This window comes from Primulina tabacum, chromosome 2 (assembly GCF_025594145.1).
Source record: "Primulina tabacum isolate GXHZ01 chromosome 2, ASM2559414v2, whole genome shotgun sequence".
Taxonomy (NCBI): Eukaryota; Viridiplantae; Streptophyta; class Magnoliopsida; order Lamiales; family Gesneriaceae; genus Primulina; species Primulina tabacum.
Genome location: NC_134551.1, coordinates 46097859 through 46242037, shown reverse-complemented (window position 1 = coordinate 46242037; position 144179 = coordinate 46097859). Strand labels below are relative to the sequence as shown.

The following is a 144179-nucleotide window of genomic DNA, read 5'->3' as shown; positions in this document are numbered from 1 at the left end:
AAACTGAATTTTCGAACGGTACAAATGGACACATGTGGAGTTGCTGTCCTTTCCTTGTTTTCCAGCTAGTATGGGGTTAAACCAATGGACAATTGGGGTCCTAATGCATCCTATTACATGCATAGACGTCGCCTTGGGAGCCTGGAGTCGATCCATAACCTGAAACCACAAAACAAGAAGGAGCCGTGAACTGCACAAGAAAAATCGAAATCTGCATGGATGTTTTTCTGAAAATTCTTTGATGTATTTCGGTTTTGCATGATAAAACCTGATCATGTACTGAAAAATAATTGATAATATGACTTGATTGAGGTTTGAAAGAAATCTAGACATGCCTGGTTTCGTTTCGAAAGAAAACGAACGAAACGACGACGACGCGGCACGGAGGAGTGGAACGTTTCTTTTGTTTTCTTTCTTGCTCTCGGTTTTTTCTTCCTTTCTCTCTAGCTAAGACTCACGATTTTACCTCTGAATACACTCTGAATTTCGGTGGTATGGAGGGGAAATAAGTGGTTAAAAGAGTGGAGGAGAATGGTGCAAAATATAAGGCCAAATCAAGACCAAGTCTCCCTCAAATTTGAATTTGAATTGTGGTTTGCTATCAAATCTTTGTTGGATGCTTCTAGAATAGGGTGGCCGAATTCTTGAGTTTATTAGACTAGGAAAAATGCTAAATATTTACTTAATTAAGGTGGACCAAGAATTAAAAAGATCATTATGCTAATTCAACCAAGAATGAGTCAAAGGGTGATGAGTTGGCAAGGCATGTTGCTTAATCATCTAGGGGCCGAAATCTTACAATAAAAATGAAGGGAAAAATGTTGTTTAGTTACTAAATTAATAACTCTTAAAAGCCTCACTAATCCCTTAAATAATTTAGTGAATAAAACCCTTAATTAAGTAATTTAAATGAGCTTATTTTCTACTCACCTCAAGCAACTTAAATTAAATCCTCAAACCTCCTTACTAACTTAAATAAACTTACTTGCTAGCTAAATTAACTTCTGGAAATATTTCTCGAATCTTAAATTCTATCTCAAAGCTCCAACTCCAGTCCGGCCTCACTGAAATAACTGAAAAATCAAACTACTGCATGAAATAATAAAATAATTAACTTCAAAGAAATGCCTTTAAAATAATCATGCAATGAAGTCAATTAAATTTTAAAAATCTAGAATTATGCATGGCTTATACGTAGACTGATTTACGGGTTCTACAATCCTTCCCCCCTTAAAAGAAATTTCGTCCTCGAAATTAGAACTCGCCGAATAACTCGGGGTATCGATCTCTCATCTCCGGCTCAGACTCCCACGTAGCTTCCTCCTCAGAATGGTTGAGCCATTTGACTTTGACTCGCTTAACCAGCTTGTTCCGAAGTTTCTTCTCCTGCCGGTCTAGGATCTGCACTGGTCTCTCCTCATAAGACAGGTTCGGAGTAAGTTGCAACGGCTCAAAGTTCAGCACATGCGAAGGGTTCGCCATGTACTTTCTCAGCATGGAGACGTGAAAGACATTGTGTACTCCGGCCAGATTTGGCGGAAGAGCCACACGATAGGCAAGAGTCCCAACTCTGTCGAGGATCTCAAACGGTCCAATGAATCTCGGACTGAGCTTCCCTTTCTTCCCAAATCTCATGACACCCTTCATAGGTGCCACTTTCACAAATACATGATCGCCCACTGCAAACTCTAAATCTCTCCTCCGCTGATCGGCATAACTCTTCTGTCGGCTCTGAGCAGTCCTCATCCTATCACGGATCCTGACTACTACATCTGCTGCCTGCTGAACAATCTCTGGACCCAACTCTACTCTCTCTCCTACTTCATCCCAATGAACAGGAGATCTGCACTTGCGGCCATACAGTGCTTCATACGGAGCCATACCTATAGACGACTGGAAGCTGTTGTTATAGGTGAACTCAACCAATGGTAAGTTCGACTCCCAACTCCCTGAGAAATCAATGACGCAAGCGCGAAGAAGATCCTCCAAAATCTGAATAACTCGCTCCGACTGCCCATCTGTCTGCGGATGGAAAGCTGTGCTAAACAGCAACTTCGTACCCAAAGTCGAATGCAAACTCTTCCAAAATGAGGAAGTAAATATGGGATCTCTGTCAGATACGATCGAAACTGGAATACCATGGAGTCGGACTATCTCTCGGATATACAGCTCTGCATACTGAACCATGGTGAAAGTCGTCTTAATAGGCAAGAAGTGCGCTGATTTGGTAAGACGATCTACAATCACCCAGATAGCATTCGATCCTCTGGCTGACCTCGGCAATCCGGTCACAAAGTCCATGGTAACATTCTCCCACTTCCACTCGGGAATAGGGAGAGGCTTGAGCAAACCTGCTGGTCTCTGATGCTCGGCCTTCACTAACTGGCAGGTCAGACACTCGGACACAAATCGTCTGATGTCCTTCTTCATACCAGGCCACCAATACAATAGCTGCAGATCTTTGTACATCTTCGTACTCCCAGGGTGAATGGAGTACGGGGACATATGGGCCTCTGACAAGATGTCTGCTTGGATAGAATCACTGCTAGGAACCCATATCCTGTCTCAGTATCTCACAATACCATCACTGACTGAATACAAGACACTGCCCTTGGCTTCATCTCTCTTCTTCCACTGTGCCAATTGCTCATCTGCTAACTGACCACTGCGAATACGGTCCATAAGGGAAGACTGAATAGTCAAGGTAGATAAACGAGGAACTCTACCTCGAGGATAAGTCTCGAGATCAAACCTCTGTATCTCAAACTGAAGAGGTTTCTGAATCGTCAAATGAGCCATCACTGCGACTTTTCTGCTTAATGCATCCGCAACTACATTAGCTTTACCCGGGTGGTAGCTAATGTCACAATCGTAGTCTTTCACAAGCTCCAACCAACGCCTCTGACGCATGTTCAGCTCCTTCTGCGTAAAGAAATACTTGAGGCTCTTGTGGTCGGTAAAGATCTGACATTTCTCTCCATACAGATAGTGCCTCCAAATCTTCAAGGCAAAAACTACGGCCGCCAATTCTAGATCATGGGTAGGGTAGTTCTTCTCGTGGATTTTCAGCTGTCGAGAAGCATAGGCTATCACTCTCCCATGCTGCATCAAAACTGTACCTAAACCGAGCTTCGAAGCATCGGTATAAAGGACAAACTCGCCGGGCCCTGATGGCATGGCCAAAACTGGTGCTGAAATAAGAACTTGCTTCAAAGTATCGAAGCTCTTCTGGCACTCATCGCTCCACACAAACTTCACATTCTTCTTTGTCAGTGCTGTGAGTGGAACGGCGATAGAGGAGAATCCCTGGATGAACTTCCTGTAATATCCTGCCAGCCCAAGAAAACTGCGGATCTCGGATGCATTCTCAGGCACAACCCAATCTCTGACTGCTGCAACTTTTGCTGGGTCTACCTCAATACCACTGTTAGAAACGATGTGGCCTAAGAACGCCACCTTCTCTAACCAGAATTCGCATTTACTGAACTTTGCGAATAATTTTTGCTTCTGCAATGTCTGCAACACTGTGGTCAGATGTCTGCTGTGCTCCTCCCGACTCTTGGAGTAGACGAGAATGTCATCTATGAACACTATCACAAACTGGTCAAGATACGGCTGAAATACGCGATTCATGAGATCTATGAAGATCGCTGGCGCATTCGTCAGTCCGAACGGCATCACAAGGAACTTGTAGTGGCCATAACGAGTCCTAAAAGCAGTCTTGGAAACATCAGCATCTCTCACCCTCAACTGGTGATAACCAGAGCGCAGATCAATCTTGGAGAAAATCGAAGCTCCCTGCAACTGGTCAAACAGATCCTCAATCCTCGGAAGTGGGTATTTATTCTTCACTGTAACCCTGTTCAACTCCCGATAGTCAATGCAAAGCCTCATCGAGCCATCCTTCTTTTTCACAAATAAGACCGGCGCGCCCCATGGTGAAAAGCTCGGGCGAATGAACTCCTTGTCCAGAAGTTCTTGTATCTGCTTCTTAAGCTCTGCCATCTCTGTCGATGCTAGTCGGTACGGCGCTTTGGATATCGGAGCCGTACCTGGCATAAGCTCAATGGAAAACTCCACCTCTGTCTCGGGTGGCATACCAAAGACATCTTCGGGAAAAACGTCTAAGAAATCTCTGACAATCGGAACATCTGAGGTTGACTGGCTGGGTTCCTCGGGGACAGATAAAAAAGTCGCTAGAAATGCCCGACACCCTCTATGCATGAGCTTCCTGGCCTGAACATAAGGAATAATGCGCGGTAAAGGAAAGTACCTGTCCGGCTCAAATAAGAACTGCTCCATTCCAGGCGGTCGGACAAGAACAGATCTCCGCTGGAAGTCTATCAACACTCTGTTCCTCAATAGCCAGTCCATCCCCAGGATGATGTCAAATTCTGGCATCGGTAGCACGATCAGATCCGCATAAAAAAGATTACCGTGCAGCTCAAGGTCTATATCTCGTATATCATTGGTAGCTGCCATCTCCTCGCCTGACGGCAACACTACTGAAAAGGCTGTATCTAGCCCAATGGTCTGGATCTTGAGAAAGTTTGCAAAGACCTCCGAAATAAACGAGTGAGTGGCCCCTGAATCTATCAAGGCCTTGGTAGCGGAACCAGATATAAAAATTCTCCCTGTCAACAACATAGTCTCCGGGTTGGTTTCCGCGGCATGGAGAGCAAAAACTCTGCCTTGGGTAGGCAGATTCCTCTGAGGGCACTGCAGCAACATGTGGTCTGGACTGCCACACTTAAAACACTTTCCTGAGCCAGACATACATGCTCCAGGATGGCGGCGTGAGCACTTGGGACAGACTGGGTGCTCATAAGTCCTCGGGGCTGGGCGTCCCCGCTGCTGCTGCTGGCCTCTGTTTCTAGGCAGTCCGTGAAAAGGCCTCTTGTTCTGCTGCTGATGCTGATGAGGAGGAGGGCGGTGTGGTACCTGGACTAGGCGCTTGCCCTGGCGATCCCTCTCGATATCCCGCAGATCCTGCTCTGCGGCTAGGGCTTTGGAGACACCAATCTCATAAGTAGCAGGGTCAGACACCCTAACATCCCGGCGCAAGATCGGCCGTAGACCCACCAGGAAATGCATCAACTTGGCTTTGGCATCATTCGCGATCAGGGGCACAAAATGACAGCCCCTCTCGAACTTACGGATGAACTCCGTAACCGTCATGTCTCCCTGTCTCAGGCTCATGAACTCAGTGGTCAACCTGGTGCGCACTTCCTTGGCAAAATATTTGGAGTAGAAAACCTCCGTGAAGCGTGTCCATGACAGTGTAGCCAAGGTCAGGGCTACCGACGCTCCTTCCCACCATAAGCGGGCGTCTCCAGTGAACAGATAGGTGGCACATCGGATTCGGTCTGGGTCTCCCAGCTCCATGAACTCGAAGATAACCTCGAGGGATTTGATCCATCCCTCGGCAATCATGGGGTCAGACGTCCCAGAAAACTCCTTTGGACGCATCTTCATGAATCGCTCGTAAACAGCCTCTGGCCCTGTCGGCCTAGTCACCACCGCATTGTTCCCCGCAAACTGTGCGAAGAACTGTGTCATCCCAGCTAGCATCTGGGCACTCATGTCAGGTGGGGGCGGTGGTGGAGGTGGAGGAGGAGGAGGAGGTGTCTGCCTCTCTTGTCTCTGATCGTCATCGTCCTCGCGACGGTGCTCGCCACTACCTCTCGGGCGTCCTACTTGACGTCTAGGGGGCATACTGTTCCAACATAACCCATACGTAACTAACATGCATAATTCCATAATTTATTTTTTTTATGAACACTGAAATACTGAAAATCTGGTCGAAATTATTTCATGGAAGCATGCTGACAAAATAATTCATGCTATAAATAAAATGCTGAACTGTAAAACTTACAGACCAAAGGTGTGGCTTCGTGAGCTTCTCGTGGTCAGTAGTAGTGTAACCCTATACAGAACCACCGCTCTGATACCAACTGTCGAGGCCCGAAAATCCTTGCTTGAAAATTTGCGGAAAATTAAAAATTTTTCTTTTATAATAAATGGAGTGCCTCAACCATAAAATCAACTGATAAATCAAGTTCAATGTTTTTAAAAAATATATATATAACAGCGGAAGAAAATAAAGTTTGCCAAAAATAACAATTCAAAGAATGTCAAATAACTGGTAAAAATGTTTGAGCATAAAATGGCAGGTGCTGAAACTGAGGTCCTCGGGTGCCACTACTGCCGACCCAAGCTGGCTCACTGGTCCCCGCCCTCGGCCCTGGCCTCAACAGTACCTACAACAATCAACTACAGTCCGGCCTCACTGAAATAACTGAAAAATCAAACTACTGCATGAAATAATAAAATAATTAACTTCAAAGAAATGCCTTTAAAATAATCATGCAATGAAGTCAATTAAATTTTAAAAATCTAGAATTATGCATGGCTTATACGTAGACTGATTTACGGGTTCTACAAGTCACATCCACCTTACTTGATTTTGTCAACCACTTGTCAGAGATAGGACAACCGCCCACACCCTATTCTGCTAGTACACTTGAGTGCGGTGCTCATATTTAGGTAGCCCGAGTAATAATGAAACGTCTGTCCTTTTTATTGCTTTAAAAGTACTAGAAATTTTTTTTTCAAAACACTCAATTTCGGCCATGAGCATATAACACCTACAAAATATTTTTACCCTTTAAAATAAAGCATCATCCAACTAGCGTTTTAAAAATCAAGTGAAATAGTCATAAAAATGAAATCGTCAACTGATTTACCAAACCTAAAAAGCAATAAGTTTGAAAAGTATAGCCCATACTAAACCTCTCAAAGAATCTCTCCAAAAAGCATAAATAAATGGTCTTAAAATCTTTAACATAAATCATGAGTCATAAATCATAATGCGGAAAAATTAGAAGCGCTGATCCTCGGGTTGTGTGCGCCTTCAGTCCAGTCAAATCACCCGTCAAGACCTCCCTCAAACTCACCTGCATCCATCACACCTAGTGAGTCTAAAGACTCAACACACCATCATCTTTATAGCAAGTAATACGTAATACAGTCAACATATAACAGTGAAAAATACTTGTACTTAAAATATCGTTTTCATTAAGATGCATAAACTTCAAACATGAACATTTTCGTAAACCTTTTATGATGCATGAACTTTAAATAGGAACATTTTCATAATGATGCATCAACTTTAAGCATAAACATTTTCATGGCGTGCATCACATAAACCTTAACATTTTTCTTTCTTTTACCTCAACATGACATGACATAAAACCTTTTTAACATGATCATAAACATTTTTCCTTTTCCTTTGTTGAATTCAGATCGTTAATTGTGACTTTCCTCAAACCTCAAAAGTCGATGGATTCATCTACATGAAATCGCAGTACTGGGTGACGGAGGACATCAGCAACACTCTCACCGGTCAACTGGGCCCTGGCCTATCCTCATCGAATAGAAATACGATCGTCAGGGCTCCCTCTGGGGCCTTCTCCCATAAATGGGCTCCCTCTGGGGCCTTCTCCCCTCACGATATTCACATTCTTACCTCAAACCTCATATCCTCATATTCGTAATAATGGAAACACGATCGTCGGGCTTCCACTGGGACCGTCACCCTCACGATATCTCCAATATTAGCGAATTAGTCACAATCACTTCACTTCCTTTAACGTTTTACATTCTCATCACTTTATAAAATCATGCATAACATATAATTTTATTTTGAAACCAAGCATGCAACATGTTTTTTAAATGTCAACCTTAAATCATAAAAATCCCATAGACATTTAAAAATCATAATTTAATCATGAACATTTTGTAAACATTTAAAAATAATCATCATATCATAAAAATAGCATTTAGAGCACTGCCATGACGTTTACTAATTTTTGGTGTAAAAAGACCGTTTTACCCAGAGACGTAAAATTCCTCGGTTTTGACTTTTTCTTGAATTCATTGACTCTAACATTTTTCAAATAATTATTTAAGTTTACATGAATTTTTTTCATATTTTTATTTAGCTTAAATCGAGGACTTTTGATTTATTCTTTAAATGTGACGTATTAATGCATTTTAATCCCGAATTAAACCAAACCTTAATATAAAATTCCCAAATTTAAAAATTAGACTTATAATAATTATTTAAGTTTAAATATAATTTTTCATAATTTTATTAAGCTTAACTCTAGGTGTTTCCCTATTCGTTTTTAAACTTAGACGTACTTCTCAATTTTGACTCGTATGGACTCGAAACTTAACCAAACTTTACCAAACTTGAACCAAAGCTTAATAACACCTAACTAACCCATATACAACCAAATTACAGCCCATTAAGTCCCTTGAATATCCCTAGGAAGCTACTGAATTTTTCTGCACAAGAGTCCTAGTCCTAATATGATTCGAACCTAGGCTAGCTTCGCCTCTAGCCCTTAACCACCATGTCCAGCCTCTACCCATCCCTCCTATGCAGCCCAATTAAGTCTAGTGGACCCTCCATAACCGCATCTAGCAACCGTGACCCTCAAAGACTCCTAGTCGAAGAGTCCTTTCCCTTAAGGAGTCTATTTTCGTTTTTATTCCTTCCCTATTTATTTCAGCCTTTAAACATACACCTAGGAACCCTTAAACATGTATAAAAACATCCTTTCAAGTACTCCTACCATGGCAGCCCCTTTGTGCATCATTATGAAGAGTTTTAAAAAAGAAAAACTCTTGTTTGGTGCATGTACAACCATAAAAACAAAAATATAAAAGTTGTATCATGTTTTTCATGCAATCATTTATCAAACACATAATATGGTGTGAAAGATGAGAAAAAGGAGATTAAGGCGTGCCTTTGCGTTTTATACGCACGAATTCACGTTGACGATGAAGAACGGATCGAAACCTTGGCTTGTTTCCCTTTGAACCTTCGAAAAAAAACTTCTACCTTGTGTTTCAAGCTTAGGTCTATTAAGCCAAGTTTAGGCCCATTAGTGCTTGTTTAGGATTTAAATAAAATTTTATCATAGCTTTGTTTAAATAAATTTGTGAATTAAATAGCCAGGTTGCCAAAAAGCTCGCATTTTGTGGAAAACCAACACCGATAAAATTTACGTCCCGGGTATAAAATCACCTCAAAACCCCTTATTTTCAAAAATATGAAAAACCATCAACCATATTTTAAATAATTAAAAACAATTATTTAATAAAAATATTTTCTATTTTTCAGCCTTCGGTCTCCGTTCCTCGATCGCAACTCGAATATCCTTTAAAAATACATTTTTAATGCAACCATGTAGAAAAATGTATTTTAAACATGCAAATATGCACCACATAATTAATCCATGCAATTAAAACATTTAATTAAAATACACAAAAAATTTAATAATTGCATGCATGTGGTTCGCGTGGACCTTCAAATTTTTGGGGCGTTGCAAATAAGTTCTTGGGGACTTTCATGAGAGCCCATGCATCCAATAACTCAGGGAGAAGACATCCCAAGCGTTCGAATGCTCGACCTCTGATGAACCTTTCTCGCAGATCTACCCTGATCTGAGCTATCTATTCAGTATCACAGGTCGTCTGTGTCCCGGGTTCTTTTGTAGACATCACCAATTGTCTCGGATCATCCATGGTTCGGCCACAATTCTATACCCCCGACCCGGGCACAATTCATGACCCGGGATATCCAGGGGCATCATCACTCCCTCCTTAAATAGTCGGGCTAGAGTCATACTCTTGCCACGATTAGTCTCGTGTGCCCAGTCAGGGAAAATACTTCGTCGTTTAATCTTCTTGGGTTAACAGGGTTGATATCACCTCATTAGGGCTGACGTAAGCCCTAGAATCCAAACTGTCGGAAACTTTTCGTATTTCAAGAAGATAAATCATTACGTCGCCTCGAATTTCGAGCCTGTCTTTTCACATTCCCCACGCGATTTCCAACGTAAATCTCAATCATCCATTTGTTTCGCGATCAACGACTCAGATTAATTCATTCCTTCATATATATATCCTTTCCCTAGGCTCCTTTTCATTTTTCACTTCTTGCATTCTCCTATAATCCTATTCTCTCCTCTGGTGACGTGATCTCTTAACTCCGACGATCTCTTTGTTTACAAGTCATCCGCCACCATCTCCACTTTGTAAGTTCGTTTTTCCTTATTTTCTACCTGCTCCTTCTTCTCTTTCAATCATGTCCAACTCCACTTCTGGCCAAAATGTCAAGGGTTTTTCGGAGGATAACTCCCCGACCCTCTCTGAAACTTCTTTTCACATTCCCATAGCCTTCCATATTTCATCCTCCCGGCTTCTCCCAAAAAAACAAAAAACTAAGGCATCTTCCTCCCGATTGACTGGCCCCCCGGGCAAAGGGAAAGACAAGGTCACATGGCCCTTGTGGTTCTCTACAGTAACTTCTACCATTCGCCCGGGGAACTCTGAAGACATTAGGTCCTTAGGATCAATCCCCTCTAATTGTCAAATCATTATCCCCGAGCCAAATGATCATCTAGATACCCCACCCCCGGGCTTTCAAACCCTCTTTGTAGAACAGCTCAAGAGTGGGCTCCGGTTCCCGATCCACCATTTTTTTGAAGGGGTTGCCCAGTTCTTTGGGCTCCCGATTAACCATCTTCACCCCAACGCCTTCAGAATTATGGCAGCCACATTCATTTTGTTTCGTATGAAAAATATCTCAATCAACTCTTTCATTTTTCACTTCTTTTATTCTTGTCGATTCAATGACGAGGTCTTTTGTTTCATGTCCCAGATGCATTACCGATTTCTGACAGATATTCCTTCCTCTTTGAAGGGGTGGAAAACAAAATTTTTCTTTTTACAACTCCCAGCTCCCTTAACATGTTCGACAGTCTTCTTGCCTGCAATGCCCGAGCAGCCTGAACTTCCCCGGGACTTCAAACTTCTTTGTTAGAGATCGAAAGAAATCTCCCTCCCTCAACCCCTGTGTGAATGCGGTAGTTTTTGTCTCAGGAGCATAGGCAGGGACATCCAAAGCCACTCGGTTGAACCTTCTGATGTATGCTCTCAAGGTCTCTTCCGGGCCCTGCTTCACTTCAAACAAACTAAAAACAGTCCTTTTGTATTTCCTTGCTGCTGCTGAACTGGTGCAAGAATACCTTTTGGAAATCTTCAAAAGATTGGATGCTTTGATGTGCCAACCCCTCGAACCATCTCTGGGCCGAGTCGACCAGGGTTGTTAGAAACACTTTACACTTAATCTGGTCTCCATAACAATGTAGCATGGACATTTTTTCAAATCTTGCGAGATGTTCTTCAGGGTCAGAACTCCCGTCATAATCCTTGATCCTCGCCGACTTGAAGTGCCCGGGAAGTAGCTCCCGGACGATGATATCAGAGAATGGGCAACCCTTGACCGTAACTCGAGTGCTGCCCTTAGAACCAACTTGCCCTTCTAACTCTTCTGCCACAGTAGGAGATTTAGAACCAGCACTCGACTCTCGCTTTTCCTCCCTCATTTCTTCATTCCGATCTTCCCTCCCTTGCTTTTGTTCCTGCTCAGGATGGGCAGAATGATGAGAAAAGGCTTTCTTTGCCAAAACTGCCTCCACAACACTAGATACAATTTTGGCTAACTCTTCAGGTGTTAAGTTAACAGTAGGCCGGGAACCAGTGGGCAGCAGCCCACCTGCACTAGAGAGAAGTGTATTATCTTCCTGGATCCTAAGAAGTTTCTTGATTTGTTTTTCGGGTAGGAGCTATATCAACGTCTTAACTCTATTTTCCCACATACGACGTCAACGATGTGATCCGTGTGAAATGGATGAGCCGAGTCAGGTGCTCCACTGGATCTGCTATCAAGAAGAGGAAAATATTAGCCGTATGGATATAGGAACCAGAAGCTTCCTTCCCGGGCAATTATGGAAACCTGCGATCAAGAAGATTGGTGAATGGGCGCAAGAAGAGTATCCTACGTGGCCACTCCGATGTTTAAGTCAGTGGACAACTTAACAAAGGGACCAATGTAACCAAAGGAGGATTGTGTTATTGGTGTGAGGAAAAGATTTTAAGGAGCAATAAATGCTATTGCCCTCAATGTCCGAACGAAATAAATGCAAAGAGAGAACCTGATATTATAGTAGGAGAAGTGATGATGACCTCATTCTGCATCCTACCTACTAATTATAGTATGGCGGCTGATTATACTCTATATTCTGAAATATCAAATCTCATACTAGTCACATCCACCTTACTTGATTTTGTCAACCACTTGTCAGAGATAGGACAGCCGCCCACACCCTATTCTGCCAGTACACTTGAGTGCGGTGCTCATATTGAGGTAGCCCGAGTAATAAGTTCTTGGGGACTTTCATGAGAGCCCAGGCATCCAATAGCTCGAGGAGAAGACATCCCAAGCGTTCGAATGCTCGGCCTCTGATGAACCCTTCTCGCAGATCTACCCTGATATGAGCTATCCATTCAGTATCCCAGGTCGTCCTTGACCCGGGTTCTTTTGTAGACATCACCACTTGTCTCGGATCATCCATGATTCGGGCACAATTCTATACCCCTGACCCGGGCACAATTCATGACCCGGGATATCCCGGGGCATCATCACTCCCTCCCTAAATAGTCGGGCTAGAGTCATACTCGTTGCCCCGATTAGTCTCGTGTGCCCGATCAGGGAAAATACTTCATCGTTTAATCTTCTTGGGTTGACAGGGGCTGATGTCTCCTCATTAGGGCTGACGTAAGCCCTAGAATCCAAACTGTCATAAACTTTTCGTATTTCAAGAAGATAAATCATTATGTCGCCTCGAATTTCGAGCCTGTCTTTTCACATTCCCAACGCGATTTCCAACGTAAATCTCAATCGTCCATTTGTTTCGCGATCAACGGCTCAGATTAATTCATTCCTTCATATATATATCCTTGCCCTAGGCTAATTTTCATTTTTCACTTCTTGCATTCTCCTATAATCCTATTCTCTACTCCAGTGACGTGATCTCTTAATTCCGGCGATCTCTTTGTTTACAAGTCATCCGCCACCATCTCCACTTTGTAAGTTCGTTTTTCCTTATTGTCTACCTGCTCCTTCTTCTCTTTCAATCATGTCCAACACCACTTCTGGCCAAAATGTCAAGGGTTTTTCGGAGGATAACTCCCCGACCCTCTCTGAAATTTCTTTTCACATTCCCATAGCCTTCCATATTTCATCCTCCCGGCTTCTCCCAAAAAAACAAAAAACTAAGGCATCTTCCTCCCGATTGACTGGCCCCCCGGGCAAAGGGAAATACAAGGTCACATGGCCCTTGTGGTTCTCTACAGTAACTTCTATCATTCGCCCGGGGAACTCTGAAGACATTGGGTCCTTAGGATCAATCCCCTCTAATTGTCAAATCATTATCCCCGAGCCAAATGATCATCTAGATAACCCACCCCCGGGCTTTCAAACCTTCTTTGTAGAACAGTGAGTGGGCTCCGGTTCCCGATCCACCATTTTTTTGAAGGGGTTGCCCAGTTCTTTGGGCTCCCGATTAACCATCTTCACCCCAACGCCTTCAGAATTATGGCAGCCACATTCATTTTGTTTCGTATGAAAAATATCTCAATCAACTCTTCCATTTTTCACTTCTTCTATTCTTGTCGGTTCAATGACGGGGTCTTTTGTTTCATGGCCCAGATGCATTACCGATTTCTGACAGATATTCCTTCCTCTTTGAAGGGGTGGAAAACAAAATTTTTCTTTTTACAACTCCCAGCTCCCTTAACATGTTCGACAGGCTTCTTGCCTGCAATGCCCGAGCAGCCTGAACTTCCCCGGGACTTCAAACTTCTTTGTTAGAGATCGAAAGAAATCTCCCTCCCTCAACCCCTGTGTGAATGCGGTAGTTTTTGTCTCAGGAGCATAGGCAGGGGCATCCAAAGCCACTCGGTTGAACCTTCTGATGTATGCTCTCAAGGTCTCTTCCGGGCCCTGCTTCACTTCAAACAAACTAAAAGCAGTCTTTTTGTATTTCCTTGCTGCTGCTGAACTGGTGCAAGAATACCTTTTGGAAATCTTCAAAAGATTGGATGCTTTGATGTGCCAACCCCTCGAACCATCTCTGGGCCGAGTCGACCAGGGTTGTTAGAAACACTTTACACTTAATCTGGTCTCCATAACAATGTAGCATGGATATTTTTTCAAATCTGGCGAGATGTTCTTCAGGGTCAGAACTCCCGTCATAATCCTTGATCCTCGCCGACTTGAAGTGCCCGGGAAGTAGCTCCAGGACGATGATATCAGAGAATGGGCAACCCTTGACCGTAACTCGAGTGCTGCCCTTAGAACCAACTTGCCCTTCCAACACCTTTACCTTCCTCCTCAACTCCTCTAACTCTTCTGCCACAGTAGGAGATTTAGAACCAACACTCGACTGTCGCTCTTCCTCCCTCTTTTCTTCATTCCGATCTTCCCTCCCTTGCCCTTGTTCCTGCTCAGGATGGGCAGAATGATGAGAAAGGGCTTTCTTTGCCAAAACTGCCTCCACAGCACCAGATACAATTTTGGCCAACTCTTCAGGTGTTAAGTTAAAAGTAGGCTGGGGACCAGTGGGCAGCAGCCCACCTGCACTAGAGAGAAGTGTATTATCTTCCTGCATCCTAAGAAGTTTCTTGATTTGTTCTTCGGGTAGGAGCAATATCAACGTCTTAACTCTATTTTCCAACAGACGACGTCAATGATGCGATCCGTGTGAAATGGATGAGCCGGGTCGGGTGCTCCACCGGATCTGCTATCAAGAAGAGGAAAATATTAGCAGTATGGATATCGGAACCAGAAGCTTCCTTCTCGGGCAATTACGGAAACCTGCGATCAAGAAGATGGGTGAATGGGCACCGGAAGGGTTTCCGACGTGGTCACTCCGATGCTTAAGTCAGTGGACAACTTAACAAAGGGACCGAATGTAACAAAAGGATGGTTGTGTTATTGGTGTGAGGAAAAGATTTTAAGGAGCAATAAATGCTATTGCCTTCAATGTCCGAACGAAATCAATGCAAAGAGAGAACTTGATATTTATAGTAGGAGAAGTGATGATGACCTCGTTCTGCGTGCTACCTATTAATTATAGTATGGCGGCTGATTATACCCTATATTCTGAAATATCAAATTTCACACTAGTCACATCCACCCTACTTGATTTTGTCAACCAGTTGTCAGAGATAGGACATCCGCCCACACCCTATTCTGCTAGTACACTTGAGTGCGGTGCTCATATTGAGGTAGCTCGAGTAATAAGTTCTTGGGGACTTTCATGAGAGCCCAGACATCCAATAGCCTGGGGAGAAGACATCCCAAGCATTCGAATGCTCCTATGATGAACTCTTCACGCAGATCTACCCTGATATGAGCTATCCATTCAGTATCCCAGGTCGTCCGTGACCCGGGTTCTTTTGTAGACATCGCCAATTGTCTCGGATCATCCATGATTCGGGCACAATTCTATACCCCTGACCCGGACACAATTCATGACCCGTGATATCCCGGGGCATCATAGAGACATATGAGAACAAAGCTATCTTTATTGGAAGATTGTCCTTGTGAGAGGCCACGACAATAATCAAGAAGATGAAAAACAAGCCTTTTTTTATTAGCGCAGCGCGGATCTTAAGCATTATTGTATATTTTAGTACTATTTCGAGAATCATCGTATCATTTGGAGAATCATCGTATCCCTCTAAATTCTCCTTGTCTTGAGTTTTCTTCGGAAGGTTTTCTACTTTGTCCGGAGGAGAATATAGGGCTGATTTTTGTTGGAGGATTTTGATCGGGAAACAAGAAATTAAGACAAAATGATGAAGAGGGAGCGATGAATCGGATAATGTGTTGAGAAATTACACCGAAGCGATGCCTACCACGATGATAATATAATACCCAAATTGCGGAATAAAATAACCAAAAAAAAACACAAACATTTACGTGGTTCACCCAATATAGGCTACGTCCACGGAGCACTGCAACTTTTATAACCGGAAGAAATATTACAACAAGTGTATACACCAATACACTCAATATTTCTCAATCCCAAACCCCGAGTATACTCTAACTCACACAAGAAAATTCCCGCACTCAAGAAAAAATACACTTTTTTTTCTATGCACTCTCTTTTTATCAAAGCTGAAAAGCTTTTGATTTTGGAATACAATAACTGAAGGAATTGAGCTCTATTTATAACTAATTCTCTCTAGCAACTATTGTAAACATTCGATGTGGGATTCGTTTTTATTATTATTTTATTTAAGATGTGGACCCCACCCCTCACCTAACAATTCTCCCACTTGAAAATTTGATTTAAATCATGTCTTCACATCATCAGTGCAGCAGCTCATATCTCCAATGTTAGTCCAGGAGACCAACTGAAGTCAAACACAACTTCAGTTTTTCAATGATAACAGCCTTCATGAGCATCTCAGCTAGATTATTGCTTTCAGGAATCTTCTCAAGCTTCAAGACTTCATTCACCCGATCTCTAAGGATCCCCATTCCAAGTATTTGTTTTGCAGCACCCAAATCCTTCAAAGCAAATTCCTTTGATAACTCTTTCTCGAGTTTATCAATCTCCTCCAGACAAGCTCCTGTTAGCAATATATAATCTACATATATCAGTAGTATGATATAATAACCATCAAGCTTCACATAACAACAATAATCAGCCTGATACCTCAGAAAACCATCATTATTCATTACACCATCAAACTTCTTGTACCACTGTCTTGGAGCTTGTTTGAGACCATACAAGCTCTTCTGAAGTTTGCACATCATTTTCTCTTTCCCTCGTACTTCAAATTCCTGTTATTGATTCATTTCTTCATCTAGCTTACCATGAAGAAACGTCATCTTTACATCTAACTGTTCCATATGTAAATCTTCTTTTACCATCAATCCAAGTACAGTCCTGATAGTAGTTAACTTTACCACCAGAGAGAAAATAGCAGTGTAACCAATGACTTCATTTTCACCTTTTACAACAAGTATTTCTTTGTACCGCTTGCAACCGTCGTGTTCTAACCGGTACTCCCACTTGCTATGTAAAACCTTTTTACTTTCAGGAAGTTCTGACATCTCCCACATGTGATTGGATGACAGTGAATTCATCACATCTTCCATGGCTAACTCCCACTGTTTAAAGGTCTCATAAACATCCGATTTATTTTTCACAAAATAAACCCAAAATTTCCTGCTTGAATCGTCAACAGTAGTGCCATAATATCTTGAGTGATATTCAAGGGATGTCACAGGAGATGGTCCACATACATCAGTATGTACCAGCTCCAAATCCACCGATTTCGGTTCTCTAACCTCTTTTGAAAAGCTCACATTTTTCTGCTTTCCAAAAAATACAGCTTCACACAGCTTGTGTTCAACGATCTTTAATTCCGGTAGCTTTCTGTTTGAACAAGCATTTTCATTCCCTTCTCACTCATATTCCTAAGCCTACTATGCCATAGACTTGAATTAGCTCCAGCATCCACATCCGCTAATTTATTTCTCAAACTGGAAGTCATATAAAGTATTCCAGTTTTCTTTCCTCGAGCAACAATCAGGGCTCACTTTTTCACTTTCTAAGAATCATCATCTAAGGTCACCTTATGACCTTCGTTGTCAAGCTCCCACTGAAATCAGATTGTGTGTCAACTTTGATACATGTCTTACTTTGTTGATTTTTCAGACAGATCCATTTGTCATCTTCATCCGGATATCACCCATACCAATTATTTCCAAAGATTTTCCATCAGCCAGGAAAACTTTTCTGTAATCTCCCGCAATGTAATTATCAAATACATCACGATTACAAGTGGTATGAAACGAAGCTCCCGAGTCCATAACCCAAGAATCAACCGGGCTTTCCATGGATAGTAATAGAGCATCATGTACCTCCTCAGTAACAACATTAGCGTTGTTATTTGTTGATTTGCAATTCTTTTTCAAGTGACCAGTCTCACCACAGCTCCAGCACTTCACATTCTTTTCAAATTTGTTATTGTCTTTTTCATTTCTTGACTTGGATCTACCATGCCATTGGTTAAAACTCTTTTCGCCACTCCTGCCCCTTCCTCTATTCTCGAGATTTAGAGCAGAATTTGATGATGTTCCTTCACCAGAATCCATCTTGCGAACTTCTTCGGCAAGAATTTGATCTCTGACATCATTGAATTTTAATTTTTCTTTTCAAACAGAGTTGCTAACCGCTGCCCGCATCGGTTCTCAATTTTCTGGTAAAGACGCCAAAAGAATAAGTGCTCGAATCTCATCATCAAATTTAATTTCAACCAATGTTAGCTGTGAAACAATCGTGTTGAATTCATTGATGTGTTTAGCCACCGATTCATCTTCTCTCATCTTCAAGTTAAATAACTTCTTCATGAGATGTACTTTATTATTTGCCGATGGCTTTTCGTACATGTCCGACAAAATGGACATCATCTCTTCCGTTGTTTTTTGCCTCCGCCACGTTATGTGCCACGTTCTTCGTTAGGGTCAATCGTATTATACCTAACACTTGTCGGTCAAGAAGCTTCCAGTCATCATCCTCCATCTTTTCCGGCTTCTTTCCTGATAGAGGTTGATGCAACTTCTTGCTATACAGATAATCTCTAATCTGTAACCGCCAGAACGAAAAATTTGTTCCGTCGAACTTGCTGATTCTCGGTCCCGATCCATCATCTCCAGCCATCACTTCTCTAGCCTTAGCAAAAAATATAAAAAATCTTTTCTGATGTGGAAAATCGGACAAAGCTGCAACCACATAGCATACTCAGAATTCTTAAGAATTTTCACAACAAGGCTCTGATACCAGTTGTTGAAAAATTACACCGAAGCGATGCCGACCACGATGATAATATAGTACCCAAATTGCGGAATAAAATAACCAACAAGAACACAAAGATTTACGTGGTTCACCCAATATAGGCTACGTCCACGGAGCACTGCAACTTTTATAACCGGAAGAAATATTACAACAAGTGTATACACCAATACACTCAATATTTCTCACTCCCAAACCTCGAGTATACCGAGAAAATAATTTCTCTAACTCACACAAGAGAATTCTCGCATTAAAAAAAATACATTTTTTTTATGCACTCTCTTTTTATCAAAGCTGAAAAGAGTTTGATTTTGGGATACAATAACTGAAGGAATTGAGCTCTATTTATAATTAATTTTCTCTCGCAACTATTGTAAACATTCGATTTGGGATTCGTTTTTATTATTATTTTATTTAAGAAGTGGACCCCACCCCTCACCTAACATAATGAACCATATCCAAATACCAACCGAAGAAGCTTAAATGTAGTTAAACAAGTGACAGAGAAGGCAGTTGTACATGTAACATTCATTTATCGAGTTCAGATTCAGTGGGTGGACCAAGAATATGCAAAACACCGGCAAAAACATGAAGAATCTGAGTATACATTTGGGAACCATTTTAGCTTTCGGCATAGCAGTAGCATACTGATACAGAGATTGATGAGCATACCATCAAGAAATTGTGGATTCTTGAATTAATTATTTCCTTTCAATTTTTCTCCTGAGGTCTAATTATCATTTATTTTCTGGGAAGACTTAGAAATGTGGTCGATAAAATATATATTTGGATGTGAAGCGAGTGCAGCATGCATTCTTTCAGAGGCCAAGATTTCTGTCCATTTTCGGGCTTAGTTAATGTGAAATTACAGTAGAACAGTTGAGATTCATTGGTAATTCTCAGCCACATATTTTGTTCATGGGATAAATATCAAAGAAGAGAAGAAGCTGGAAGTTTTAGCAGAGCACTCATGCACGTCACTCCAAATTTACGTGGGCAGGCGAGATAGGTTTACAACTATTAAATTCAAAATTTTACATAAATCAATTTTATACATCTTTTAGAATATTTCCAGTTTGGTGAGAATACATGTGATTTATTTTTTCTTAAATTTCTTTGGGGGAGATTATCATGTCCCTAAGTGAAGTTTAAAATCAGAGTTTAAACTTAAAATCTACAACTCTAAGTATTTGCGAATTAAAACAAATTGAAACTCTAACAAGTTCATCTATTCAACGAAATACTTGAAAATATTAGAAATACTGTACTCCTAATACACAACCAAATCAAAAGAAACAAAAAATCCAAACAAAGTCAAAGCCTACAAGAGCCAACAATATGTCAAAATACCAAGAATGACTCAAATATATACTTTCTAGTCTTCACTTTGTAAATAGTTGAATTAACCGGAGGAAATCCTCGGTTCACGTTAAGGAGAAATTGATGTTATACAATAACGTGACTCTATGTTAAATTGGGACTAGAACTTAATTCGTTTTGCTCTATCAATTAGCTGAAATCTAGCCACTTAAACATAGAAAAAATGACGAGATTTGCTAAATTGTCAGGTCAAGAACAACACTTAGATTCTGACTCATAAGACAATCGACAATTGAGAAACTGGTTGTAAGATCAACCGGCTTTCCAATCTCAGAAAAGAACTCTTCCTGATTCTATTGTCTCCTCGGATCACATACCAAGTACCAACAATGAAAAGAAAAGGCACTAGAAAGCGAAACGACAGCAACAAAAGGAAAATTCTTAAGCTACTATTCAGCCACAATCTTTTGTTGACTGCCAGTCTTTCCTGATTTCAAATGTATAATTCAGCTCCAGGTAGCATCTGTTATCATCATCAAGGAACTGCACGCATGTAAAAGATGTCAGCATGAATTACACAAAGCATTTGCTTACCTTTTAGAATGCAACATTCACATATAAAACATAGATACTTTTCAAGATTCAGATGGTTCATTTTCTATTTGCTGCATCTATGATATGCATCTGGCAAGTCATTACCCGCTAAAGCTATAGTTCCAAACCTGTGTTTTCGCTGAATATGATCCTCGAGCAAATATGCCAGAAGGGGTCGTTTCTTCTGGCATTTCGTGGCTATAAGCCTCTGGCTGAGGACTGAAGGTTCCAATCATCTCTTTTGTGCTGTCCACTGGAGGAAAAGGTTGATAAATAGAGAATCTAATTATTTGCCTGTTACACTGAAAGATAAACAAAGAAAAGAACCTTTGATGCCAGTTTTCCAGACAGTGTTCTTGTACTTGAGGCCTGATACGATGTTGTTGTTGACCTGGAACATAAAGTTGAGGCAATAATGGCTTCCCTCTTTCAGAGTAAACCAGGGGCCTTTCGGGTTCCCATCTTCAGGTATCGGAAGAAGTATATCGTTCCTTCCGGGGGATTTGATTGCAAGGCTCAAGATTTTCACTTCTGGATCAAGCGTTTCTACAATGTTGTAGATTGCAGAAGACTTAAGTTGAAAGTTGTACAGGATAGCACAAACAGTAGGGGCGAAAAATTCTTCAAGAAATTTTGCAAATAGTTATCTTCTCGCTAGCTAAAATTCTGATAATCATTTCACGATTTCGATCCCCATAACAATTTCTTTAAATCAATAGAACTGATTACATAAAGAAAGTAAACATAAATTTAATACATAGATACAATCACAAATTCGATCATACATCTTTAGAGGTACAAGATAATTGTTCTAAATAAAATAGTGAGGAATATTCTCCTGAAAATTTTTAAAATGTAAAGGATTGAAATAGATAAGTTGATTATGAGTTATTATAAGCTAAAATTATATGGACAAAATGATAAGCTAAAAGAATACAATGAATGTTCCTGTATTGCACAGATCAAATACAACGTAAAATTTCTCTGATTATTTTCGCCGGAGAAGAATTTCGCTTTTAAGATCTCATATGTCCGCTATACTGTCTGTCTACGTTCATCTTCTCCATGAAATTTTCTTCAGAAAAATGCGCACAAGATTTGAGTTTTCAAAACGCAGGATATAGAACCGATGTGTAAGAATAGAAACAAAAATAACAAAAATAATTACCACCAACAGAGTTCACATCCACACTCCCAAGAAGCTGCTCCTTCCACCTCCTCAAACTCTCATCATCCTACATTGGCAACATTCTTATAAAATATAGATTTGGGCATGCTCAAAGAATCTACATTTTCACCATAGAAACGCAAACCTTGTCTTTTTCGGACAGTTCTTTAAGGGTGCACTGCGGACCCAACTGTATCTTGGCTTCTGTATCTTCATCATCTTCATCCTCAGTGGCATAAAGGGAGGTCTCACTCATCTGTCTGCTGACCCTCCCCCCAGAGTCGGGTACGATTTCTGGGTCCGGGTCGGATTTGGTGTTACCATCGGTAACCGGGTCCCCCTTCTCATCAAATCCCATGCTTTTGGAACTTGACACAGCTCCGACAGCCAAAGACATGAACCAGTTTTATTCACAGAATTCGTTCGATAAAAGAACACCCAAAAGTCACACAACCAATAAACCAGTGCTTTTATCCACAGGGACTGAAAAAATGAGCCCAAATTCAAAAGGACAAAGCAGAAAGAAACAAAAAGAAACTCTTTACATATATTTAAAATTAAATTATCCCACTGAGGAAAAGAAAGAATCCGATAAAGGGTGAAGAGAAAAAGGATAAGTCCCCCAAAAGAAACCACCTAGAAAAAGACACGGGGAGAATCAAGAAAACGAAAATGAGAGAGAAGGAACGAAATTTTTGCTCGGGGGAAGTTCAAATAAAAATGGAAATGGTCATGTGGTGATCCGTGATTGCGAATAAATCGGGGTATGAATGTAAAAAAATTAAGAGAGCAGACAGACAGGTAAAAAAAGCATTGGAGAGATCGTGAAGGTCACTCACTTGCACTTCTTCCAAGGACACGTCAACGACGTGAACGTGAGAATAATAAAAACGTATTAAGCAGAAAAATTTGCTTTAAAGCCTCACATTTATTCTTAAATTTGGATTTAGTTTTCGTCACAAAAAAAAATGTGTTTGTACTCTTTTATTAAAAAAACAATGTTTCTGTATTCTCTTGATCCACATATTTTTGTCGAATGAAAATCGATACAAAAAATTTAAAAGTTTAATATCAATATATGATATTTGAGTATCAATAATTTTATATCTGATAATAATATATGATCAATGAGTGTTAAAAGAACATACATGAAGGAAAAATATGCGAGCTTTATTCCCTTTTGTTGAAGATTAATTTGTCAATTGTTTCATATGTTCCTAACTAACTGTTATTTAAGCTTCTAGAGTACAAAGTCAAAACTTGCGTTTAGCCTCAAGCTTGATAAAGATTTATTATTCCAAGCTTAGACAACAAAGCTTTCGTAAAAATATCATCTCGTTGGTTGGTTGGTTGGAAGATCACTAGTTGCGATCTTCTTCTTTTGAATTTTCTCCCATATTAATGACGATCAATATCTATATGCTTTGTTCTTTCGTGATATATAAGGTTTGCTGCTATATGTATGGCTGCCATGTTATTACAATGCAACACTATAGGCTATGTGATTTCCACTGCCATATCTTTCAACAGTCCCACAATCCAAGTTATTTCACAAGTCGTGTTCGTCATTGCTTAATGCTCGGCTTCGGCTAATGATCTCGAGATAGTACTTTTCTTCTTTGTCTTCCATGATACTAAAGCATCTCCAAACATGATGCAATAGCTTGTAACTGATTTTGAACTAACGGGACAGGTTCCCCAATCGAGTCAATATAGGTTGTCAATAAAATGAGCCTCGCGCTGGAATAAATATCCCAAGTCTTGGGGCTGACTTTAGATATCTCAGAACCTTCGTTGTCGCATCCATGTGAGATGTTTTCGTATTTTGCATGAATTGGCTCAAAGTTTGCGTTGCAAAACAAATGTTTGGCCTTGTCACGTCAGATATATAAGCTCATATATCAACCTTCTGTAAGAACTTGGATCTTGAAGTAAATTGTCATGTGCTTCATTCTGATTGTCACTCTTATCAAATTCTATGGATGTCAACTTTAAGTTTTTTACCATATGTCTCTCACAAACCTTTCCACCAGATAAATCAGTTTCTGAAATTAATTCCACCGTGTACTTTCTCTAATTCAGGCAGATCCTTCTCTTTGATCGAGCACTTCAATACCGAGGAAGTATTTGAGTGATCTTAATGTTGGGACATCGTGTTCTCGCACCTAAGACACAGTGGAAGTTTAAAATTTTTGTTTGGGCGTCGTGTGTTCAAAACATTTATAGGACGTTTAGAATTATACATTTGCTGGACTCCAAACTATTCCGGTGTTTAGGCGGATATAGCCCTTCTTGTAATTTCCTACTAACGGCTCTTCTCCTTTGATCGCTTAATTAGGTCAACGATCGAATACTGTCTTCCTCTCTTGGTTTGCACTGGAAAATCCAAACGATTTGTGCGTTGAGATTGTAGTCTCCGAATTTCCAAAATCCGGAGACAGTGCAGTTACGGCTACCGAAGAAAAGTGATGACCGAATTTTGATGAATTTCTTCAATTGGCCGTGACCTTTTCTTGGTGGAAAATTATTGATTCTTAATCAACAATTAATTGAAGCTAATTAAGTCATTAACCATTAATAGCTTGCATGAATTGATTTTCATCAAATCCTTCCATTCAACATGGCCAAATTGTGTGGCGCCCCAAACCTCGCAACGTAGTCATATAACATGTGACGTCATATGCATAAAAATTTTCTTTTCAACGACGTAATAATATAATGCATATACGACAAAATAGTGCAATCATCACACTATCTACATCAGTGTAGAAGAAACAGTATAATAAATACACACATACAACTCAAATAAGACAATAAGCTATACTGTCTCCGTCTCCTATCAACTATAGGACTGTTTAATTAGACACATCTAGTCCTTCACCACTATCCTGTCTCACGGCATAATCCTATAACCTGTCCAACAGAAACAGCCCCCAAAGGATGAGCATACACAAAAATCATCATCGTAATACATAATAGTTATATTAACAACAACATAAGATATAAATAAAATGATAACAGAAATACCCCATTTGCCATTTCTGGACAATCAGCCATCAACAACCTCAACAACATCACACAACAACAATAACATCGACGATACGTCGCAGCCCAACTCCGGCGACAGCAATATCGTCGAACGAGGAACAACATCATCGATATGTCGCACCCCAACACCGGCGACATCAATATCGTCGAACGAATAACATCAACGATACGTCGCACCCCAACTCCGGCGACAGCAATATCGTTGAACGAACAACATCAACGTGATGTCTCCCAACTACGACAGCCAACAATATCAACAATAATAAACAACATCAAATATAATATCAAATCACCCAATTCCGGTGATTTACCATCGTTCAACACAATAGTATTTATCAATACTAAACAATAACAACGTATGCTCGTACGTCAACACGTACCTGATAATCGATTATATATAAAATCTGGCTATTTCTTTGATCCCGAGGCGTGTGAAGTATCTAAATATTTCAACAATAATTATCAGATCATTGTTACCGTATCAACACAATCATAATAGCCTCAATGCACAACATCAAATAGCCCAACAACAATGAATTCAACAAAATATAAAAATCGATTATAAATTCTTATCGTTCAACAAATTAATATTTCGGTGTATTTAATTCATAATACTAACATCAAATACACCTTAATAAATTAACTTCAAATAATAGGCTATTTTACAACATCCGTTAAACTACAAAAACTTTATATCAACATGTAGTCTATACTTTGTAGACTCCGAATATATAATCAGAATTAATAACAACTCTCCAATCTCAATCCAACGATTAAAAATCTCTAATTATAATAAATTGAGAATAATTAAAATAACACAACTATAATCTTCTCTACTTCGTTAAAATCATACACTATTCAACAATCTTCATTTTCTGTATGATTTAACAATTTATAAGATTTATTCCAGAAATCAACGAATTTCAAACATCACCAAAAATATAAAATTTATACCTCAAATCGAAGACCTCGTGTCAACGATCACAGAACGTAAGTCGGTTCGTCGATTGGATAAACCGATAAATCGCAAAATCGAAAAGAAAAATCAAAACTGTATTTTTTTCTTTCTTTCCTCACTACCTCACCTCTCTGTTCAAAGTTCTTCTGCTGAATTTGGTGGAAGGCTCAATGCAATTTTCTTTTTTAATTTTTTTATTTTTTTAATATTATATTATATTAATAAAATAAAATAATATAATATAATATATAATATTTAACATTTTAACATCGGTATATATCTTTGGACAAGTCAAACAACCATATTTCTCAAAACTCAAAACATGAAATTTCTATATCTTTGAGTTTTCTACATTATATCGAAATTTCAAATCATTTGGACTTCATATGACCAAATTATGTCATATTTCACTTTTTAAAAATCATTAATTATTTAGTAATTTCACATTACTAAATCAACAAATTGTGATATTTACTTCAGGCATTACATTTCTACCCCCTTAAATGAATTTCGACCCCGAAATTAATCAACAACAGTAATAACATGCATAAATAAAGATACGTCATACCATCAAAATAAGTAGGAGTATAGCTCTCTCATATGCCGCTCTGTCTCCCAAGTGGCCTCTTCGACACCTCTATGCTCTCACTGAACCTTCACCATCGGTATAAGCTTACTACGAAGCTTCCGTTCAGATCGATTCAAAATACAAACTGCTCTCTCAACATAAGACACATCAGGAGCTAACTGAACCTCAGAAATATCCAACACATGTGAAGGGTTTGGCTCATACTTCCGCAACATCGACATATGAAATACATCTGAATACCAGATAAAGATGGAGGTAGAGCCAATCGATAAAACAAAGTGCCTATCCGCTGCAATATCTCATACGGGCCAACATACCTCGGTGCCAACTTTCCTTTCATACCAAATCGCACTGTACCACGAAAAGGAGAAACGTTCAAAAATACTCGATCACCCTGTTGAAACTCTAAGGGTCTTCGTCTTTTATTCGCATAGGCGGCATGTCTATCTTGAGCTGCTTTCAATCGCTGCTGTATCAACTTTACTTTCTGTTCATCTCAAGAATCATCTCAGGACCGGTAACCGCAGCTCGATCAACATCATCTCAGTATAACGGAGATCTACAACGCCTCCCATACAATGCCTCCAATGGAGCCAACTGAATACTACTCTGATAACTATTGTTATACGCAAACTCCACCAATGGAATAGATGACTGCCAAACAGATTTAAAATCCATAACATAAGCAAGCAACATATTCTCCAACGTCTGAATAGTACGCTCAGTCTGACCATCTGTTGGGATGATAAGCTGTACTCAATCTCAACTCTGTCCCCATCGCAATCTGCAATCCTTCCCGAAAATGAGAAGTAAATCGAGGATCTCTATCAGAAATAATAGACACTGGAATCCCATGCAACCGTACGATCTCTCGTATATACAACTGTGTCATCGTCAAGTACGTACTACTCATGCTATAGGGTATAAAATGTGCAACTTTCATCAATCGATCAACAATCACCCAAATAGCATCAATAGTTCCAGTGCTTCTTGGCAAATGAGTCAAAAAATCCATCTATATGTGCTCCCATTTCCAAGTCGGTACTTCAAAACTCCTCAATTCACCTCCTGGCCTTCTCCTCTCAGCTTTGAATTGTTGACAATTGAGACATCGATGTACAAAATCAATCACATCACGTTACATTCCTTTCCACCAAAACTGAGAGCATAGATCCTTATACATCTTCTTTCCACAAGGGTGAATAGAATATCGACTACAATGTGTACGCCACAACAGGCCCTGACGCAACTCAGATATATCAGGAACTACCCATCTATCATTCATCCTCAAACTACCATCATCAGCTACTCTAAAATCAGTATCTTGCTTCCGAGAAACTAACTCCTTCCATCGCTGAACTCTCTCATCTGTCATCTGTGCATCACGAATACAACCATATATATCAGGTTCAGCTAATAAGGTAGATACCTGGATAAGAGTCGTCGAGATATCAAAATCATATCCCAATGAACAACAAGACATCATCGTAGCTGATAAACGACTCACATCCTCTGCAGTACAATTAACTTTACTGACTCAATGCATCAGCTGTAAGATTGGCTCGATCAGGATGATATTCAATCTCACAATCATAATCCTTCAGCAAATCTAGCTATCGTTTCTGTCTCATATTCAACTATGTCTGTGTAAACAGAAATCCCAAGATCTTATGATCAGTATAAATCGTAAACGAGGTACCATATAAATAGTGTCGCCATATCTTCAAGGCAAAGATAATGGTTGCCAACTCCAATTCATGCACAGGGTACCTTGTTTCGTGTGGTTTCAGTTGTCTCGAGTCATATGCCACAACATGTCGATCCTGCATCAAAACACATCCCAAATCATGTAATGATGCATCAGTATAAACAACAAACCTCTCGTTTTCTGTAGGGATTGATAACACCGGTGCAGTTGTCAGTCGGTGCTTCAACTCCTGAAAACTCCTCTCACATCACTACAAGAAAAATGATTTTCCGCAGCATATCATCAACAGTGTGCATTAAAAGCACGCTGCGAATAGTACTTTTAACGGCGTGCATCAATATGTGTGTTGTTCATATTGTTGCACTTGACAGAACTAACGGCGTGCATTAAAAGCACGCTGCGGAAAGTAACATCCGCAGCGTGTATTTATGTGTGCTGTAAATATTATATACTTTCCACAGCGTGCTTTTAATACGCGCCGTTTATAACATATACATTAACAACGCACATTAAAAGAACGCTGCGGAAAGTAATATTATATACTATCCGCAGCGTGCAATAATGTGTGCTGTTAATATCCTATCCATTAACGGCGTGCATTAAAAGCACGCTGCGGAAAATAGGTGCGAATTTTTAAATTAGCGACGGGTTTAATAAAACAGTCGCTAATTAATATTTGCGACGGTTTTTACATAACGAAATCGGCGACGATTTACAGATCACCGTCTCTTTTAGCGACGGTTTTTATTAAACTGTCGCTAATAGCCGTAAATCAGCGACTGTTATATTTAAATCGTCGCCAATAGCGACGGGTTAATGCAAAACTGTCGCGAACAGTCGCAAATTGTCTATAAATATCCGATTTCCGTTCCACTTTCCTCAACACTATTTCACAACACTTAAAATTTTTCACTTTTACACGATTTTAATTTCTATTTAGGTACATTTTTTTGTTTCAATTTTTGGTTAATTTTTTAAATGTGAATTCAGTCAATTTTTCATATTTATATTGTAGTTTTTTTAAAAATTTATTAAATTATTAAAGTAAATTTTTTTTTATTTTTACGCAAAATTTAGAACCGTCGCAAAATGTAGCGACGGTGTCTTGGTTTTGACTTGTCGTTAATTAGCGACAGTTTTTCAAAAACAGTCGCTAATATTTAGATTTTTTTGAATATTAATGGCGTACATTGCATGCTGCGGATAGTTGTATTAACGTCGTACATATGCACGCCGTTGATAATAGTATTAACAGCGTGCACATGCACACTGCGGATAATCTTGAACTTTCAACAGCTTGCAACTTCGCAGCGTGCAATGTGCGTCGCGGAAAGAAAATTTGCGCGCTGCGAAAAGCCATTTTTGTTGTAGTGCATGCTTCAGACCACTGAAATCGCACACTTTCTGAGTCAAATGTGTCAAAGGTCTAGAAATCTTTGAAAATTCCTCGATAAATCGACGATAATAACCTGCTAAACCCAAGAAACTACGGATCTCTGGTACAGATGTAGGTGCAGACCACTGTAATATGGCTTCGAACTTCGTTGGATCAACAGAAATCCCATCTCTCGATATAACATGACCTAAGAAGACCACCCGATCCAACCAAAACACACACTTACTGGGTTTGGCATACAACTATCTATCTCGCAACACCTGTAACACTGAACGCAAATGCACTGCATGCTCAGCCTCACTCCTGGAATATATCAATATATCATCAATAAACACAATAACAAACCGATCGAGATAAGGCTGAAATATCCTATTCATCAAACTCATAAACACAGCTGGTACATTCGTCAACCCAAACGGCATAGCTAAAAACTCATCATGCCCATATCTGGTCCTGAATGTTGTCTTCTGAATATCCTCCTCTCTAACTCGTATCGGATGATATCCTGACCTCAAATCAATCTTGGAATACACTGAGGTTCCCTGCAACTGATCAAACAAATCATCAATACGAGGGAGGGGATATTTATTCTTAATCATTACCTTATTCAGCTGTCGATAGTCAATACAAAGCCGCATCGTTCCATCTTTCTTTCTCACAAATAAGACTGGTGCACCCCAAGGCGATACACTAGGGCGAATGTATCCCTTGTCCAACAAGTCCTGCAAATGGGCTTTCAACTCACTCAACTCTGCTGGTGCCATTCTGTAAAGAGTACGAGAAATAGAAAAAGTACCTAGCATCAATTCAATCCCAAACTCCACCTCACGGACTGATGGGAGCCTGGAATCTCATCAGGAAATACATCAGCAAACTTAGCAACTATAGGTATCTCCTCTATTCCCACCTCCTTCTTCTTCTCTATCACATCTACAGCATAAATAAGATAACCCTCTTGTCCATGCTCCAATAACCGAGACATCCGGATAGCAGATACCAATGGAACACGGGGACGAGAACCTTTCCCATAAAATGTCCAACGCTCTTTCTCATCTGTATAAAAATATACTACCCGCTGATAACAATCAACAGTCGCACAATATCTCCTCAGGATATTAATTCCCACAATGCGATCAAAATCAGTCATCTCCAGAATAATCATATATGATCTCAGCTCGTAGCCCTCATAAGAAATAATATCATCTGATATCATAGATACAACTGATATATCAACTCCAGAGGGTGTCAAAACAGAAAGAGGCATATGTAATGGAGACGGGCGCATATGATGCTCAACCACAAACCTCTTCGATATAAAAGTATGTGAGGCACATGTATCAACAAGAATATAAGCAGGATAAGAACACAAATAACACTTACCCGTTATCATCTACTCTCGTGCCTCCTCTGCCGGCTCTCGTGTCAAAGCATACACCTGTGCCTGAGGCGGACCAGCTCCCTGCATATGTGGATGTACTCCAGAAGGTCGTGGTGTAAACTGCTGAGGCTGTCGTCCTCCTCTCTCTGAGGATCTACCTCTATCACTCCTGGGCTCTCGCTGTCCGTCACGACTAGGACATTGTCTCGCTATATGGCCCACACCGCCACACTCAATACAGGTGATCTCGGTCTGTGTGCAATTTCTGATCAAATGAGGTCCCCCACAAATAAAACATCTCACTGCTCTGGACTCCCCTCTCTGCCCCTGAACAGACTGAGAACTACCTCCACGACTCTCAACACGTCGCGAATCAAATCGGCGCATTCTAGATGAGGATGAAGAAGATGAACCCTTCTGATATTTAAAATAATGTCCTTGTGGTCGCAATGACTCCCTAGTTGGCTCTGATAATCGTCCATGAGCCCCATACTCCTGCAGAACCAATTCAGTCATCTCAGCCCTCGTCACTGCATCCTCAAATGATACCAGGTTATTTGATTGCACACGGACAAATAACTCTAATTTCAACCCTCTCAAGAAATGCCTCATCTTAGCATGAATATTCGTAGCAACATGTGGCACATATTTCAATAATGAAGAATATCGAATCTCATACTTAGAAACAGACATACTTCTCTGTCTCAAATCCTCGAATTCTCTATCTTTCTTCTGTTTGGATGCTATAGAAAATACTTATCAAGAAAACGAGAGCGAAATACATCCCAATCAACAGCACGGCCTTGGGCTCTCAGTACGACCTCAGTCGTCTGCCACCACAATAGTACATTCCTCGAAAGTTGAAATGTATCCAATCGTAATCAAGCAGACCTAGCACACGGAGCGGTCACAAATATCTACTATATTCTCTCAATCCACTCCTCTGCTCACTCGTCTGTCTCAGAGCTATCAAATCTCGGCGGAAGATAACTGCTAACTGTGCCAAAGTCAACTCACCAGGCAATAAAGGCTGATCTGCAGGTGCATGTCCCATAGGAGGAGGTGGCAATGGATTCATCTGTCCAAACCCACTGTCAACCTCTCCTGTTTCCTCGTGTGGATGTACCTGTTCTCTAGCTGCCATCACTGGAAATCAAATTGTTAATCATAACATTTAACAATTACAATCCAGTATTCATCATGACACATTTCGCACGAAAGCACACACAACTAAAGAACAATCAATCATATCGAGAAATTATCAATAACAAGTCAAATGCACAGAGACACATAGATAATATCGTCATCCAACTCTCTCATCACAAACCCAACTCCTAACCATCCCAGACATCTAACATATGCTCTGAAACCACCAATTGTGGCGCCCCAAACCTCGCCACGTAGTCATATAACATGTGACGTCATACGCATAAAAATTTTCTTTTCAACGACGTAATAATATAATGCATATACAACAAAATAGTGCAATCATCACACTATCTACATCAGTGTAGAAGAAACAGTATAATAAATACACACATACAACTCAAATAAGACAATAAGCTATACTGTCTCCGTCTCCTATCAACTATAGGACTGTTTAATTAGACACATCTAGTCCTTCACCACTATCCTGTCTCACGGCATAATCCTATAACCTGTCCAACAGAAACAGCCCCCAAAGGATGAGCATACACAAAAATCATCATCGTAATACATAATAGTTATATTAACAACAACATAAGATATAACTGAAATGATAATAGAAATACCCCTTTTCCGTTTCTGGACAATCAGCCATCAACAACCTCAACAACATCACACTGCAACAATAACATCAACGATACGTCGCAGCCCAACTCCAGCGACAGCAATATCGTCGAACGAACAACAACATCGACAATACGTCGCACCCCAACACCGACGACAGCAATATCGTCGAACGAACAACAACATCGACGATACGTCGCACCCCAACACTGGCGATAGCAATATCGTCGAACGAATAACATCAACGATACGTCGCACTCCAACTACGGCGACAGCAATATCGTTGAACGAACAACATCAACGTGACGTCTCCCAACAACGACAGCCAACAACATCAACAATAATAAACAACATCAAATATAATATCAAATCACTCAATTCCGGTGATTTCCCATCATTCAACACAATAGTATTTATCAATACTAAACAATAACAATGTATGCTCGTACGTCAACACGTACCTGATAATCGAGTATATATAAAATCTGGCTATTTCTTTGAGCCCGAGGCGTGTGATGTATCTAAATAATTCAACAATAATTATCAGATCATTGTCACCGTATCAACACAATCACAATAGCCTCAATGCACAACATCAAATAGCCCAACAACAATGAATTCAACAAAATATAAAGATCGATTATAAATTCTTATCGTTCAACAAATTAATATCTCGGTGTATTTAATTCACAATACTAACATCAAATACACCTTAATAAATTAACTTCAAATAATAGGCTATTTTACAACATCCGTTAAACTACAAAAACTTTATGTCAACATGTAGCTTATACTTCGTAGACTCCGAATATATAATCGAAATTAATAACAACTGACAAACAACTCTCCAATCTCAATCCAACAATTAAAAATCTCTAATTATAATAAATTGGGAATAATTAAAATAACACCACTATAATCTTCTCTACTTCGTTAAAATCATACACTATTCAACAATCTTCATTTTCTGTATGATTTAACAATTTATCATATTTATTTTAGAAATCGACGAATTTCAAACATCACCAAAAATATAAAATTTATACCTCAAATCGAAGACCTCGTGTCAACGATCACAGAACTGAAATCGGTTCGTCGATTGGATAAACCGATAAGTCGCAAAATCGAAAAGAAAAATCAAAACTGTATTTTTTTCTTTCTTTCCTCACTACCTCACCTCTCTGTTCAAAGTTCTTCTGCTGAATTCGGTGGAATTCATTTTTCCACCGACTCAATGCAATTTTTTTTTATTTTTTTATTTTTTTAATATTATATTATATTATATTAATAAAATAATATAATATAATATATAATATTTAACATTTTAACATCGGTATATCTTTTTGGACCAGTCAAACGACCAAATTTCTCAAAACTCAAAACATGAAACTTCTATATCTTTTAGTTTTCTACATTATATCCAAATTTCAAATCATTTAGACTTTATATGACCAAATTATGTTATATTTAACTCTTTAAAAATCATTAATTATTTAGTAATCTCACATTATTAATCAACAAATTGTGATGTTTATTTCAAGCATGACAAATTGTTTTTCTTCAAAACTTGTGAAGAGGCCGAGAGCTTCAAGAGGAGGAAGGAGGTTTTTGTGTAAAAAAAATAAATAATCGTTTTCAATTATGAGTCCTAGTGGTGTATGTATAGAGGTTGACTCATAATCTCATTAGGCGTCCCTCTCTCACAAGGACTCTAATAATTTCATTATATTAAAACTCTCATATAATTAATATATAATATATTTATTAACTTTTAATAATAGATGATATAATAATATCATATACACATATTTTATATCACCATATAAAATATATATGTACATTAATTAAATTAAATAACCATTATTTAATTTATAAATTAACTTCTTGGTTCTTTTAATTCCTAGACCTCTCTAGAACATATATGAGAATTTATGCATTCTAGTAGTCACCATTACTAGCACAATCATTTTATTAATAAATTCCAAATTCAAAAAAAATGATTCTGAACTTATTATAACCCCGATCGATGATCAGAGAGCGCCGATGTACCAAGGATACAAATCTTGTTCATATAATGAAAACCAAAAATTTTGAAGATCAAAATTTTCATTTACCAAATTTGGAACTTACCATATATGGCAGTTACCATATTTGGCAACTGTCAGTTTTAGTGAATTCCTTAACAAAACAAGCATTTCAACTCTCCTTCCTTATTTAGAAATCATGTCAACTTCCATTTCTTCCATCATATGGAATCAACTCATAAACTCCTTTATAAGCTTCATGTTTGATCTCCGTCAAACTATAGTCGCCAAATTCCAACTCCTTGAAATTCAGCTATCTCAACTGGAACGCATAATCTGATACTTGTGTGACCCTCAATGGTCAGAGATACAGCTAGTCGTGGGCTCATATCTCCATGTGATTCAAAATAACATTTACTTTTATTCGGGATTACCATAGTTACCCTCATTCTTTTCATCAACACCTTGATCAAGAATGTCAGAACTCATTTCTGATTGCACCCATCAGATCGTGGTAAGAGCGTCTAGTAGCATCGCTCCATGATCCCCTAGGTATCACTGATAGTGCTTGCAAGAACCTTTAGTCATGGTTAGCGTACAGTATGGTCCCTTCAATACATATATCCCGATCGAATCTGCAATCACTAGTATATCGAGAATTGCAAATGAATTCGATAACGATGAGATTTATCTTTGAGTACTAATAGTGGCATGATATGTGTAACTAGGAAAACACATTTTCCTAAAGCACATTTCTTGTTCTGGCCAGAGACTCCTTGCACTATTAACTCATCAGATCACATAGGATATCTTTACCCGTAGGCAAACGGTGAATCACGACTACAATGCATTTCTCCTACGTATTTCGAAACTACACCCAACATCGTCACCCGATGACCCTCAATGGAGTCAGTAAACGGATCAAAGTGCATGCTAGTACGTATAGCCTCTACATTGTCCCAGGTCAAAGGACTAATGATGTACAACCATAACTGCGGACTATTTCACTCGATAAGTGAGAACCACTTGGATAGTCCGAGGGAGGGTTGTTCAGTGTATCATCATATGATCACTCATCCATGTGAATGGACATCTCGATGTCCTTGCCAATGAAACATGACGTTTACATTCCAGATGCTAGTCTCAAGCTCGAGCGACCTTTATCCTTATTTTAGGCGGCTGATTCGACTAGAAACCTGTTTAGAATATATGGCACACTTCCTAAATGAGTTTCATGATCTTACGTTGCCACGCAGACCTCATGGTACCTATTGTATATCCAAGGACTTTATCTATGCAGCTTTCATGGGTATAAAGATAAAATATAGTGTCATAGTCGAATAAAATCGTAAAATATTATTAAAATAAAGATTTTTTTACATTAGAGTCAATAAAAATCTTAGCCACAAATTGGCTTGTCGGGCACCTATTCTAACACTTAAATCTTTTACTTTGATGTTTAAGTGCAGATAAGCCTTAAAAGCTGCAATAGATTATTCACAATTCCATGTTATCACCATATCATCCACTTACACCAGCAAAATAGTGACAACTGTACCATCATTCTTAACTAATAAAGAGTGATAATTTTTCGTTGTAGTAAACCAGGATGTTTCATTAAATGTGCGAACCTTAAATTTCATTTCCTTGAGGCTTTTTTAAGGCTATACAAGGATTTTTTGTATTCTACAAACCTTAGACTCCCCCTGAGTGCCAATTCATTGAGAAATATGCATGTGAATCTCCTCATCTAAGTTGCCTTGGAGAAAAATGTTAGTGACATCCATTTGATGGAATGGACAATGCATTCTACATTCCAAACTTAACAAGAAACAAATAGCAAGGACTGGAATGGAGCAGTAAAAGATGTTGAACTAAAAGAAGGGAATGATTGTCGAGTTTGTTTTTCTTGGTGACATATGCTGCATGTTAGGATCATAAATAAATTTAGAGGGAGACTGAATAAATTTTTGCCAACAAATAATTTTGGTTGGGTTAGCAACACTGAAATTTGATTATTTCCAGTTGAATTTCCAGTAAGTCAATCAGTGTGAAGTGTGTAGAAGTATACTGACAGAGACTTTTCTAACAAATGGATTATCAAGAATATCAGTTGGGATTTACTGAATAGTATTTAAGATGGGCAAACTGAGAAGTATATAGGCACAAATTGCTCTTGGATGTTCAGAGACTTCAATACTCATACATCATTCCTTCTCTTACAAAAGAATTGCTCTAAAAGACATTCGTAATTACAAGAAATTTGAAATCACCCACTTCAGTAGACTTTACACCGCGTAACTAAAACTCTTAGTAAACTTCAATTTAAAACGATTGGAGTAGTAAGATTTCTTACTCTCAATTACACAGATTTCACAAAAAAATTTTAAGCACAAATTTGATTCTCAAAATAATCAGATAACAACTTATCGAAGTGTGTTGGCTTTTTATTTTGGCTCACTGAAAGATTTTTTAGAGAAGATTGGTTGATTTTCAAAAGTTCAGAGATAGATTGTGTGTGGAAGATTCAGAGCTTGTTCAATTAATCTATATATAAATTAATATTCAATGGTAATCTTTTTAAATAATATATATGTTTTCAAATACAGATGTCGTTGTTGTCATTGTTGGGAACTAAATTCTGGAGTTTGACAAACTGATCAACCAACTGAAAATACGAACCAACTGAACTCAGCAACTGGACTTAATAACTGAAATCGAATGACTGATCAGTTGGAAACCGATCAGTTAATACATCCAGCCGAATGCCTTAAAGTTAAGTATCTCTCAGCTGAAGATGTCTCGGGAAAGAACCTTCAACCGACAAAGAGACATAATAGATTACAACTGAATATGAAATGCCGCACCACAACCAAGACTATCTAGAACAACGCATTCCGGCTAAAGCAATTAAGACGCCGCAAACAAAGTCCAAAGAATAATGAAGTGGAAATCAACGGATACATAGATTCAAATTTATCTCAAGTTACCGCTGGAAAAGAAGCATATAAATATGATAGAAGAGCAGCTGAAAACAACAACGAAGTGAATACTATTCAAAAAGCTTGTTGTCACTCTGTCAAAATCTCAGCTCACCTCTTACTTGATTTATTCGTAGCAGTTAAGGCTACAATTTGAGCTTACAAGCAAGTTGTAATAATCATTGAAATTCGATAGTGCTAAAATCAGTTAAGCACTGAGAACATTCTGTTATACTAAGAGTTTCAGTTTTTGTCAGTGTTAAGTCCAAGCTGAAGTGGGTCAGTACAATTCTTGTATTTGATCAAAGTCTTTTAGTGAATATCATATCCTTGTGATAGAAGGGGTGACGTAGGAGTAATTGAAATCCCCGAACATCCAGAAACAACCCTTGCGCATTTTATTTTTGTATTCTATCTTTCAGTCAGTTACCTTCCACAACTGATTCAGTTTAACTGATTGATATTGATCAACAAGATTCCGAGAATCAGTTTCTCACCAAACTGAACTCAAAATTTGAAAAGATCAATTTTTATTGTGAGTGTTTATTCAACCCCCCCTTCTAAACACTTTTGATACGTTAACCGATCCTAACAAGTGGTATCAGAGCGGGTGAATCTTGTTCTTGAATACTTTTGATATATAAACTTGCTAGCATGACTTCATTCAACAAAATTCCTATGTTCTCCAGAGAAGAATTCGATGATTGGAAAATTAGAATGCAAGCTCATTTAGCAGCACAAGATGATGACATGTGGTATGTCATAACTGATGGACCCATGAAGATTCTAAAAGCAAATAAAGCAATTGCCATCACAGAAGGGGCACCACAAAGAATAGAAAAGCCCAAAGATGAATGGACAACTGAAAACAAAAGAAAAGCAAATCTTGACAATGTGGCTAAAGACATTCTGTACAAAACGCTGGACAAAGTAACTTTCAGCAAAATAAAGATGTGTAAAACAACCAAAGAAATTTGGGAAAAGCTGATCCAGCTGTGTGAAGGAAATGATCAAACCAAAGAAAATAAACTCTCTGTTGCTGTGCAAAAGTTTGATAAATCAAACTGAAAGCAGGAGAATCGATACACGAGTATGATGAAAGAGTAAGTAGTATCATCAATGAGCTAAATGTACTTGGAAAAGTGTATACCAACAAAGAAATTGCACTAAAGGTAATGAGAGGTCTTCCCAAAGAATGGGATGTCAAGACCATGGCAATGAGGGAGTCCAAAGATCTGAACCAAATCGAACTCCATGATCTATTTGCTGATTTAAAAGCCTATGAATTTGAGCTGCAGACCAGAGAAGGAGAACCATCTACTTCTGCAGCCACAACTGCTCTAGCCGCTATCAGAACTGAACAAATCAGTTCAGTTGAAACATCTGCTGATCAGTTGAGTAACGATGCTATGTCATTTGTTTATCAAAAAATTTGGAAGGTTCATGAGAAAGAATTAAGGGAACTTCCATAAACCATATCAAAGAAACAACGCCAAGGATGAATCAAATGCATGCTACAACTGTGGCAAATCAGGCCACTTTATTGCTGATTGTCCTAAACCTAAGAAGGATGTTCAAGGCTCAATTGATAGAAGAAAGAAATCATATGAACACAAAAGAAGACCCAAAGAAGATAAAAAGTTCTTCAGAAAGAAACATGAAGTACTCTTAGTTGAAGAAAACAAATCAAAATGGGCAGAAACTGACAGTGAAGAGTCGGAACCGGAAAGCTCATGCAGCTCTAGTGATGATGAGGAAGTAAAGTTCTTGATGGCTAATGATGCAGAAGAAGAGTCATCTATCCAACAGGTATTTGATTTTAGTTCAACTGATTTTACATGAGAAGAACTCATTTTCACATTACATGACATGGTAGATGAGTATCAGAAACTTGCATCATCATTTGAAAAACTCAAAGCAAAGCAAACTGATCCCACAGACAAAAAAACCAAAACTGATGAATCAGTTGAAGGATTGAGTCTAAAAAGGGAAATTGCTGAGCTAAAAGCAGAAAGAAATAAAAATCAGTCATTAATACAGAAGTTGATGCTTGAGAACACAAAACAGACTGAGCTTATTCAGTCGTGGAACAAATCATCTATCGCGTTGACTGATATACAGAACTCCCAAAAATCAGTAACTGATAAAACTGGTTTGGGGTTCTGTAACCAAGATGAAATGTCAACCAATGATACTCAACTAAAACTGAATATGAGCAAAGGAAAATACATTCACTTTGTCAAATCAGTTATGGTACAAGAACAATCAGAGCCAAGTAAACTGGTTGAAAAGCCAACTGAAAGTATGAACAAGGGCAAAAGATATGGTATTGGTTATAGCCCAAAAGTGGTAACTGATTCATGTAGTCAGTCACCAAAAAGCTTTTACAAAAACTATTCGAATGGCTATTCCAATTTCTATAACTGCAAGCCAGTTCAGAAGAGATATAGACTGAACAATCAGTTGAATAAAGCTAAAACTCATATTTTATCATCCATACACTACACAAGCACACAAAAGCCGAGAAAAACCATTTGGAATACAGCTACTGGAAAGTCTGTTAGACTAATTTAGGTATGGGTTCCTAAGGGACTAATCAGTTCAGGACCCAAATAGATATGGGTACCAAATTATATTATGTGTGTGACTGCAGGTAACAGGTACAAACAAGAACTCAATATGGTATTTGGACAGTGGATGCTCGCGACATATGACAGGAGATGCAAGTGTGCTATCTCAACTGATCAAATACAGTGGTCCAAATATCAGTTTCGGAGACAATTCCAAAGGTAGAACTGTGGGTAAGGGTAAGCTTATCCATGGTAATTTTACTTTTAAAGATGTTCTACTAGTACAAAACCTGAAGTATAACTTGATCAGCATCAGTCAATTATGCGACAGTGGATTTTCAGTACATTTTGACAAAAACTCATGCTCAGTTAAAACTTCAACTGATGAAATCATACTAACTGGCAAACATTGTGGAAACACATATAAAGTCAGTTGGAATGATCAAACTAATGCACCAGTTTGTTTTATTGCTTCCAAATCATCTAAAAACTGGTTGTGGCACAAGAGACTAAGTCACCTAAATTTTAAAACCATTGCCTATCTGAGTAAACATGAACTTGTAACTGGTTTGCCCAAAATAGAATTTTCAAAAGAAAAACTTTGCTCAGCATGTCAGTTTGGAAAACAAGTAAAATCGTCTTTTAAAAACAAGGGCTGTAAATCTTCATCCCGATGCTTAGAACTATTGCACATGAATCTCTTTGGTCTTATACCAGTCATGAGTTTAGGAGGAATGAAATACGCCTTGGTGATTGTTGATGATTTTTCAAGATTTACTTGGGTTATCTTTCTCAAATCAAAAGACCAAACTGCTGCACAACTGATCAAGCTTTTCAAAAGACTTTTAAATGAAAAATCAGTTGGAATTGATCGAATCAGATCAGATCGAGGAACTGAATTTATCAATTCTTACTCTTTCAAATTTTCTAGAAAATGCTGGAATCATGCATGAGCTCTCAGCAGTTAGAACTCCTCAGCAAAATGGTGTAGCTGAGAGAAGAAATCGGACTCTTAAAGAAGCTGCTAGAACAATGCTTGCTGATTCTGGTATTTCTCAAAGGTTTTGGGCAGAGGCAGTAAACACTGCGTGTTATACTCAGAACAGATCAATGATTAATAAGAATCATATGAAAACACCATATGAGATCTGGCATGGAAGAAAAAGTATAATCACTTATTTCAAAATATTCGGGTGCAGATGTTTTATGCTTGATAATGATAAAAATTATTTAAAGGCATTTGATGCTAAATCTGCCGAGGGAATATTTCTTGGATACTCATCAGTTAGTATAGCTTACAGAGTCTTTAACAAGAAAACCCTAAATGTTGAAGAATCTGCTCATGTTGACTTCGATGAAACTGAACTAACTAATAAGCCAACTGATCAAGTTGAGCTAGTTGATCGACTGACAGATATCAGTTTGGAGGATGATAATGAAGAAGACAATCATATTAATCAAAACACTCTTCAAACACCCGAACCAGAAGTGTCAGATCAATCAACTGAACTAGAAGCCATTCCTAATGATCAGTTGATAGATCAAACTGATGATATTCAGTTACCAGCTGAAGAAATTGCTGATACAACAAATACTGAGTACAGATGGAGAAAATCACATCCACCTGAATTGGTAATAGGAAATCCATCTGATCTAGTAAGAACTCGCAATCAAATGCTAAATCTATTTATCTATTCAGCTTTTGTTTCACAACTAGAACCGAAGAAAACTGATGAAGCTCTTGCTGATCCTAACTGGGTAAATGCAATGCAAGAAGAGCTAAATCAGTTTACTCATAACAATGTCTGGATCTTAGTTCCAAGACCAATTTCAAAAACTGTCATAGGTACAAAATGGGTTTTCAGGAACAAACTGAACGAAGATGGTTCGGTTGGACGCAACAAAGCAAGATTAGTAGCACAAGGATACAGACAAGAAGAAGGAATTGACTATAATGAGACATATGCTCCAGTTGCAAGACTGGAAGCAATCAGAATGTTTCTTGCCTATGCATCATACAAGAATTTCAAGGTCTTTCAGATGGACGTAAAAAGTGCATTCCTAAATGGCCAATTGCAAGAGGAAGTATATGTTGAACAACCCCTAAGTTTTGTAAATCACATCTTTCCTGATCATGTATATCATTTGAACAAAGCATTATATGGTCTTAAACAAGCTCCCAGAGCTTGGTACGAAACTTTTTCAAAATTTTTAACTGATCATGATTTTTCTGTTGGATCAGTTGATAAGACCTTGTTCAAATTTACTAAGAATAATCACATTTTATTAGTTCAAATTTATGTTGATGATATCATATTTGGGTCAACTAACCCCAAATTATGCGAGAAATTTGCTAAGTTGATGCAGAAAAAGTTCGAAATGAGCATGATGGGTGAACTGACATTCTTTCTTGGACTGCAAGTGAAGCAAATGGAGACTGGCATATTCATCAGTCAGATTAAATATACAAAGGAGCTGCTGAAGAAATTTGGCATGGAAACATGTTCTATCGCAAATACTCCCATGAGCTCATCAGTTAAATTGGACACTGATCGATCAAGGGGGAATATCAGTTGAGGCGACACTATACCGAGGTTTAATTGGGTCATTATTATACCTAACTGCCAGTCGCCCTGATATTGCATTTGCTGTGTGTATGTGTGCTAGATTTCAAGCAAATCCTAAGCAATCACATTTCTCAGCTGCTAAAAGAATTTTGAGATATCTTAAGGGCACACAAAATGTTGGGTTATGGTATTCTAAAGACTCTACTTTCAATTTAGTTGGATATTCAGATGCAGATTATGCAGGATGTAAGCTTGATCGAAAAAGTACAAGTGGATATTGTCAGTTTCTAGGAGACAGACTGATCTCTTGGTTCAGTAAGAAGCAGACATACCTCAACAACTGAAGCAGAATACCTTGCTGCTGGTAGTTGATGTGCACAACTGATCTGGATCCAGCAACAACTGAAAGATTATGGAGTAATTACAAATAATTCGCCCATATTTTGTGACAACACGAGTACAATTGCCATCACTTATAATCCAGTTCTCCACTCAAGGACAAAGCATATAGATGTCAGACACCACTTCATCAGAGATCATGCTTTGAAGAAGGACATTAGACTGGAGTATATATCAACTGAACAACAAGCAGCCGACATCTTTACCAAACCATTACCCGAGACTAAGTTTTCTTACTTTAGCAATATTCTTGGTTTAATTGATTTGTCTTAAAATTATTACTATTGTTGCCTTCACTAATAGAATTATCTGCAGAAAATAAGAACACAACAAATTGAAAATAATAATTCATTAAGAATACCACCGTTCCCAGTTTACAGCAGAAATCATAGAACCAACTGTATCTAGCCAATCCCTAACCCAATCATTCATCTCATAAATTCGAATTCTATAAAATGCCATAGTTTTAGAAATCTTGTCAACCACATGCCACTCCTTCCATAACATAGCCTCCAACAAACATTTGTCCTCAATCAAATCTGTAACATGCCTAACTTCAAAACGTTCAAGATACTTTCTTGCTGTTGCTTCCTGAGCAAAAGTAGGAATCGCACCACTTCTACTCACTCTCTGCAACTCATGAATCTTAAACCATGTTGACATCACCTTTTTGAAAACATATTCCTCCATCATTCTCCTCATCTCTTCTAAACGTGGATTCGATTGTTCAGTAACATGAACGTGTGTACTGCTGCATGCATCAGAGTCACTTGAATCCGACATTTTGAACTGTTGTTGTCTCACATTCTATCATCTTATTTATAGACAGATAAAATTTGAATGATAAAGAAACTGAAGAGACTCTAGTCAACCGAAGCGTTTTTCTCATTTACCGAGGCCTCTTAACTATCAGTTGTTCATTGTCAACTGATATCAGTCTACCATTTACAACTCAACAATTAACTGATTTCAATTCTTAATCAACTTATATCAGTTAGTCTTTCATCAGTTCATTTGTTTATAATCATAATTTATTATTTGCAGGAAAAAGAAAAACAAAGATAGAGCCGAGGAAGATGTTTTGCAAAAGCTGTGAGAAGAAGCTATGCGATTAAGGAGCTCCAGTTCCTTTTGAAGCATCAGCTGATAGATATGACCTTCTTTGAAGACGTCCACCCACACAGCTATGTTCAAGTGCTCCCGCACTTCTCTCAACTCTGCCATCAGCTTGGGAGTAGTAGCCTCTCCAGAATTATACAGGAACTCTAGCTCCTGTAACCTTTCCCAGTAGGGAAGACTCTGATAGAAGACTTCGTCTTCTATGGAAGTCTTCCTAGCTTCCAGAGAAAATGGCGAAGCACTCGAGCTACTCGCATCTGCCATTCTTTAGTTTTGAATATTTTTCACCAATATAACTGAAACTAACTGGGTTATGTCTATTTATAGCAGAATATCAAGGAAGCTGAAGAGTCGTCAACATTTCAGCAGACCGATAATCTTTCTAATCTTTGAATTTATTCGCTTTAATTATCTTATGCAATAATTAAGGGGGAATAATGGTTTTAAGAGGTTAACTGAGAAGACAAATGTTAGTAAATTCTCAAACTGAAAGGACACAGCCTTTCAACTGATCTTTCAGTTGGGAATTTCACTAATCTTCTCATATAAGTTAACCTGATTAAAACGAATTATATTCCAAATCAAGTGACGTGACTGTCTACTATCTAATGATGAATCCTATTTTGAAAACGTGGAAGCATTTGAACCATTTAAATTGTACACACGGTTATAGCACACGTACACACATTTTTACTCAAATTTTTAATGGACTGACACGTGTCCCGAATTTAAACAGTCACGAACAACTGTACTAAGCCCGCTTCAATTCAGTTTTTCTTCTTACACGTACAATCAGTTTCTAAGAGAATACTAATTCTAGAGCTCTTGTTTACAAATTGCAGATCATTTTATTTATCAAAATGGCGAATCAAATTCCCGCTTACATGCTGAATGCAATGGTTATCAACTTTGGATCAATTCTATCTTTTGGCGACACTAATGTCAAGAACGTTTTTCAAAAACTCGAAACTGCTGGGTTAAGGACATTCTTGGGACAATCATCACAAGAGATCTACCCCAAAGAACTTCAGGAAATCTACTCTAATGGTACGATCAATTCTGATGGAATATCTCTTTTACTATCAATGGTCAGCTGCCTGACCATTTCCGAGGATTCCTTTGGAGAAATCTTTTCTTTACCATCTGATGGACTAGCACACTTATCTGATGTTAAGGCATCTGACATGGAAAAGATGCAAACCTCACTTTCTGCTGAAGGACGGAAAATCTATGTTTCCGACCCAAAGAAGGAACTGAAGCACGAAGTTCAGTTACTTGCTGATATAGTCGCCAAAGGGATTTTGGCGAAAGCTGGATCTTTTGCTGCACTTACTTTGGAAAAATTTCAAGCTATTTCTATCATTATGGCTGAACATAAATTCAACTGGAAGCATCTTATATTCAATATTTTAAAGAATATGTTTCTATCATCCAAACAGTCCAAAGGTTTTGCAGTGCAACTGAGCTATCTGCTGAAAGTGAAGGGGTTAGTGGCAGATAATACAGAAAAATAATCAAAATTCAAAGTCTTTAATGCGAAGAATACTATGCCACCCAAGACAAAATTGGACATCTCTCCTGATCAGTTTGTAAAGATAAAACAGGAGATTGGGATTCAACAGGCGGCTCCTAAATCAGCAAAAAAGGCCAAGACATTGGCTCAACTGAAGTCAGCAAAAAGAAAATTAATTGTGGAAGAATCCGATCCAGAGAAAACTCCTTCCCCAAAGATCACCAAGAAACCGAGAACCCAGAGGATTAAACCAATAACTACAGAGGAATCTATTCCTACTGACAAGCCAATATCTTCAGATGCTCAACAGCCAATTGAAGCAGTCCCTCTGAAGATCATCCCACCAGAAAAATCAATTGGTGCAAAGAAAGAAACAGTTAGGATCAAAGCCCCTCTGATTAATATTACTCGTCCCACTCCTCTGGCACCTGCCCGACCCAAGGGCATTAGTATTATAGAACGGGTGAATACTACACGAACTGGTATGGAAACTCCACACATCTTCAGTTCTGACAAAGGCAAGGGAAAATTGACTGAAGAACCAAGGTCATCCAATCCCATTCAAACCCACATTGACCTTGTTTGGGACGAGGTTAATGATTTTGCAGCATCAAAACTTCAACTCTATGATGCTTGGACAGCCTATCGTACACAGATTTTTGCCAAGCAACTAAGAAAGCAATCTCAACTGAACAAATTCATCAAACTAGAAGCTTCTGTCCTCAAGATAGTCAAAGCTGCCACCATTGCCCAAGCTATGGAGAGACAAACATATTTGTTTGATCAGATGAGAGCAAAGAAGTTAACACAAATTATTGACAAACTGAAGGCTAACTACGTTCCAACAAATCCTACTGCCTATGCTGATCATGCGGTGATCACTCAGCTAGACACCGATCTGATGGGATTGCTATCTCAGATAAAGTTTTGGGAAATGGATCAAGAGTTGGTCCTTCAAAAAGGAGATTCAGACGATGATGAAAAGGAAATAGTTGAAGAACCTCCCTCAAAGCAGAAAGAGTCATCCTCAGAACATGCTATTATTCCAACTGAAGAGCCAGTTCAGGATGTGTCTCAATCACCAACTGGTGAACATCAAATGTACACTGAAGTAGAATTATCTTTCGCAAACATTGATGAAATTATTCAGGTAGTGGTGCAAGAATGCAAATTAAGTGAACCCATTTCTGATAATGTTGATCATCCCGTTGATCAAATCAATCCAGAGGTGCCTATCTCTTCAGAAGCACCAGTTTAGCCAGATCCTTCTGCTGAACAAACTATTCCAACTGATGTACAAATTGATCCCCAAGATCATCCTCTAGAGACACCAATTTTGACTTCATCAGACTCTATTATTCCTCCAGGCAGCTCATCTGCTGATCAACATCCACTTTCTCCGCCTCAAGTTCCAGAAGACATTGCTGCAACAATCACTTCAGTTCAGAATATTGCTGAAACAGTAGCAACTAACCAAGAGTTGGTTATATTTGATCAAACCACAAAGGGACCGGAATTCCCTCATCAATCACCTCCTCCTCAATCCACAGAAATGGATCTTGTTCTTGAAGAGATCCAAAATATGCAGCACAATATGCAGCAAATAATCACTGACATCAAGAAGATTCAATCTACACAATTATCTCACACTGTCAAATTGGATTCTTCAATTGAATATGACTCTGCAAAACTGAAAGCAATTCAAGCAAACATGGATTCTCTCACCAAAACTGTAGATGAGATGAAGAAAGGTCTAGCTCAAAGCCTATTCACAACAGGATATAGTTAGTCAAAGAGTTCAACGATTAGAAACTTCTGTTTCTAATAAAATGGAATTGTTGCAGACCTGCTTACAAACTGCTATCTCAAGTATCTCAGCAGATGTCAAAATTCTTTCAACTGATGTTCGAAAATTATCTGAGAAGATGGAGCTGTTTGACAAAAAGGGGGAAGAAATCAAAGGAATGCTAGAACAACAGAAGAAATTCTAGTTTCAGTAGCAGTCTTCACTGTACTCATCAAGTTACTGATTCAGTTGATCAGTTTCTTATTTTATCTACAAAGAGTCCAATCAATCGTGAAATTCAGTTGATCAATCTCTTATCTACAAAGAGTTCAGTTACTTAATTTTGTCAAACACCATAAAGGGGGAAATTGTTGGAAACTAAATTCTGGAGTTTGACAAACTGATCAACCAACTGAAAATACGAACCAACTGAACTCAGCAACTGGACTTAATAACTGAAATCGAATGACTGATCAGTTGGAAACCGATCAGTTAATACATCCAGCCGAATGCCTTAAAGTTAAGTATCTCTCAGCTGAAGATGTCTCGGGAAAGAACCTTCAACCGACAAAGAGACATAACAGATTACAACTGAATATGAAACGCCGCACCACAACCAAGACTACCTAGAACAACGCATTCCGGCTAAAGCAATTAAGACGCCGCAAACAAAGTCCAAAGAATAATGAAGTGGAAATCAACGGATACATGGATTCAAATTTATCTCAAGTTACCGCTGGAAAAGAAGCATATAAATATGACAGAAGAGCAGCTGAAAACAACAACGAAGTGAATACTATTCAAAAAGCTTGTTGTCACTCTGTCAAAATCTCAGCTCACCTCTTACTTGATTTATTCGTAGCAGTTAAGGCTACAATTTGAGCTTACAAGCAAGTTGTAATAATCATTGAAATTCGATAGTGCTAAGATCAGTTAAGCACTGAGAACATTCTGTTATACTAAGAGTTTCAGTTTTTGGCAGTGTTAAGTCCAAGCTGAAGTGGGTCAGTACAATTCTTGTATTTGATCAAAGTCTTTTAGTGAATATCCTATCCTTGTGATAGAAGGGGTGACGTAGGTGTAATTGAAATCCCCGAACATCCAGAAACAACCCTTGCGCATTTTATTTTTGTATTCTATCTTTCAGTCAGTTACCTTCCGCAACTGATTCAGTTTAACTGATTGATATTGATCAACAAGATTCCGAGAATCAGTTTGTCACCAAACTGAACTCAAAATTTGAAAAGATCAATTTTTATTGTGAGTGTTTATTCAACCCCCCCTTCTAAACACTTTTGATACGTTAACCGATCCTAACAGTCATGTCATCATCCTTTCTGACATGTCCTAGTAGTGCGCATGAACTTAACATGCTATTAAGATTCATTGACTGTTGGTACGAAAAACTTTATCCGCTATTTAAGCCGAGCTCTGATCTTTTATCACTTAGTATATTGATTTTTCAGGGATTGTTTGTATGTCGATCATGCCCCTGATAGATCCGAAACTGGTTTGAGTATTTTATCTTTAAATGATTCCAAATCTTCATCGTTATTCAGATTGCTCTTTTTAAAAACTGTTATAGAAAAAGATATGGCAGTGAGACTTGAGCTAATTTGATCGAGAGTTGCTTCATCAATAAGTCCAAATAAAAAAAATGACTTTATTCTTGGAAGTTCTTTGGATGCAACAATTGTTAGTCCAATAGCTTAACTGCTGGAAAGTCCTGATTGTTCGATCATTAAATCTCCTGATTCAGTTTGGCTGATAGGTACTTCAGGTTATTCCTTTACAGTCTGACTGATTTGTTCTTCAGTTTCTGGGCCATCTTGCTCATTCATAGCTATTTCCATCACTTCCAACATGATTCCTCTAACAAATGCAGCTTCATCATATTCAATCATAAGTACATCCTCAGAAAGGATTACTTCTGCATTAGAGACTACTACATCTTTCTTCTTAGGAAAATTAGATGTGGAAAGTAATTCGCTTAGTGGGATGTCATCTTCATCATCATCTTGTTGTTGTTTAGCAATGAAATGCACAAATTCTTCAACATTTACAAGATTAGTTTGCCTCAGAGGATGATAAGTGACAAATCTTATTGAGCAGGCAGTTTGGATTCTTTGGATTCAGTTCAGTCAGCTGCTCATAGACATAAGATCAAACTACTTTTTGTTCCTTGGAATCTACCGTCTCAAATAGTTTGTGATCATTTTCCCAGAATTTGACATTCATCTGCAGGGAGACAATGTCCATATCCAGTATGTTTATCACTTATGTCATCAAATGCATTTGGGCATAAATGATCATAGTTTGATCTTTGTTCGATACAAACTGTTGTTAGCTTTTGAATATTTAGAAGATCCAGAAGATAAACTCGACGTTGAAGAGCTTCATTTATAATCACAGTTTTGGTTTGTTGTAGCACAGTCTTCTCCAGTGCTATGTATATGTTCAATATATCCTTCTTCTTCAACTTTTTAGCGAAGGTGACTGTTCTGAATCCTACCCATTCAACAAAAAAGTTGATCTTTTCTTCAGCGAATTCATTAACCTCATCCATATGCAGGTCTATTTGTGTTTGTACTGCTGATATTGGTTATGAGACTTGAACTTCAGTTAATTTCTCTTTTATTTTTCTTGAGGTGAGGAGAAGATAGAGATCGGTCCTGAACCGGTGGATTGGATGAGATCTCTAATGATCACTCATTTTGTTGGTCTTGGAGGAACGAGATATGTTGACATACTGATTTTTCTAAGTGGAGTTGCCATGCCACCGCTACCAGTTTCAATTTTTCTGCTGGCTCTTCGGTAGCCTCGTCTTCATGACCTTAACCGCTTGCACCTGAGAGTAGGTACTGCCTTGATTAATGTACGCACGAGTCTGATTTTTGTTGTTATGGGATTTTTCTAAGAAGAAGAAAGTGTTGTTATGTCAGAGTCACTAGATTGTAGAATCAATTTCCTCTTGGGCTTGGATCCATTTTCCTTGTTTCCCTTATTTTCAATTGGTTTCTTCATAGTAGCCAGCTTTTCCACAATTTCCTTCTTAATTTCCATCATCCCATCAGTAGAGAAATTCAGTACCTATTATATAAGCCCAGAGAGAGAATATTTGGTACAGTGAGAACTATGAACTTGTGCTGAGTTACTCAACAAGGCTAGTGCATCTTCAAATAATCTGATCAAGGGGATGTTGAATCCGACTTATTGCTTCTCCTTTTCAATCATCGCTTTCAGAATCTGGAAAAAGAATGACTGACCAGTTAATTTTGAGTCTTGTGCAAATGGCAGTCATCACCAAAAACGTTTCTGCAGTGTAGGCATCAAATGAACTTGCTTTTGCAAGAATTGGCTTGGCCACCACATCATCCACAAATTGATGCTCCAAATTCATCTTTTTTTCCTTCCCAGATGTCTTGATAGGATCAAAATATGCAAAGAACTTGAGTTTCATGTCCTCAAATGTTTTTTGAGACAATTCAGATAAATCAATTAGCCCTTCAGTGGACAACTGAAACATGGTAGAGAAGTAATATTGCTGGATCAACAAACTGTTCTCTCCCAGAGGTATCAATATTTTTCCGTATTCAATGACTATCCCTCTTGCGTAGAAACTTTCCAGCTCATCCAGGTAGATGTACAAAGACTAAATGAGAAATGTCTTGAGTCTAGATGACTCAACATCCTTGAATAATTTTGTGATAGCAGCATCATCCATGAAATAAATTGATTTGAAATCTATTGCGAGAGCCTTCATGATGTAGGAAGAAGTTGTTGGAGCGGCCATTTCTGAAATAAGATCTTAGAGATAGAAATTAAACAATTTTCGAACTGAAAGAGGCTTGAACCCATGTTTAGTATAATTGAACTGGAGGTTCAGTGGACTTGAACTGAGCTTCAGTCCAACTGAACATTTATTGAATTATATAGCTTAACAAAAGTTTCTGTCAACTTGAATTGAATTTTAGTTAGTTTATGACATTATTTTTTCGTTCTAAATTACTATATTTTGTTTAAAATTTACAGGTGCAAAACACAGTTCTCTAGAAATGAACACATTATCTGTAAACCTACAATAATGGGACATTGTAGCACAATTTGAGATGATAACAGAATCTTTAAATGAAGCTGAGTTAGATGAGTTGGTTTGGAGAACGCAATTCCGTAATTTAATAAAATCTACAGAAGATTTTATTCATTCAAGTCAGTTATTTTGGACAAGCACTCTTTTTAAAAAGGATGAATTTTGGATGATGGTTCTAAAGAGACCACTAAGATTTTCAATATTAGAATATTATTTGATCACTGGACTTGATCGCTCGGGAAACTTCCCCATGATCCGCGACACATTAGAGTTTCAATTGAGACATTTTTCTGGTAGAAGTATAATTTATCTTAGTGATATAGAAAATAGATTGATAGAGATGACTGACAAAACAGTAGATGTAAACATAGAAAAGTTGAAGTTAACGAGTTTATTATTTGTCATTGGTGTTTTGCGGCCACAGAGATTAAAAAAAAAACAGGCGTCATTGTAAATTCTACGTTGATTAGATTAGTAGAAGAATTTGATAACTTTAATATGTATCGGATCATTGACGAAGAAATTGGGAAAAATAAAAATATGTATCGGATCAATAAAATGAAGGTGGATCCAATTATGGAGTCTACATCATGAGTGGATTCATCCAGCCACTACAAGTGAAGTGTCATTTTTCTATAATTTTTCAAAATATATGAATATATTTATAAATATTAACAATGTGTTTTTGTATTCTTTTCATATTCTTGCATATGAATGCATTCCTGCAGGTATTGCTAATACCTTTGCAACACACAGATATGGAGAGAATTTTCCAACTTCATGTATGTACCGGTCGGAATATAAGAAATGGGAAAAAAGGATATCGGAAGTGCGATAACATTGTTGCAGCCGCTAATTTATCAAAGGTTTGCAAGTCTTGAGATTTTAAATAAATATTATTAAGTTATATTTGTTATTTAATATATATACTGAAAAACTAAAACAATGTTATTTCCTACAACTGAGAAGATTCAGTCAGAATACTTCATGTCTGATGTATCTGAAGATCCTACTGGTGATCACTTTATAGAGCGAATCACTGTCGATGCAAGGTAGGCGATGCGATCTCGCTGAAATGGGTGAGCATGGTTAGGAGCTTCAATGGATCAAATCAACAATTTATAGTGTTTGGGAATTTTGAGTGAAGGTAATGGCTGTGATGGCACCTGCAAACAATGAAAAGAACTCGTAAATGAGCGCCGGAGGGGTGTCCGGCGTGACCACTCCGATGCTAAAGTCAGCAGGTTTTTCAAATGAACACAACTAATACTTGAGAGAAAATATATAAGTGCTTTAGAGTTCAAAGATTTCAGAATGTTTAAATGACATTAATACCTGCTATTTATAGTAGAAAATGGGGTAGGTACCTCGATTCTTGTGCCACCTACTAAGTATGGCAAGTCGGCTGCCCATACTTAGTAGCTTCTGATGACTTCTAGGACACTTCAAGCCCAAGTTGTTCCGACAGATTAGACTGCCTGTACCAATCACACTTGAGTATGGTGCAAGTTTCGAGGTGGCTCGGGTAATAGGTTACCCGGGTAATTGTATGAGAGCCCGGACTATGATGACTGCTCGGGAAGAGGAGAAAATGCCCGGGAAGTGGAGATCTGTCCGGGTCCTCGGGAAAGTGACCAGCATATTGGCTCTAACCTGGGCTATCCAAATAACAAATTGGGTTAATGATGACCCGGACCCTTATGGGGGTATCAGTAGGAAAGTCATGTATTGTAGCAAAAAACCAGTTGATGCAGAAGTCCCTTGCCGATGTCTTCTGCGTGCGTCTATGAGAAAGATCAAATGTCTGAATATTTCAATACTCCCGACTGGAAAAAAGTGACGAGTCTTTTTTTTGTGCTTCTCGAATTCGCAAACTACATCTGTCACTTACAAATCGAACTATCATGAACGGTGTTGTTTGATTTATTTACATGAAATTCAAAATATCTTTTAATAGCATTATTTAACAATTCGTATTTCACATCTTCTTTGTTAGCGAGTGCTTGGCCAACTGAAAGGCTGAAACCACCGGTGAATGAAAACGTGCCATCGCCATCAAATGACAAATCTCGATCCCCATAGACCACTTGTTCTACAAAATTCTCCTCTAAACGTCCACTAGATATATCTTCATGAACATCTTCAATAGTTCATTGTAATTATGCTCATCTATAATAAACACCCTGTCAAAGTTATAATAAACACCCTGTCAAAGTACTCATCACGACATTGGATTTCATTATGATCCGATGAATTTTGATGTGGCTCAAGCGTACTTCAGTTCAAGTAAACTGTTGGTAATTAAAATTAGAAAGAAGAGAAGACTTAAATAAGTTGTTGTAGCTTGAAGGAAATCAGAACACACTTTTCAACGTTAAGCATTACAATTTAAATAACAAACCACTAATAAACTAATCCTAAAAAAAGCCATGAAAAATTGAATATGAACAGCACACCCCAACCAACTCCTAAGAATGAGGAACAACTTTGACTCAATCAAACTTAGACTTGTTTAGCAGCCCTAAGCATGTATTCCAACACTCCTCCTTGCTTTAGGAGCTGCGAATACCAAATTTCTGCCTTAGAAACTCAAACTTGCTGACTGGAAGTGGCTTTGTAAGCAAATCTGCCAATTGATCTTCAGATTTGCAGTAAACCAAAGTCAGAAGTTCTTCTTTCCGCACTTCTCTTAGAAAAAAACAACTTGATGTTGAAATGTTTAGTTTTCCCATGAAACACAGGGTTATGGGAAATGGCAATGGCAGCTTGGTTGTCAACAAAAATCTCAGTGCTTTCTTTCTGCTCCAGATTTAGATCCATTAAAATCTTCCTCAGCAACAAAGCTTGATTGACAACAGCTGTTGCAGCAACAAATTCTGCTTCAGCAGTGGATTGAGCTACGGTTTCTTGCTTCTTCGAACTCCATGAGAAAATACTAGATCCAAGAGTAAAACAGTAGCCTGAGATACTCCTCATATCATCAATGGAACCTCCCCAGTCACTATCAGAGAAGCCAACCAGATTGAACTCCTTAATTCTTGTGAATTTAACACCGAAATCACTTGTATCTTTGACATACCGAATCACTCTTTTGGTAGCCCTGAAATGAAATTCACTTGCACAATGCATAAACCTAGATAAGATATTTATAGTATTTAAAATATCAGGATGTGTTGCTGTAAGATACATCAAGCAACCAATCAAACTTCTGAAATATCCTTCATCAACTTTATCAGCTCCATCTTCCTTACACAACCTCTCCTTTTGATTCATAGGAGTGCTTGCTTCCTTGCATTCTTCAAGCTTAAACTTCTTCAAAATCTCCTTGGCATACTTTTTCTGGCAGATGAAGACTTCATGCTGAGCCTGCTTAATTTCCATTCCAAGGAAGAAGGTCATCAACCCAAGATCTGTCGTCTCAAAAACCTTCATCATTTCTTGTTTGAAGTTCTCAACTAACTGTGCATTATTTCCTGTCAGCAAAAGATCATCGACATAAAAAGAAACTATCAAAACATCATTACTTTGATGTTTGACATAAAGAGTGGTCTCAGACAGGCTTTTTTTAAAACCTAAGCTCAGAAAATGTTCATCTATCTTGCTGTACCAAGCTTTGGTGCTTGTTTCAACCCATAAAGAGCCTTCAGGCTGCTCAACATAAATTTCTTCTTGTAAAATTCCATTTAAAAATGTTGATTTTACATCAAGCTGATACACTCTCCAATTCATTTGAGTAGCTATAGCAAGCAAAAGCCTTATTGTGTCCAAACGAGCAACTGGTGCGAAGGTGTCTGAGTAATCCGCACCAAAAACTTGAGCATAGCCTTTCACCACAAGTCTTGCTTTATGCTTGTTGATTGAGCCATCTGCATTAAGCTTGGTTTTGTACACCCACTTAACTCCAATCAACTTCCTATTTTGGGGTCGATCAACCAACTCCTATGTTTTGTTTTTCTCAATCATGGACAACTCCTCCTTCATTGCAGCCATCCAATTTTTGTCTTTCATTGCTGATTCAAAATCTGCAGGTTCACACACGGCTATATTGAACCTTGCATAAATGTCAGTGAGTAATCTAGTACCTCTTAAAGGAGCATCATCCATCATCTCTGTAAGACCCGAGATTATATCATTTTAATCCGAGATTATTTAATTTATGAATTTTGGAATGATGAATTAAATTCCACGATTTTTGTAATTAATGAGGATTGAAAGGGAATTAAAAAGAGATTTGAGGACCAAATTGCAAATAGTGAAGAATTCAGGGGCTAAAGTGCAATATTGGCTTGAGTGGGACACTTGGCATACCATGCTTGCTTGAGATATATATTCTCATCTCCCTCGGCATCTACAGGAAGAAAGAATCGAGACTTTCCAGAAAATTTCTCTCAAGCTTCATTTGATACTAGAATTGTGATTTTGCATGTACCGGTGATCCGATTTTTAATCCGAACACAGTTCTATGCTCCTCTCGTCACCTACTACACAAGGACGTAAGTTTCATTATTTTCTGATATGGTTTGAAATTTATGTATTGGGAGAATTATTATTTGATCATTATGATGTGTTCTGGGAATACTAGACATTGCATAATCAAAGTCGGATCGAAGAACAGATTGATTATGGAATTGTTATGATTTTCTGATTATATTGATTTGAAATCGGACAGATTTGGATTATGAATGAATTACAGATTGTATCGGATATGAGTTATGATTTGTAATTGATATCTGTTGATATGGTATTGACGGGGATACTGAGATTGTGCCGTTATGCCGCGAATTAAATTAAATCCAGTTTAATCAGATTCGGTGTTGAATTGAGAATGGAATATTGATATTATGATTCTCGATATGTCGTTTCAGATTTACAGAGACAGTCTTGAGTTCAGAACTGTTATTGCTTCAGACCGAGACTACGAACGAAAGGTATAAGTCAATGTGGTATTGGGAGCTCGACTCAAGTAGGATATACTTGAATTTTCCTAAATCACTTACTTCTTATTACTATGTTCATTGATTTGACTTGATATGCTTGTTCTATGGATGTATAGAAAACAGGTATTGGTCAAGTGATCTTGTGACAGAAGTGCCTGATAGTGGTGGGATCGCCACGGGCACATTGCACGATGTCACAAGATAGTGTATTGGCGATAGTGCCACAGTCTGTGACGGATAGGTCAAGACACTGGATGTTTGGTTATATCGACGTGGATAGAATCGGAGTTTCTTCTATTACTGTTGGTCGATATAGGAATACCAACGTCTGGAAACCGGGATCTCTAGACTAGGATTGAGTCTAGTCTGAGTCGTGGAGTCACGAGTATGATTGATAGTTTGATATTATTTATGTTTCAGACTTTGATATATATATATCTGATATTTGCTTCATGCTTTATATTAATAATATGATTGCATGTTCGTTGATTTATACTGGGATTATATTCTCACTGGAATTATCCGGCTGTTGTCGTGTTTGTATGTGTGCATGACAACAGTTGGGACAGGATCGGGGTCGAGGAGATGACGAGAGATCATGATTAGAGTGGAGACCACGGACTTTGATGTTGCTGTAGATAGGGTTTGAACACTTGATAGCTAGTTGTTGAACCTTCGTCTGTATTGAATGTATGATGTACATGACTTGTACCTTATGTTATATTGATATGTATACTAGTATGATTTTCATTACGTTCCGCATTTTTAAAAAAAAATTAGACCCTGTTTATTTTAATTGATTAAATGGTCCCAATGACGATTATGAACTTGATGAGTGTCCGGGTCCCCACAACATGTGGTATCAGAGCGATAGATCCTTTAGATTGAGATAGGAGCTAGTGAGCGGGGTAGATTGAGTTTTCTTTCCTGCTTTTGAATGCTAGCATGTCTTACTGCTTTAATACATGTTACTTTCTTATCTGATTTGATATGGTAATATGTTTTATTGAAAATAAATCAGCACCGATTCTGGATCATCAGTAAGATGATCGGAGGAGGACTGAAACATATTTGTGTATTTGGTTGCTAACTCTTTTGATTATCAGATATGCCTCCGAGAAGAATACCAGAACATGGTAGTACTTCGAATCCTCTGATGGACGTTACAGCCACTCCTATGAAGACATTATTGAAAAGGTTTCAGTCGTTCCATCCACCAACTCTGCAGGGTACTGAGAATTCAGTGGATTGTGAGAGTTAGCTAGATGATATCGAGATGCTGTTTGAGTCCTTGGACTATACTGATGAGAGGAGAGTGAAACTGATAGGGCACCAGTTGCATGATGTGGCAAAGAACTGGTGGATCACAACAAAACGGGCCTTGGAGCATCGAGGTACGACTATTACTTGGAATGTGTTTAGAACTGAATTTTATCAGAGATTCTTTCCAGTGTCGTACAGGAAGGATAAGAGAGCGGAGTTTGCAAACTTGAGGCAAGGTCAATTGAATATTGAGGAATATGTGACTAAGTTCTCTACCTTGCTGCGATTTGCTCCACATGTGGCCGAAAATGAAGAAGCTATTGCAAATCAGTTCATCAATGGTTTGAATCCCTAGATTTTTACATTGGTGAACACAGGACGACCGAATAATTTCACTGATGCCCTGAACCGAGCTAAGGGAGCCGAAGCCGGTCTGATAAGATAGAGAGGAGCTTCGTTTGTGCCTCCAGCACCGAGACCAGAACAACCTCCTCCTCGATTTGAGAGTGGCGGTGGTAGTGGAAAGAAAGATTTCCTGAAAGCTAAGGGGAAGCAGTTTAAGAGATCTGGAAGTAGTTCATCCAATTCTAGTGGCTCGAGACAGACTGGTCAGGGCCAGAGTTATACAGGACCCTATTGCAGCACCTGTGGAGGGAAGCATTCCACAGAGCAGTGCCGAGGATTGTTTGGCAGCTGTCGTATTTGTAGACAGCAGGGACATTTTTCCCGAGTATGTCCACAGAGAGGTGCTCAGGGATCCCAGGAAGCAGAGTCATCTGGATCAGTGGCTCAGACAGGGAGACGACCATCTGCTGTTCCATCTTTCCAGCCAGCACCGTCTACTCAGTCACAGCAGAGGCCAAGAGGAAGCCAGACAGTGAGCCAGCCTCCGAGACAGCAGGCCAGAGTGTTCGCTTTGACTGAGGAGCAGGCACAGGATGCACCTGATGATGTTGTTGCAGGTAACTATTTTATTTCTGGTTATCCTGCATATGTATTGATAGATACTGGTGCATCACATACATTTATATCGGATCGATTTGCATTGAGTCATGCATTGCCTATTGAGTCATTGTCTGCTGTAGTGTCTGTCTCTTCTCCGTTGGGGACATGTTTGATATCAGTGAAATCTGTTAAACATTGTATGCTGCAGTATGATGGGCATGAAATTGAGTTAGATTATATTGTGATTGGGTTATCTGATTTTGATTGTATTATCGGTATCGATATGTTAACCAAGTACAGAGCCACTGTTGATTGTTTTAACAAAATTGTGAAATTTAGACCTGAGATGACTGATGAGTGGAAATTCTACGGTAAGGTTTCTCGATCTAGAATCCCTTTGATATCCGTATTTTCTATGACTCGATTGTTACAAAAAAGAGCGGAAGGATTCCTTGTCTATTTAGTTGATTACTGAAATCGAGTCCATCATTGGCGGACTTACCAGTGGTGTGTGAGTTTGCTGATGTCTTTCCAGATGAGATTCCTGGTTTGCCTCCGATTCGAGAGATAGACTTCAGCATTGAATTGATGCCAGGTACAGTTCCGATATCTAGAGCTCCATACCGAATTGCACCAATTGAGTTGAAAGAGTTGAAAGAACAGTTGGAGGATTTACTGGCCAAGGGGTATATCAGACCGAGTGTGTCTCCTTGGGGTGCTCCAGTACTGTTTGTGAGAAAGAAAGATGGTTCGATGAGGCTTTGTATCGATTACCGACAACTGAACAAAGCAACGGTAAAGAATAAATATTCGTTGCCTCGCATTGATGATTTGTTTGATCAGTTGCAGGGTTCCTCAGTATATTCCAAGATCGATCTGAGATCTGGATACCATCAACTGAGAGTCAAGGATTCTGATATCTCAAAGACAGCCTTCAGAACCAGGTATGGACACTATGAATTTATTGTCATGCCGTTTGGTTTGACGAATGCACCGGCTGTATTCATGGGTTTGATGAACCATATCTTCAAAGATATCTTGATGAGTTTGTAATCATAGTCATTGATGACATTCTGATTTATTCCAAGAATATGATTGAGCATGCTAATCATCTGAGGACTGTGTTGAAAATTTTGATGGCGGAGAAATTATATGCTAAACTGTCAAAATGTGAGTTTTGGTTGAGACAGGTAGTATTTCTGGGACATATTATATCCGGAGACGGTATATCAGTTGATCCCATTAAGGTTGAGACAGTGATTTGTTGGCCGAGACCGACATCAGTGCCCGAGATTCGCAGTTTCATGGGTTTGGCAGGATATTATCGTCGATTCATCAAAGATTTTTCCAGTATTGCCAAACCGATTACACAGTTGACTCAGAAGAATGCTCCATTTGTTTGGTATGAGGAATGTGAGACCAGTTTTCTTGAATTAAAGAAAAGATTGACCAGGGCACCGATATTGACTATCCCATCAGGTACTGGTGATTTTGTGGTTTATTGTGATGCATCTCATCGAGGATTGGGGTGTATACTGATGCAGCGAGGGCATGTCATTGCCTATGCCTCGAGAAAGCTGAAACCACATGAAACGCGTTACCCAATTCACGATCTCGAATTGGCAGCTATTGTCTTTGCTTTGAAGATATGGCGACATTATCTGTACGGTGAAAAGTTTGAGATCTACTCTGATCACAAGAGCCTAAAGTATCTGTTTTCACAGTCCGAGTTGAATATGAGGCAACGAAGATGGCTCGATTTATTGAAAGATTTTGATTGTGAAATCAAATATTATCCAGGAAAGTCCAATGCAGCAGCTGATGCACTGAGTCGAAAGGTATGTTCTTTATCCTTATCGATGATAGGTGTCTCGAATTTGATAGAACACTGCTGTTTGTCTGGATTAGCTTTTGAAACAGATTGTCAGCCTCTGAGATTATGTACGATTCGAGCTGAACCAGAATTGATATTGAGAATCAAAGAGGCACAGAGAGTTGATCAGAACGTACAGAATTCGATTGCTATGGTTAGAGCTGGACATCAATCGGAGTATCAGGTTCGTGCTGGTATTTTATATGTGAATAATCGTATTGTTGTGCCAAATGTTTCAGAATTGAGACATCGAATACTGACAGAAGCGCACAACAGTCGTTTTAGCATTCATCCTGGTGGCAGGAAAATGTATAATGATTTGAAGACACAATACTGGTGGAAACAGATGAAATCTGATGTTACTGAATTTGTAGCCAAGTGTCTGAATTGCCAACAGGTGAAAGCTGAGAGGAAGAAACCAGGAGGATTGTTGCAGAGTTTGTTCATTCCTGAATGGAAATGGGATCACATTTCCATAGATTTTGTGACGTAGTTACCGAGATCCTCCAGAGGTTGTGATGCGATTTGGGTCGTGATTGATCGATTGACCAAATCTGCATGTTTTATTCCATACAAAATGATATACAGATATGACCAGATGGCCGATATTTATGTCAGAGAAGTTGTTAGATTACACGGAGTGCCGAAGTCGATTGTTTCAGACCGTGATCCTAGGTTTACTTCGCACTTCTGGCAGAGTTTGCAGCAGGCTCTAGGTACGAAGTTACATCTGAGTACCGCATATCATCCACAGACTGACGGACAATCAGAGCGGACGATTCAAACATTGGAAGATATGCTAAGAGTTGTAGTGCTTGATTTTCGCACTAATTGGCAAGATACATTGCCTCTCTGTGAGTTTTCGTACAACAATAGCTATCAAACGAGCATTGAGATGGCGCCTTTCGAAGCGTTGTACGGAAAGAAATGTCGATCCCCTCTTTATTGGGAAGATATATCTAAGGTTCCGGAGATTGGACCTGATAGGATAGAGATATGACGGAAAAAGTGAAACTGATTCGGAAAAGAATGAAGACAGCACAGGACAGACAAGCCAAATATGCCAACATTCGACGTAGACCGTTGATATTTGAGGCAGGAGACAGAGTATTTTTGAAAATTTTACCTTTCAGAGGAGTTGTCAGGTTTGGCAAGAAAGGGAAATTGTCTCCACGATACGTTGGTCCATATGAGATTCTCGAGAAGATAGGAGATCGTGCCTATCGACTCGCCTTACTGCCTTCATTATCAGGGATACATAATGTCTTCCATGTATCTATGCTGCGGAAATATCTCCCCGATGATTCTCATATTATTCAACCAGACGAGACCGAGCTGGATGAGACATTGAGTTATGTCGAGAAACCGATTCGGATTATCGATCGCAAGGAAAAGCAACTCAGAACGAAGACTATTCCTCTGGTGAAAGTTCAATGGACTCGTCATGGCATTGAAGAAGCCACATGGGAGACTGAATCAGACATGAGACAGGAATTCCCAGCATTGTTTCACTGATGTGAGTTTTCTATTTCAGTTTATGTTATTTCTGATTTGATTGCCTGTGATATGATTGCTTGAGATTTCGAGGACGAAATCATGTCTCATAGGGGGAGAATTGTAAGACCCGAGATTATATCATTTTAATCCGAGATTATTTAATTTATGAATTTTGGAATGATGAATTAAATTCCACGATTTTTGTAATTAATGAGGATTGAAAGGGAATTAAAAAGAGATTTGAGGACCAAATTGCAAATAGTGAAGAATTCAGGGGCTAAAGTGCAATATTGGCTTGAGTGGGACACTTGGCATACCATGCTTGCTTGAGATATATATTCTCATCTCCCTCGGCATCTACAGGAAGAAAGAATCGAGACTTTCCAGAAAATTTCTCTCAAGCTTCATTTGATACTAGAATTGTGATTTTGCATGTACCGGTGATCCGATTTTTAATCCGAACACAGTTCTATGCTCCTCTCGTCACCTACTACACAAGGACGTAAGTTTCATTATTTTCTGATATGGTTTGAAATTTATGTATTGGGAGAATTATTATTTGATCATTATGATGTGTTCTGGGAATACTAGACATTGCATAATCAAAGTCGGATCGAAGAACAGATTGATTATGGAATTGTTATGATTTTCTGATTATATTGATTTGAAATCGGACAGATTTGGATTATGAATGAATTACAGATTGTATCGGATATGAGTTATGATTTGTAATTGATATCTGTTGATATGGTATTGACGGGGATACTGAGATTGTGCCGTTATGCCGCGAATTAAATTAAATACAGTTTAATCAGATTCGGTGTTGAATTGAGAATGGAATATTGATATTATGATTCTCGATATGTCGTTTCAGATTTACAGAGACAGTCTTGAGTTCAGAAGAACTGTTATTGCTTCAGACCGAGACTACGAACGAAAGGTATAAGTCAATGTGGTATTGGGAGATCGTCTCAAGTAGGATATACTTGAATTTCCCTAAATCACATACTTCTTATTACTATGTTCATTGATTTGACTTGATATGCTTGTTCTATGGATGTATAGAAAACAGGTATTAGTCAAGTGATCTTGTGACAGAAGTGCCTGATAGTGGTGGGATCGCCACGGGCACATTGCACGATGTCACAAGATAGTGTATTGGCGATAGTGCCACAGTCTGTGACGGATAGGTCAAGACACTGGATGTTTGGTTATATCGACGTGGATAGAATCGGAGTTTCTTCTATTAGTGTTGGTAGATATAGGAATACCAACGTCTGGAAACCGGGATCCCTAGACTAGGATTGAGTCTAGTCTGAGTCGTGGAGTCACGAGTATGATTGATAGTTTGATATTATTTATGTTTCAGACTTTGATATATATATCTGATATCTGCTTCATGCTTTATATTGATTATATGATTGCATGTTCGTTGATTTATACTGGAATTATATTCTCACTGGAATTATCCGGCTGTTGTGGTGTTTGTATGTGCGCATGACAACAGGTGGGACAGGATCGTGGTCGAGGAGATGACGAGAGATCATGATTAGAGTGGAGACCACGGACTTTGATGTTGCTATAGATAGGGTTTGAACACTTGATAGCTAGTTGTTGAACCTTCGTCTGTATTGAATGTATGTTGTACAGGACTTGTACCTTATGTTATACTGATATGTATACTAGTATGATTTCCATTACGTTCCACATTTAAAAAAAAAATTAGACCCTTTTTATTATAATTGATTAAATGGTCCCAATGACGATTATGAACTTGATTAGTGTCCGGGTCCCCACAATCTCATTCTGCCAATTTTCATCAGTGCGTGAAACAGGAAACTTAAGCTGCAGATTGCTACAGTTTGGTCATTTTTCTTTGCCTCATCCCAGTTCCACTCTTCATCTTCCACGAAATGAACATCTCTGCTTATAACAATTTTCTCAGTTTGCGGTTGGAAAAATTTATAAGCTTTCGCAACAGTGCTATAGCCGATAAAGATGCCAGGAAGTGCTCTTTTGTCTAGCTTGTCTCTCTTGATTTGTGGAACATGAGTGAAGCACAAACAACCAAATACTTTTAGAAAACTTAGAGATGGTTTATGATCACACCAAGCCTCATAAGGTGTCTGATCCTTGACTGCTTTTGTTGGAAGTCTATTCTGCAAGAAAACGACAGTGAGAGCTACCTCTAGCCCAAAACTGTTTGGGTAGATTCTTTTCATGCAACATACATCTAGTCATTTCTAAGATGTATTTGTTTCTCCTTTCACTAACTCCATTTTGTTGCGGAGTATAGGGGGCCGTTAACTGATGCTCAATGCCAGCTTATTCACAAAATGCATTGAAATTTTCTGAGATATACTCCTTGCCATTATCAGTCCTCAATATTTGAATTTGGTTGCCACTTTGATTTTCCACAATCTTCTTGAAATTAGAGAATACTCCAGCCACTTCTGATTTGAATTTTAAGGAAAAAAAATCCAACACATTCTAGTGAAATCATCAATAAAAAGCAACATAATATCGACTACCTGCTAATGAGGGAGTTCTTTGAGGTCTACAAACATCTGTGTGAACTAATTGCAGCTTATAGGTGGCTCTCCATGCTGATTTGGGAAATGACTTTCTGTTTTGCTTTCCAAATTGACAAGCCTTACAGGTTGATATGTGATCATAAAATTCTGGAAGATCCATTGCCATCCCTTTGGACTTCATCTGCAGTAGCCCTTGGTGGTGATAGTACCCGAGCCTCTTGTGCCACACCATGGAGAGGCTTTCTTTGGTTAGAAAAGCTAATTGCTCCTCCTGCATTGGATTGAGTGAGAAGCTCCTCCCTGCCATCTTAACTTCAAACATCTTTTGGCCTGTAGCATCCTCTATCACACAGGCCTTCTCCATGAACATCACTTTGAATCCTCTCTATTAATTGACCAACACTGAGCAAGTTTTGATCAATATCCGGTGCATAGAGAACATCGGTTGTCAACTTGGTTCCTGAACAGCTTGCAATGGCTACGGTTCCCTTTCCTTTGACTGCAATATATTCATCGTTCCCAATTCTGACTTTCTTGGACTCGGTGCTCTTCAATTATTTGAACAACTCCTTGTCATGTGTCATATGATTTGTGCAGCCACTATCAATGAGCTAGTTTTCACTTGTTTCATGACTCGTGAAACAAGTTGCAACGAAAAGCTGGTCTTCTTTTTCTTGATCTGCCACTTGTGTTTCATCTCCTTGCTGCTGATTTTTATTTTTGCAAATGACAGCTTTATGTCCCATTTGATTGCACTTGCTACACTTTTCATCTGGTCTTCTCCAGCACTTGAAAGGAGGGTGACCTTTCTTGCCACAATGTTGACATGGAGGGTAATCTTTCTTTACTACTGATATTTTATTTCCAATTATGCTTCTGTTCCTAGGTGCAGAGCTTTGTCCACTTACAGGCCTCCTATTCTTTTCATCATCTTGATGCTTCACTATTAGAGCTCCTTCGACGGCTCGTTCTTTCCTCATTACACGCCTCTGCTCTTGTGCTTGCAAATCACTTAGGAGTTCTACCAGAGCAATCTTTGACAGATCCTTCGTGTTTTCTAAGGTAGTGATGGTAGCCTCAAATCTTTCAGGCACTGTTACAAGGATTTTCTCAACAATCCTTGAATCTTCCAGAGAAGAACCCAATAACTTGACACGATTTGCTATGTTGAGTAGTATGTCAGAATACTCCTTTATGGTTTCTGTCTCCTTCATCTTTTGCAGCTCAAAGTCACGAACTAGGTTCAGCACTTGTATCCCTCGAATTCTGTCATCTCCTTTATACTGAGTTTTGACATGATACGAGTGAAGATCATGGAGGAAACTGCAGCAAACAAGCAGGCTTTTGCCTTGGACTTCTTTGTCTTCTTCTCCTTCTGTGCTTTAATTTGTGCCACAGTGGGATTGTCCGGGAGAAGAGAAATGTCATAGTCTTCTTCCACTGCTTCCCAGAGATCCAAAGCTTCCAGGTATGTCTAGATGCGCACTGCCCAGGTCTAGTAGTTATCTCCATCAAACACCGGTGGAGCAACTGAAGAAAAGTTAGCTTCGGTCTCCATGCTTAGCTTCGGTCTCCATAATTGTTCAAACTCACACACAGTTCCCTTAAGAAGAAAGCTCTGATACCAGATTGTTGGTAATTAAAATGAGAAAGAAGAGAAGACTTAAATAAGTTGCTGTAGCTTGAAGGAAATCAGAATACACTTTTCAACGTTAAGTATTACAATTTAAATAACAAACCACTAACAAACTAATCCTAAAAAAAGCCATGAAAAAAATTGAATATGAACAGCACACCCCAACCAACTCCTAAGAATGAGGAACAACTTTGACTCAATCAAACTTAGACTTGTTTAGCAGTCCTAAGCATGTATTCCAACATAAACTACAACCTCATTCAAAGTTAACTGAGCTCATGAACTCTGGTGGACTTAGACGGGGTTACAGTGGACTATCAATTCAAGTTTCCTAGCAGGTCCAATGGACTTGAATTCAAGTCCACTGAGCTCAACTTTCGTGTGGTTCCATTGAACTTCAATTCGAGTCCACTGAAACCCCATTCATGTCCGCTGGAATTGAATTCGGGCCTACTGAGATCAACTTCGGTGGGGTTCTAGTTGACTTTTAATTCAAGCCTACTGAACTTTAATTCGAGTGCATTGAGCTCAATTTTGGTGGACTTGGATAAGGTTTCAGTGAAATTCAATTCAAGTCCACTGGAACCCTATTTGAGTCTGCTAAAATTGAGTTCCAATTGGCTGGAATAGGACTGCGGGAGACAACTGAATTACACACAAAGCTTATTTTGTTAAAAATAAAAAAGAAAAAAAAAAAGAAATAAGCATGACACCAATTTCTTATGCGAGCAACAGTTTGATCCTGTACCCAACAACAAATTTGTATGAATTACTGAATTTTTACGTTTAAAAAAGTTAGTTTGTGAAGGATAATTTTCTCAAAGCACTTATTTTCCAGACAAAGCTTATTTTGTAAGAAAAGAATAAATTAAAAACAAAATCAGGTAAGGAAAAAAATTAGTTCAAGATATTTACGTACTTGGAGTTTTCACAAAAATATACTGCAAAAATTTAAAATAATACATTTAATTGAAATTACATGCATAGACATGCATCATTTGTTAAAAATCATTAACATTTGTAGAATAATCACATCGTTTTATCAACTTACTTTTAGTTTTTTCATTTAAAAAATAATAAATATGAAAACAAGTTTGGTTAAACCAAAATCCAACCCAATCATATGGATTTTTAACTGGGTAGTATTTATACTTCGTTTCTAATTAATAATTCCAGATCGCATTTTAATTTATGTGAACATTTGTTGCGATAATGAAAGAAATCAACAAGAGAAGTTTGCTATATTGAAACTACAAAGTACAAACAAATGCAAATAAGTACTTCAATGGTTGTTACATTTAAAAGAGAGTAGGGAAGTAGACATCTTTTTGAAAACAATACTTATTTATATTATGTAAGTATCATAATTGAGTTTACATACTTCTAGAAAATTATATCGAAAAAATTGAATCATAGATAAATAATGAAAAGACTTCAAACACCAGCGCCACCCTCCAAATTCACTTTAAGTTTTCCAAATAATTGGGGTTACATATGTCATTATACAAAAAATATAAAGCTGACATGAGGGTATTTTAGTATTTCGATCTCGATTAATTACATTTACGTTAAAAGTGACATTCCGGACAGAGAAGAAAGAGACAGATAAGAGGGAAGAGCCGTTTTAGTTTTCCTTTAATTTCCCGTTTGAAAATTCCAGCATACATGATGTTGGATCAAGAGATAGCCCGAGATGTGGAGACGGTGCTTCGCCAGTCCGACCCTAAGAGCATCTCCAACCCTGAACGTCATTTTGGTGAAGGGTTCATCTCCAACGGAGCTGCGCTATTTCAGCTCCATTTTCTATGCACCAATTTGGCGCAGAGCTCATCTTTATTTATTTATTTTTTTGTTTTTTTTATAAATATTTATATTAAAAATTATAAATATTATTTAAATAATAATACGATATTATTATTGTGGAGACCCGGACGCTAATCATGCTCTTAATCGTCATTGGGACTATTTAATCAATTATAATAAACAGGGTCTAAATTATTATTTTTTTTAATTGCGGAACGTAATGGAATAAAACTTATATACATCTCAGTATAAAATGAAGTACAAGTCCTGTACCGTCTACAAATCAGTAAAAACTAAGGTTCAACATCTAATTATCAAGTGTCAAAACTCTATATACATCAAAGTCCGCAGTCTCCACTATATCACGATCTCTCGTCATCTCCTGGACCCTGATCCTGTCTCACCTGTTGTCATGTACACATACAAACAAGACAACAGCCGGAGAATTCCGGTGAGAAATACATCCCAGTATAAATCAACGAACATGCAATCATATAATCAATAAAAAACATGTAACAGATAACAGTAATATATATCAAAGTCTGAAAACATAATTAATATAAAACTGTCAATCGTACTCGTGACTCCACGACTCAGACTAGACTCAATCCTAGTCTAGGGATCCCGGTTTCCAGATGTGGTATTCCTATATCGACCAACAGTAATAGAAGAAACCCCGATTCTATCCACGTCGATATAACCAAACATCCAGTGTCTTGACCTAACCGTCACAGACTTTGGCGTTTTCACCAATTTCCTATCTTGTGACATCGTGCAATGTGCCCGTGGCGATCCCACCACTATCAGGCGCTTCTGTCACAAGATCACTCTTCTAATACTCGTCGAATACATGCTTCCTATAAATCAATAGAACAAGCATATCAAATCAAATCAATAAACACAATTATAATAATAAGTATGTGCTTTAGGGAAACTCAAGTATATCATACTATACTCGAGTCGATCTCCCGGTACCACATTGACTTATACCTTTCGTTTGTAGTCTCGGTCTGAAGCAATATCAGTTCTGAACTCAAGATTGTCTCTGTAAATCTGAAACGACATATCGAGAATCATAATATCAATGTTCTATTCTCAATTCTATACTGAATCTGATTAATCTGGATTTAAGTCAAATCAACGGCATAACGGCACAATCTCAGTATCCCCGTCAATACCAAATCGACAGACATCAATTACAAATCATAACTCATATTCAATACAATCTGTAATTCATTCATAATCCAAATCTGTCCGATTTCAAATCAATATAATCAGAAAATCATAACAATTCCATAATCAGTCTGTTTCTCAATCTGACTTCGATTCTACGATGTCTAACATGTCAAGAACATCATATATGAATCATATTAAATTCCTACAACATCATATTTTCAAGTGATGATAGAACTCAGTAAAACTTACGTCCAGTTGTAGCATGCGTTGATAGGAACACAGTATTGAAGTCGGATTCTAATTCGGACGGACGGATTTCTCACAAATCGAATTGGACGTAATTTTCCTCCGAAAGCTCTCGTTTCTTTCCTTTTTCTAACTGAGGAAACGAATTCTGACATGTATATATATATATATATACATGTACGCAACATGCATCAAGGCAAATGGCGCATCCTACATGCAACACGTCTCGCGCATATGCGCGACCCTAGCTCGCACAGCCCCTCGCGCATATGCACGCCGTTACTCGGCGCAGATGCGCGAGGCCCTTGTTCATTTTGCCCAACTCTCGGGTACCCTCGCGCATGTGCGCTGATACACGTCGCGCATGTGCGCGAGATTCTCTGACATCTCGCGCATGTGCGCCCACTTCTCTGGAGTTGACTTTGAACCCTCGCACAACTTGCGCATATGCGCGTACACCCACCGCGCATATGCGCGAGACCCTCTGCCCGTTTCGCGCATGTGCGCGTCTCATGTCGCGCATGTGCGCGAAAGGCACTGTCCTCGCACTTACTTCTTTTCATGCTGAATCAAATCGTGTCCCAATTAATCATCTCATAATCATATCAAATTATAAATCAATAATTACAGATTACTAGGATTAAATTCTCGGGCATTACAATTATATTATCTTAATAATTAGATATATTTAAATAATAGTATAATATTTATTATATTATTTTAATAATTAGATATTTAATCATAAAAATTAAAATATTGAATTATAAAAATTTATAAATAGATTTTTATATAATTTTATTATTAAACATCTAACATACAAATTTATTGAATAATATTTAAACATTTAAATAGACAGTTAAAATTAAAATACGATTTCGAATTCAGATAATTTAAATGCAAATATAATAAAAGATAAACAAATTATATCATCAATAGTTTGGAAAATCGGATCCAAATCCAGATCCTCCAAAATCACCAAAATATTTTCCAAATGTGTTGCGCTCATGTTGACGACGTTGTTCATATCTTTTTTGCATAATTCTTGCTCGTTCGTTTTGAACAATTTGATGTATTTCTGGATCGCCAGTACTACTTAGATATATGTACAAAACTTTATTTTCCTCGTCAATTTTAGCCAATTCTATTTGTTGTTGACGAATTTCTAGTTTTTTTTTTGCTCATTTTGCAATGATAAGAGCTTAATATCATTCTATGCGATTGTGGCATCTACAGCACGTGGTTGGAAGAAAAATCATTTGAATGATATAATGAAAACATGTATTATAATGCACAATATGATAATCGAAGATGAACATGATCTTAGTGCACGAACTCAAGATGCTAGGGAAGCATGAATCCAATGGTAGAAATGACAGTCAATGAACATATCAAATTTCGAGAATTTCTCGCTTGATATAAAAAAATAAAAGACCAAGACACTGACTATACATTACGAAATGCTTTAATTGATAATTTATGAGATGAATATGATCGTTCAAATATTTGAAATTATATTTGTAATATGTTATTTAATTTAATATTAACCACTTCCATGAAGGGTGTCGTACAGCAGCTTAAAGCCAAGTTAGGGTTGGACCTCCCCCACAATGCGGGGTTTATCAAGGACTAGATTACCTACCTCATCGGCTCGCACCCCGTGCCTAAGGCCATCTCCAACCCATTACGTTATCTTAGTGTCGCACTAACTTTAAAATAGTGTAATTCTTACACCAAATATAAAATTCATCTCCAACCCATCAACTCTAAACTCTACATTAAAAGGAATATTCTCAGAATATTCTCTATTATTTTATTAACAACAAATAATTTATTTCACAAAATATTTATAAACACAATAATTAAAATATCACTAATATCTAAAATCATTTCTATATTAAAATTCATTATATATATTAATGAATTAAAATATTAATTAAATATATTTTTATAATTACGTTAAAAAATTTTAATATTTAATATTAATTTTAAATACTTAAACTTATTACTTAATTAAATGTAATTAACTAATCATTCAAAAAAATTACACTCACACATATAAATATTTTGAACATAAATTACTAACATACAACCAATATTCAAATGATGCTTATACAATAGAAATGACACACAAATATCCAACTTTTAATTAACGAAATTACTATATAAATCTCATAAATGGTCGATTAGTGCATCTCGTAGTGCGAAGTGAGCCTCTCTGTCCCTTATGTTTTTATACCGAGCAAGAAATTATTGAAATCTTATATTTTGATCCGTAACCATTTCCACATTTGGAGTTGGTGCTTCCAACGCATCTTCGATTGGTGTATCCAAGTCACACTCATCTTCGATAATCATATTGTGCATTATAATGCATGCAGTCATTATATCTTGCAAGTGTTTCTTCTGCCAAGCACGTGCTTGAGATGCTACAATTGCAAATCGTGATTGAAGTAATCCAAATGCGCGTTCGACATCTTTCCTACATGACTCTTGTTTCATTGCAAAATATTTTTTTTGGGACCGCGTGGATCATGAATTGTTTGCACAAGAGTTGACCATTTAGGATATATACCATCGGCTAAGTAATATCCTTGATGATACTCTTTTCCACCAATAAAGTAATTTGCTGGAGTAGCAATACCTTGTGCAAGATTTGAAAAAAGATTAGATGCCTCGAGAACATTGATGTCATTGTTAGACCCTGGCATACCAAAAAATGCATGTCATATCCAAAGATCATAATCAGCAACCACTTCCAAAATAATGGTCGGAGAAGCACTACGACCCGCGTATTGTCCTGCCCATGCTGTTGGGCAATTTTTCCATCTCCAATGCATACAGTCCAAGCTCCCCAACATTCCAGGAAATCCACGTTTTTCACCAATATGCAGTAGTCTATCAATATCAATGGAGGTAGGTGACCTTAGGTATCGCTCTGCAAACACCTCTACAATATCCCGACAAAAACGTTGAAGGCATTGAATTGTAGTTGATTCTCCTATCTTAATATATTCATCTGCAGCATCCGCTGGTGTACCGTATGCCAACATCCGCATTGCAGCAATAATTTTTTGATTAGTAGAGAGTCCCAGCCGACCAAGACCATCTACTCGTTGTATGAAATAACGATCATGATTCTTTACAGCTTCAACAATACGAAAAAAAAAGGCCTCGTGACATTCGAAAACGTCTTCGAAACATTGCTTCATTGTATCTTGGATTATTAGCAAAATAATCGTTGAAAAGATTAGGATCCGCCAATTCTCGATCACGTGGAATTACGATATGATCGGGAATCGACCCTCCATGTTTGACTTCAACTTCATGTTGCTCAGCACATGAAGCCGCTAAAATTGTGTTATTGGTTGCTAGACTCCCCAATAAATTTTCTGTTTCGTTGATGGACTCAAATTGATCTTGAACATGTGAATCAAATTCATCAGATGAGCTAGATGATGTTGAATTAAAAAAATGAAAATTTTGATAATTCATGATGTATATTGATAGTTGGAAATTTTGAAGTACGAGTTTGATAACTTCATATGATTGATATTATATAACAAAACCAAATCTATTCACATTATCTTTATCATCTATCCAAAAATTCTGAACCGATTTATACATCGTCGGATTAGATTTCATTTAATCCGAACCATAGGATCTTTAACATATATCCAAAAAAATCTGATCTGATTTATTCACCGTCGGATTAGATTTAATTTAATCAAAACCATAAAATCTTTATTTATCATTTATAAAACTTATCATATTTTGAATTGTATTATATATATATATAATACAAACAACTAGCCAAAAAGATGATAAGTACTAATAATAAAAATAAATAAATAATAATAATAATAAAGTTATCATACATCGATGATAAGGATATGATATTATATACAATACACACAAATGGCCAAATATGTAATAATAATAATAATAGGATCATTATCCTATATCCAAAAAATCCGATTCGATTTATTCACCGTTGGATTAGATTTCTTTCAGTTGAAACCATAGGATCAATATCCTATATACGAAAAATCTGATCTGATTTGTTCACCATTGGATTAGATTTCATTCAATCACAACCATCAACTTCATATCATCTAGTATCACTCATTCTATATATAGATATAACATAATTTTATTTCGAGTCACCATTATCATTCTCTATATAATAAATATTATACTTATCTCCCAACATATTTTTGTTTCAATGGCTTCGAATGGACGAACTGCTTCTTATTCATATCAAGAAGACATACACCTTTGTCATGTTTATCTTGACATTTCCCAAGATCCTATCATAGGCATAAACCAATCTCGAAATCAATTTTGGAGTCGTGTCGAGCAAAGCTACAACAGTTCCAGAGCACCCGACATGACTGAAGTTCGTAACAAAAGATCTGTGCAATCTCGTATGGGCTTAGTATTGGCGGCGATTAGTAAATTAAACGCATGCATCCAACAAGTTGAACAACTCCATCCAAGCGGTGCTTCAGATATGGATATTGTGAGTTTTGTTTTGATAGAATATCTATACTTATATTATTATCAATTTTTTATATTATTTAACTTAACTTTAATTTTATATACAGATAATTCGTGCAAAAGAGTTAATGAAACAGGATTCTAATTTCAAGAATGGTTTAAGTTTGATCATGTATGGTATATTATGAAAGATATGGAGAAATTTGCAGCTTCGTCAAATCATTCACGGTCAACAATTCAAAGAGGTATTGAATTTTTTGACTCTCAACAATCGGACACACAAGCAACGGATTCCCCCAAATCAGCGTCCCTTGGATCATCACCATTTGAGATTAATTTAAGTGATGAAAATATTGGTGGTACTTCGTCACAGCGGCCACTTGGAGTGAAAAAAGCAAAATTAAAAAGAAAAAAGATGAATATATGTCACAGACAATTGAATCAATGAGATTAGGACAAGAAAAATTTTTGGAAATAATCCAAACTGGAAATGCTTATCGTGAACATATCAAAGAATTACAGATAAAACGTATGCAACAAACTGAACGAAAATTGGAACAAAATGAAACAAAAATAGAACAAAATCGACAAATGTTGGATTTGACTAGGTTTCAAGAAGAAAACAAAATTTTGGTAATCGATCTCAACTCAATTCAAGATCCATCTTTGCGTGAAAATTTTAGGGCCGAACAGTCAAGAATTTGAGTGAGAGGGAAGAAAGGAAACGTGCACGTGATAGTCTCGACTATGGAAAATATTTTGGAGACATTGGAGGATCTGTGATCCAGCTTACCTCCGTTTTAAATTTAAGTGCTTGTCATCCTTATTTTATTGTATTGCGGTATGATTTTTAATAGTTTATTGTTTATTATCTTGTTTAGGTTTATGTTATATCATTATCTTTGATTTTAAGTGTTGTCATTTATTTTATTTTATGTTGTATTGTAATGTCAATTTTAATAATTTAGAGTTTTTTATGTTTGTTTATTTAATTTTGTATCATTTTCTTTGATTTTCAAAAAAGTAGTGTTTGAAATCTTAATTTTTTTTGTACTTGTATCTTTGTATTCAATATTAATTAATTTAATTATAACTACATAATTAAGATATTCATGGCATATTTTATACTATTTTACTACAACTAATTTATCACAAATAATTTATTAACATAATAATATTATCTTTATTAATTATGTATTAAATTAAAATATCCAAGTTTTTTAAAATCACTTTGTTAAAATTTATTGTTTGAAAATTGTTTGAAATAATACATTTTTATAATTAAATTAGATTATAAAACTAATTATATAATATTTAGAATTTAAGTAAAATTACAATAAAAAACAATTACAAAAATAATAGAAAAAAGAAAAAAAACAACGCTATTGCTACAGTGTTGCACCAACACGGTAGCAAATCTTTATTTTGATGTCAAACATGGCGTCGGTTGGAGCAGAGGCGGATGTACAGATGGGCTATACTGGGATGTAGCCCAGTCCACTTCTTTTTTTTTAACACTTAGTTAAAATTTCAACCTACCCATCAATGGCCCAGCCCAGTCCAGCCCAACCCAGCCCAGCAACAGCTTCTCCTAATTTTCACGCCGTCTTCACAAAATTTGGGATTTTTTTTTGTTGGCCAGTCACCGTAGTTGCTCATTTGCTTGTTCTTCCTAAATCCTAAATCCTGAGATTCGGTCCATCTTCCTCAGATACAGGTTAGCATATCATATTTTTCTTAATGACTTCTTGCATTCTGTATTTTATTTTTTAATGTAATTCATAAATTACTTTTCCAAAAATTGTAATAATTTTCTTCTTATTTTATTTTTAAAAAAACCCCTCAACTTAGTCATTCCATGAAATGCTATTTGAATTATAATGATAGTCTCTGCGACTGTTTTGGTCGAATAAGCTTGAAGAAGTTATAAAAAAAATGGAACGAGCGGCTTTATTAACAAGAAAGAAAAGAGAAGAATAGGTGATGAAAATGAATAGGAAATATGACTTGCACAATAATGGAAGAGAAATTAATTATGTTAGAAGTTAAATTTAATTTCTTAAAGAAAATACAAAATTTAATATAAATTTAACATCTGAACAATATATATGGGTGCATGTATAGTTTAATAATAATTGTCGATAATTGTTGTTCAGTTGTTGAGTTATTGATTGACTATTACTTGTTTATTTGTTTGATAATTATTTTATTACTTGTTTAGGACTATAATTATTTTATCCTGGAGATTTCACAGATCAAGAAATTGTTGCTTTGGAGTATGAATTGATACATTATAAACTTGATGTGATGCAGAATTTAAAGGTTTCTACACTTGTTGAGTTGTGTCAGCAATTGACTGAGAGTGGACGGTCAAATATTTACGTTATGTTGACTAGATTGATTCGTCTTGTTTTGACATTACCAGTGTCTACCACCACTACTGAGCGAGCTTTTTCAGCAATGAAGCATGTGAAAACGGCACTTCCCAATAAAATGGAGGATGACTTTTTTGCCGATTGTTTGACACTCTATATTGAACGATATTTAGCTAAACATATTGATGTAAATTCTATTATTGATGAATTTTATGTTTTAAAATCTTGTATGGCACAACTTCGTTGAACGATATAATATAATTTTTTTTTAATAATATATAACTTATCATAGTGAGTTCAAGCCCCCCAAACTCTTATTCCTGGATCCGTCCCTGAGTTGGAGCAATTAAAAAACACCATTTTGGTGCTGGGTTGGAGCTGCTCTAAGGGCCACCTGCAATTCCCGAATACCTTTCTTTCCCGGCAGTTTCTTTATCCTCATTTCGATGTTCAGCAACAACCGCTGCAGCAGGGTCCTCAACCGCAGAATAATGCTCCTCTGCCGGGGACGCAAGTGCAACAACACCTTGATCCCACGATGCTGCCGGTGGCGAAGGGTAAAGTAGGGGCCACTCAGAACGCAGCGGCAAATGTTGTTGAAGCTCCGAAAGGAATGTACGTTATCCACTCATTTTGGATGTCACAAATTCGAGGAGCGCGGTTTGTTTTTTTAATCATGAATTAAGTGGGTATCCGTCCAATTTAACTTCTCTATGGGTAGTTTAGCTTTAACTGCATCACAGATGGTAAAGTTTCGATTTTTTAATGGTTCACTCTTGCCTTTTTAAATGGTGCAGTTTCCTCGTGACTAACTATTGTCTAGCATCTATGTTTCGCATCTTATTTCTTATTTTGATATGTTGTGATTCTGTCATTTTCCTTCTTGTAAGAACTAATTGATTTTTTACTTTCTTTGTGAAAATGTGCTTGTTTTATATGTTTTTAACCACTTCGTCATATGCCGTAATGATGTTTATTAAATCGTTGATTGTTTTGTAGCGCTGTTCTTCGACGTTTTATCGGTGAAGCGGAACGGAACGGCCGAGCGGAACGGTTTGGTGTTTAAAAAATATGGTTATGAGATATTCATGGTTCATTACGGCAAGGTATGGTAATGGTTATTGTGTATGGTTATTGTTTATGGTTATGTTTATTGAAATGGTAATAGAATGGTTATGTTATTGGTATTATATTTCATAGTTGTTGATGATTATGGAAATGAATGTGTAGAATAGAAAGTTGATCTTGAGCCAAATAGGAAATGGAAGTGCAGAAACGGTATGAAAAATGTGACAGTAGTTGTGGTTTTTAGTATAATGTCTTGTATATTGATCCAATTGTTGTGAGGCCACTTCATTAGAAAGATAAGATATAAGGCTATAACTTCCATGTTTTGATAGATCATTTGATTTTTCAACATCTGGTACATATGGAATTAGATATCGTGGATTTGATTATGGGTCGTCTCAATATATTGGTGATAGATAAAATGAATCTTCATCATCTATATGGCGGGGTGTTGGACGTCATGGTCCCGAGTATAGATCTTCAAGTACAGCTGATAGTTCTACTGTTTTTTTTATAGGAAGCTATAAATTTATTAGATTAATAATATTTTAGGTTACAAAGGAAGTGGATGAGCCATCCACCGTACACCCACATAATAATTATGCATTAGAAGTTCAGATGTAAATGAAGCGCCAATCCTTAACTAAATCTGATAAAAGTAAATGATGAAACACTAGCACGGTAGTCGTCCATTTAGCTACTGTGAATCTAATTTGCTCCCATAAATCCTCCGACGACTGTTCTTTGTCACTGAAAATTCTGTTATTGCGCTCCATCCATGTCGACCAAAAGATACAATGCACAATGATATACCAGAAAATCTTAACCTCCCTTCCCGTAAGTAAACCGTTCTCCATGACAAACATATCTCTCGAAGATGCTGGAAAAACCCACTCGAATCCCAGGTGTTGCATAACCTTTATCCAAATGCGTCTTGTAAAAGAACAGTGTATCAGAAGATGATCTTGATTCTCCTCATTTTTCTTGCACAAGATGCACCACTGTGGACATAAGACCCGACTTGGTTGTTTCTTCTGTAAAGTGTCACAAGTTTGCAATCTGCCCAACGCAACTATCCAAGAAAAAACCTTTACCTTTTGTGAAATCGGTACTTTCCAGATGTTAGTGTAATATGGTGAAAAAAGATTATTTATACCTGGGAAAAAAGAAGAGTAAAGAGAGCTAACAGAAAAAACACCCGACGACTCTCCTAACCACACCCTGGCATCAGACGAACCCACACTCAAAGAAACTGACTCTAAGATCCCTAAAAGGGAAGTATACTCTCCCAACTCGACATCATTCAACCCTCTTCTGAACCTCACATCCCACTGAAAGACCGAATCACCCTGACTAGCAGAGACCAAGTAAAAATTAGCAATTGGTTTATTAGTAGACGAAGATAGAAGAAAAAGATGAGGAAACCGATCTTTGAAAGACCACCCGCCCGCCCACCCGTCTTCCCAAAACAGTAGTACATTCCCTCCCTTAAGCACCGTACCAATCAAGTGTTGACAAGACGAGTGGGACCGAGAAATAAACTTCCAAGGGCTTCTGAACGTCGAATTCTTAGCCTCCCTTATATCCCACCCATTATCTTCAAATCCATATATGCTTCCCACAACTCTTTTCCACATAGAATCTTGTTCAGTCCCAACAAGGAACTTTTATCAAAGTTTATCTTAAGTCCCGATTTTGAGCAGAAAGATTTTAGTAATTCAACAACGGTGAACAAGTGACCCTCTGTTTGGACGAGGAACATAGTGTCATCTGCAAATTGTATGTGTGAAATTTCTACTTTATCTTTCCCAACTACAAGTCCTCTCACTGCATGTGTCGATTTAGCATTATCAACCAATTTCCCTAGCCCATCGATCACTAAGTTAAACAAAAAAGGGGATAAGGGGTCTCCTTGTCTGAGGCCCCTTTCCCCCTTGAACTTCCCTCTTGGTCTACCATTGATGAAAACTGAATACGACACATTTGAAACGCAACCCTTGATCCACTTCCTCCACTTAGCCCAAAACCCCTTCTTTTGAAGCACAAAATCTAAAAATCTCCAATCCACATTGTCATATGCCTTTTCCAAATCAACCTTCAATATCCATCCTTTTTTCTTTTTCCTTCTGTACTCCTCCACAACTTCGTTTGCTATGAGACAACAATCTGTTATCTGCCTTCCTTGAATAAAAGCGCACTGATTTTCCGCCACTGTTTTGCTCAAGACTTTTTTCAATCGATTCGTCAAGACCTTTGCCAAAATTTTGTACAAACTCGTAATTAGGCTGATAGGTCTAAAGTCTTTAACCTTCGTTGCATCTTTTTTCTTTGGGATCAAGCAAATGTAAGTTTCGTTCGTTTTTCATTAACAATACCATATTCGAAAAAATCAGCAAACACTTTCATAAGGTCATTTTTAATCGTATCCCAACTTTTTTGATAAAAGGCTAAAGTAAACCCATCCGGCCCCGTTGCTTTTGCACCGTCGCATTCAAGCACTGCTCCTCTGATCTCCTCCTCCAAGAAAGGCTGTTCCAACTGCTCGGCCTCCGTTATGTTAATTGGCATCCATTCCACCCCATCTAGACCCGATCCATCCCCTTCAGATTTTCTGTATAAATGTTGATAATACCCAATGATTTCATTCTCAATCTGCAACTCATCTGAAAGCAATGACCCATCTTCCAACTCTAACTTGTCTAAAATCGCTCTGTTTCTCCTGTTCTTCAAAAGTGAATGGAAGAATTTAGAGTTTTGGTCCCCATCTTTCAACCATTTTACTTTCGCCTTCTGACTGTCCATCTGTAATTTTCGAATGATCATAGTCTCCAACTCACATCTTACCTCTCTCCGATTCTCATTTAGGCACTCCGACCACCTTCCCTCCTCCTCTCGCGCATCTAACCGGTTAACTTTATTTCTGAGCTCTGAAATTTTCTCATTTATGTTTCCAAAAACCTCTTTATCCCAATCCAGAACCTTATTTTTTGTTTCTTTGAGCTTCATCATAAACTTATAACCTTCCCATCCTTGAGTATGCCCGCTGCCCCACCATTCTGCCAGAGACTCTTGGAACTTATTGTGTGACAACCAAACATTTTCGAATCTGAAAGGAGAAGGGCCCCATTTCAACTTCGTAGTGTCCAATAATATTTGATGATGATCCGAAGTGATTCTCAGCAGCATTGTTTGCCTGAAAGTTGGGAAAAGATCCTTCCACCCCCCAGAAATAAGAAACCTATCCAATCTGCAGTAGATTGGATTATCCCTGAAGTTTGTCCAAATGAACCTCGCATTTAGTAAAGGAGGATCTTGCAGACCCAACTCCTCGATCAAAGTGTCAAAACATTTCATACTTGTGGTGTTAGAGGTGCTGTTCATCTTTTCGCTCAGATTCCTAACAACGTTGAAATCTCCGCCGACACACCAATTATTCCCGCAAATGGAGTTCAAACCTGCAAGTTCTTCCCAAAACAATTCTCTATTCCTTGGGTTTCACGGACCGTAAATTGCTGAGAACCATCACTTAGTTCCCTCATTCCACTCTACTAGGACAGAAACAGAGAAATTCCCAATCAGATTGTCGCTCACCTGTACCACTCGTGGATCCCACATCACTAAAATGCCTCCTGATCGTCCATCCGATGGTAAACTAACCCAATCAACAAATCTAGATTTCCATAGACTTGAAACAAATCGACGGTCCATTCCTCTTTTCTTCGTTTCTAACACCACCGCAATGTCCGGATTTTCCTTTCGAGTAACCATACGCACTAACTCCCTCCTTCTCGCCGACCCTCCCCCCTAATGTTCCAAGAGCATATCTTCATGTACAACGTTTAGAGCCCTTCGAAGACGATCCTTTCTCATAGTTGATCCCACATTTCAACCTAAAAAGCTCTCTGCTCAGCTTACCTGTAGACTTGCTCAATACGATGTCCGCTGATGAGTTACTGCCCTCGTCCGCGGGAAGTAAAGAATTAAGTGTGAAAGAATGATTAAGACTCGATGACTGAAAACAGGAAAGTACCTTGCCCACTAAAGGATTAGTATTATCAAGAATAGAAGGCTGTAAGAGTTGCTGGGTTTCTTCCTCTGGAATGAACAGCCCTTTAATGTCCACGTCGTCTGCTTCATTATTGGCCAAGGACTCCGACTGAGAAGACGCGTGACTGCCCAATTCAGTGACATCAAATTCATCTTCCAGCAGGTCGTCTTCTGAATCATTGAGGATAATATCTTCAAAATCTTCGTGATGAAACTCCCGTCTTGCTGGAATCCTCCATGATCAGCACATCGGCTTTAACTTTCCCACCCACTTCAATTAAATCACAAACATCTTTGGTAGCAGTGTTTGAGTTTCTGCAATTGATCTGTCGATAGGTGTGTGATGCTGAATTTTGGCCATTTTCATTCTCTATTGAACCGCTATCTTTGTCTTCTCCGTTGGATAAGGAATGGACGGGAGATCTTCTGAAATCCTCAATTTGTTTAGGAGAAATTCTTTGTATGATTTTTACCACTTTATTTGCTTGAACTGCCGGTAAAAATGAGTTCTCTCCATCTTCCTTGAATGTAGACTGAAGACCCTGCACCTCTTCGATCATTGCCTTGTGGATGTGAGGTGGCGTCCCAACATTGTCCATAGTTCTGCCGATATTCGAATTTCCCCAACCTGCCACTGTCCTCTTACCATTAATCACTAATTGGGCGTATGTATGCTTTTCGTAGGACTCGTAGGCCTTACTATCGAAAGTTAGGGGAATAATTGTGAGTTCCGTAATGACCCCGTTTAAAGGAATCGTAATTTTGTTGTTGATGAACCCATCTTTTGTTCCTTTAACCTTGATCCTGGCTGCCCCTAAATCTCGGAGACTCTTTGTATCATCGCTAACCTCCAACAAGCCCCCACATTGTGCCCCGATCACTTTAAAATTATCCAGCGACCATAAATTCCATGATAACCCCAAAATTTTTATCCAACTGTTACAACACTTGATAACCGAGTTTGCTGAATTGATGTTTGGCCTCCATTCCTCAAAATCAAGAGCCACTCCAGATTCGAAAAAGCCTCTTTTCAATTTGAGATATAGCGATAATTCCTTTGGACATTCAGGCCACCAAACCGTTTTATTAGCTTGAAACGGATGTACTTCGATCCTTCTCTTGACGTCTTTTCCTAGCAGCAATTCAACCTGCGTCCACGATACGTTAACCCTTCCTTTAGTGATGATAATGGCTTCATTCCAATCTCTCTCTGTAAATTTCCAGCCACTGTCCTCCTTAAACTTCTTCACTCCTTGATTGTAAACCCATTCTTCCTTCTGAACTCGCTGCTGAATGTTTTTATCTCTGATTTTAGCTTTACCATACTCAACCGGTTTTTGTTCCACTCGCTGAGAATTACCAGACAGTAATTTGATAAGGATATTTGATATCCTTATCCATCCTATAGCATTTAAACCACTAGGTATGATGATATTCTGTTTCTTCCCCTTTGAAATGAATCTTGAGATCTCTAAAAACCGGCCTCTTTTGTTCACAAAACGTTGTGCGATGATCGTTGAACTTTTGCCCCTTAATCGATTAAAGTCCACGCATGACTGAGGATTAAGAATGAAGTTTCTAAGCTTAGAGCTGATCCATCTAGCCTCCTCACGATCTAAGTCCAGAAGATAACTCGCATTCCTTGTTCTTTCACACCACCGAATCGACGAGCCTCCATTAGCCAGCTTCAAAGTGAACGTCTTAAACTCGATCTTAACCGTTTCCTCTCTTACCGTTGGCTTTACAGCTTGAGACATTAGCACACTGAATCTGATTAGCTTGACGAAATAGTGAAAACTCCGACCCAGTAGTACCAAAAGTTCGTTGATGCAAAAACAGCTACCAAATTCACCGAAGCTAAGAAAGTAACCGGATATTGTAGTAAAAGAACAGAATCTGAGAGAAAAAACTCCAAAGAACAGCCCAGTCTCAAAGATGGGAAAGTGGCGAGAATGAGACACAGGAAATTAACTGACGGAAATCCAAAACATCGGCGACCGGTGACCGGCGACGGGTACGATAGGCGGAGGCGAACAAAGGAGGTAAAAATCGGGAAGCATAACTGGAGTTGGAAGGAAATCAGAGAAGAGGGAAAACGGTAGGTAGCGGTAGGTAGAGAAAATTTTGAAAAATTCTCTCTCTAGGGCATTTTTTCTCTCTCACAACACGTCTTTCTCGTTGGTTTCCTTCGATGTGGCAATATTTCTTTCCTGAAGAAGAACGATGGTTCTACTGTGTATCGTGGATTCGGATACTATAATCGTCGTGACGAAACACTATTACAAAATTAGTCATCCCATTCTAATGATCTTTCGTCATCTCAATCTAATCAATATCTCTATGGACAATCACGTCAATATCCAAATGTTCGAAATCAATTTAATCTACGAGATAGTGATGAAGAATATAACAATAATTTCGCTACTCCGCGTCACTCTTCATGGTATTAGCTTTGGTATGTTATAATTTTTATCGTGTATTTCTTATTGAGCTATTATTGTAAAATAGTTTTGTATTGATATATTAATTTGTAATAACTTCATATATTTTATTTTTTAGTATGACGTAATTTATATTTAAATTTTTTTACTAATTTTTTGAATTTATTAATTTTTTTATACAACCGTTCCGCAACATAACATTGGAACTGGAACGGTAGTTGCCGTTCCAAGCACCGCAACCGTTCCGGCGAACCATGGCGTCAACTGTTTTAGCTAACTTTTTGGATGTATGGGATCCACTTGCATGAAGTTAGCCAATGTTCTCCTTATTGTCATTTGTAATTTTCTGTAAATATGTTTGATGGTACGGTACATATACAAAATATAGTTTGTCTTATATTGTGAAATTTGTGAGCTTCATTTTTCATTCATTCTCGAACAATGTATATATAATGGTTACAAGCACAATATACAAGGTAAAAGGATACATTATAGAAACTAACAATAATTAAGGACAAGAAACAATGATTAAGGGATAGCAAACTGGAATGATTTGTAATAGAAGCTAAAATATTGGGGTGATACGTGATTGAAGCGGTGGAAGCAGTGGAATTTGTCCAACACCCCCTCAAGTTGGAGGTGGGATTGAGAGGTCAAGGACACCCAACTTGCGAAGTAAGTGATGAAATGTTTCTGCTCCAAGTGGTTTAGTAAAGATGTCTGCCAATTGCTCATGAGATCAAAGAAAGGATGGTGTGATCAGGCCGGCTTGAATCTTGTCGCGAACGAAATGGCAATCAAGTTCAATGTGCTTAGTGCGCTCGTGAAACACGGGGTTGGAAGTAATGTGAATAGCAGCTTGGTTATCACAATGGACCGGAATTGGTTGAGAGAGAGGAAAGCCAAGATCTTGGAGAAGGTAGCATAACCATTGTAGTTCAGACGTGAGGGCATCAAGAGAGCGATATTCTGCTTCAGCAGACGAGCGAGAAACAGTTGGTTGTTTCTTTGTTTTCCACGAAACAGGGCTAGAACCGAGCATGATGAAGTATCCAGTAGTGGAGCAACGAGTAGTAGGGAATCCAGCCCAATCAGAATCAGCGTAACCAACCGAAGATAGAGGGCTGGATGCGGAGAGAAAAAGTCCTCTACCAACAGAACCTTTGAGATAACGAAGAACTCGATTAGCAGTATCAAGATGAACAGAATGAGGATTGTGCATGAATTGGCTAAGTGTATTCACAACATATTGGATGTCAAGGCGAGTAACAGTGAGATAAAGGAGGCGACCCACGAGGTGACGATAACTGGCCAGATCGGAAAGTCGAGTACCATTAATTGGTCGTAAGTGAAGATGTTGTTCCATCGGAAAATCGGAAGGTCGAGATCCAGTCATACCATAATCACTCAATATATCAAGCACATATTTTCGCTGACAGAGGAAAATGCCTTTAGAGGAACAAGAGACCTCGATGCCTGAGAAATAACGTAGAGGACCAAAATCCTTGATGGAAAAGATCGAGCAAAGAAAAGTTTGACATCAAAGATTGTTGTCATTGTTGCCAGTAATGATGATATCGTCGACGTAAACAAGGACGAAAGTAGAAGTGTTAGCATGGTAGTAGGTAAAAAGGCTTTAATCTGAAATGGATTGTTGAAAACCAAGTTGAATTAAGGTCGATGAAAACTTGGAGAACCATTGGCGGGAAGCCTGTTTAAGACCATAAAGTGATTTTTGGATTTTACAGACCTGAGTGGGATCGGTAGAAGAAAAGCCAGGGGTAAGTTTCATGTAAACTTCTTCATTGAGATCGCCCTGGAGAAATGCATTATCAACGTCGAGTTGATGAAGGGATCGATTTTTTATGGCCGCGTTGGAGAGGAGGAGACACACAATGACAAGTTTGGCAACTGGTGTGAAGGTGTCGTGATAATCGACACCTTCAATTTGAGTATATCATTTGGCTACTAAACATGCTTTATAACGTTCGATTGTAGCGTCAGAATGATATTTGATTTTGTATACCCATTTACAACCGATAGTTGTTTTATTAGGAGGAAATGGACATAAAGACCAAGTGTCATTTGAGTCAAGGGCACAAATTTCATTTGACATTGCTTCACGCCAGTGGACCGATCTCACAGCTTGGGAATAAGAACGTGGCTCGTGATTATTAAGTACGGTAGCGAGAAAAGCGCGATGAGAGCTGTGAAAGCACGATAAAGAAAAATAATTCGTCAAAGGAAAATGGGTGGACGAAGAAACATGATTACATATGTAATCGTTGAGATGAGATGGGGGGCGACGAGTCCATTGAGGGTGAGTGGGTACTGGTGTAACAGAACATGAGGGTGTGATGCTGGTGGTGAAGCATTATCTGAATTAGGTTGTGAAGTGATTAGAAGCGAAGTAATTGATGGAACATTATGAGGAATATTGTTCATGTATGAAGGCGCGTCATTGTTGTGAGGAAGAGACCCTAAAGGAATAGAAATATCAAATGTTTCATGATCATTAAGTGGAGTGATAGAGATCGATTCACTTGACGATGGAGAAGGAATATCACGATATGGAAAGACAGATTCATGGAAGATGACATGGTGAGAAATAGATAATCACCGCGTGGCTATGTCATAAACACGATATCCCTTTGTCCAAAAGGGTAACCAACAAAGATACCGGGTTTGGCTCGTGCATCGAACTTATGTTGAATGTGCACATTTCTTGAAAAACATAAGCAGCCGAAAACCCATAAGGATGAGTACGATGGAGCGGTTCCAAGTAAAATTTGATGAGGTGACTTGTACTGTAGTATTGGTGTGGGAAGTTTATTAATGAGAAATGTTGCAGTAAGAATACAATCTCCCCAAAAGGAAAGCGGCAGATTGGCATGAAATCATAGAGCTCGTGCGACATCAAGAAGATGACGATGTTTTCGTTCAACAATCCCATTTTGTTGGGGAGTTGCAACGCAACTATGCTGGTGAGTAATGCCATTTGTGTGAACCAAGTTTGTATTTGCTTAGAAAGAAATTCAGTGCCGTTGTCGGACTAGCAATTGAGGGAGAAAACTTCCTCCAGTACCAAAACTGATTTTTGATTTTTTGTTAAATTGCCGATTGATTTGGTTGAAGAAATGATTCAACATATTAAAAGTTTCACATTTGTTTTTCATTAAATATATCCAAGTACATCTTGAATAATCATCTACAATCGTCAAGAAATAACGTAAATCATTAAGCGATGGTGTAGAAAAAGCACCCCAAATATCAACATGAATTAATTCAAAACAATGAGAAGAACTCGAGGTACATCGAGAAAGGAGGGGCGTGATTGTTTAGCCCATGGACAAATGTGACAAATGAAACTTTTATTGGCATTAACGTTGGGAAAATTCTTAACAATGAAATGAAAACGAGATGTTGATGGATGGCCGAGTCTAGCATGCCATATATCAAACTTATTACATAACTGAAATGAAAGGGCAGAATTGCAAGCTAAATTTGCATCAAGATAGAAGAGTCCATTGCAAGCACTACCCCGACCAATCATCTTCTTCGTTGTTCGGTCCTGAAAAAGACATTGAGAAGAAGAAAAAATCACATCACAATTACTTGATTTTGTTAATTGTGATATAGATAGCAGATCGAACTTAAAAGATGGTATGTGGAAAACATTCTCAAATGTGAGTGATGGAGAATAGTGAACGATACCTATGTGAATCACAGGCAAATAAGAACCATCGGGTATCTGAATCGATAAAGATTTGTCGACAGATGTATAGGAAGAGAATGAGGATAAAGATGTGCATATATGGTTTGATGCCCCTGAATCAATAATCTAATAAGAGAAAGAACAAGTTAGAATTGTACCTGCTAGGCGAGCTGATGGCCCGTCTGATTCTCTGGAGGCCAGGAGTGCAAGGACTTTGTTGTATTGGTCAGGCGTCAATTGAGTAGGAGGGGCAACGGTAGTGCCCGGAGACGAGACTGGTCTTTTTCCTTGTTTGTCAGGAAATCCATGGAGTTGGTAGCATGTGGCGAGTGTGTGGCCGTGTTTATTGAAATGATCATAGAAAAGGCGCAGACGTTTTCCAAAAGGTCTAGGCGCTGCTTTGTATGCTTGAAGTGCAGCGGAGTCGATGTTGGGAATTGTCCGGATATTGATTTCTTGTTGCTTCTCCTCTTGGCGTACCAGATTATATGTACGTTGAATGGAGAGAAATGGTTCCATTAGGAGAATTTGGCTTTGAACTGCCGAGAAACTGTCATGAAGTCCCTGCAGAAATTCCATAGCACGGTCTTGATGTTGATGGTCAATGATGCCTTTTGCATTGCCACAGATACAAGGAGGAATGAGAATGATGGAGTTGAGTTCATCCCATAATGATTTGAGTTGTGTGAAATACAAGGAGTCAGACATGCCTTCTTGCTTGAGGGCGGCAATCGACTATTTCGGTTGATAAATTTTGGGCGCATTTGATTGAGAGAAGCGCTCCTTTAAATCAATCCAAATCTGCGCTGCAGTATCACCGTACAAGATGCTCGGACGAATGTCAAGGGAAACAGAGTTGAGAATCCAACTACTTACCAGGTCATTGCATCGTTCCCAATTAGAAATGTCATACTTTTCGGGAGGAATCGGAAGAGAGCCATCAACGAAAATCAGTTTGTTTTTTGCTCCAAGAGCCATCGTTATTACACGACTCCAAGATCCATAGTTGTCTCCTGTTAAGAGAGGATGTGGACGGGCTATCGGAATGATGAATGGCATAGGAATTTGTTTTGATGGGTGGTGGCATAGTGGTGTTTGAGATCTCTTCATCTTTGGCCATGATGAAGAAAAATGAAAGATGAAATGAAACTGAGATTGTTCACTGATCTGATACCATATGAAATTTGTGAACTTCATTTTTCATTCATTATTGAAAAATGTATATATAATGGTTACAAGCACAATATACAAGGTAAAAAGATACATTATAGAAACTAACAATAATTAAGGACAAGAAACAATGATTAAGGGATAGCAAATTGGAATGATTTGTAATAGAAGCTAAAATATTGGGGTGATACGTGATTGAAGCTGTGGAACGTGATTGAAGCGGTGGAATTTGTCTAACATATATGCACTCGCCTTTTTTATATGGGCAGCCAAGAATGGTGAAGTAGATTATTATCTTCAGTGACTGGAAACTTATTTGATGTCCAAGTTTCTTTCAAAGCAACATAGATGATCTTTAAATTGAAAATTAAGTTTTGGTAATATTTTATGTGATACACCTTGTTATTAATATGTTGCAGTGAGACTTCACTTTTTATTTCAGTACTCCTGTTGGAACCAAAAGAAGAGGTGGTCCAGGAGGTCTAAACAAAGTATGTGGTGTTTCACCTTAACTACAGACCATTGTTGGGGGGCCAGCATTACCAAGGACAGAGGTTTGGATATGATTAAACAGTTCAATGAGTTTCAACATTATGTTTTACGAAACTGGTGCTAAACATATGAAATCTGTATCGTGTTGCTTTATTTTTAATTCAGATTTTGAAGCAACTCTGGGCATACATTAGGATGCACAATCTTCAAGACCCTGGTAACAAGAGAAAGATCATCTGCAATGACCCATTGCGCGTGGTTTTTGAAACAGACTGAACTGATATGTTCAAGATGAATAAATTGCTTGCTAAGCATATTATTCCACTGGATCCAAGCAGTATGTAACTAAACATAAGATCAACATTCTGCTTGCATTGATTTTGATTTAAATCTTAATTCCAATTTTTATCACATTCTGAAGAATCTGGACAAGCTAAAAAATCAAAGGTTGAAGATGAGCCAGCTAAGCAGACTACTAATTCCAGGCTTCCTCCCGAGAAAATATCAGATGCTCTTGCAAAAATTTTCGGAACTGAAGATAGCAAGATGGTACAATCAGAGGCTCTGGGACGTGTCTGGGAGTACATTAAACTTAACCAGCTGGAGGTACATTATTCATGACCTGTCAGCATTTCTGTGAGAACCGAAAATCTTGCAATAATGTAATTAAAATTTGGAAGGAAATTTTATTAGCATAAGATTCTTTTTATTGTATTAGAATAAGATGGCCATGTTGAAATCTTTATTGCCAAGCAAATTTTGAATTTTGGGGTAGGAAATATTATAAATTAGTATATCATACAAGATGCAAGGAAACAAGATAAAGAAAATCTCGGATATTCATATAAATCAAGGAATTATATCTCACGAATTAGGAAGAGAAATCATCAGCAATGGCAAGGATATTTGGAGTCAATATTAGGAGATTTGACATGAATTTTTTGTATGATTTTAGTGTCAAATTTAGCTCCACCCTCCTCCCCTATAAATAGTGCATCAACCCCACTCATTCAACACACATAATTTCGAAATCCTAGAGCTGAAAAACTCGAAAATTCAGCAACTCTCCCTAGTCAAAATACTGCACAAAAATCGTCCCGAAAATCGTCAAAGAAATCGAGCCGGAGCGCTACCCGGACGAGGAGCGCGAAGTGATCCAAACCAAGCCGTTCACTCAACGTTTTTTTAAGTACATCCAAACACTGTAAGTGGGCTGTTTTAAATTTTGTTTTATGCACATGAAAATTTCGGTTTTGTAGTTTAAAAATACGGTCGAGTACCGTCATTTTGTCTATACGTTTTTACGAAAGTTATTACGTTTATGTTTGACACTGTGAGGATTCCCTGAAAATGGGTGGAATTCCAACATATGGCCCTTAACAGTGAGATAGAACTGTTTTATGGCCTCGTTCCCTTAGAGGATTAAAACTTAGGGACTGACGTCAGTAAACCGTTAAAGGTGAAAAATCGCAGTGTTATTATGTTATGAAATTTACGTTACGTTTATGAAAAGCATGATGTACGTTTATGATATGTTTTGAAAATGTTATTAAATTGATTATGTTGTGTTCAAAGTCTCTCATTTACTGAGTATTCCCAAATACTCACCCCCCTTACAACCCTTCCCAGATTAGTCCGAAGAACAGGTTGAGGAAGAGGAGTCCGAACAGTTCTGGGGATGGTGATTCACGAGACCAGTAGTAGTTATGTTCGAATTTATGATTTAATAATTGTAAGACGCTTCCGCATTATTTACTATTTCGTTGGATTTCGTTATTGTAAAGACAATGTTTATTTTGTTGTTTCGATTGTGTGATTGTTAAACAACGCCGGTGTCAATCCCGAGTTTCGGGGCGTGACATTTAAGTGGTATCAGAGCCGCCAGGTTCATAATCCGAGTGGGAAAAAAATCGATTTTCAAAAAAAGAAAAAAAAAATTCGGGAATTCCGGCCAAACAGGCCCTTAGCGCGATCCGCCGCATTTTTCGCCGATTCCGGCCGCTTCCGGTAGTATTTCTTTGATCGGAGACCAGATCTAGGACCGCCTCGACGAGACGAACAAAAGCTCTTAAACAATTTCAGATTTCGTGCTCGGGTGCAACCGGAATTTCGGATCTACGGATTTGGCGTACAAGCCCTAACGCCGAATCTTATTTCGTCCAATTACCCTATCAATCCTACTCCGATTTTCAATTTCTTTTACCCAAACATTATACTATCCATGGGTAACGTTTCCCAACAATCAATTTTGAGATCGGATCAACTAATCGAAAACGCCCAATTTCAAGTGAGTTAATCGAGTTTGAGCGAGTTCCGGCCAATTAGGTAGTTTTTCGACCGATTCTGGCCGTGCCACCACCGGTTCCGTGATGGTGACCTCTTCGCCGACGCACGCCTTTCCTCCGACCATACTCCGGCGAGTCAACCCGGCGAGTCAACTCGGCCGAGTCAACGAGTCAACCCGCCAGCATGTGTCCTTCGATTTTTCGTAGGAAACTCCGAATTCGGTTCCGTCAACTGATCTGAAATCCTCTCGACATACTCTTCGAATCCATATGCCTATCTCAAAACTTTCCATTTTTCGAAATTTTCAAAAAAAATTTAATTTTCAGTATATTACTTTATCCTGATATTTTATTATGTCTTAGTGATTTTGTTCTAGGAGTTTTATTTTACCTTTCTTTTTCCGTTGTTGCTATTTTATTCAGTACGACTTTTATTTCCTTTAGATTGGTCATGTTCTTTCTTTTAGAAATCAATAAAAATTTGTTCTATTTGGTTCATTGATTTCAATTTATTTCAGCACAACCTATTGTATGAACTTTACTCGTACAACAAATTCTTAGAACTTGCAATCTGTAGGAAATGGCCGGCAGACCCCCAAGACAGAACCGCAACCCGCGTTATGCTAATATCAACCGTGAAGGCGGACAGGAGAACGAGCAAGGAAATGGACCCCTGCCGGCAGTCAACTTAAGCCAAGCTGATCTTATGGCCATAGCCACTATTGTGGCGACAACACTGCAAGGGTTGGGAAACCCGAACGCCAATCAGCCACCACCACCAAATGGAATCAAGTTCCACTATGAGTCACTCCGCAAGAATAGGTGTCCAACCTTCAGTGGAGCCGCTGACCCTAAAGTTAGCCAGAGTTGGCTGAAAGGTGTAGAGACTCAACATCGCCTATTGGAAGTTCCCGAGGCACTGAAAGTGGACGTGACTGTGCCGTTCCTGGAAGATAAAGCAGGAAAATGGTGGGAAGCAATCTCGCCAGCCATGACAGCTGCAGGACCAATGACTTGGCAGCGATTTCGAGAAGCCTTTCTGAAACAGTATTATCCAGCCGAGGTCAGACTGCAGAAACTGAGTGAGTTTGAAAACTTCACTCAAACTCCGGATATGTCAGTTGTAGAATACACCTCCCAGTTCAACGCCTTAGGATCTTATGCTCCGGCAATCATGGCGGACGAAGTTCTAAAATTACACCACTTCAAAAAGGATTTGAACAGCAGAATACAGTCGGCTTTGGCAGTCTACCAACCTGCGAACTTCTCAGACTGGATGGGCGCAGCCATCCGAGCTGAAACTGGTATCCAGCGCAGAGATAAGGAGATTAGGAACAAAAGACCTATGAATGATCAGTCCTCTTATGGCAGTCAGTCGTTCAAGAAACCGAACCACTCCGGCGAACCACCTAAGGGGCCTTCACCCGCCACCAACTACCAAGCCATTAAGCATTGCCCAACTTGCCACTTACGACACCTGGGAGAATGTCGTAGAGCCAGCGGCATCTGCTTTGGATGCGGAAAACCAGGGCACCGTATGGCAGATTGTCCAGCCGCCAGCAACAAAACAACTGGACCAGGTAAAAGAGACGGGTCGAGCTCAGGGGCGAATACCAATAAACCACGGGAGAACAAACCGAATGCCAGGGTGTTTGCCATGACGCAGGAGGAGGCAGATGATGCAAGCGATGTTGTGTCAGGTACCATATTTTTCAGCAAGTGCCTGCTTATGTGTTATTTGACTGTGGCGCTACACATTCTTGTATATCTAAGAGATTTGGTAAGAAGTTAGGAAGTAAGCCCGATAAGCTAACCGAACCTTTCCAACTAGCCACGCCTACTAGTAGAGCCACTGAGACTGACGAAATTTACAGAGATTGAAAAAAAAAATCAGTATTGGTAATTAGATTTTTAGAGCCGACCTGATACAGTTGATCATGGTCGATTTCGATATCATCTTAAGAATTGATTGGTTAGCAAGAAACAATGCGGTAGTAGATTGTAAGGGAAAGGAATATCCCTACCTATTTGGAGACCAGGCCAACTCCAGTTTCAAGGACGAAACTTCTCATAAGGAGGGAGGGATGTGAGAACCGAAAATCTTGCAATAATGTAATTAAAATTTGGAAGGAAATTTTATTAGCATGAGATTCTTTTTATTGTATTAGAATAAGATGGTCATGTTGAAATCTTTATTGCCAAGCAAATTTCGAATTTTGGGGTAGGAAATATTACAAATTAGTATATCATACAAGATGCAAGGAAACAAGATAAAGAAAATCAAGGATATTCATATAAATCAAGGATTTATATCTCACGAATTAGGAAGAGAAATCATCAGCAATGGCAAGGATATTTGGAGTCAATATTAGGAGATTTGACATGAATTTTTGGTATGATTTTAGTGCCAAATTTAGCTTCACCCTCCTCTCCTATAAATAGTGCATCAACCCCACTCATTCAACACACATAATTTCGAAATCCTAGAGCTGAAAAACTCGAAAATTCAGCAACTCTCCCTAGACAAAATACTGCATAAAAATCGTCCCGAAAATCGTCAAAGAAATCGAGCCGGAGCGCTACCCGGCCGAGGAGCGCGAAGTGATCCAAACCAAGCCGTTCACTCAACGTTTTTTTAAGTACATCCAAACACTGTAAGTGGGCTGTTTTAAATTTTGTTTTATGCACATGAAAATTTCGGTTTTGTGGTTTAAAAATACGGTCGAGTACCGTCGTTTTGTCTATACGTTTTTACGAAAGTTATAACGTTTATGTTTGACACTGTGAGGATTCCCTGAAAATGGGTGGAATTCCAACATATGGTCCTTAACAGTGGGATAGAACTGTTTTATGGCCTCGCCCCCTTAGAGGATTAAAACTTAGGGACTGACGTCAGTAAAGCGTTAAAGGTGAAAAATCGCAGTGTTATTATGTTATGAAATTTATGTTATGTTTATGAAAAGCATGATGTACGTTTATGATATGTTTTGAAAATGTTATTAAATTGGTTATGTTGTGTTCAAAGTCCCCCATTTACTGAGTATTCCCAAATACTCACCCCCCTTACAACCCTTCCCAGATAAGTCCGAAGAACAGGTTGAGGAAGAGGAGTTCGAACAGTTCTGGGGATGGTGATTCACGGGACCAGTAGTAGTTATGTTCGAATTTATGATTTAATAATTGTAAGACGCTTCCGCATTATTTACTATTTCGTTGGATTTCGTTATTGTAAAGACAATGTTTATTTCGTGGAAATTATGATATATAAACTGGTTCGGTTTATACTGTGCTATGAAAGGCTTGTTGTTTCGATTGTGTGATTGTTAAACAACGCCGGTGTCAATCCCGAGTTTCGGGGCGTGACAATTTCTGTGTCAAAGACAATAATTATAAGCAACATCTTTGTTTTTTACACAGCCTTAATGTAATTTATATGACTTTGACTCGTGTGATGTGTACTCATTGTGGCACTCCCATATTTTCCTTGAATCAGACATCTCGGGTGCATTCATTTCACGCAGCGCTACAATGTCCAGTACCTCAATTTTTTTGGATTTGAATGTCAATCTTGTTTTACTATGTAGGATCCTCTGAATACAATGGTGATTCATTGTGATGTAAAGCTTCAGGAATTGTTAGGATGTGAAAGCATTTCTGCATTGGGACTTCAGGAGATGCTCACACGTCCCCGTTCATCTAAGTAGCGACAATATTTACTCGTGGGAAACAGTTAGCTTAATCAGATATTGACAATTAATGTGGTCCGATCTAGTGAATTTAATCTCTACACCAACATGATGTTGTTTTACATTTTTTTTGCAGGTTTGTTTCATCTTGTAACCGGCTAGTTATTTTGTGACGACATGACTGACGCTAAAATGATCGATGTAGAGTTAGTTTCGTTTGGTTTGTCCTAGTGATCAGTTGTTTGACTTGTTTCCTATGTTTGCTGGTTTCTGACAGCTGGTGGATGATGAAATTGGATGTACCTAGTAAAAGTGTATTGGCTAGATATAATGTAATTAACCGCTGACCTTAGTTTAGGCTTCTTATGTTTGATTGGATTAATGTGTTCTGACTGATGCGTTTGACATTTCTGCTATTTGGGTTATCTGCCTATTGTGTGTGGAAATCAGTCTTCCTGCACAAATAAGCATATCATCAATGGCTGCAATCGTGCGGAGTCGAGCGCCAATAGGGAGACCCTAGGCAGCTCGAGCCGTTCTATCGAGTGTGAATTTTGATCCAAGGTTAGATTCAAACTACTTGAGCTTTGTGCTGGTCCACTTTTACTTTTGTAAGCATCAAGTGGAAATAAAGATGAACATTATACTTGTCAAATTGTTTTCTATCCCCGTTATACATTTTTAAATGGGCAACATACAACTAAAGTGTTAATTAAAATAACGTCTAAAGATAGAGATTATTTTATAGGGATTATTTTATATTACAATTGGAGTATTTCTCTATTATGACGTGGTCAAAAGTTAACATTTGAATTATTAATATATATGTTAATTTTCATAAAAATGTGAGAAAATCAAGTGGTCTAATGATATATGAATAGTAAGAGAAACATTCTTGATGAAGTATAGATTAATCCGTTAGATAGCTTTATCTGTTGGTCAATTGGCATAATCTCTCCCAAATTTGGGAGAATAAATGGTTCTAAATCCACTTGTGACAACTCCCATCTCTTAAACAAATAATAATAGCGTTTTAAAAATAAAAACTTATAAAAATGCACATATGATTTGAAGTCAAAAACTTGTATGAGACGGTCTCATGGGTCGTATTTTTTTTAGACGGATATCTTATTTGAGTCATCCATGAAAAATTATTACTTTTTATATTAAGAATATTATTTTTATTGTGAATATCGGTATGGTTGACATGTCTCACAAATAAAGATTTGTGAGACCGTCTCACAAGAGACCTACTCATGACTTGAATTCGAGTAGCTTGATTAGTATTTGTTTATAATAATAAAAAGAACGTAATATATATTGAGCTGATCCTGCATTTGAGTTGTTTGGATTCGAGTCGCAGCTTGACGAACATAAGATATGATGCAAATCAATTTCTATTTAATCAGTTTATAATTTATATAATATTTTTAATTGAGGGAAATAGTCTTTCATATCAAATAAACTATAATTTATAAAATATTTTTAATTGAGGAAAATAGTTTGCTTCTATTAGGTTTCGTATTAATACGAGACTTTCATGTCAAATAAACTATAATTTATAGACAAATTTATATAAAATTTGAGTTATCACAATCGCAATCAGTATCTAATCAACTTTTTTAAAAGTCGTGGAAAAGAAGCTATTTTGAGAATTCCCCCTTCCATTGTGCCTTGAATAATTGAATGCCTACTTTCGTTAGTGCCCTTTCAATTCTACTACGTCACACCCCTTAGCACCAAATCAAAAGGAAAATTAGAAATGATCAACCAAATTGGATGTGATGTCGTTTTTATTTTATCTGCATTAATTGTTCATCGATAAATTTCAAATCTATAATAAGACAGACGTCAATTCTCGAATACTTTATCAATTTCAAATCCTCTTGAAGGATGGTTTGATTTTGTTGATTGATTAAACCAAAGTCGCCGAGTGTTTGAGTTTTTTTTTTTTTTGTTTACATTAAATTAATCAAGTGAGTGAGTTTTTTTTTACATTAAATTGAATGAAATTTTATTATAGGAATAAATTAAATTTAAAAATAAATGTGGTGCAAACCTATATATCAACTACATTTTCCATCAACACTGATGTTACCCTAATAGCCACATCACTGATGTCAATTTCCACGTGTCGTAATTCTATTTGTTGAACATGTGGGGCCGGGACACCGCCCAAAATCCCCACAATTAATTTATGCGAATCTTCAAAGCTGGCGAGTTCTATTTTCGACAAAGTAAATATCTTATTGTATATATTGATATAAATAAACTTTCTTGTTTCCAAGAAACGATGATGTTTTTTACGTCTCAAATATATATGTATTCTGTCACGTTTCGAAACTCGGGAATGACACCGGCGTTGTTTAACAATCACACAATTGCAACAACAAGCTTCTTGTAGCACAGTATAAACCGAACCAGTTTATATATCATAATCTCAAATTAAATAACCATTGTCTTTACAATTCCCAAAATAAATACGACGACAGAGTTTTAATGCGGAAACGTAAATCTAATTAATAATAACGTAAGGATAATCGATTTCCTTGAGCATTCACCATCCCCAAAACTGCTCGGATTCTTCCTCCTCAATCTGTTCTTCAGGCTTATCTGGGGAGGGTCGTAAGGGGGTGAGTATTTGGGGAATACTCAGCAAGTGGGGAAAAATCGAGCACAATAAAGACAACATGCATAAATTTCGAATCATAAATCATGAGTTCATACGTATTTCATAACACATGCATAAATTTCGAATCATAAATCATGAGTTCATACGTATTTCATAACACATGCATAAACTTTGACCCAGCACTGCGACTCATCTACTTTCTACGGTTTACTGACGTCAGTCCCTAATTTTTACTCCTCTAAGGGGGCGAGGCCGTATAGCGGTTATGTCCCCCACCGTGTAAGGGTACGTCGTGGTTGGGATTCCCTCCCGTATACAGTCGACTCCTCACAGTGCTTTTGAAATCGTATGACAATTACACGAAAAGAGTAGAAAGGAGATTGTACTCGACTATTATTTTTCTTGTAAAAATCGAAAACATGCATACCCGAATCCGAAATTTTAAAGTTTAAAAATAAGCCCACTTACAGTAGTTATTGATGCTAAAAACGTGGTGGCTTGGCTTCGGGAATAGATCACTTCGCGTTCCTCGTCCGGGCAGCGCTTCGATTCAATTATTAGGCTAACTTAGGGATGATTTTCGGGCAGAGTTTCGGCTAGGAAATGCTGCTGAATTTCGAGACTTTCAGCAAGGGGAATTCGAATTTAAAGGTGTAAGAATGGCTAGGCTTGATGGTGTATTTATAGGTGAGGAGAGGAGAGTTTAATATGGTATCTAAATCATGCATGATATGCAACCAAATCCCATGATTTTCCTTCCAATTTGCCACCAAATCTCACGTTTTTGGTTTAGAAATCCTTTTTCCATGGTTGAGTTATTTGACTACCTAATGGTGGGATTTAATCCTTGATTCTTTCCCCCAATACTTGGCTCGAAAATGGTGATGCTAATTCAAGGGATTTTTTTGAGCCACTTTGATGATATATTTCCCAATCACACTAGTATCTATCCATCACCATATGTAGGAAATTAATCTAGGAGGGATTTTCGAAAATCTCTAGCAATGATCATGCCTCAATTCTTTTAATATGTATGATACTCCAATCATGCAAATATTCTTTCCAATTTTCGAAAATTAACATGCCATAGTGTAGGTATTATTGACTTGGTAAAAGATTTCCAACAATTAATTCCCCAAGGTGCACATCTTATTATATTATTTATTTATTTTACACAAAAATATCACATCCTACAATTCTTTAAAAAATTCGGTTCTCACATATTCATTTATATATATATATATATCTTGAAAAACATGTAATATTCTTTCGAATGAATTAAATAAGAACATAATAATAATATGTATATTATGTTCTTATTTAATTCATTCGAAAAAATATTACATGTTTTTCAAGATTTAATTTACATTAATAAAATAATGCTACTAAGTAAAAGCAAGCCTATATAATTGGCACCTATGGCGCATAAAACATACCAATCAAAGATTCAGTCTCACTTGATGATATTCTCAAACACTTACTAGACAACAAAAACAAAATGTTTAGTATTCTGAAAAACATTAATAAATAAAAATTAACTTGTTCTACGCAAATGATTTTATAAATTCATTTGTAATTTTTTTTATTACAACACATGCGGGCAAAAGGGATCGAACCCGGAGAGAGGAGCTAGCTAGTCTGGCGGATGAGATCACTGGACTACAAGCCCGGTCTCTTGTAATTTGTTTTTAAAACATAGTAGATCCATATAAAATGCGACAAGATTTTTGACTATCTACTCAATATCACAAAAACTCGTGTGAGACTGTCTTAATAATCAATTTTGCGAGACAAATATTTTATTTGGATCATCCATGAAAAATATTATTTTTTATTGAACATATGAACAAAGTTGACATGTCTCACGAGTAAAGATACGTGAAACCGTCTCACCATAAATTTACTTAATATATAAAAAAATTTAAAAATAATTTCTAAGACCTAAAATAGATATATCGTTGGAGTTAGTCCAGAAGATGACTGTCATCCAGCATACAGGAATGTGTACTTCCTACGGAGCGTATAGGGAACTGTCATTGATTTATATATATATATATATATATATATTTTTAATCTGTTGTTATGTGTTATACTAATCTAATTACAGACAAATGGACATGTTTTTAACTATATTAATCAATTATTGATTTCGACATATATTTTAATTTTTATAGATGTATATTTTGTAGATACGTGATAATATTAAATCACATTTGTTTTTTTTTTCCAGGAAATTCCGTCGAAGAAAATGATGGATAATTAGAAAATGGGAAATTGAAACCAACAGCGACGCCTCTAAAGTCACCGCCCTCTTACACTTGTACAAGTTAGGTCCCTAAGCTGCATCTGTCAAAAGATTTGAGATTATTTTCATTTTCTTTTTTTAATACTAGATAATTGGATTAAATTCTTGTTTAGGACTTTATGCTAAAACACAATATTTCTTTTTATGAAATTAAAATATTCACCTTCCGCTGTTAGAGTATTGCCTCGTATATATAGGCTATAGCCAATGATTCATATTTATTCTTACACGTAGATTACATAATTTTTCTGACACGAGAGGCATAACACAAAACTAGTTTTAATTTTTAAAGACCAAAGAATACATGAATATGGCAACTGTGAAATGGCTCCACCATGTGTCTTGGCCTACTCAAAAGCTGAAAGCAACCTTGGAATTTGGCTGTAGACGGGCGAGCCAGCCTTGCCAACTTTGAAAACTTCCATTTTCTTGTAAAGTACGAGCCTTTACAACCAAGCTTGCCTAATGTCTACATTACATTACTATCATTTTAACATGCCATTTTGGAGGATTTTTTAACTTTGTTTTTCCATTTGTTACTTTTTTTTTTTAATAAGAAAAAATCTACAGCTGGGATTGACATATTCCCCTATAAATACCACCCTCTTATTGATCATTTCCCTTCATCAAATCAGAAAGCAATACATTACCTTCCATTTTCTTGGCTTTTCTTTTTATTCATCTAACCCTCTTCGATTCTTTCGAGATAATTAATATCATTCAACACTCAATGGCCACTGTTGAGGTAGGATTTGTGTTTATTGCAGAAATTTTGTCACAACTTCTCCTTCAATCTTATCACGACATGGATTGCGATCTTTGTCTACTCCGCAAATTTAGTGTATTATGAGTTTTTTTTAATAAAAAAAAACTATAGATAATAATTATCCAGCTTGATTTACCAAATTTGTAACCAGAGCGGGACCTTAATGTCCAACTTGAATGTTGATTATGATTTTAATCAAGATCAACGGTTGATTATTAGTTGAATGTTGCTTAAACTCTTATGTTTTGGATATTGATCTTCGGTCATTGTGGGGTGTGGGATGATCCTTTGGGCATTGATGATTAACAGCAGTGTTTTAAATGTACAAAGCTACATACTTGATCCAGTGTTTTATGGTAATGATCAGAATCTTGATATTCCGATTAGGAATTACAATAAAAACTAAATTTCCCTGTTTAATTTCAACAACAGGTTCAAGCAGCTCCAATCCCAGTGTCTGAGACACTTCCAACCGACGAAGTGATCGACATCACCGAGAAAGAGGAGGAGGAGGAGGTGGTGGCTGCACCATTGGCAGAGAAGCCACCAACAGCTCCCGTAGCTGAGCCTGAGAAATTGGCTGTAGACGAGCCAGCCGCAGAAGATGTGCCCGAAGAAGCTGCTGCAGAAGAGCCGGTCGTGGGAGAGACAGAAGAAGCAACTCCAGAGACGGTGGTACAAGAACCGGCTGCTATTGAGTCAGACGCACCAGCACCAGCTGAGGAAGTCACAGCCACGGAAGGGGCTGCCCCGGCTGAAGCTGCAGAGGAAGCCGCCGAAGTTCCAGCTGAGAAAACTGTACAGTGAGGAGTTTTCCTGAGAAACATGCGTTGTATTGCTGCTGTCTTATTATTGTATGATGATGCACGAACGTCATAGGTTGTTATTGAGCCACATGTGTGTGATGTAATATATTTTAAAGAGATATATCCGTTAATACTAGTTACTATGCATGTACGGATTTCTTTATAATTATCGAAAAATTAAAGTGAAATTTGACAAATTATCGAGAGACTAAAGCGTCATTTGAATTGTTGGAATTTAAAAAAATAAAAATAAAAGTATTTTTTAAAATTTCAAAAAACAAAATTGTTATATTGATATGAAATAAGGACAAAATGGGAAAAAGAAAGTTGGTGTCAATTTTGTCTCTATTAGGTCCAACCTTATTATATAGTAATAGATTTATTAAGAAATTGGTGTCATTCTTAATTTTTTAAAAAAAATTTCATTATTTCAAATTATAATTTAGTCTCGTTATCTTTTGTTATTTAATTATATTATTTCAAATCACACTTTAGCTTCTTATTAATTTTTACCATTATAATATTACATTTTTTAATATAATCATTTCAAATTACAGTATAGTTCTTGATTACTTTTTATTAATATGATATTACTTCTATTCGAATATACACCAAGAAAATATAGTCGAGAGTTTTGTTTCGGATTTTTAAATCATTCTTTGTGAACGTGTGATGAAAATACAACCCACTCTTCAACTCATATCAAAAGAACAACCCATCAAATAAATAAATAAAACATCACTAAATTCAATAGCTTTTAATCCGTTTTGTACGAAAAATAACCTCTAGAATAGGACAACGACATATGAGATGGGGTGAATCACATTCGCTGTCGAGGTTCAAAAGACCTTCTCTGGTTAATATCTCATAGGTTCAGAGTCTGATAAGTCTCCATTCTCCTTCTTTGCCTTCGGGGACAGAAAGAATGCACACATCTCCAACTTTGACAAGAAAAAGAACAACCCCTATAAAATAACAAGTAAAGAAAAAGAAACGAAACCAAATATGTAACCAAAAATCCCTTTATTCTAGCTAGGAATATAATTTAAAATGAGAATATAATAAAATGTCTTTATAGTTTACCAAAAAAATCCCAATTTAATTTTTATTCTTTGGACGTTCCCAGTTTGTTCCTAATTTTCAAAAACTTATCCAATTCAGTCCTTCAACTTAAAAAAATAATTCTCAAAATAACCTTGGTTGAGAAAAATGTATAAAGTGTCTTAAAATGCTATATAAGTGGTTTTTATTTCGTACATTTTAAAAATTACTTATTATTTTGTCACTTATTTTTTGGAGGATGAGATATTTTCTCAAAATACGAATCCAAAATTTTTTCGAGATTTATTTATTTCAAATTATATTCCAATATTATGGAATATTTTGAACAAGAAAATCTAACCCAGATCAGATTTTAGGAGCAACTTGGAACATAACTTGCTACTAAGGTAGAAAATGACTCAAACTAATAAATTCCTAGAAGAATTCCTGGATTCCTATAAACATTCGGGAGATGATTTTGGAGAAATTCATTAGGGATTTTTATAGAAATCCAAAAGATGATACAAAATTATGAATCCTTTATTATATTATATATCACAACAAATTGAAGATATCTTCAAGAAACAAGAAGAAATTGTTGAAACCTTGAAAGAAATTCAAACAAGTATCTAAAGCCCATAACATCAACTCACTTCTAGCTATATGATCGCAAGAGGAAGGTTGGTTATTGCCCTCTTTTGGTATCGAACCCTTAATACATCAAAAAAGAGAGGCCAAAATGGTGCAAAAACATTTATCCAAAGACGAGAAAATTATCAATCGTTTCAAGATTGTCTTGGAAAAAAATAATCAGATGACAACCATAGAATGATTGGTCTCAATGATCTTCAAGACCTTACATAATCTTATGCAAACCTCAAAGTCGTAGATTTTAAAATGAACACAACAGAGGGCGACCAATCCCAAGTTAATAAGATATCTTCTCAAGAACCACAGAAGAAAAATGTGGGATCCTATGATACAAACATGGGAGAACCTCAAATCTATTTTCAGGTTGGTGGAAAAGAACACCCGACAGGAACTCTGTAGTGCCCAAATTCAGTACACGTCTAACTCATGCATTTATTTAATTGTTAAATCATTTATTTAAATTTAAAATGATTTTTAGTGATGGATGATTTATTAAATTACATTATTTTAAATTATGTATGTTCATATGATGCACGTTAAAATGTTTTCTCGAGTTTCATGTTTCAGGCGATTATTCGATGCGAGATTGAGGAGATGAGACCGGGGACGATTTTTGGTAATTTTAAAACGTGGTATTTTATTTTAAGTTGGTTATGGGGCATTTTAAAAGGTTTAATTAAAGTTTAAGCATTTTAAAGTCTAATTTAGTTATTTATTGATTTTATGAATTGAAAACTTTTAAAGATTTAGAACTTGTGCATTTTATTTAAATTAGAGAATTTTATTAGAGGTTAGTGGGGAGTAATATTTTAATTACCTTGCTAATTATTGATTAAGCAAATTTTACTCTCCCTAATTACCTAATCACACGTTTTACACACTTTTACACACACTGAAACCGTAAAACACACACACACATTCAGATTTTTATTTTTAAAAGAGCAAAACCTAGGGTTCTTGGCCTTGTGAGCAGCCGCCCCTCCCTTTGAAATTCTAGCAAGATTTCAGTGATTTTGTTGCAAGAAAAATCGTTCCACGTTCGTCCCGGATCAACCTCGCATCTTTCTCCGCGTCGGTATCGTCGTTTCGGTACTTTTAATTATCATAAGGCACGTATATTCTGTTATTGCTGCATCGATCTCGTTAAATTATACGATGTGTTGTTATTTATGCGTAAAAATACATATGTGATGTGTAGAAGTTTGAGCAATGATGTTTGGATCAATTTTAAAGAAGTTTTAGATCTCAAATCTCATTTTTTTGCTGTAATTTTTAAAACTACGATGTTTCGGTCGTGATTCTGAGAAAACTTTCAACATTAAAATTGTAGAACTTTTTGATACCTTCGATTTGACATTAAATTCAAAATAATTGGATAAAAATTGAGTGAGTTATGGCGTTTTTCGTGAGACTGCTCAAACTGCGTTTTTACGAAAATTATGATATTGATGCGTCTTGAAGTTTTAACGTTGCAGACTTCGTTGGGGATCGACGGGTGATCGTTGCTGCGTCTAGGTATGATTAGCATGATGTTCGGTTGGTATTTGGGTTGTCGATTAGTGTCGATAAGCATTCTAATTCATTAGAAGTCGTAGGAAACGATTTGGTGTCAATTGCCGTGTTTTTGAATTGTATGTGTCGTAGAGTGGGCGTCGTTGCTTTGGGGTGTTGTACGAATTTGATTCGATGTTATGGCATACTAGGATGGGTCTTGGGGTGTCGGTTCATGGTCCGTACAATCGAGTCTAGAATGATAAGCATCGCATGTAATGAATTCTCGTGAGTTTGCACTTCCCGCAGGTACACGGACCAGAGCACGGGGTCCGTGCCTTTGTTTTCTTTTTAGTATCAATGTTTCGAGCCAACACGAACCCCCACACGGACCAGGGCACGGGGTCCGTGCCTTCCCTTTTCTCCACGACAAATTTCACCGCACCTACACGGACCAGGGCACGGGGTCCGTGTCCCTTCTCCTTCCCGAGTATTTCTTTTGCGCATCTACACGGACCCATACACTGACCCAGGCACGGGGTCCGTGTACTTCATATTTTTGGGAAATTTTATGTGGCTTTGGAGTTTCATGTCTTGGAGTAGTACGATGATTAAAGTGAGGTCAAGTCCCGAGTGTTTTAGAATGTCTTAAGTTATTTATTGAATTCGGTGGTGAGAACGTATACCTACGTCTAAGATATGCAAGTTAAGTATTTAAAATTCATGTTAGTATGTGCAGCAGTGGCCCCAAATGAAATCCAACGAATCCCTCAACGCCAAGTAAGTATGTTGACGTGCAAGAAAATATTTTCAAGTTTTTGAGATATGCTAAATGTCTTGTGACCAATGTATGTATGGGGTTGGAAAGCGTTAAATCATGAACGGGGACCAACCTACCCCGTTAAAGCATGAACGGGTTTAGATCAGGATTGGAAAGCGTTAAAGCATGAACGAGAACCAATCCACCCATTAAAGCATGAACGGGGATCTCATGTATGTGGTAGTGGGTTCGCCCCTGTCAGTCCAGTACTGTGGTTTAGTCTGATCAGGCGAATTATATTATGGGTCACTTGCTTTGAAACATGCCTTTACGCAAAATTATGAAGTTCTTGTATGTTCAAGTATGTACAAGTATGCAAGCATGCTTATCAAAAGTTTCACGTTATGGCACGTCTATTTTATGTACGTGTGTTCAAGTTTATGGCAAGTTCAAGTTTCAAGTATGTATATGCTATTTTGAAGTTGCATGTGGTTTTATTACATATTATTCGCTACTTCCAGTTTATACGTATTGAGTCTTTAGACTCAATAGACTTGATCGATGCAGGTGAGGATGATGATGAGGATACAAGGGGTGGGAACCAAGGAGCTGGCTTGGACTGAGCGGGAGGCTAAACCCGAGGACCGCCCAAGTTTTAATCTTTAATGAAAATGTTCAAATAGTTTTGTCAAACTCTATTTTTTTGATCTTTCGTTGCAACGATTTCTGAGACGTACATTTCATTTTATCAAACTTTGAAGGTTCACGAATTGTATAAGAAAATTTTTAATTTTTCCGCAAATTTTGAATAGTAAAAATGCGGTACGTTACAAACCCGGTCAAGTAGGAATCATATACCTTTCCACCATACTACACATGGGAAAATTGTTTTAGAACCAATACATCATTACGAGGTTATTCTTAACATTGATGTACTAGATTTCAAAAACAGAGAAAATCTCATGTACGAGTAAACATCAGCTATGAGAATCGCAACAAGAACTCTTGATTTCAACAAACAAGGATTCATCAAACTCTTAGAGATCATTCAATATTGCTTGGGGCATGACTGTAGCACAAACTAAAGATTTAGTCATAGCGAAAGTATCTCTTAGTGAAAAATCAAGAAGAATGACCACCTTATTCAAAGAAAAATTCATATTGACTATTTCAACAATCAAGATACATTTTTAAGAAGAAATATATTTAAACTCTGTATAGTTTTGAATTAAATGACATCTTTATAGTATATCAATACATTATGTTATTTACTAAATATAGATGGAACTCGGGAGTCGAACAAAATATAGCAATGCAGCTTTTTTTCGCCAAAACATCAAGTCCCTAGAGAGAAAGACCACTAAGAAAATATGTTTCTATTAATACAGATACTCTGATTAGAAGAACCTCTTTTTATTAAAAGAAAATGGAAGAATGATGTATCTAGAATCATTACAAAATAACTATAGGAAATTAAGAGGTATTGACAAACACACTCCTTTATATTGTAAGAAAAATGATCTTTCAACAATCACTAAAGTAAATCACAAAGATAAAAATGAAAATATTCATCTCTCATCCTTATGCTAGAAGAGGGAAAGAGGAAGAAGTTCTTGGAAACCAAGTACACCAGAAAAACTTTCAGAAGAACTCATACCAGCGCATATGAAAGTTTATAGACTGCAATTGTTGGACATGCAGAGAAATAAGACATATCTCAACCAATTGCATAGAAAACGAGAAAAAAAATATTAAGGCGCTTTGATCCAACTCCAGATATTGAAGAAACAGTTTATCACAAAGACCCAGTACAAATATATCATTTTGAGGATATTACTTTAGAAGAGAGTATATATAAAGAAAACGAAGTCTTGAGTCAAGAAAAGTATGATGGAGAAACAAAATTGGAGTTCGACTGAAGAAGAAATGTTTTGACACAAAACATACGAAGAATTGTCTGATTTCTTCAGGTAGATAAATACATCTCATAATATGGTCCAAAATATAATGAGATAAAATCTTAACCTACAGAGATATCGAGAATTCTCTGCAGGACATTTAAAAAAAATTCTTAGGTAATCTTGGCCTAGAAACATAAAGCATCACTTGCTCTATAATGTTTCTACAAGTGAAATGACGATCTAATGGAACTTACAAGAAACTATATTGATTTTTTATAATTAATATTTCAAATTTTTTAAAAAATAATTTAATATTTATTTAAAATTAAAACAGTTAAAAAATTATAAATTTATTATTTAATTAAAATAATTAAATTTAAAAAAAATTAAAAATGAAAAAAAAAATAAAAAAAAGGAAAAATTTGTGGCGCAGCAGCTAGAGTTGCTCCAATGTAATGTGAATTGTGGAGTTGAATGTGAATTGGCAGCTGTAGAGCACTCGCATACACTTTATATCATATTAACATACTTTTATGAGAAAATAATGTTTTGGTCTAATAAGTTTGATTTTGCCGTATAAACTTTTTTTTAAAAAAACTATTTTGCTCAAATTGGTAACATGACATATCGAAATGCTGACCTTGACATAAAACAATTGATGAATATTTGGAACAAAATAGCCGAATTTAAAATTAATTTACCAAAACTAAATTTCAAAAATTTAATTGACCAAAACCTAAAATTGAACAAATTAATGGACAAAAAAAAAACATTTTCTTACTTTTATTCATTTTAATTTAATTTAAGACGTAAAAGCTCATGAACACAAAATACATTATACCTTCTTCAATGGTACAGTTCCAAGCCATTTAAAAAGAGTATCCACAATCTCCAGTTAAATTGGCATATCTTTGTTCATCATATGCCAAACAAACAAAATGGTTTCATGATGTTGTCAAATAAAATCCACGACCCAAACAAAGCTTAAATCTCTTCCCCTTAAACCAAAAGTATAAAATTATAAACAAAGTAATTGATCCTATGATAAACGATTGCCAGTCGAACTTGCACTGCACATATTTTGGTAAAAAGAACAGTAAACGAGTTACAAGTTTTACATGCAGATGTTAAACTAAATTGATCCCGTTGATCTCTCCTACTATCATGTCAACAACTCTGCATGGAGAGCTGAGGCTTAGTCATCACGAACGTTGAATTTGACAGAAGTATTGAGTGAGCTTTACAAGTTATCTTCAACTTAAATCAAAATGGAAGCAGACTTCCATCAATGCTGAAAAGTGATGCAGGAAACAGTAAGTTATTGAAGAAGATCTCCAGACAATTATATCAATGCCAAAGAAATAATGACGAAGGCCGTGGATATGTTGGAATACTTTTAATTAACCAAGTTTGCGAAATGAAGCAAGTTTCTCCTACATAGAACTTTAGTTAAGAAAAAAGGGAAGATATTCTCGAACCAACCTTTAATAAATGCCGGAAAGAAAAAACAAAGCATAACTTAGTTTCTCGCTTAGTTTTAATAATATTCAATAAAAGGTAATTAATGTTATGGCGCAGAAAATTTCTCTCCTTGTGAATAAAAAATTTCTCCATTTCGCATTGATGAGCAACAATTAGGTAGATGAATCCAAGTTCAAACTTTGCAAGCAAATTGACAGTCAAAATAAAATATTTCAAGTAATGCATCATAATAAAATTACACTCGAGAAATGCTAAAATTTGTTAAGATTGAGATTTGAACCTAATTCAACTGCAAAAACTGACTTAAGGAGAAGGATTGTAAATGTCCATACACTACAACTCCCAATGACTTATTCAACCGATGTGAGATATTTCACACCCCCCCCTCACCACATGAATAAACAACTGGAAGGTGAAGTTTATGTTATCGGGTTACTCATAGGGCAGTCCAATTCATAACCTTAGGTCTATGTTCTGATATCACATTAAACTTGAGACTTTAACCTAATTCAACCACAAAAACTAGCTCAAAGAGAGGGTACATAACCTTGGGTCTATGCTCTGATACCACGTTAAACTTGAGACTTGAACCTAACTCAACCACAAAAGCTAATTCAAGGGAGAGAAAGAGATTATCAAGTTCATATATACAACTCTCATATAATTGAACCAGCAATGTGGGACATTAACAAAATTATAACAAAAAATTAAGTCACTATCATATTCATAAGCAGTCTTGCACAAACAATAGCAATTACTCAAATGTATGGAATAAATCCTTTATGTGGGACAGCTTGATGGAGATATTGGAATATTTGCTTTTACAACTCCCTTTTTCTTGTGTCGTCAAAAAACAAAACAAAAAAAACCCTTCCCTTGTGCTTTGAAAAAAATGAAGGCAAACTACTTGACCCCATGAAAACTAATGAAGGTGATGTGATGAATCAGAAGCTCTTCATTCAGACAAATGACTATTAACATCATTTCGCTCCTAGCACAGTAAATCGACTTCAGCATTTAAATTAAAACATGAGGGTGCTACTTTAAATCCCATACAATCAACGCTTGGTCCAGGGACAAGAAGTGACTATCTTTTCTCAACTTGAAAAATCCTCAAATTTCTAGTGCAATTTATGTCAAATTATAATCTACAGAAAAGATGGCCACCGCCAGCAAAAAATAACAGTTGGGAAAAAATGGTTATCATACCTGTTTTACCTCATCAAATTGTTGTGCTTTCAACATTTGTTTCTTTGAGTTCTGTTACCCGTTAAAGCGCCAATTTGAATCCCACCGACAAGAAATCATCCCTTAGAATAATAGAAACCAGGGGTAAGTTTAAGATCCGGTTTGATAAAATCAAATCTAAGATAAAAAGATTGATCATTTGCACGTCAAATTTTCTTGGATCAAGTTATTTTACAATGCATTGCAGTCCAAATATTATGGTGATGACCTGATCATTATATATCATACGAAAAGCCTGCCAGACAAACTACCATCAAGAAGTAACCAGATATAAAACAACAACGGATAAAACCCGCATAAATATAAACTAGTTCTTGATTAACTAGCTGATACGAAGTATGCAAACGAGTCAACATGACAAGAGTACATTAAAAAGTCAATTATCTATCAATAGCTGCAAGTATCTTGAGAAATATAATACTATTCACAGTTGACTTACTATAATACCAGTCAACGGCTGACAAAACTGATACAAAGGGACAAAATAACAGTCAAATTCTCAATTAATTCACCTTTTATTCATCCTCTCTTTTCCCTTCTCTCTATCCTGTTTCTTGACTTCATTAGGGGCTCCAACAGAAACAAGGCTCTCAACACAGTCTACAGCATAAAAAACAAATGGGATACCATCTACATGAACTTGTTCAACAGTTTTCTTTCTCAAATCATACCAAAAAAGTCTTTTATCATCACAATTCAACAGAACCTTGTTCCCATCCCTCGAATAGACCAGCGGTTTCACAAACTCACGCGACCTAATTGTTAACAGCTTGCTCCAAGATTCCTCCACCCCATACTCCTTCATCACCCAAATAACCACCCGAGACCTGTTCGTACAAATCAAACCCAGATACCCTCCAATCACAGTCAAATTCAACTCAAAATTCCTGATTCTGTTACCCTTTGGCAGCATCACCTCGTAATGCTTCTCAGTTTCAACAGAGAAGGCCATGATTTGAACGGGATAAATGCTTTCATAAGTATATACCAGTGTGTGAAACGACCCATTCACATGCGCGCGCGAGTTCCCCCCTATGAGTGGTAGTGAATAAGGAAAATCCTCGATTTTTTTCCACGAATTGGATTTCAAACCATAAATCTCGGTCCCTCTACGAATGGGAAAATGGGTACTTTGGTCCCTAAATTCCAAGACCTTCAAAACTTTATAATCATCCTTTTTTGAATCGTAGCCAAACCCATGCGAAACCATTACATAATAATCCGAACCAGGCGGGTACTCCAAAGAACTACCGGGTAAAACCCTGTAACTTCCCGAAAAGGGGTTCCACAAAACAGGGGGCTCGCTCATCACAAGAACCAAACCATTGCAGGAATTGGTGACACCATCGACGGTCTTGTAAGAAAAGGGGGGTTTAATCACGCGCGCCTTGTCAAGGGGCCCCAAATCAATGGAATAGAGGTTAAGACCACCGAGAATGAGATGATTGTTCGAGTTCGAAATTAAGGACTGGCGCAAATGCGATTTGACAAATTTTTCGCTGTCAATCAGAAAACACCATGATTTCGCGACGGAGCGAAACCGCTTCAGAGATTTGACGGGGAGACGTCTGAGGATGTCCTCAATGAGATCAAGCGGGAGAATCGGCATAATTTTGGAGCTGCTGCTTTCTCACTGAGCTTTTAGGGTTCACAAATTGGACGAAATTTTGTGCCGATGGTGATGAATTTAGACATGTCAAAACGGGTCGGTGAGCCGGGCCAGCTCATTATCCGCGCAACCCGTCTAGGCGGGGCGGGGTGGGCCTCTAAATGGTCAATCTAGCCTAATCTACCTTGAGCCTCGGGTTAGACGGGTCGATCCGCTCATTTTTTTTAAGAAAAAATGCTAAACAATATTGCAGTAAAAAAAATATATTTTAGTCAAATTATTTCATAAAATACTTAAAAACATTGAGATAAGAAATTAAGAAAACAAACAACACAATCTATCTATAAAAAGTAAAGTGTTTAAACAAAACATGAAGAAATTAAACAACTACTATAAAGTCAATTCTCATTAAATTTCATTCAATCTTGATCTTCTACAATAGTTCCCTCCACCGTTTCTTCATCAAAAATTTCAACAACATTGGATCCTTCTCGGGATGATGTTGTTTTAATATTTGCACATTTATCATTTTCTGTATCTAAAAGATATGAAGTAAATTTCTCTTTTTATTTTCTTTATATATATTTGTTCTAAGGGTAAATTATCAATAAATCCTAAACCAAAATTTAACTTTGTCATTCAGTAAATTATCTGTAAATTTTATTCATGTAGCCTATATCTATTACAGAAAAAAGAGGAAATCATAACATCTTCGAAAAAAAAGAAGAAACACATGGATTTAGATTTTATCAGAGTGAGTGATGGAGGCGAGACGCAGGAGAAAAATATGGAAGAAATAAGATAATAAACTGATAGAGGCGCAAGAGACTTATTCCAATTTTTATATAAAACTTAAAAATATAAAATTCTACCAAAATTTGGCGGGCCAGCCCGCCCCGTCTTGGCCCGCAACCCACAGGCTCATCCCATTTGGCCCGCCTCCAAACGAGCTGCTATTTTATCAACCCAACCCGCTCAATTTTTATAGCGAGGCGGGCCGGTCCGACGGACCTGACCCAATTTAACAAGTCTAGTGATGATTAAGGGGATGGATGCATCGGAAACTTCTCTAATTCTTGCTTACGTAATAAATAACCAAAAGAGATTTTTTTTCCTTTTTTTATCATCAAAATTAATGAGAAATCTTCTCATGAATTTTTACGGATTAATTCTGCTGTTATATTATACAAAAACTTATGTGAGACGGTCTTACGAGTCATATTTTATGATCAGGATCTCTTATTTGGGTCATCAATGAAAAAATATTACTTTTTATGCTAAGAGTATTAATTTTTATTGTGAATATCGGTAGGATTGACCCGTCTCATATATAAAGATTCATGAGACCGTCTCACAAGAAACCTACTCATTTTATTAAGATTTGATACGATATAAAAAAAGTTTTTAATGTCACTATGAATTTAACATTTTTTTATTCTTACTCTCTCGATTAATGTTTCTATAGATAAAATAATTTAATTTTTCCTCGTTGATTCGGAGCCACGCTGGAAAAACTCGAAATAGACCAGGTTTGCGGACTAATTTTTGGGTTGGGATAATTTTGTGAATTCTCGAAATAATTCATAGCGGATATGGAGATTTTAAACATGTCTCGAAAAAAAAAGTTCAGATTCTGGAAATTCTATCTCGCCCCATTCCATTTTCAAAGCAATGATGATGATCGGATCTCTACGGAGTCGGAAATACCTAAACTCGAAAGAAACAAATATGAGAGGGATTGATATAATTTGAGATCAGAGATGAAGATATAGATGACAAACTTGTCACATTGTCATTCCAACTTCTATTACATGTTTTTCTCAACTTACCAACCTGCTAGTACTCGAAAGAAACAAATATGAGAGGGATTGATATATTTTGAGATCCGAGACGAAGATATGGATGACAAACTTGTCACATTGTCGTTCTAACTTCTATTACATGTTTTTCTCAACTTACCAACGTGCTAGTATTTATTATTTAAGTTAATTATTTTATTAATTGTTTATCGGGCGTCAAATTAGGCGGCGGTAATTAATCTTCAAAACAATTCAAATTCAATTTTAATATATCAATCTTATCTCACACAAGAAATTGATGATTCATAATTAATGTTGTATCGACTATTCGAATTCGCTACCGAAAAATTAAACGTAAATTCAATTCATTTAATTTCCAGTCATGGAATACAGGTCAAATTGGACCGACGAAAAACAAAACTAGGAAGTATAAACGATATATTATTTATTGAGTGTGGTTTTTAAAATGCAGTTTTAAACGAAATATACAAGCTGTCTTTAATGTTTTGGCATGATTGACTAAACAAAACACCTTAGGTTATTTTTGTAAGAGAAATAGAGGCAAAATCAAACTATATATTTTGAAATTTTTATTTTTTTATGTTTTTAATAAGATTTTCCATTAAAAAACAACATGTTTCTTGTGTTTTATTTTATGAAGATTGATAATCTTCTTAATTTTTTTTTAAAAATAAAACGTATCAATCAAGATGAATTCTTGGCACCGAATCCCAAAATCAATGAGAAATTTTGGAGATTGTCTGCCCTCCGAAATCTTGACCTCCTTTGTGTGCATAATTTTGCATCGAGGAATGCCATATATTTATTGATGTCGAAATCCATAATCTGATTAAGAGAATCATAAAAATTTTCGTGAGACAGTCTCCAGGACGTCCTCATGCGTGTACACCACCGGAAACAGTCCGACAACAACCATGTGTAGCCTAGACCTAGACGACTCCAATAGTCCGGATAAATTTACAATCATGGCTCTATCGTTGCATGCAAGCAGCAATTAACTCAAAAAACATCACAGTCCATTAATACGGTTCTCAATCACCATTTTTCCTTCTCATTTCAGCTTTCATGGGTGCCTCCCACCAACTCGGTGTCTCAGCCGCGTTAAGTGGCTAGGTGACCACGACTCTCGATACCTCCTCCGTCTCCATTTCTCCGGAGGTCCAAGTAGACGAGGGACCAGTAGCTGAGGCCCCAGCTCTACTGCCGCCTGGCCTTAGCGTTTTGGACAAAAACGACCTGACAACGATACAACTTGCCAAATTTACCATTGATGAGCATAACAAAGAAGCCAAAGATGCATTGAAATTTTCAGAAATATTTTAAAATTAAAGATATAAAATAGTATGATGATATTTTATTATATTTCATTAACAAAGTATGATAGAATATGCGCGTTTTCAACATCCATCATGACACAATTGGAGATTTAATAATAATTACTAATTGCCCCCTCAATATACAATAGAGAAAATCAAGGAGAGATTATGGGAGGAGGATTTGCGTCGGATATTGATTTTCTTTTATAATGCCCCCTCGAGATGGAGTTCAGTGAGAAGAGTCTAATCTTTTCACGAAGAAGTTGAAATAGAGCACTAGGAAGAGGTTTTGTTAGTGCATCAGCAAGTTGATTGATGGAGGAGACACGAGTAATTCAGAGAAGGCCACTTTGAACCTATTTACGGATAAAATGATAATCAAATGCAAATGCTTCATCCGAAATTGGAACAAAGGTTCATTGCATCAACATTGTCACAGTAGATCACGGGTTGTTGTGGAAAAAGTGCACCAAGGAGTGTTTTCAGCTTGATTTAATATCAAACTCGATTTAATTCATCGGTGTAAACATTCTTAGAACACGAGCTATTGCAGCTCTTGAAGAATATTGTGTTTGAAGCATCTCAAGGTGCCCAGCACACGTTCCTTCAGGAGTGTCAGTTTTCCGCTATATTCAAATTGCAACTGATGATGTGACTAACTGATTAGGAGTCAAGCTGGTCGACTAATCAGTTCAGCTGGTGTATATCAGTTCTAACTGATGTCCTTTCAGTTTGAATGTTCCAGTTCTGTTCGATTGATTCAATTTAGTTATATTAGTTTTGCGAATAATATTCTCAGTTATGGTCTTCAGTTCTAATATCCAATCTATTTGTCGATCTTCGATTCATCAGCTTGAGACTTATTAATACTTATGAGAACTAAAGCTTATTTACTTCAATTCTTGCTTCATTTAGTCCGATAAGTCTTCTTCAGTTCTGAGATCAGTTGCATTCTTTCAGTTCTTCTCCAGTTCTTGGTCTATTTCAGTCCGACAAGTCTTCTTCAGTTCTAAGATCAGTTACATTCTTTCAGTTCAGTTACTTGTTCAGTTCAGGTCTTCTGTTCGATTACTGATAATTTTGTCAAACTCTGAAACTTATAAATTCCAACACATGCTCTAGTAGATAGAGAATTTTATATTTTTAGTTCAAATATATAATAATAAGATATTATTAAGTCATTTTTTTTAAAAAAAGTCATTAATTTATTAATTTATGCTAAGAGATGAACTAAAATCAGTGATCGGCTCACAAAATGATTTGGATGCGAATTCAATATTATGAAAGCATATTTAAAAATGTTTTGCTGATAACTTGTAAATTATTAAATACCAAAATCTCAAGGACCTAATTGTAAAATTACACCTCCTTAACAAAAAAAAAAAAAAAAAAAATCAATTGATGTCAAATTTCGAGAAACTCTTATATTTGTTTAACCCATGCACGGCGGCGTCCTCATTGCCCCAATGTTTAAGGTGTATCATCATTTCAGTGCACATGTTATAAAATATATATTCTAATAGTTTTAAAAAATAAGGTTATGAATGTCATTTAATTGGAGATACAATATTTTCCATGAATATGACATACTTAAAAAAAAAAAAACTAACAATTTCTCAACCTCGAGAATTCAAAATTTAGACTAGATCTTAAATTCAAGATTCCGAGCTTTAAAAAAACATGTTTTATGCAAATCACAATTATTAAAATTGATGATTGACGCACACAGAATGCAGATCAAATGAGGTTAACAAAATTGTGAACACCCTTAACAACAATAATAGGTATCTTATGAGATGATTTTACGGATATTTATCAGTTATACGGGCCAACAATTTCTATGTTTACAATAATAAGCAATAATTTTGGCATAAAAAATAATATTTTTCATCGGTGATCTAAATAGGATATCTGTTTTGCAAAATTAACTCGTGATATTGTTTCACAAAAGCTTTTTAATAACATCAAACCCTTTAATGATATATTTAAACATCTATTTAGCATATCCAAATTAAATAATTTCTTTAAATATTTTTCTACCATGAGTAATGAGACGTCCACTATTTTTTTATATATAAATCATAAACTCGAAAATTAATATTAAAAATATCTTAACATACCCATAAATCATAATAATTTAAAATTTGGATCTCAAGTGGATATAATAAATCTCTAAGTCGTCTACTAACCAAAATTCCTACGCCGACCTTTAAAAGATCAACTAACAATAAAATAAAGCTGAAAAATCCCTAATAAAATCATTAACAATAACGTTTTAAATCTTTTATCTATCGAGCTAGCGCGGAAATAAATGTTACTTGGGAGTGTACTGCCGCACTCGATCCACTCCAGTGTCAGCACCTCCTCATAGCATCAAATCCTGTAACATTCAAACCTAGTGAGTCTAATGACTCAGCACGTTCTAAACATGAGTAACAAATAATACATATATAATCACATGCATTAAAAATCATACTTTTATTTAAAATAGATTTTAAGCGTAAATAAATCATAAATTCGTAAAATCATTTTAATCGTAAAGCTTCAATCCTTTATCATTTTGGGTGAAGTTTGATCCTTAAAAGTGACTAGCTTTTATCCTCTGGTCAACTGATCAGTCTTTAGCTCCGTCATGGAAATACGATCGTCGGGCTCCCTCTGGGACCTTTTTCCAGCAAACGGGTTTCCTCTGGGTCTTTTCCCTCACGACATCTCCACAAAATTATAAGTTCACCGTTCCTTCTTAAAACGGATCCCCCACATATCATATTTCATTTGTCACGGTCAATTCACATCCCTCAAAATATTATTTCATTTTCTTTTAAAATATAAAATATCATAACTTCCCAGAAATAACATTTTTTAACAATAAAAATTGCACAACTTTATCATAAATTATAAATATCTTATTTTCATCAAAATCATCATTTTAAATCATTTAACATGCGTTATGATCCCTTCGGAATGCTGCCAAGCTTTTACGTTTTACCCAAGTGTAAAATGACCGTTTTGCCCCTAGACGTAAAAGTTCTCGATTTTGAATTTTTCTTGCTATTAATGACATGAGATTATCCCAAATAATTATTTAAGCTTAAATATAATTTTTCATAATTTTAATCAGCTTAAATTCGAGGTTTTTCATTAAATTCTATTTAAATATTCACGAGACGTTTAATTCTCGCATTAATTCAAAACTTATTATTTTCTTCCCAAACTTTAAATAGACTTTTAATTACCTAAGATACCCTTGTGAGTCATGAACCACCACCGTGGGTCCATGATTCAAATTTTGTTTATTAAATCTCGAGTTTTACTCTTAAGAGAACCCACCGAGCCATCTCCCTATTTAGTCTAGCCACGGTCGAGCCACCTCAAGCCAGACCCTAGCAAACTCATCTAGGTACCCTTCTGACCAACCCTGACCCTTAGAACCAGACCCTAGCTCATGCAAACCCTCCTGGACAAAGACCTGAAGCTGCACTTTTTCCATTCTACACGCCTAGGACTCCTAGTCACTCTAGGACTCTCCTGCTCGAGCCACCACCTAGCCCACCTGACCCTGGACCACGCTTAGACCCAGCCTAACCCAGCCCAAGCCATGAACCAGCGCTGGGAGCTCTGCCATCAGAACAAGAGTCGTGCGCCTCTCCTAGTCTCGGTCCTCATTCCCTCGAGCCGCCACGAACCATGGCTGCACCAGACCATGTTCCAAACCCTACCCCTCTACCCTGGACCATACTTGACCAGCTTGGCCATCCCTTAGCCACGCTGCACTCCCTCTCGAAGCACACCAGCCGCAAGCATGCATGGGGAGAGTCCTTGTACGTGTGGACTCTTCCCTCTTGTTGCTGTCGCGTCCAGCCCCACCTAGACACCTCATAGCGCCTCGTCCAAGCCCCGCTCAGGCCCTGAAACACGCCCTAGGTGTGGCCCTTCCCTAACCCATTCCACAAGCCAAACCTCATAAGAAAACCCTAGCTTCAAGCCTCATTCATGCGCGGTTCCTCCGGCTCTTGCCCAGACCTCGTTTCCCCTTTATTCAGGTTTTATCCATAAATCATCCCTAGTTGGCAGCCTATCCCTCGGAATCATAATGTTTTCAAAACCAGCGTAAAAGCATCCAAACTTTTAAAAATATTTGTTCTAACAATGAACCAATCGTACAAACGTATTTTTCATGCAAAAATAATCATAACATGCATAATATTGTTTGAATGATGCGTCAAAGAGTTTAGAAAACGTGCCTATGCGTTTAAAACTCTCAAATACGTTATCTTCGAGGAGGAAGGACGGACGGGCGACGAAGACTCCTAGCTTTTCTTTCCATGAAATTCTCGAAATTTTGTGTGTGTGAGTGTGTGTTTTTGGCTGATTATTGTGTTTTGAAAGCCTAGGAGTCTCTTTTTTAAAAATTTATTTTGCATGGTAATGGGCTTTGATTTTAGGCCTCCAAGTATATGAGAAATTGGACCTACTCTATTCAATTAAATTGGGCCCAATAAATCTTATTTAATTGAAACATAAAATCTTATAAAAATTAGTTTCCAAAATAATACTTTTGATCTTTTAAAAACTACTCGTTTGCCCAAAATCGGCTTTCCGAGAAAAATCGAGCTCGACTCGTAATATAATTTGAATTCCAACATTTTTAGAAAAATTAAATAATTTTTAATCATATTTGGAAGTCTTGAAAATATTTAGTGAAAAGTATTTTTTCTAGTCTTGTTCATCCCCGGTCTCCTTTCCCCTGCCTATTATCGAATATTCGGATAAAATCCTTTAATTTCATGAAAACATGCCATATAATCATTTAATCATGCAATCATACCTTTAATCATTTAGTAAATATCATGAAATTATTTAAAATTAATTAAATAAAACAATTAAACAATTCAAATAATTTGCATGCATGTGGTTTATGTAGGTAAGGTTTTTCGGACGTTACAAGTACAATATATTAAGTAACGAATTTCTAGAACAAAATTTAATATATTAGACAAGCACAAACATAGTTTAGATAGCTGAATTGTGCACTTGATTCTTATTAGTAAAACGTCGCTATAATATTGTTCAATGTGAAGCAAAATAAACCAAAGTATATGTGTGTGTGACAAAAAAAAAAGACCTAGTAAGAATACTATTGTTTATTTCCACTTACACAAATATAATTTATTTAACTCCATTGAAATTAAGGAATAAAAATCATGTCCAAATTCAATTATTAACAACCTTCGAGTTTAAGAAATTTTTATTTTTGTAATCAAACACATTGGAATTAATAAATCATATTTCAAGTTAATCACTTCAGGTAAACGCGGCTTTAGAAGAGACCACGCAACTAACACTTATTTATGATCCCAAATTTATATGACCAAAGTCAATCACAATGAGTTTTTTCGTCTGGGTGATATTGAAAGATACATGTAGTTAACATACTTTTTTTATTTATTAAAAGAAAGTTTTGTGAAAATGAAAAGGATATGTTGAAAAATTTAAATATACGCTTTCAACGTAATCCCAACTAGATTTTATCTTTCTTAAAAAAAATTGTAACAAGATTTGACTAAAATAGTGTTTGCTTAAACGTGTCAATATAACATCATAAAAGAAGGCTTTTTGATTGGGCATTGTCACTATAAAAAGCCGCCAATAATCACTAAAAATTTCACAAACAAATAAAATTGATCTGATCAAAGGAAGAAAATGGCACCCAAATTCTTTCGTTGCTAGTCGTTACATTTTAAATTCTTCTTGATTCCTCTTTGATCAAAGCCTCCTTCGCCGGCTGGCAGGCGATCAGTAACTTGACCGACCCAAAGGTGGTTGAGATAAGGAAGTTTGCGGTGAAAGAGCACAACAAGCGGGTCAATGCCATGTTAAGCTTTGTATCGATAGTAAAAGGAGAAACTCAAATAGTTAATGGTATGAATTACAGGCTCATCATCTCTACCACGGATGCCTTGGCCGCGAATGCCGAAAGCAATTACCAGGTAGTTGTCTGGGACAAGCCTTGGAAGAAAGAGAGTCGGCTCATTTCATTTGAGAAGATTGCTTAATTAATGTATATATATTGTGAAAAAATATGTGTGATTTTATTAAAATCTAATGAATAAAGTTTTAGTTACTCAAGTGCTGAGGAGTTGTGAAATTTTGTATTGTTGCATGTTCAAGATTAAAGTAAGAAAACATTAAGAACAATATTTGTTACAATACATGGTCTAGTAGATAGAGAATTTTAAATTTTTAGTTCAAATATATAATAATAAGACATCGTTTAATCATTTTAGAAAAACTCATTAATTTATTAATTTATATTAAGGAATGAACTGAAATCACTGATCGGCTCACAAAATGATTTGGATGTGAATTCAATATTATGAAAACATATTTAAAAATATTTTTCTGATAACTTGTAACTTATCAAACACCAAAATCTCAAGGAACTAACGGTAAAATTACACACCCTTAACTCAAAAAAAAAAAAAAAAAAAAAAACTATTGATGTCAAATTTGATAAACTCTTACGTTTGTTTGACCCATTCACCGGTGGCGTCCTCATTGCCCAAATGTGTAAGGTGTGTCATCATTTCATTGCATATGCTACAAAATATCTACTCTAATCGTTTTAGAAAATAAAGTTATAAATGTCATTTAATTGGAGATACATTTTTTTCCATGAATATGACATACTTAATAAACAAACAAACAATTTATCAACTTCGAGAATTCAAAATTTGAGACAAGATCTTAAATTCAAGGTTCCGAGCTTTAAAAAAGCATGTTTTAAACAAATCAGAATGATTAGAATGTGATGATTGACACACATATGAAATTAGGTTAACCAAATTGTGAACCCCATTAACAACAATAGTTGATCTCTATGTGAGATGATTTTACAGATCTTTATCAGTTAGACGAGTCAACTATTCTTATGTTCACAATAATAATCAATATTTTTGGTATAAAAAGTAATATTATTTATTTGTGATTTAGGATCTCTATCTTGCAAAATTAACTTGTGAAATCATGTCACAAATTTTTTTTTAATAACATCAAACCCTTTAATGATATATTTAAACAACTATTTAGAACATCCAAATTAAATAATTTCTTTAAATATCTTTCCACCATGAGTACAATCCATTAAGTAACAAATTTCTTGAGCAAAATTTAATATATTCGACAAGCGCAAACTTAGTTTAGTTAGCTGAATTTTGTGATTGATTCTTATTATTAAAGCGTCGCTTTAATATTATTCAATGTGAAGCAAAATAAACCAATGTACATATATCTGTGTATGTGCGAGAGACAAAAAAACACCTAGTAAGAATACTATTGTTTATTTCGACTTACACAAAATAAAATTTATTTATCTTTATTGAAATTAAGGACTAAAAATCGTGTCCAAATTCAATCATTAAAACCATTTGAGTTTAAGACACTTTTATTTTTGTAAGAAAACACATTGGGATTAATAAATCATATTTCAAGTAAACGCAGTTTAGAAGACACCACGTACCTAACTCTTATTTGTGATCCCAAATTTATATGACCAAAGTCAACCATGTCGAGATCGAGAAATAATTTAGAGGGGGGTTGTTGAAAATATTTGTTTTCAACCGTTTTTATGCGGTTGAAAATTTTTCTCAAACGGTTAGAAATATGAACTACTTGAAAAGTGCTGAAAATGATTCAATATATCTAATGATAGTTTCAACCGGTTGGCAATCTAATCAACAAGATATGGTTTGAAATGTAAAAGCTTGCTAAAAGTAAAGACACAAGATTTTTATGTACGTTCGGAGAAAACACTCATACGTCACCCCTTCTTCCTCTGTAGTAAGGATTCCACTAAAAGACTTTGGCTTTAATAAACTCTTTGCAACAGTTGTTGCGTATTTTCACTACCGCAAGTATACGGTGTCAAGTTTTAGTACTGGTTTGAGTACAGATATCGATCCCACGAAGAGTAATTATTTAAAATTTAATATTAAGTATCATAATTGACATAGCTCAACTTTATTTAGAAAATCAGAGGGGTTGGTTGATAATCAATTCACAGAAAATAACAATTCATGTAATTCTAGCACGCAGTAGAAATTCAATGAGTAAATAAATCTAGAGATATGATTTCATCTGGTTTCCGCTATGCTAAATTAAAATTGACTAACATTTAATTAACTTGCATCATATTTATTAACCAAGAACTCACAACATTTTCTATTCCCTTTTTCAAGTGATAAATAGAACTGTATTACCTATTACCGATTTTAATATGTCTATTCAAAATCATGTAACACGTAATAAATGCAAACAAGGTTCTCTTATGGATTCGCCAAAGTTATACGTCTTTTGCACGTTATAAACATCTGACGATGCGATTTCCCCTGTCCTAATTTCGATAACCTCTCTCGAGTGTTAGATCTCAATTATTAGATCAGTCGAATTATGGCCAGTATTCCAAAAGTATTAAAGACAAGAAAGCACAAATAAACACGATGAATTAATTCAATGAAAATTCAAATGTCAATAACATAGGTTCAACCTTGACTACGTCAATCTCTAGAAAATAAAATTAGTTCATACTCGAATCTAAATTAATACAAAACCTGTTTGTATTCATTAAAAACGTAAAAGTAAGGAACCGAATTAAGAACGTGTAGGTGAGAGATGGAAGTGCGTCTCCGTGTCCGGATCCAGCGTCTTCTATCTCTGTTCTTCGCGTCCCGTGCTCCGTGCGCTCTCACTTTTTCTCCTTTTTTTTCTCTACTGTGTCGGCTGCTCTAAATTTCAGAACCCCTTTCAAAGCTCACGTCAAAACCTATTTACTTCTGAGATTCACGCCGTGCGCATATGCGCGCCCAAGACTCGCGCATATGCGCGGGTGCTTCTGTGTGTTGGCCTTCTTCTTCCGCGCACATGCGCGCCATTGCTCCGCGCATATGCGCGGAGCCTTCTGCCTGTGTCGCGCATGTGCGCGACCTGAGTGGCGCATGTGCGCGTAACTCACTGCCATAGTCGCGCATGTGCGCGAAAGTAAGTCGCGCATATGCGCGATGCACTGCCCTCAGCTCTTGCTTTGCTCACACTTCTTCTCATAAGCGCCATTTTAGTTCATTTTCATGCCCATGTCGTAGTCGTACCTAAATTCCTGCAATCACACCAAAAATAACTAAAACGCATAATTCTGCCCAAGAAAACTAACAATGTATATGAATTGTAAGGATAATTTAAGTGCACAAAATGCACTTATCAAACCCCCCCAAACTTAAAGTTTTGCTGGTCCCGAGCAAAATAAAATAAAACATTAGCTAAACTCGACTCAACACATCCTAAAGAAAATAATTGAACGAACAAGAATTGTGGAATAAAAGGATAACCACTAGCCTCAGAGATTACAGTCCCCATCATATTGAATCAAACACATGCCACATTACTCACAGTTCACATGCGTGTGTGTTCTGCTATTCTCGTTTACCCACTCCAAATGCCAAGATAAGTTCATAACTTTTCATCTCATAAAATTTTGGACTCCTCGACACACATGTAATTAGCAAAATCATTCAGACACACATTTACCTTCACAAATCAACAGGACTTATATGGTAACATTTGGCTAAAAAAAGTGGTAATATGAAGACAATAATTAACCAAACAAAGTCCAATATCATGAGATGCGCACATGTACACAGTCAAATTTTGTGTCTATCGACGGCATTTTTCAAGTGTCCATAGGCTTAACTTTGACAACTCTTCTCCACTAGTATATTGGGTACGTGTGACTCGGTTAATAGGTCTTTTAAGCTTATAACGTTAGGCTATGGCTAATGGCTACAAATGAAGATAGGGAATCAAAAGTGAGAGAAACAAACCAATTTATTTTTCAACACGCTTCTCCTTCTTCCTCTTGTTTCACATCAACTTGCTTTGCCACAACATATTCGCCATTTTGTCCTCTTTTTCACATCAATACATCATACTCTTTTATTCTTCATTCAACTTTTTCCTTCTCCCTTTTCTCAACAACATTTTTTTTTCACAAATTGATTTCTTTCTTTTCACCTTTTTTCTCTTTTTCAACGATATTCTTATACGCGCACAAGGGAGAAGAACTTTTGTCGTGATACACAGGTTCGTTTTCTCTCAATTTTCGGTAGGTACTGGTGTATATGCTCAAAAGTTGGTAGTTGACGTAGGGATTTAGAATTGATACGAATGGGGGCTTTTGTGTGCCTTGGCACACTCCATTCGATTTTCATTAAGCTCAAACATGGGACACTAGGGTATAATATGATGTTATGGGTAGGCTTGAAAGGCCCAAACGTTCCAAAAATCGCCTAAATCATCCCTAAGTTACACAATACCCGTATCCCGCCTCGAAGAGTGCCAAACCAAGTTCTAGACTACTTTCAATTTACCAATCAATAAACACAGATAGATCATGTTTTCGGGTATTCAACAGAACAAATCATGCATCTCATTCTCATTTAGGCTCAAAGGGCTAACAATTGACAAATTATTCAAGGAAAACAGGCCCAACATAATTCAAAGACTGCCTGAATCATTTTTGTGTTAGTGAACATGTAAAACTCAACAACAAGCAATCACATGCAGGTTTTGGAGTCCATTCATACATTCCAAATCACAAATCACATGAACACTCTCTTGACATCGGATGTATCAACAATCATAGCAATCGTGAATTAGTGTGTAAACGGTTAAGTAAAGATAGCATGCATTTAGATTCGTAATCAAGAAACAACATGTGTTTCGGGTCAACTCTCCTCATTGTTTGGTTATCACCTTAATTCCACAACTCTAGCAAAAAAACAATTTAACGACTAAAAATGGACATAAAATTTTTTTTAAAGCATCAAAATTAGATCACTAAAGCATCAAAATCAAAAGATCAATCAAATCACCCCCCCAAACTTAAAGTATGCATTGTACTCAATGTATAAACAAGAAAGAACGGGACAATCATACCTCCCACGACGAGCGTCAGTGCTCGCCGTCATCATCATCGACATCTTCATCCATGTGCTGGGGTGGGGCCTGTGGAGGAGGTCTGGGATACTGTGGTGGCCATGCAGGTGGCTGGCGAAACATCGGATCCTCTGGACCGATAGGTGGGAACCGCTGAGCGAGCACGGACGTGAAGTCCATCATGTATCCCATGAAATGATCAGTGCGGTGCTGAAGCTAATCCAGCACCTGGCGCTGCTCTACTGTTAACCTCCTCTGATCCTCCATCTCTATCTCAAGTCTACGAAATCGGTCTCCCCTGCGCTGTCTGGCTGCCTCAGGTGGTGGTGGCGGTGGAAGCTGTGGATGTGGGAGCTCCTCGTCATCTGGATACTCGTGGGGAATATAAGAGGCAGCTCCGAAGAAGGCAACAATGGGAGCCTTCGGCTTAAGCACTTGCTCATCAGGCGACCAGGACACGCCGGCCTGTCTGCATAGCTCGGTAACAATGTGAGGGCATGGAAGAGCGATCGTGGCTAATCCTGTGCCAGCTCTCATGATCGATCCATAAATTATTTTCCCCAAGTCAACAGATTTGCCCATCAAAATAGCAAAGACAAGTGCAACTTTGTCTTTGGTTACATCATGGTAGTGCGAGGATGGGAGAACCCGGGCCAATATGAACGATGTCCACGCACTTGCATTGGGGCCGATATCGGATTTCTTTAGAGAAATTGGACCACTCGAGCTCATTTTCCATACAACACCTGCCTGACATACGGTCCGAATGACCTCTGAATAATTAACCCCATCTTCTAGAAATTCACTGTACTCGTCTTCTTCGAGGCTCGGCATCTGATAGATCATGTTTATCATTTGAGAGTCAAACGATACCAATTTACCTCGCACCATTACTTTCGACTCGTCATGGCGTATTCGCAGGTTAGCATAGAACTCCCGCACAACTGAGATCACATCATCTAGAGGAGGGTGAGCAAATTCAACCCATTGTCTTTGTTCCAGTTCGTTCACAATCACACCACGTGCTATTGATAAATTAAATCCCCTCTCCGGGATGAGAGACCGAGTCATAGAGCTCTCACAGATTTGCTGGACTTCCTCGTTCCAAAATCTGTGAGAATCGAAACTTGCGGAAGAAGAGGCGCCCTTCTTTGATTTCTTCTTCGGTGCCATCTCAATTAAAAATGCTTACAACCACACTTTAAACTCAACCAACAGAAAAGCCAAAATCAAAGCTAATCGGACCCCAATGTGTATAGCAGATATAATTCACCACCAACTATTCTGGTTAGCAATAGATGTGCAAACCTAGTGATCACAAACCAATTTAGACAAATTGAAGTACAGGTTCACTATATCAAAAGTTCCCCAAGTTGCTTGAACCAATTTCTAATAAATCCGAAAATTTTAACAGAATATGGAGGAAACCCCTTACTTGAACCAGGAGATGACCGAAATTAGGAGACGTGGTCGGAGATTGTGGCGGCGGCGACTTTCCGTGAGAGGTGGCGGTGGTGGTGTGGTGTTTCAGAGAGGGTGGCGGCGGCGGTGTGGTGTTTCAGAGAGGGTGAGGCAGGTGTTTTGTTATGAGAATATGAATCGCGATCCCCTTTTTTTCTTAAATTAGGTCGCACGCATATACGCGACTTGGAGCGGCGCATATGCGCGCGACTCACTGCCCCAAAATTTATTTTTCGCCTTTGGATCTCGCGCATATGCGCGCCTTGAGTGGCGCATGTGCGCCGAGTTTACTGCCATAGTGGCGCATGTGCGCGCCTTGAGTGGCGCATATGCGCCGAGCTTACTGCCATATTCGCGCATGTGCGCAAATATAAATCGCGCATATGCGCGATGCACTGTGTCCATAAGCTTTTCGAATTTCTTCTTTTTTTTTTAAAATACCTGCAAAAATAACAAAATGCAAATTAATACTTGAATAGAGAAAGTCAAAATTAATAAACTAAGGAATTGAAATAAAATAATAAAAACAAAACGAATGCAAAAATAAATAAATGTGGGTTGCCTCCCACACAACGCTTGGTTTAACGTCATCAGCCTGACTTTCTTCAGTCTATTTTGGTTCTCCCGAGGAAGAGGTTGTCCATGTGTCTCACTTCACTCCCAAAATAGTGCTTGACCCTCTGACCATTGACTTTGAATGTCTCACCATTTTTGCATTTTAGCTCAATTGCCCCATGTGGATACATTGTTTCCACTGTGAATGGTCCAGACCATCGTGATTTTAACTTACCAGGAAATAACCTCAGTCGAGAATTGAATAATAACACCTGTTGCCTTGGTTCAAAATCTCGTCGAAGAATCCAGTTGTCGTGCCATCTCTTGGTCTTTTCTTTGTATATCTTTGCATTTTCGTATGTATCATTCCTGAATTCCTCCATCTCATTCAACTGCAACAGTCGTTGCTCGCACGATGCTCTCATATCAAAATTTAGCTTTTTAACATCCCAAAATGCTTTGTGCTCCAGTTCCAAAGGTAGATGGCAAGATTTCCCAAAGACCAACCTATAAGGCAACATCCTGATAGGTGTCTTGTATGCAGTCCTGTACGCCCATAAAGCATCATCTAGCTTAATTGCTCAGTCCTTCCGGTTTCTTTTCACTGTCTTTTCTAGTATCTGCTTGATCTCCCGGTTGGATATTTCCGCTTGCCCATTAGCTTGCGGGTGGTATGCCAGTGTCACCCTCTGTTTCACATCATACTAGGCCAATAGTGAGTTAAAAATTTTGTTACAGAAATGCATACCTTCATCACTGATAATGGCTCTAGGCGTTCCAAATCTTGTGAAGATGTTTCTGTGGACAAACTTAACAACAACTCGAGCATCATTAGTACTTGTGGCAATTGCTTCCACCCATTCGTACACATAATCAACAGCAAGTAAAATGTAAGATTGACCAAAAGAGGATGGGAATGGACCCATAAAGTCAATACCCCAGACATCAAAGAGTTCCACCTCCAAAATATTTGTTAGTGGTAATTCATGTCGTCTAGAAATATTGCCAACTCTTTGGCATTTATCACATGACTTAACTAAAGTATAACTATCCTTAAATATATTAGGCTAATAAAAACCAGACTGTAATACCTTAGCTGCTGTTCTAGATGCTCCAAAGTGTCCACCGTAGGGTGAGGAATGACACTGCTCTAGAATCGTACCCGCTTCTTCCTCTGCTACACATCGTCTAATTATCTGATCAGCGCATCTCTTGAACAAGAAATGATCATCCCACAGATAAAACTTGGCATCATGAAGAAATTTCTTCTTTTGGTGATAAGTTAAATCTAGTGGTAATTCTTCTGCAGCAAGAAAATTAGCTATATCTGCAAACCAAGGATGTGTAACATTTACCTTGAAGAGTTGTTCGTCTGGGAACGACTCATTTATCACTCCACCTTCAGTTCTTTCTTCCAGCTCTAGGCGTGACAAGTGATCTGCCACCTGGTTCTCACAACCTTTCTTGTCTTTGACTTCAAAGTCAAATTCTTGAAGTAGGAGTATCCATCGTATCAACCTGGGCTTTGCATCCTTTTTGGCAAATAAGTAACGAAGAGCTGCATGGTCAGTGAAAACAGTTACCTTTGTGCCAATGAGATATGTTCTGAACTTATCGAATGCAAACACCATTGCTAGCATCTCTTTCTCAGTAGTTGTGTAATTCTGTTGGGCTGCATTTAGTGTACGACTTGCATATAGATAGCCTTGAACATCTTGTCTCGCCTTTGTCCCAATGCTGCCCCCACAGCATAGTCGCTAGCGTCGCACATGAGCTCAAAGGCCTCCTTCCAATCAGGCACTATCATAATGGGGGCAGAAATTAGTGCTGTCTTGATCCTGTTAAATGCCTGCAAACAATCATCGTCAAAAATAAAAGTAGAATCTTTCTCTAACAAATTACATAATGGTCTAGTAATTTTAGAGAAATCTTTAATATAACGACGATAGAACCCGGCATGTCCCAAGAAAATTCTGATCCCTTTTACATTCTTCGGCGGTGGGAGATTTTCAATTGCCACAACTTTGGCTCTGTCCACTTCTATCCCTCTAGCCGAAATCTTATGCCCAAGCACAATACCTTCTTGCACCATGAAGTGACATTTCTCCCAATTCAACAATAAATTCTTCTCCCGACATCTCTGCAAAACAAGCTTTAGATTCTGCAAGCAATGATCAAATGATGAACCAAAGACAGATATATCATCCATAAAAAATTCCATTATTTCCTCGACCATGTCAGAAAATATGGCCATCATACACCTATGAAAAGTTGCAGGTGCATTGCAGAGACCAAATGGCATTCTCCTGAAAGCAAATCTACCGTAGGGGCAAGTGAAGGTAGTCTTCTCTTGATCCTCCGGTGCTATGACAATCTGATTGTAACCTGAATAACCATCTAGAAAGCAATAATAATGATAACCACCTACCCTATCAAGCATCTGGTCAATAAAGGGAAGAGGGAAGTGATCTTTCCTAGTAGCATGATTCAATTTCCTGTAATCTATACGCACTCGCCAACCAGTCACTGGACGAGTTGATATCAATTCATTATTCTCATTTCTCACCACAGTTATACCCCCCCTTTTTAGGCACTACTTGTACTGGTGAAACCCAAGAACTGTCAGATATAGCATAAATAACACCAGCATTTAACAATTTCAATACCTCAGCCCTCACAACCTCTTTCATGGCTGGATTAAACCTCCTCTGATGATCAACATAGGGGGAATAGGACTCCTGCATCAAGATTTTATGCATACAAACAGTAGGGCTAATCCCCTTGATATCAGAGATTGTCCATCCCAAAGCAGATTTAAACTCTTGCAATACTCTCAACAACTTATCCTTTTCTTCAATAGTAAGAGCATAAGAGATGATTATCGAATAGGACGAACTCTCGTCTAGGAATGCACAGCACAAGTGACTCGGTAAATCCTTTAATGCAGGGGATGCTTTTGGTACCTCTTTACTTGCATCTTCAAGTAACTCTTCAAGTTGGGCATTAATCTTTTCTTTAGGTAGCATATTGAGAGCAAGTAGATCCTCTCGCACATCCCAGTCCTCTTCATCCACTGTAGAAACTGACTCCAACAATTATCTCTCCAAAGAGTCTTTCGTCATCCTACCTACACCAACATGGGATACACAAGAATCAATGATATCAATGCTATTACACGTACTTACCTCATTTGGTCCTCTGATGGTGTTGTAGATGTTGAACATGACTTCCTCTCCACCTGCTCTCAATGTGAGCTCACCCTTGTGCACATGAATCAAAGCTTTTCCGGTGGCCAAGAACGGTCTTCCAAAGATAAGCAGAGTTTCCTGGTCTTCCTCCATATCTAAAATGACAAAATCAGCAGGAAATATGAACTTGTCTACCTTTACCAGCACATCCTCCACTATCCCTCGTGGATATGTAAGTGATCTGTCCGCCAGCTGCAGAGTAGTAGTGCTAGGCTTTACCTCGCCAAGCTCCTAAAGTCCGGTAAATAGAAAAAGACATTAAATTAATACTGGCACCTAAATCACATAAGGCCCTATTTATTCTAGAACCACCAATAACACAAAGAATAGTAAAAATCCCTGGATCTTTGAGTTTCTGTGGTAGTTTCCTCTGGAGTATGGCACTGCACTCTTCGGTTAACTTTACAGTCTCAAATTCTTGAAGTTTCCTCTTCTTGGGCATCACATCCTTAATGAACTTAGCATAATTGGGCATTTGCTCCAATGCGTCGGAAAAATGGGATGTTAATGTGTATTTTCTTGAATATTTCCAGGAACTTCGCAAACTGATCATCTAACCCTTTCTTCTTGAACCTCTGTGGATATGGAAGATTTACCTTTGGTAACGGTTGATGCTCAATCACTTTCTTAGGTTCCTCCACTTTCTCTTCTCCAACACTTGCACCCTTTCCATCATTTTCCTCAACACAAATCTCTGCATTCTCTTCAGTAGGATCTGGGATTCCAATTTCCTTGCCACTCCTCAATGTGATAGCTTTGCAATGCTCCATAGGATTCACCTCTGTATTGCATTGGAACTGTCCTTTATTATGATCTTTCAAAGCATTTGCTAGTTGCCCAATCTGTGTTTCCAAGGATTTCATCGTGGCACCCATATTGCCCATGTGTGTCTCCATGTTATCAAGACGAGACTCAGTTCTCGCCATTCTTTTCCCAGACTCAGTCACAAACGTCCCAACTAGATCTTCAAAAGATGGCTTTCGTTCCCCCTTCTGTGTATTGAACCCCGGTGGAGGATTCAACACGTTTTTGTTGTTCGCATAAGAGAAATTCTCGTGATTCCTCAAACCTGGATGATAAGTATTTGGGGGAGGATTACCTCGATAACCTCCATAGCCACGATTGTTATTGATGTACTGAGCTTCCTCCACAACTGGCTCTTCCTCAGCAGTCACCAATGCTACATCAGACGTAGATTGGCCTGGCTTGTTCATCGCTGCAATCTGTGCTGTCAATGCCGAAACCTGTGCAGTAAGTGATGTGATTTGGTCTATGGCGTACACTCCAGCAGGTTTCCTTGATCCAGATCTTTCACTTGGCCACTGATAACTGTTAATGGTCATCTGTTCAAGCAATTCATAGGCCTCATCAGGTGTTTTAGAAAAAATAGTACCTCCGGCGGCTGCATCCACATTCCCTCTAGTTGGCTCATCTAAACCATTGTAAAATAGCTCAATCTGCACCCAATCTGCATATCCATGATTCCGACACTTTCTGAGTAATTCTTTGTATCGCTCCCAAGCCTCATATAACACCTCGAGTTCCCTCTGCTTGAAGTTGGTGATCTCTGTTTTCAGCTGAGCAGACTTGGCTGGAGGAAAATATTTTGATAGAAACTTCGTGACCAAATCTGCTCATGTAGTAATACTTCCCAGAGGTAGAGATTGGAGCCAACTCCTAGCTTGATCCCTGAGAGAAAACGGAAACAGGCGCAATCGAATAATTTCTTCAGAAACACCGTTAATTTTTACCGTGTTTGTAATCTCTAGAAAAGTTCTTAAGTGAAGATGGGGATCTGCAGTAGCTGCTCCTCCAAATTGGTTCTGTTGATCCATGTTGATGAGTGCGGGCTTTAGCTCGAAGTTGTTAGCAGCAATGGTTCCACGAGCTATTCCACAGTAATGAGCGTTTATGACTGGGCGAAAATGTTCTCGGATTGGCACCTCTCTCGGGAGCTCATTTTGATTATCTCTGTTTTCAGCCATTGCTTTTAATTCTTCTCTTCTTGCTTTCCTTAATCTCCTGGCAGTCCTTTCGATTTCCGGATCAAAAATCAGCAAGTCGAGATTTTGATATTTTCGCATACACTGCAAAACAGAGAAGATTATCAATTAACAAAATAAATAAATAAAGTAAAATCTAAATTAAAGTCAAGACTACTTAGTAACGATATTAATATGCAATTAAATAATTTACTCCCCGGCAACGGCGTCAAAAACTTATTACATATTTTCACTACCGCAAGTATACGGTGTCAAGTTTTAGTACTGGTTTGAGTACAGATATCGATCCCACGAAGAGTAATTATTTAAAATTGAATATTAAGTACCATAATTGACATAGCTCAACTTTATTTAGAAAATCAGAGGGGTTGGTTGATAATCAATTCACAGAAAATAACAATTTCTGTAATTCTAGCACGCAGTAGAAATTCAATGAGTAAATAAATCTAGAGATATGATTTCATCTGGTTTCCCCTATGCTAAATTAAAATTGACTAACATTTAATTAACTTGCATCATATTTATTAACCAAGAACTCACAACATTTTCTATTCCCTTTTTCTATAAATAGAACTGTATTACCTATTACCGATTTTAATATGTCTATTCAAAATCATGTAACACGTAATAAATGCAAACAAGGTTCTCTTATGGATTCGCCAAAGTTATACGTCTTTTGCATGTTATAAACATTTGACGATGCGATTTTCCCTGTCCTAATTTCGATCACCTCTCTCGAGAGTTAGATCTCAATTATTAGATCAGTCGAATTATGGCCAGTAATCCAAAATCATTAATGACAAAAAATCACAAATAAACACGATGAATTAATTCAATGAAAATTCAAATGTCAATAGCATAGGTTCAACCTCGACTACGTCAATCTCTAGAAAATAAAATTAGTCATACTCGAATCTAAATTAATACAAAACCTGTTTGTATTCATTAAAAACGTAAAAGTAAAGAACCGAATTAAGAACGTGTAGGTGAGAGATGGAAGTGCGTCTCCGTGTCCGGATCCAGCGTCTTCTATCTCTGTTCTTCGCGTCCTGTGCTCCGTGCGCTCTCACTTTTTCTCCTTTTTTTTCTCTACTGTGTAGGCTGCTCTAAATTTCAGAACCCCTTTCAAAGCTCACGTCGAAACCTATTTACTTCTGAGATTCACGCCGCGCGCATATGCGCGTCCAAGACTCGCGCATATGCACGGGTGCTTCTTTGTTGGCCTTCTTCTTCCGCGCACATGCGCGCCATTGCTCCACGCATATGCGCGGAGCCTTTTGCACATGCGCGACCTGAGTGGTGCATGTGCGCGTAACTCACTGCCATAGTCGCGCATGTGCGCGAAAGTAAGTCGCGCATATGCGCGATGCACTGCCCTCTGCTCTTGCTTTGCTCACACTTCTTCTCCTAAGCGCCATTTTAGTTCATTTTCACGCCCATGTCGTAGTCGTACCTAAATTCCTGCAATCACACCAAAAATAACAAAAACGTATAATTCTGCCCAAGAAAACTAACAATCTATATGAATTGTAAGGATAATTTAAGTGCACAAAATGCACTTATCAAAAGTCCATTCCGATCAACACTTATGAAACAGCCTGTTTTAGAACTCTTAGTGATCACTTTACACTTGTGGATTTTAAGAACTCTTGGTTCACCAGACACACCATTAATCAAATAACCAAGAAGTTACTGATGAATATATTTTAGTAGCACAAATATGAACTTTGAATGATCAGATATCTTTCTTTTGAGTGTGTGCTTGATGAGCGATGATGTATATGATCTTTTGATTGCGCTCAAATTCTTTAAGTATGTAGGCTTGAAAAACATTGCACTGATGAAACTTGATGATTATGTATCTCGTTGTTGTCATACTCTTGCATACTTCCAGTTCTTCTTATATAAGTTGTCATTCCAACGGTCGAAAAGGGATGAGTAACGTTAACTTGTAACCTTCGAATGATGTGTCACTATCAGCTGCAAATATATTAAATGTTCTTCAACAAAGCATTTAATGTTCTCTTTGCTAGCACAACTTTGAATCATGTTCCTTGAAGAGTTACTGCTAAGTATATTTTTATGGCAACTGTTTTTATCATTAAAACTTGTAGGATATATGTAATATTTCTTTTCTGGGATATTGACACAAATGCAGATCAATATCAGGAATGGTGAAGAACATGGTTGATTTGTAGCGGTGCAAAACCATTTGAATGTCCTGAACCGGTCTGATAATGTCTTTCGTTAAGTGAGCATTAAATAGCTCTTTAATGACTCGACATAAAGTCTTCGAACAGCCGGTTGGAAGATTGAACTTCTTCTGCTTCAAACAGTTGAATGGTAGGTAGTCTGAAATTCAAGCGGTTGAAGACTAGGAGGTTGAAAGATAAGACGGTTGAACTGGGTCCTGTTATCACAAAAGATTGCATCTTTTTTTCGAAACAGTTAAGTATTGTTTTGATTTTGTCGATCACCAAAAATCTCAGGTAATTTCCTTAATATTTCCCCCCTTTTTGGTGATGACAAAACTCAGCTGCAGAACTACACAACAGTTTACATGTAACGTACCGTATTTGAACTACTTAAAATTTGTGGAAAAATAAAAATTTTCTTAAATAAATAATAATCTTTCCAATTGCGATAAAAATAAAATGCTCGTGTAAAATATTTGAAATAAAAATGATTACAAACGAAGTGTGCCAAAAAGGTACTCGTTAAAATATCGTGAAATAGTTTCATAAAATCAGAGTAACTAAATTAACATGCTTGAAAATTCTTGAAAACATAGGCGGTACTCGGGTTTAGCCTCCGCGCAGTCCAAGCCGACTCACTGGTCCCCACCTCTCGCCTCCTCAAACTCGTCCTCACCTGCATCGATCAATTCTAGTGAGTCTAAAGACTCAACATGTATAAACTGAGAATAACAAATAATACGTAATAAAATCACATGCATTTTAAAGTAGAGCTTACATACTTAAACTTGAATGTACTTATATAAATATAGACGTGCCATCATATCGTAAAAATTTTCATAAACATTTTCATAAACGTACTTGCATCATGCATACATGAACATACATAATCATCATTATTTTGCGTAGAGATATGTTTCAAAGCAATTGACTCATACATAAATGTGCCTGATTAGACTAAAACACAGTACTGGGCTAGCAGAGATGTCCACTACCACATACATGAGATCCCTAGTCATGCTTTACCGGGTGGATTGGTCCCTGGTCATGCTTTACTACTTCCCAATCCTTATCTAAACCCGATCGTGCTTTACCGGGGTGGAAAGGTCCCTGGCCACTTTCACCGGTTTCCAAACCCGTTCATATTTGGTGACAAGACATTTTGTATACCTCAAAAACATAAACATTTTTTTTGCACGTCAAACATACTTACATGGCGTTGAGGTATTCATTGGATCTCGCTTGGGCTACTGTTACTCATACTAACATGTTTTCATAACAACACAATTTGAGTAGTCACAAGAGAAAAATCATAATTCACTCGTTTCTTGTCCAAAAATTATGAATTTACTGTCAAATCGAAGGTATCGAAAATTACTACGTTTTATATATTGAAAGTTTTTCCATAAAAAAATCGCAAATTCACAGTAATCAAAATGACAACAAAATCGGTTTTTAAGATCAAAAAATCGTTTCAAAATCGATCCAACCATTTTTCCTCAAACTTTGCATAACATACATGGATTTTTGTACACAATAAACATCAAAACATATAGTATGACAAGATCGATACAAAAACGAAAGAATATACATGTTTTTGTGTCTAAACGCTCGAAGATAACGAATACAGGCGCGGTAGAATACGGGGAACGATTGGGTGACATTTGCTGCGCGATTTCTTGAAGAAAAATGACCGAAAATTTGTTGAGAATTCGTAGGGGAAGGGGTTGGTGGCTGTTGAAAAGAAATGGCTCAAGAACCCTTGGTTTTATTCTCAAAACAAATGAAAACACCAAATGTTGTGTGTGAGTGTGTGCTGCAACGTGTGTGTGTGAGTATGTTGTAACATGTGTGTGTGTTAGTGTGGAGGGGATTAGGGGGTTTAATTAGGGAAAAAATTGCTTAATTAATAATTAACATGCTAATAAAAATGTAATTCCCACACTAACTTTAAAAAAATTCTCCTGATTAAAATAAAATGCACAAGTGACAAATCTTTAAAAGTCTAAAATCTTAAAATCACCTAATAATTAAATTAGGTTTTAAAATGCTAAAACCTAATGAATCATTTAAAATAAAAGTTTTCTCGACTTGAAATAAAATACCACATTTTTTCATAAATCGCCTAAATCGTCGCCGGCCTCTTTTCTCGATCCCGTACCGAATATTCGCTTGAAACATGACACTCAAGAAAATATTTTAACGTACAACAAATAAACATGTAATAATTTGAAATAATGCAAAGAAATCCATCATTGATCGCTAAAAAAATCATTTTAAAACTAAATAAATAATTTAGCAATTTAAATAAATGTACTGGTTTTACGTGTATTGATTTTGGGCTCTACAATTCCTCCCCCACTTAAATAAATTTTTTCCTCGAAATTAAATCTTACCCAACAGTTCCAGGTAGAGATTCCTTATGTCTGCTTCGGCCTCCAAAGTGGCCTCCTCCACTGATTGATTCAGCCACCGGACTTTGACCAACTTGATCACTTTGTTCCAAAGTCTCTGCTCCTGTCTGTATAGGATTTGGACAAGTCTTTCTTCATATGACAGATTGGAGCCAATTGCAACGGCTCAGAACTCAAGACATGCGAAGGATTTGCTTATATAATTCCTTAGCATCGAGACGTGGAATACGCTGTGTACTCCAGCCAGATTCGGCAGTAAGGCTACAGGATAAGCAAGTGTCCCAACTCTGTCAAGAATTTCGAATGGCCCAATAAATCTCGGACTCAATTTGCCTCTCTTCCCAAACCTCATAACACCCTTCATAGGTGCTATCTTCACGAATACGTGATCTCCTACGGCAAATTCGAGATCTCTCCTTCTCTTGTTAGCATAACTCGTTGGATGACCCTGTGCGGTCTTCATCCTGTCTTGAATCTTGACCACAATGTCTGCATTCTGCTGAACAATCTTTGGGTCAAGTTCTGATCTCTCACTGATTTCATCCCAATGAATTGGCGATATGCATTTCCTTCCATACAGTGCTTCGTAGGGAGCCATACCTATAGATAATTGGAAACTGTTGTTGTAGGTAAACTCCACTAGAGGTAGTTTCGATTCCCAATTCCCATGAAAATCTATCACACAAGCTCGCAACAGATCTTCCAATATCTGAATCACTCGCTCAGACTGGTCATCTGTTTGAGGGTGGAATGTCGTAATGAATAGTAGCTTCGTCCCCATGGCTGCATGTAAACTCTTCCAAAAAGACGATGTGAATCTCGGGTCCCTGTCGGACACGATAGAAACTGGGATCCCATGCAATCGAACTATCTCCCTGATATGGATCTCTGCATATTGAGTCATGGAGAAATTCGTCTTCACCGGTACGAAATGTGCCGAATTAGTAAGTCGATCAACTATAACCCAAATGACATTGGATCCTCTGAATGACCTCGGCAAACCAATAACGAAATCCATGATGATATTCTCCCATTTTCACTCGGGGATAGGGAGCGGCTTAAGCATTCCTGCTTGCCTCTGATGCTCTGCTTTCACTTGCTGAAAAGTGAGACATTTAGATACAAAGCGACGGATGTCTCGCTTCTTACCTGGCCACCAATACAGCATTTGAAAATCTTTGTACATCTTGGTACTCCCTGGATGAACGGAATATGGAGATGCATGTGCCTCTGTCAGAATATCTCCTCTGATCGAATCAACACTAGCCACCCATATCCTTCCACTGTACTTCACAATACCATCAGACACTGTGTAGAGTACACTGCCCTTGACCTCATCCTTCAGTCTCCATTTCTGCAACTGCTCATCCGAAGGCTGACCTCTACGGATTCGGTCTAGCAAAGAAGACTGGACTGTCAGATTAGACAGCTTAGGAGATATGCCCTTAGAATAAACTTCCATGCCAAACCCCTGAATCTCTGACTGAAGAGACTTCTGCACTGACAATTATGCTACGACTGCAAATTTTCTGTTCAAAACATCTGCCACAACATTAGTTTTCCCTGAATGGTAGCTAATTTCACAATCATAGTATTTTTACCAACTCCAACCACCTTCTTTGTCTCATGTTATGTTCTTTATGCGTGAAGAAATACTTGAAACTCTTGTGATCCGTGAATATCTGGCATTTCTCGCTGTAAAAATAATGTCTCCATATCTTCAACGCAAAGACAACGACAGCTAACTCGAGATCATGAGTCAGTTAGTTCTTCTCATGCACTTTCAACTGTCTGGAGGTATAGGCTATAACCCGACTGTACTGCATCAATACTGCGCCTAACCCGAGCTTAGAAGCATCAATGTATAGCACGAAATTGCCTTGCCCTGATGGCATGGTTAAAACTGGCGCTGTGATAAGAGCTTGCTTCAAAGTATCAAAGCTCTTTTGACATCCTTCATTCCAAACAAATTTAGCATTCTTCTTAGTTAATGAAGTGAGTGGCACTTCAATCGAGGAAAACCCCTGAATAAATTCCTGTAGTATCGTGCCAAGCCTAGGAAACTATGGATCTCTGATGCGTTTTTCGGCTCAACCCAATCTTTAACTACTGCCACTTTAGCTGGATCCACCTCAATCCCACTGCTATATATTATATGACCCAAAAATGCTACTTTCTCCAACCAGAATTCACACTTACTGAATTTTGCAAACAACTTGCGACTCTGTAAGACCTGCAAAACTGTACCCAAATGCTGACTGTGCTCCTCATGGCTCTTCGAGTAGATAACAATGTCGTCAATGAAGACTATGAAGAACAGATCTAGGTAGGACTGAAATACTCAATTCACGAGGTCTATAAAAATCGCTGGAGCATTCGTCAGTCAAAACGGCATCACTAAGAACTCGTAGTGCCCATATATGGTTCTGAAGTCTGTCTTATGAACATCTGCATCTTTTACTTCAATTGATGATACCCAGATCGTAGATCTATCTTGGAGAACACTGTAGCTACCTGAAACTGATCGAACAAGTCCTCGATCCTTGGTAGTGGGTATTTATTTTTGACCGTTATCTTGTTCAGTTCTCGGTAATCGATACACAGCCTCATGCTCCCATCTTTTTTCTTTATGAAGAGCACTGGTGCGCCCCATGGTGAGAAACTAGGGCGGATAAATTATGTATCTAGGAGCTCCTGAATTTGCTGTTTGTGCTCTAACATCTCAGCTGAAGCTAAACGGTACAATGCCTTAGAGATTGGCATAGTGCCTGGCACAAGGTCAATGGCAAACTCCACCTCTATCTCTGGTGGAAGGGCTGTGACATCATCAGGAAAAACGTCAGGAAAATCTCTGACTACTGTTACATCAAATATCGACGGAGTGGGCATGTCAGGTGCAGAAATAATACTGGTCAAAAAATCCTGACACCCCATATGAATAAGTCTATGTGCCTGTATGCTAGAGATCATGCGAGGGAAACTCCTCCATCTATCTGGCTCAAAGAGAAAATGCTCCATGCTCAACGGTCTTACCAACACTGATCTTTTCTGAAAGTCAATTAGAACTCTGTTCTTCGTTAGCCAGTCCATTCCCAAGATAATGTAAAACTCTGGCATCGGCAAAACAATCAGATCGGCATACACTAGGTAGCCTTGCAGTTCAAGATCAATATCTCTGACCATGCTAGTAGCTGATAACTCTTTCCCTGATGGGAATGTCACTGTGTAGTTGACGTTGAATCCAATGGACTTGACATCCAAATGATTAGCAAATGTCTCTGAGATAAAAGAGTGTGTGGCCCCGAGCGGACGGCCGCCTATAGGTGGTAGGGTAGGGTGGGTGGTACCGTTTGCGGCCAATCTTTCTAGCCTTAGTGGGCGGGCCTTAGCGGAATATATCAAGGCCTTCGTGGCCACTCTTTTTATGAATATATTTACTGAGAGACGTTAGCACAACACAAAAACTTATACCCCAAAATACTAATCTTAACATCATGCATAATTAGAAATTTCTATCCCCAAGCCACCAAAAATACGGAACAACACACTAATAATCCCAAATCAAATTTGAAACATGCATGGAAAAAATAATACGGTACTGAATTAAATAAGTTACAAGTCAACAGGGTCGTGTCTGGGTTCGCCTCCTCTGTCTGCATGGCGAACACTCTATCCTGGGTCGACTGCCTCCACTGCGGGTAGTACTTCAGCATATGATCGCTGGCTCCACAATTGAAGCATTTGCCCGATCCTCATAAACCTTGTCCCAAATGCTGGCGGTGGCACTTCGGGCACACCAGGTACTCACAAGGCCTCTGAGGAGCCTTCTGCTGAGGAATAGGACCCTTGCCTTTCGGCGGTCCCTGAAATGACCTCTTCCCCTGCTGTCCCTAGAAAGGCCTCTTAAACTTAGGCTGCTGCTGCTGCTACTGCTACTGAGGAGTCTGATAGGGCCTCTTGCCCTGCCTGTCATTCTCAATGTCCCTCCGGTCCTTCTCTGCCGTCAGGGCTCTCGACACGGCAACAACATAAGCAGTAGGACCAGCAACTCTCACATCACGGCGCAAGATCGGTCGTGACCCATCAATAAAATGCCTCAGCTTCTCCCGGGCATCATTCGCAGTGAGGGGCACAAAGTGATACCCCCTCTCAAATTTCCTGACAAATTCTGCCACGTTGCTGTCTCCCTGTCGCAACGTCATGAACTCCCTGGTCAGGTGGGAGCGTACTTCCTCAGTGAAGTACTTGGAGTAGAAGACCTCCTTGAAACCAGTCCAAGTCAGTTTTTGCAAGTTCACTGACACAGATACGCTCTCCCACCATAGTCTGGCATCTCTTATAAACAGGAAAGTGACACACCTGACCCTGTCTGCTTCCTGCAGCTCCATGAAAGCAAAAATTACCTCGATGGAATTAATCCATCCCTCAGCTATCATCGGGTCAGTTGTTCCCGAGAACTCCTTTGGGTCCATCCTCCCGAACCTCTAATATACCGCATCTGGTCTGGGCCTCGCTCCTGTATCTATGGTAGCATGGTTCCCCGAAAATTATGCGAAGAACTGGGTAATCCCTGCAAGCATCTGTGCCTGCATATCTGGGGGTGGACGAGGAGGAGTGGCCCTCTCCCCATCCTGAGCTTCTCTATTCTCATACCTCGCTCCACGGGCAACCATAATTCTAGGAGGCATATTATTTCCATATTTACCCAACACGTAAATCCAACATGCATGAACATAATATCTATATCACAAGATGCACGTAATTCGAGCTTAAAAAATGTACATGCTGAAATCTTGACTTGATGCTTACTACATGAAAGAATTTAAAACTTTAAAACTTATAGACTTGAGGTGTGACTTCGTGAGCTTCTCGCAACTGGCAGTAGGCATAACCATTTACAAGAACACCGCTCTGATACCAACTTGTAACGTACCGTATTTTGAACTACTTAAAATTTGCGGAAAATAAAAATTTTCTTAAATAAATAATAATATTTCAAATTGCGATAAAAATAAACCGCTCGCCTAAAATATTTGAAATAAAAGCGATTACAAACAAAGTTTGCCAAAAAGGTACTCATTTAAACATCGTGAAATAGTTTCATAAAATCACAGTAACTAAATTAACATGCTTGAAAATTTTTGTAAACATAGGCGGTCCTCAGGTTTAGCCTCCGCGCAGTCCAAGCCGACTCACTGGTCCCCACATCTTGCCTCCTCAAACTCGTACTCATCTGCATCGATCAAGTCTAGTGATTCTAAAAACTCAACATGTATAAACTCATAATAACAAATAATACGTAATAAAACCACATGCAATTTAAAGTAGAGCGTTCATACTTAAACTTGAACGTACTTACATAAACACAAACGTGCCATCATATCTTAAAACTTTTCATAAACATTTTCATAAACGTACTTGCATCATACATACATGAACATACATAATCATCGTCATTTTGCGTAGAGATATGTTTCAAAGAAAGTGATTCATACATAAATGCGCCTGATCAAACTAAACAAAAGTACTGGACTGACAGGGATGTCCACTACAACATACATGAGATCCCTGGTCATGCTTTACCGGGTGGATTGGTCCCTGATCATGCTTTACCCGGTCATATTTTACCACTTTCCAATCCTGATATAAACCCGATCGTGCTTTACCGGGGTGGCGAGGTCCCCGGCCACGTTCACCGGCTTCCAAACCCGTTCATATTTGGTCACAAGACATTCTGCATACCTCAAAAACATAAATATTTTCTTTTGCACGTCGAACATACTTATATGGCGTTGAGGGATTCATTGGATCTCGCTGGGACTACAGCTGCGCATACTAACACGTTTTCATAACAACACAATTTGAACAGTCACACGAGAAAAATCATACGTCACTCGTTTCTTGTTCAAAAATTACGAATTTACTGTCAACTCGAAGGTATCAAAAAGTACTACGTTTTATATGTTGAAAGTTTTTCCAGACAATCAACTAAAAATGAACAGTAATCAAAATGACAAAATAACTCGGTTTTTAA

The 144179-nt window shown here is 37.7% G+C and overlaps 6 protein-coding genes and 1 long non-coding RNA gene across 13 annotated transcripts; 2 read left to right on the top strand and 5 right to left on the bottom strand.

Moving 5' to 3' along the window:
* Positions 1-20300: 20300 nt before the first annotated feature.
* Positions 20301-22716, bottom strand: LOC142532741 (rho GDP-dissociation inhibitor 1-like). The gene is made up of 5 exons (XM_075639165.1): positions 22019-22716; positions 21874-21940; positions 21033-21251; positions 20834-20958; positions 20301-20654 (listed from the first exon to the last, which is right to left on the bottom strand). The coding sequence occupies exons 1-5, from the start codon at positions 22268-22270 to the stop codon at positions 20565-20567; spliced, it is 753 nt and encodes a 250-aa protein (XP_075495280.1). The 5' UTR covers positions 22271-22716; the 3' UTR covers positions 20301-20564.
* Positions 22717-50221: 27505 nt separating this feature from the next.
* LOC142532717 (uncharacterized) lies at positions 50222-95862 on the top strand. 5 transcript variants are annotated; one of them, XM_075639127.1, is made up of 6 exons: positions 76918-77166; positions 89435-89546; positions 89650-89821; positions 89906-90090; positions 95354-95498; positions 95592-95862. In XM_075639127.1, the coding sequence occupies exons 3-5, from the start codon at positions 89767-89769 to the stop codon at positions 95471-95473; spliced, it is 360 nt and encodes a 119-aa protein (XP_075495242.1). In that variant the 5' UTR covers positions 76918-77166; positions 89435-89546; positions 89650-89766; the 3' UTR covers positions 95474-95498; positions 95592-95862. The 5 variants fall into 5 exon arrangements, 4 of the variants coding, with proteins under 4 accessions (XP_075495258.1, XP_075495242.1, XP_075495249.1 ...); XM_075639143.1 differs by lacking the exon at positions 76918-77166 and adding an exon at positions 50222-50537 and having other exon boundaries at positions 89659-89821; positions 95354-95862; XR_012816599.1 differs by having other exon boundaries at positions 89906-90057; positions 95354-95862.
* LOC142537762 (uncharacterized) lies at positions 71927-72888 on the bottom strand. The gene is made up of 3 exons (XM_075643256.1): positions 72519-72888; positions 72252-72380; positions 71927-72105 (listed from the first exon to the last, which is right to left on the bottom strand). The coding sequence occupies exons 1-3, from the start codon at positions 72886-72888 to the stop codon at positions 71927-71929; spliced, it is 678 nt and encodes a 225-aa protein (XP_075499371.1).
* On the bottom strand, positions 89898-95347 carry LOC142532735 (uncharacterized). Its single transcript, XR_012816601.1, has 2 exons — positions 95134-95347; positions 89898-90118 (listed from the first exon to the last, which is right to left on the bottom strand). It is a non-coding gene; the product is annotated as an uncharacterized LOC142532735 (long non-coding RNA).
* A 5112-nt stretch (positions 95863-100974) lies between the features above and the next one.
* On the top strand, positions 100975-102104 carry LOC142532714 (uncharacterized). The gene is made up of 2 exons (XM_075639102.1): positions 100975-101137; positions 101591-102104. The coding sequence occupies exons 1-2, from the start codon at positions 101123-101125 to the stop codon at positions 101963-101965; spliced, it is 390 nt and encodes a 129-aa protein (XP_075495217.1). The 5' UTR covers positions 100975-101122; the 3' UTR covers positions 101966-102104.
* Positions 102105-108747: 6643 nt separating this feature from the next.
* LOC142532698 (F-box protein CPR1-like) lies at positions 108748-112223 on the bottom strand. 3 transcript variants are annotated; one of them, XM_075639072.1, is made up of 3 exons: positions 111051-112223; positions 110500-110600; positions 108748-109099 (listed from the first exon to the last, which is right to left on the bottom strand). In XM_075639072.1, the coding sequence occupies exons 1-2, from the start codon at positions 112145-112147 to the stop codon at positions 110561-110563; spliced, it is 1137 nt and encodes a 378-aa protein (XP_075495187.1). In that variant the 5' UTR covers positions 112148-112223; the 3' UTR covers positions 108748-109099; positions 110500-110560. The 3 variants fall into 3 exon arrangements, with proteins under 3 accessions (XP_075495187.1, XP_075495204.1, XP_075495195.1); XM_075639089.1 differs by having other exon boundaries at positions 110509-110600; XM_075639080.1 differs by lacking the exon at positions 108748-109099 and adding an exon at positions 109106-109750 and having other exon boundaries at positions 109838-110600.
* Positions 112224-128335: 16112 nt separating this feature from the next.
* On the bottom strand, positions 128336-128806 carry LOC142537761 (uncharacterized). Its single transcript, XM_075643255.1, has one exon. It carries the CDS (start codon positions 128804-128806, stop codon positions 128336-128338), a length of 471 nt encoding a protein of 156 aa, XP_075499370.1.
* Positions 128807-144179: the final 15373 nt, after the last annotated feature.

What these genes read in the sequence shown, in the direction of transcription:
- LOC142532741 (XM_075639165.1), bottom strand. Translation starts at nt 22,270, where the DNA reads ATGTCTTTGGCTGTCGGAGCTGTGTCAAGTTCCAAAAGCATGGGATTT. An exon ending in GGATGTGAACTCTGTTGGTG is followed by an intron (nt 21,252 to 21,873) that starts GTAATTATTTTT and finishes ACAACATTGTAG; the next exon opens with AAACGCTTGATCCAGAAGTG. An exon ending in CTGGAAAACTGGCATCAAAG is followed by an intron (nt 20,959 to 21,032) that starts GTTCTTTTCTTT and finishes CTTTTCCTCCAG; the next exon opens with TGGACAGCACAAAAGAGATG.
- LOC142537762 (XM_075643256.1), bottom strand. Translation starts at nt 72,888, where the DNA reads ATGAAGCAATGTTTCGAAGACGTTTTCGAATGTCACGAGGCCTTTTTT. An exon ending in AATGTTGGGGAGCTTGGACT is followed by an intron (nt 72,381 to 72,518) that starts GTATGCATTGGA and finishes TTGGTATGCCAG; the next exon opens with GGTCTAACAATGACATCAAT. An exon ending in AGGATATTACTTAGCCGATG is followed by an intron (nt 72,106 to 72,251) that starts GTATATATCCTA and finishes TTGCAATTGTAG; the next exon opens with CATCTCAAGCACGTGCTTGG.
- LOC142532717 (XM_075639143.1), top strand. Translation starts at nt 89,767, where the DNA reads ATGTTCAAGATGAATAAATTGCTTGCTAAGCATATTATTCCACTGGAT. An exon ending in TATTCCACTGGATCCAAGCA is followed by an intron (nt 89,822 to 89,905) that starts GTATGTAACTAA and finishes CACATTCTGAAG; the next exon opens with AATCTGGACAAGCTAAAAAA. An exon ending in TTAAACTTAACCAGCTGGAG is followed by an intron (nt 90,091 to 95,353) that starts GTACATTATTCA and finishes TTTACTATGTAG; the next exon opens with GATCCTCTGAATACAATGGT.
- LOC142532698 (XM_075639072.1), bottom strand. Translation starts at nt 112,147, where the DNA reads ATGCCGATTCTCCCGCTTGATCTCATTGAGGACATCCTCAGACGTCTC. An exon ending in AAAGAGAGGATGAATAAAAG is followed by an intron (nt 110,601 to 111,050) that starts GTGAATTAATTG and finishes TATTATTCTAAG; the next exon opens with GGATGATTTCTTGTCGGTGG.
- LOC142537761 (XM_075643255.1), bottom strand. Translation starts at nt 128,806, where the DNA reads ATGTTGCCTTATAGGTTGGTCTTTGGGAAATCTTGCCATCTACCTTTG.